This window comes from Stenella coeruleoalba (assembly GCF_951394435.1).
Source record: "Stenella coeruleoalba genome assembly, chromosome: 19".
NCBI classification, from domain to species: domain Eukaryota; kingdom Metazoa; phylum Chordata; class Mammalia; order Artiodactyla; family Delphinidae; genus Stenella; species Stenella coeruleoalba.
The window spans coordinates 9,556,385-9,691,639 of record NC_137165.1 but is presented as its reverse complement, the minus strand read 5'-3'; the positions used below and the strand labels follow the sequence as shown (position 1 = coordinate 9,691,639).

General features: G+C 52.5%; 11 protein-coding genes across 25 annotated transcripts; 3 read left to right on the top strand and 8 right to left on the bottom strand.

Annotated features, from left to right (window-relative positions):
- Window positions 1-30,302: 30,302 nt before the first annotated feature.
- On the bottom strand, window positions 30,303-34,429 carry LOC307177958 (asialoglycoprotein receptor 1). 2 transcript variants are annotated; one of them, XM_079905529.1, is made up of 10 exons: window positions 34,281-34,429; window positions 33,779-33,876; window positions 33,434-33,517; window positions 32,022-32,138; window positions 31,799-31,894; window positions 31,656-31,727; window positions 31,383-31,469; window positions 31,130-31,281; window positions 30,948-31,054; window positions 30,303-30,800 (listed from the first exon to the last, which is right to left on the bottom strand). In XM_079905529.1, the coding sequence occupies exons 3-10, from the start codon at window positions 33,498-33,500 to the stop codon at window positions 30,638-30,640; spliced, it is 861 nt and encodes a 286-aa protein (XP_079761655.1). In that variant the 5' UTR covers window positions 33,501-33,517; window positions 33,779-33,876; window positions 34,281-34,429; the 3' UTR covers window positions 30,303-30,637. The 2 variants fall into 2 exon arrangements, with proteins under 2 accessions (XP_079761655.1, XP_079761654.1); XM_079905528.1 differs by lacking the exons at window positions 33,434-33,517; window positions 33,779-33,876; window positions 34,281-34,429 and having other exon boundaries at window positions 32,022-32,401.
- Window positions 34,430-43,534: 9,105 nt separating this feature from the next.
- DLG4 (discs large MAGUK scaffold protein 4) lies at window positions 43,535-65,694 on the bottom strand. Of its 8 annotated transcripts, none has more exons than XM_079905351.1 (20): window positions 65,377-65,694; window positions 57,746-57,910; window positions 54,518-54,571; window positions 54,321-54,380; window positions 53,993-54,117; window positions 53,725-53,894; window positions 53,487-53,623; window positions 53,194-53,338; window positions 49,572-49,867; window positions 49,358-49,460; window positions 49,112-49,226; window positions 47,583-47,759; window positions 47,262-47,298; window positions 47,141-47,168; window positions 46,961-47,008; window positions 46,778-46,879; window positions 46,289-46,461; window positions 45,285-45,394; window positions 44,443-44,534; window positions 43,535-44,268 (listed from the first exon to the last, which is right to left on the bottom strand). In XM_079905351.1, exons 1-20 carry the CDS (start codon window positions 65,404-65,406, stop codon window positions 44,162-44,164), a joined length of 2,274 nt encoding a protein of 757 aa, XP_079761477.1. In that variant the 5' UTR covers window positions 65,407-65,694; the 3' UTR covers window positions 43,535-44,161. The 8 variants fall into 8 exon arrangements, 7 of the variants coding, with proteins under 7 accessions (XP_079761477.1, XP_079761478.1, XP_079761479.1 ...); XM_079905352.1 differs by having other exon boundaries at window positions 54,321-54,371; XM_079905353.1 differs by having other exon boundaries at window positions 57,845-57,910; window positions 65,377-65,693.
- A 3,227-nt stretch (window positions 65,695-68,921) lies between these two features.
- On the top strand, window positions 68,922-74,257 carry ACADVL (acyl-CoA dehydrogenase very long chain). The gene is made up of 20 exons (XM_079905358.1): window positions 68,922-69,054; window positions 69,129-69,204; window positions 69,477-69,542; window positions 69,627-69,699; window positions 69,804-69,868; window positions 69,974-70,108; window positions 70,501-70,645; window positions 70,909-71,038; window positions 71,128-71,253; window positions 71,587-71,785; window positions 72,057-72,161; window positions 72,601-72,687; window positions 72,773-72,835; window positions 72,933-73,034; window positions 73,113-73,210; window positions 73,293-73,365; window positions 73,461-73,533; window positions 73,620-73,692; window positions 73,791-73,866; window positions 73,949-74,257. Exons 1-20 carry the CDS (start codon window positions 68,993-68,995, stop codon window positions 74,087-74,089), a joined length of 1,968 nt encoding a protein of 655 aa, XP_079761484.1. The 5' UTR covers window positions 68,922-68,992; the 3' UTR covers window positions 74,090-74,257.
- Window positions 74,258-74,313: 56 nt separating this feature from the next.
- On the bottom strand, window positions 74,314-82,400 carry DVL2 (dishevelled segment polarity protein 2). Of its 6 annotated transcripts, none has more exons than XM_079905346.1 (15): window positions 81,977-82,400; window positions 79,741-79,810; window positions 79,145-79,290; window positions 78,917-79,014; window positions 78,645-78,780; window positions 78,448-78,538; window positions 78,228-78,297; window positions 77,983-78,122; window positions 77,820-77,896; window positions 77,011-77,123; window positions 76,695-76,823; window positions 76,474-76,605; window positions 76,169-76,348; window positions 75,512-75,730; window positions 74,314-75,365 (listed from the first exon to the last, which is right to left on the bottom strand). In XM_079905346.1, the coding sequence occupies exons 1-15, from the start codon at window positions 82,168-82,170 to the stop codon at window positions 74,917-74,919; spliced, it is 2,244 nt and encodes a 747-aa protein (XP_079761472.1). In that variant the 5' UTR covers window positions 82,171-82,400; the 3' UTR covers window positions 74,314-74,916. The 6 variants fall into 6 exon arrangements, with proteins under 6 accessions (XP_079761472.1, XP_079761473.1, XP_079761474.1 ...); XM_079905347.1 differs by having other exon boundaries at window positions 74,315-75,365; window positions 77,011-77,078; window positions 78,905-79,014; XM_079905348.1 differs by having other exon boundaries at window positions 74,315-75,365; window positions 77,011-77,078.
- A 535-nt stretch (window positions 82,401-82,935) lies between these two features.
- Window positions 82,936-87,302, bottom strand: PHF23 (PHD finger protein 23). Its single transcript, XM_079904990.1, has 5 exons — window positions 87,100-87,302; window positions 85,479-85,510; window positions 85,229-85,321; window positions 83,849-84,686; window positions 82,936-83,744 (listed from the first exon to the last, which is right to left on the bottom strand). The coding sequence occupies exons 1-5, from the start codon at window positions 87,131-87,133 to the stop codon at window positions 83,530-83,532; spliced, it is 1,212 nt and encodes a 403-aa protein (XP_079761116.1). The 5' UTR covers window positions 87,134-87,302; the 3' UTR covers window positions 82,936-83,529.
- Window positions 87,303-88,230: 928 nt separating this feature from the next.
- On the bottom strand, window positions 88,231-90,269 carry GABARAP (GABA type A receptor-associated protein). Its single transcript, XM_079905618.1, has 4 exons — window positions 90,049-90,269; window positions 89,424-89,502; window positions 89,168-89,286; window positions 88,231-88,722 (listed from the first exon to the last, which is right to left on the bottom strand). Exons 1-4 carry the CDS (start codon window positions 90,136-90,138, stop codon window positions 88,657-88,659), a joined length of 354 nt encoding a protein of 117 aa, XP_079761744.1. The 5' UTR covers window positions 90,139-90,269; the 3' UTR covers window positions 88,231-88,656.
- Window positions 90,270-90,787: 518 nt separating this feature from the next.
- On the bottom strand, window positions 90,788-98,129 carry CTDNEP1 (CTD nuclear envelope phosphatase 1). Its single transcript, XM_079905617.1, has 8 exons — window positions 97,046-98,129; window positions 94,356-94,422; window positions 94,143-94,261; window positions 93,871-93,942; window positions 93,124-93,240; window positions 92,784-92,895; window positions 92,280-92,364; window positions 90,788-91,985 (listed from the first exon to the last, which is right to left on the bottom strand). Exons 1-8 carry the CDS (start codon window positions 97,145-97,147, stop codon window positions 91,925-91,927), a joined length of 735 nt encoding a protein of 244 aa, XP_079761743.1. The 5' UTR covers window positions 97,148-98,129; the 3' UTR covers window positions 90,788-91,924.
- Window positions 98,130-98,307: 178 nt separating this feature from the next.
- ELP5 (elongator acetyltransferase complex subunit 5) lies at window positions 98,308-103,620 on the top strand. Of its 2 annotated transcripts, XR_013825122.1 has the most exons (9): window positions 98,323-98,443; window positions 98,596-98,656; window positions 98,743-98,823; window positions 100,395-100,615; window positions 101,730-101,911; window positions 102,266-102,361; window positions 102,507-102,607; window positions 102,712-102,784; window positions 103,254-103,620. XR_013825122.1 is itself a non-coding variant. In XM_079905616.1 (8 exons), the coding sequence occupies exons 1-8, from the start codon at window positions 98,398-98,400 to the stop codon at window positions 103,366-103,368; spliced, it is 903 nt and encodes a 300-aa protein (XP_079761742.1). In that variant the 5' UTR covers window positions 98,308-98,397; the 3' UTR covers window positions 103,369-103,616. The 2 variants fall into 2 exon arrangements, 1 of the variants encoding a protein (XP_079761742.1); XM_079905616.1 differs by lacking the exon at window positions 102,712-102,784 and having other exon boundaries at window positions 98,308-98,443; window positions 103,254-103,616.
- Window positions 103,621-103,874: 254 nt separating this feature from the next.
- On the bottom strand, window positions 103,875-106,044 carry CLDN7 (claudin 7). The gene is made up of 4 exons (XM_079903696.1): window positions 105,608-106,044; window positions 104,559-104,723; window positions 104,352-104,436; window positions 103,875-104,267 (listed from the first exon to the last, which is right to left on the bottom strand). Exons 1-4 carry the CDS (start codon window positions 105,828-105,830, stop codon window positions 104,105-104,107), a joined length of 636 nt encoding a protein of 211 aa, XP_079759822.1. The 5' UTR covers window positions 105,831-106,044; the 3' UTR covers window positions 103,875-104,104.
- A 13,045-nt stretch (window positions 106,045-119,089) lies between these two features.
- Window positions 119,090-123,748, top strand: SLC2A4 (solute carrier family 2 member 4; the record flags this gene model as incomplete). The annotated part of the gene is made up of 11 exons (XM_079904712.1): window positions 119,090-119,122; window positions 120,405-120,521; window positions 120,630-120,802; window positions 120,889-121,013; window positions 121,127-121,242; window positions 121,333-121,495; window positions 121,582-121,769; window positions 121,941-122,045; window positions 122,194-122,295; window positions 122,787-122,990; window positions 123,520-123,748. The coding sequence occupies 11 exons, from the start codon at window positions 119,090-119,092 to the stop codon at window positions 123,721-123,723; spliced, it is 1,530 nt and encodes a 509-aa protein (XP_079760838.1). The 3' UTR covers window positions 123,724-123,748.
- Window positions 123,749-125,090: 1,342 nt separating this feature from the next.
- Window positions 125,091-131,173, bottom strand: YBX2 (Y-box binding protein 2). Its single transcript, XM_079904619.1, has 9 exons — window positions 130,792-131,173; window positions 130,073-130,136; window positions 128,621-128,654; window positions 127,671-127,760; window positions 126,761-127,045; window positions 126,503-126,606; window positions 126,056-126,233; window positions 125,555-125,639; window positions 125,091-125,457 (listed from the first exon to the last, which is right to left on the bottom strand). Exons 1-8 carry the CDS (start codon window positions 131,066-131,068, stop codon window positions 125,589-125,591), a joined length of 1,083 nt encoding a protein of 360 aa, XP_079760745.1. The 5' UTR covers window positions 131,069-131,173; the 3' UTR covers window positions 125,091-125,457; window positions 125,555-125,588.
- Window positions 131,174-135,255: the final 4,082 nt, after the last annotated feature.

The following is a 135,255-nucleotide window of genomic DNA, read 5'->3' as shown; positions in this document are numbered from 1 at the left end:
TCCATTTCACAGGCTTCTCGCTTTCCTGGAATCCCAGCCCAGGCATCCATCTGGTGATCTCCCATTCATCCTCCAGGATATGACTTAAGAGTCCTCTCTTCCAGGACGCCCTCCCTGATTCACGGAACGGAGCTCACCACGCCCTCCTCAGCTCCACCTCCACACTGGGCAGCTTCCCCTGTTGTGGCTCTGGAGCACCGTCTGTCTCTCCTGCTGCACCCTGACACCCTCCAGGCAGGAAGCCTGGCTTTTCCACCTCCGTGTCCCTAACACCCTGCACAGAACCTGGCACACAGCTCGCCTGGATTCCCCTCCTCCATTTTGCTGTTTAAGATAGAGGAAGGCTAGCATTTTAGTACAAACATTGGGAGAGACTGAGGAAAGAGTTTATCAAAAATTGTGGGAACAGGGGACTTCCCTAGTGGTCCAGTGGGTAAGACTCCACGCTCCCAATGCGGGGGACGCGGGTTTGATCCCTGATTGGGGAACTAGATCCCGCATGCATGCCACAACTAAGAGTCCGCATACCACAACTAAGAAGTCTGCATGCCGCAGCTAAGATCCCTCATGCCACAACTAAGACCCAGTGCAGCCAAAATAAAAATAAATAAATAAAATTTTTTTAAGATGTAGGGGAACAATGGGATTTTGTCTACCAGCTTTACAATCATTTGCATCTTATAACTCACTGGGCCCTGCTGGCACTAAGTAGACGTTGCTGGTGGAGAAGACGAGGCAGAATTTCAGCCAGAGACCCCCAAGAGCCTCACCTCCCCTGCCTCTCTCTTGCCTTCAGCATCTGCCAAACACGTTCTGTTTATTGGATGAGCCCGTAGGGTCCTTGAGATCCCAGGCTTCAGACCAGTCAAACCTTTGACAACCTTGCTCAGTGCTCTGTCCCCACCACTTAGAAGAGCACTTGGCACATAGTTGGCACTCAAGAAATGTTGATTTAATGACTTTCTAATCGGGTTATCATTAATATAGAATATTATATTCGTTTCAGGTGTACAACTTAGTGATTCGAATTTTTTTTATTTTTTTTATTTTTTTTGCGGTACGCGGGCCTCTCACTGTTGTGGCCTCTCCCGTTGCGGAGCACAGGCTCTGGACGCGCAGGCTCAGCAGCCATGGCTCACGGGCCCAGCCGCTCCGCGGCACGTGGGATCTTCCCAGACCGGGGCACGAACCCACGTCCCCTGCATCGGCAGGCGGACTCTCAACCACTGCGCCACCAGGGAAGCCCTAAGGACTTTTTGTTTTTGATGAAATAACATTTTAAAATTATTGTGGTAGGAAAAGTGTTGATGAGGATGTGGAGCAACTGGAACTCACATACACCACTGGTGGGAGCTTAAAATGATGTGATCGCTTTGGAAATCTGTTTGGCAACATGTACTAAATCTGGACACATGACCCAGGAATGCCAGTCTCAGGGGTATACCCAACAGATGCACACCCATATTTCACTACACAGCCCCAAGACTGTGCCACAATCCGGATGAATCTCACAATTAATAAGTGAAAGAAGTCAGACCCAAAAGAGTGCGTAGGGCCTGGTTCCATTTACTTAAGTACAAAAACAAGCATAACTAACCTGTGCTATTAGAAGTCAGAGAGGCAGCCAGGACTGGAAGGGGACACAGGGGCTCTGGGGCACTGATAATGTTCTTTCGAAATCTAGTTTCTGGTAGCACATGTGTGTTCAATTTGTGAAATCTGACCTATGCGTGTTTCTGGAAAACTTATTTAAATTACTGTAACAGGCGTTCAAAGTCATTCCACGTTTTGGGGGGTTTACTCTTTCACCATTTAAGAAGCTGGGTTTTTCTTTCCTTTTTCGCTTACCTTCCCAACATCCAGGATGGCAGCGCCACCGCGTGGTCACACCTGCATGATGCGCCAGTCTGCGAGGACCTAGGCTCTCCCGCTCATCCGCCCCCTAACATTTTAACTTCTTGCCTCTCTCCAGATAGCTGAAGCGAAACATTAAATAGCAAAGGAATCATTCTGATACCTAAAAGTTTTCCATAAATCAACTCCTGGGGGCAATTTGGCAACTTTTTCCTCTGATCATTTCCCTTTTATTAACTTTTATTACCTTATTCCAGCTTAAATCCTATACACTTACTGGTTACTCGGACTTCTTAGAGTCGGTAAAGTCTTGCAAAGACCCTGAAGGTGTCACGGTGGCACCAGAAGGTGGTAGTTTCTCTGTGTAATGCCCAGGTTTCAAGTTCAGAAACCAGGATGACTGAGTTTATAAGTCCCAGGTTTATAAGAGCTGGGGCGGGGTGGGGAGGGGGGAGGGCCTCTTGAATTTTACTTTCCACGAAAGTGCTTAACTGATAGAAAGTGCACTCTTCTATCAGATCTTTGCTTCCCTTCTCTCTCTTAGTCAACTTGGGAAACGGGGGTGGGGGATCTACACAGAGCAATGCCGCTCTCACCCTATCTGGTTCTTCCCCCAAGAAGGAGAGAGCGTCCCCTTGGCTCCCCCGGAAGAAAGACAGCCCCTCCCGCCAGGCAGGATCACCACCAACCAACCCCCCACCCCCACCCCGCCTCCACTGCCAAAGCGCCTCTGCCAGCATCACCCTGCCGATGTCTCGGCAGCCCGCCTGCTTGACAACCGGCCTCAACGAACCCTCAAACTCTTGCCTTCAAGGTTAGATGCAAGCATTATCTTCACCGATCATGCTTCTAGCATCCCCGTTCAGCAAGTTTCTGACACGGAAGTTCCAGCTGGTTTTGCGGCGTGCAAATGGGCCTGAGAGCGCCGGGGAGCCGAGGGCGGGGAGGCCCCAGAGCTGGGAGGCCAGCGGGACCCAGCGGCCTCCGCACACGTCGGGCTCTCTGGCCCTTTCCCAGAGTCTGTGCTAGGCCGGGAGATGCCCTTCTCGCCAGCTCCGCCCAGAAAGTGTGATGAAGGGCATCTGCCAGGCCGCCGGGGGACCTGCGGCCCACTCCCTCCCCCACTGCCCTCGGCCTCCGCCGGGGACCCTCTGTCACCCCCACCCCCGAGTAAGCCCCGCCCTCTCCAGACTCAGGCTCAGTCCTGGACCTCCGGTCAGGCCTGAGTGAGTCTTCCTCCTGGGCCGGTTCTGAAGGTAATCCGCACTCTGGGTCTTAAACTGTTCGGTCTGCCGTTGACAGCAGGTGAGTTCTACCTCCTGGTTCCGTCTTGGATTCATCCCCCAGGTTGTTCCCACCCCCTCACACCACACATACCTCTGGTCTCCAACTCCTGACACCCCCAGGCCAGCCTCCTGCCTCCGGCCTGGCTCAGGGCCACCTAGCTGCCTGTGATCCATCCAGGCAATAGCTTTTCTTCTAATTAACTTTTAATGATGAAACACCGGTGCCTGGTTAAAGGAACATAAGCTTCTTTTGTTTTCCCAAGCTGACAGGTAAAACTTGCTAACAAATTCTCTGTCTGCAAGTGACTTTGCAAGAGAGGATTGCTCTGCTAGAAGCCCTGCAGCCTCTCCTCAGCTGTTTAAGTCGGGAGCCCAGCTGCCCACAGCGGGTGGGGACACAGGTCCTGTCCCCTGGCTTGGACAAGACTGCTCTTCTCCATAGGTCTTGGTGGGAACTTTTCACAGGGGCCAGAGAACTTCCCATTTCACTCATCCCCACTTATACCCCACCTCTGGCAACCACCATTCTGTTCTCTGTATTTATGATTTTGGTTTTTTGTTTGGGGAATTTTTCTTTTTTCTTCTTTTGGTAAGATTCCACATATACGTGAGATCATACAATATTTGTCTTTCTCTGTCTTATTTCACTCAGCAAAATGCCCTCCATGTTGTCAAAAATGGCAAGATCGGGCTTCCCTGGTGGTGCATTGGTTAAGAGTCTGCCTGACAACGCAGGAGACACGGGTTGAGCCCTGGTCTGGGAAGATCCCACATGCCGGGGAGCAAGTAAGCCCGTGCGCCACAACTACCGAGCCTGCGCTCTAGAGCCCACGTGCCCCAACTACTAAAGCCCGCGCGCGTAGAGCCCGCGCTCCGCAACAAGAGAAGTCACCGCAATGAGAAGCCCGTGCACTGCAGCGAAGAGTAGCCCCTGCTCGCGGCAACCAGAGAAAGCCTGCGCGCAGCAACAAAGACCCAAACGCAGCCAAAAATAAATTAATTTTTTTTAAAAAAGAGAGAGGTTTAGTAAAAAAAAAAAAAAGAGGCAAGATCAAAAGTCTTGCTTTATTTGAGGAAATGACTTTTTTTCTTAAACACACAGCTAAATTACTGAACAAAAACAAATTTCTGCATTGGAAACCACGGGTAGATTTGTTTTTAATGTCTGTTTGTGTAGGTTGTACCTCCAGTGTGGAATTCATGTTTTAAGTGTTTCTAACTGGTTAACTTATTTTTTAAACGGGTTCCCCACATCCCCAAACCCAGAAAAGGCTGATAACAAAAGAGTTCATTTGTTCCGAAAACAAACCCAAGTTTTTATTTCCCCAGTAGGCACATGACCCTCTGTTTTTGGAGGTCCTTAAATGTTTGCAATAAAAATGCAATTTGTCAGGGTACCTAAATGACATGTTCCTTTAAGGATTGAGCCCCTCCCTTGAACCACAAACCTTATTGTTTGAGAACCGTCCCTTGTTAAGGGAGGTTGGAATATCTATTATGTTTCTAAACAGTATCCAAGACAAAGAACAACAGTTGGACTGTTGTTGAACTGTAGTTGTTAGATCAAAAAATGTTATTATACGTTGGATTGAACTTGAAAGAACTAATTTTGTATTTTAGGTTTGTGGGTTGTTCTCTTTTCCTCCCTAAGAGCAGAAAACACAGCCCTGCTGTGGGAGCTGGTGGGAGGGCAGAATGGTCTCCCTAGGCGATAAAGCCGCCAACCTCCGGGGAGCGGGGGGGGGGGGGGGGGGGGGGGGGGGGGGGACAAGGAGCTGGGAGAGAAGAACTACAAAATCCAAACCAAATTTAAAAGCTTCCTGTTGAACTTTTGCTCCTTTCACCCCAGGAATGTCTCCACAGCAAAACAAACTACTAAAACTACAAGGCAGGCTTGTTTGATAGCAAAGCCCCTCCTCTGCCTTCTGCATGATGGAATGCAGGTCGCTAGGATGATGGGGGTTTAGATCGGAGGAAAGAAGGCATTTCCTCTGCTGTGTGGCCTAGAAACTGCAGGGGTGGCCAGAGGGGGCCCTAAAAGGACACAGGGGGCCAACCTCATTGTCAACGCTCCCAGCGGGTATCTCTGTTCAAAGCAGTGCTATCCTTTTACACCGGCCTTCCTTGCCCACGCTGACGTCATGCAAAGGAGGAATTTGGGGATTCCAAAACGGGAATTCAATACAAATCTTGCTGGATGCCTTCCTCGCTTGTAGGGTTTAATTTCTTAATAATCCTAACTGCTCTGGAGAGAGATTTTTATTGGTGGATTTGGCTCTTTTGTAGCATCACAGATTTTCAGAGGTGGCTCTGAATTTTACATGCATCCACGTAGGAAGGGAGCTGTCTTCATTTGCTAGGGCTGCTGGGACAAAGTACTGCAGACTGGAGGGCTTAAACAACAGAAATTCATTTTCTTGTAGTACTGGAGTTTGGAAGTCGAAGATCAAGGTGTGGGCAGGTTTGGTTCCTTCTGAGGGTCGTGAGGGAAGGATCTGTTCAGGGCCTCTCTCCCTGGTTTGTAGACGGCCGTCTGCTCCTTGTGTCTTCACTATATGTGTCTGTATCCAAATTTCCCCTTCCCAGTCATGGATTAGCGCCCACTCTAATTACCTCTCTTTAACTTAATTATCTATTTAAAGTCCCTGTCTCCCAATACAGTCACATTGTGAGGTACCGGAGGTTAGGACTTCAACGTATGAATATTGGGGGGACACAGTGCAGCCCTTAACAAGAGTATAATACAAAGTTTATGCACCTAGGCTCTGATGGCCAACTTGAAGATATGCTTTTTGGACAAAGCCTGCATTTGGGGACTGCTTCTGTATTTGTACACAGGTATAGGCTGCCCTCTCTGAATATATGTCCTTTCTGTGGCTTTACCACCCCCCCTCAAAGAAATTGCCCCCCCACAAAAAAAGCAGTTGCACTCTCACTGATTGTTGTAACATTGGCATTTGGTCTCGGGTTCAGGGAAGCCAGTCCTAATGTCTCTGGTTGTAATGTCCAGAGTGAGACAGGAGAACTCTGCAGTCCACATCTCTCCCTGAGAGATGCATGCCTGCCTTTCCCCTACCCGTCCAGGTCTCTCTTGGTATCCATGCTCTACTCCTCCCACTGTGGAAGTCTGCCTGTGACCACCTTGAGGCACCCTGGGGTGACCCACAGCCAATGCAGGTCTGACTAGGAAGCAGGACCTGGTCTGATCAAGCTGGAGCTACCATGGTCATGATCTGGCTAGGCTGACCTTGGCAACGCACTTGAGACGTTCACCATTGCCCATTTTGAGTCGTAGGATTAAAGAGACAGGTCTGTGTGACACCTAGTTATTTTATTGATAGGAATGCACTTCCGAGAGATTCTGGATTCACTGAGTTAGTCAAAGGAGCGGAGAGCAGCTCTAACAATTTGGCTGATCGATTGAAATCTGCTCTGTACTGGTAGAGATTGAGAGTGTCCCTGGTATCATGCAGACGAAAGAATACAAAAGCTGGACCTCATGATGGGGGCGGGGGAGGGGAGGTTGGAGACCAGCCAGTCACCCACCTAGTAGCACTTTACTGGTTAATGGTATTGGACGTCATGGAGGTGGCAGCATATATATCTAGTCATTATTCAGCCTATAGATTTGCCTTCACTGCCTGCAGTGCTTCTGCCAGCACCACCACTCATGCCTGGACTTTCAGAAAGCCTTACTCACAGTTGCGGTATACACAACATACTCCTGAGCCTGCAACTCATTTTACAACAAAGGAAGTACAGCACTGGGCTCAAGCCCATGGGATTCACTGGTCCTTCCTTGTACCTCGTCGCCCAGAAGCAGCTTCTCTGACTTCTGGTGGGATGATTTAGTCAACACTGCCTAACTGTGCCAGCTGGGCGACAACACCCTGTGAGACTGGGGTGCTGTCCTACAGGAGGCTCTATAGACTTTGAACGGTTCCTCCCATAGCCTGGATTCACAGGTCCAGAAATCAAAGGGTTCTTCTCCCTATTCCATTTAATAACTAACTCATATTTAGCTTCTGTTCTACCAACTTTAGTGTCATTAATTCCCAAGGGTGAAATGCTTCCATGAGGAAACATGATTGGTTGCACTGAACTGGAAATGGTATCGTCCCCATGACCATTTTGGGCCCCTCCTGCCACTGAACCACAGAGAGGTTACTATACTGTCTGGAATGATCGATCATGGTTATCAAGAAGGAATGGGGTTGCTCCTACACAACAGTGGCAGGGAGGAGTATATCTAGAATTCGGGGCTTCCCTGGTGGCGCAGTGGTTGAGAGCCCGCCTGCCGATGCAGGGGACATGGGCTCGTGCCCCGGTCCGGGAAGATCCCACATGCCGCGGAGCGGCTGGGCCCGTGAGCCATGGCCACTGAGCCTGCGCGTCCGGAGACTGTGCTCCGCAACGGGAGAGGCCGCGACAGTGAGAGGCCGCGACAGTGAGAGGCCCGCGTACCGGGAAAAAAAACAAAAACCTAGAATTCGGAGGATTCACGGGCAGCCCTTGGTCCACCCATGCCTTATAGTAAAACTTAATGGAAGACTGCAACAACCTAATAAAGGCAGAAAAACCAGCGACTCTCCGGGAATGAAGGTTTGTGTTTCCCACCAGGAAAAGGCACCCTGTCTGCCTACTTTAGTGCATGCTGAGGGCAGAGGGAACAGGGGATGGGTAGTGGAAGAATGACATCATAAAGATGAACTACAGCTCTGTTCCCATAACAGAAAGTAGGACTGTAGCAGATATGTATTTCTTCTTCCTTGCTTGTTACAGATTTGAATCCATTAACCAGTTATTTCCTTTTTCCCCTTTTCCTTTCTCCTCTCATATCATATAAAGAGTGGTGGTGGTGGTTAACTTTAAATTTTATTTTTCAGGTCACATAATATCCAGGAGTGGTTGTGACAGAGCTAGAGGAGAAATTAACATCACCCAGAGATGGATAAGGGGAATGACGGGACTTTCTGTCTCCCCTTTTTTGGGCATCTTTACTGGAATGAAAAACAATTCTACCCATGTTGGGTAGAAGTGTGATATTGTTATTATTATATGAAAATTAAGCATGGGTAGAAGGGTGATAATATTGACCCATCCTTGCATTTCCTAAATAAAGTCCATTTTGTCATAATGGTACCAATTCTTTTTTTAAAACAATTTTTTAAATTTAAGTATAGCTAATTTACAATGTCATGTTAGTTTCAGGTATACTGCAAAGTGATTCAGTTATATATATATTCTTTTTTAGGTTCTTTTCCATTATAAGTTACTACAAAATAATGAATATAGTTCCCTGTGCTATACAGTAGGTCCTTGTAGTTTATCTATTTTGTATATAGATATTGGGTCCCAATTCTTTTAATGTGTTGCTGGATTACATTTGCTAATATATTATTTAGTATTTTTGTATCAATATTTATAACTAAAATAGGTAAATAATATTTGTGTAATTTTTATTAAGCTTTGGAATTAATGATGTATTGCCTTAATTAAAATAATTTGGAGGTTTCTTTCCCTCTTTTTCTGTGCCCTGGAACAGTATCCACATAATCTCTAAAGGTTTGTTAGAATTTTTTGCAAAATCATCTGAGTCTGATCCTTTAGGGGAAGCTATTGGCTCTTTGAAAACTACTTCTTTTATTAGAAATGTCTGTTTATATTTTCTCTCTTCTGGGATTTTTTTTTTTTTTTTTTTTTTTTTGCGGTACGTGGGCCTCTCACCGCTGCGGCCTCTCCCGCCGCAGAGCACAGGCTCCGGACATGCAGGCCCAGTGGCCACGCGTGGCACGTGGGACCCTCCCGGACCGGGGCACGAACCCGTGTCCCCTGCATTGGCAGGCGGACTCTCAACCACTGTGCCACCAGAGAAGCCCCCGCTTCTGGGATATTTTAGATGAATAATATTTTTTTAGAAAATGATGAAGCTTTTCAAATTTGTTTTTTATGAACAACAAATGCATTAACATGTATTTTCATCTTCCCTCTTTCCTTCTCTCAACTCTACCACTGAATTTTTGTTTTAGTCTTATTTCTACGCTAAATATATTCAACATTCACTACCTTCCTCTCACTAAAATTTACTCAGTTATCCCTTGGTTGACTCAAGTTCTTCCTCTAGTAATTTCTTTAAGAAGAGCTCCTGATGGGAATTCCCTGGTGGTCCAGTGGTTAGGACTCTACACTCTCACTCCTGAGAGCCTGGGTTCAATCCCTGGTCGGGGAACTGGAATCCCACACACACACACAAAAGAGCTCGTGAGAACAATATTTCCCGAGATCATACATGTTCAAAACTGTCTATGGTTTAGGGAATAAAAAGACAAGCCACAGTCTGGGGAAAACAATATTTGCAAAACATATATCTGATAAAGGACTTGTGTCCAAAATTTACAAAGAACTCTTAAAACTCAACAATAAGGGACTTCCCTGGCAGTCCAGTGTTTAAGACTCTGTGATTCCACTGCAGGTTGGGGAACTGAGATTCCACATGCCACACGGTGTGGCAAAAAACAACAACAACAACACCTTAACAATAAGAAAACAAACAACCCAATTGAAAAATGGAGAAAAGATTTGAACAGCCACCTCACCAAAGAAGACACATGGATGGCAAAGAAGTATCTGAAAAGATGCTCAACATTATTTGTCATTAGGGAATTTTAAATTAAAACGACAGTGGGTACCACTACACACTTATGAGATGGCTAAAATCCAAAACACTGGCAACAAATGCTGGCAAAAATGTGGAGCAACAGGAATTCTCATCATTGCTGGCAAGAATGCAAAATAGCACAGCTACTTTGGAAGACAAGTTGGCAGTTTCTTACAAAGTTAAACGTAGGCTTACCTTACAATCCAGGTGAGGTAAGCATGACCTTACAACGCACCCAGGTGTTTACCTAAATCAAGAGAAAACCTAGGTCCACACAAAAACCTGCCCACAGTAGCTTTACTCATAATTGCCAAAACTTGGAAGCAACCATAATGTCCTTCAATAGGTGAATGGATCAGCAAACCGTGGCACTTCCATGCAATGGAATATTATTCAGTGCTAAACAGAAGTGAGCGATCAAGCCAAACAGGAAATTTAAATGCACGTTACTAGGTGAAAGAAGCCAGTCTAAAAAGGCTACATGGTATATGATTCCAACTCTGTCAGATTCCGGAGAAAGAGAAACTATTGAGACACTAAAAAGATGCCAGGGCTTCCCTGGTGGCGCAGTGGTTGGGAGTCCGCCTGCCGATGCAGGGGACACGGGTTCGTGCCCCGGTCCGGGAAGATCCCACGTGCCGCGGCGCGGCTGGGCCCGTGAGCCATGGCCGCTGAGCCTGCGCGTCCGGAGCCTGTGCTCCGCAACGGGAGAGGCCACAACAGTGAGAGGCCCACGTACCGGGAAAAAAAAAAAAAAAAAAGATGCCAGAAGGAGTTGGGGGTGGAGGAGAGAAAACCGTCAGTGACCTTTTTATAAAATCCTAACCCATGTTTTCTTTCCCTGACTATCTTGTGCCATCTCTTCTGGCATTCGATATGGGTCTGCAGACATCCAAGGCTAGCCTGATTTTTATCCCCTTTTAAGTGACTTGACTTTTTTCCTGGCTGTTCAAAAAATTCTGTATTTTTAAAAATTCAATAACTTGATCAGTTTTCCCTGCCATAGAGCTTTTTCTTTCCCTGTATAGAGTCAAGTCTCTTTTATCTCAGAAAAACTGTCTTGAAGTCATATATTTAAATGTGTGTTCCCCCAATTTCATTTTCATTTCTCTAATGTTTGTGATGTTTTCCTTCCATTGCTTCTTGAAATTCAGCCAGCTCTCATTCCATCTGCCCCTGTTGTCCCATAATCTCTTTTCTGAGCTCTTGCACCTCTGCCTTTGTATCTTCCTTCATCAGGATGATTGCTTAATTAATTTTTTTTAATCCCTAGGAAAATGTTCAATCGGTGTTTTCAGCTGCTCCCTGGCAAAATTTTTTTCTGGTGGGTACTCTTCCTCTACTTGTGAATTTTATGGCTGTCTCCCACATTTTTTTCCCTTTGGTATATCTTCTCAGTGCTGTGCTAGTTACTGTCTTGGACTCGTCATTGAATGAGCTGGATTTTCCTAGGTCGATATTTGTACAGTGTCCTTCCCAGCATCACAGCCCAAAGGCTCTCTCCTCAGCTGCTTCCTCTAAATAAGGCCCAACTGTGGGAGTCTTTGTGGAGCCCCAACTCCTCTGCTTCACTGAACAAACAGTGAACAGAATAACCTCACTCCCTCCAGTTCCTGCTTCTTGCTCTACCCCGAGGATACACCAGAATGGTCCTCTCACCTTCCGGAACCATATTTTTGCTCAGACTTTCAGACAGCTGCAGCCCCCCCATCCTCTTGCCGTGTTCCCACCTTCCCTTTCTCCTAATCACAACCTCTGCCTACTCACAGCTGGAATTTTGCTGTCTGTGGATAGGTCTATTTTCTCGTTTTACTGAAAATGGAATTTTCCATTCTCTTTATTGCTTTCATGTAATTTTCAAGCAAAGCATTTAAAGTTGACTTTTCTGCAGACGTGTTTGAATTGGAAGTCCCTTTTGGAGATTTGAGGATGTTAGAACGGCTAGCAGCAGTGGTTATGGCCTCATGGAGAAGCAGATCTGGGAGAAACATGCCAACGTGCAGAAAAAGACAGAGCATCCTAACAGCATTTGGGTTCCTTCCAGGAGCCTCAAAGATCAGCTCCACCCCTGTCCTTCACAAGGTTTGGTTTTATGAGTCAATAAATTCTTCTTTTGGTTTCTACCACTTCCAAAAAGGGAGTTCTGACTAATACAGGATGTAGCCACACTCCCCAGTAATCTTTTCCTTGTTTGCTTGGTTTCTCCAGGTCCCGCTGCCCCAGCCTGACACATAACACAAGGTGACTGTTGTCCCCCAGGAGGAGCATAAAATAGGTCACCACCATAAACCAGCATCACACGTGCCAGGATGCAAGAAACGGTCAACCGTTGGAAGCCTTACATCCTTTTACCCCGTCCAGCAGCATACCAAGTCCATCCTCCATGCCACGTTCCCTTTTTCCTCACCATGTTGTCTCTGCCCTGCATTCCCGTTCCACCTTGGACATCGTTTCCAGGCTTGACCGCTGATCCCAAGGCTGTATCCAAGCTCTCAGAGGGATGCATTGGCTAGTGGTCCTGGACCCACAGAAAAGGCATTTCAGAGATAGAGGGCTTCCTATAACATGATAAAAGATTCTTTAAAGATATAACAACTGTAGAATTCTAGGAACTTAAATGAAATAACCTCAACAAACATAAAGGGAAAACTTGATAGAACTACAGAGAGAAACTACAAATCCACCATCATGGTGGGAGATTTCAACATGCTTCTTGCAATTACTAATCGATCAATGCCCCCCTCCCAAAATAGCAAAGATATGGAAGATCTGAAAAACCCAATTTTAAAACTTGATTTAATGACACATATAAAACCCTGCTCCAAAGAATTAAAAATTATGCAGTCTACTCAAGCACACCTGGAATCTATACTAAATTGGCTGAGTAACAGGATGGAGGCAAGTCTCAACAAGTCTCAAGGAAGGAATATCATATAGATCTCTCAACAAACCTCAGTGAGTAAGAAGCCATTAACAAGTAGAGAAATTTAAACATTCTTGTACAGTTGGAAATTTAAAAACCCACTTCGAATGTCTTATAAATCAAAAAAAAACAGCAACAAATTTTAAATATTTAGAATTGAGCAATATTACAAATATTACACATCAAAACTTGTAGGATGCAGCAAAAGCAGAACATAGGAGAAAATTTATATTCTCACGTCTTTTTATTAGAAAGCACAGACTGGACTTCCCTGGTGGTCCAGTGGCTAAGACTCCGTGCTCCCAAAGCAGGGGGCCCGGGTTCGATCCCTGGTCAGGGAACAGCTCCAGCCTCACTCCCTCCAGTTCCTGCTTCTTGCTCTACCCTGAGGATACACCGGAATGGTCCTCTCACCTTCCGGAACCATATTTTTGGATGCCGCAACTAAAACCCGGTGCAGCCAAAATAAATAAATAAGAAAAGTATAGACTAAATAGCCTTCTTTATAAGTTAGGAGTGGGGGCTTCCCTTGTGGCGTAGCGGTTAAGAATCCACCCGCCAATGCAGGGGACACGGTTCGAGCCCTGGTCTGGGAAGATCCCACATGCCGCAGAGCAACTAAGCCCACGCGCCAAAACTACTGAGCCTGCGCTCTAGAGCCCGTGAGCCACAACTGCTGAGCCCGCGTATGGCAACTACTGAAGCCCGCGCACCTGGAGCCTGTGCTCCACAACAAGAGAAGCCACCGCAACAAAGAGTAGCCCCTGCTCGCCGCAACTAGAGAAAGCCTGCGTACGGCAATGCAAGATCCAACGCAGCCAAAAATAAATTAAAATAAAATAAAATAAATAAATTTAGAAAAGTTAGGAAAAGAACAGAATAACTCAAAGAAAGCTGAGAGCCAAGATTAATTAAATAGGAAACAGAGACTCACCAGAGATTATCAGCAAAGCCAAAGGTTGTTTCTTTGAAATTGACTGAGAACACCAATCACGACAAAAATGCAATTCAGAAGGAAATATAACTTCAGATATAGCAGAGATTAAAAAGAAATAGAATACTATAAACAATATTGGGACATTTGAAAATAAAAATAGAATGGACAAATTACTAGAATAAGTATAACTTTCCAAAAGTTACTCAAGAAGAAATAGAAATCTGAAAATTTTGTTATAGCAAAGCCTTGAAAACAACCCAACTGAGCATCAGAAGGAAAATTAAAATGGGAGAGAGGGAGATCGTAGTAGTCAAAAAATGGAACCCTTTTGCAGTTTTATATGGACATAAAAATATTTCTACATACATTGACATGGATACATCTCACAGACAAAATGTTGGGTGAATAAAAGCAACTTGTAGAATGATTTATAAGTAGGATATTATGTATGTAAAGTCTAGAAACACACAAAATAATGCTAGCCTTTGGTAACGGGCACATACTACGTAAACAAATTAAAACACAAAAACTCATTAACTCCCCCCCCCAAAAAAAAAAAAAAAACTCATTAACTTCAGGGCGGTTTGTTTACCTAGAAAGAGAAAGGGACAGGATGGGCTTGGAAACAGATATGCTGGTGGCTTTAAATGAGTAGGTATCTCTTTAAAAATATATCAGCAATACATGCGGCCAAATATTAAGACCTATGAAAGCTAGATGCTGGGTATATGGATTATTTTTCTTCTGTTTTTCTGTAGGTTTGAAATATCTCTTAATATTAATTTTTTTATTAAAAAGAGACTAGGAGGTGAGGAAGTGAAGACAACGAAAAAGCAACTCAAAGAGTTTCGCTCTAAAGAGAAGCAAAGAAGCTGAGAATTCGCTGAAGTGGTCCGTGTTCCAGAGAGCGGGAGTCTGAGGCGGGAGTGGGGAGAGCTTGTTTGTAACTTGTGGGAATGGTTCAGCAGGGAGAGAAAACTCATGGGTGCAGAGGGGAGGGAAGCCCTGGAATCAGTGAGGAGGTGTGGGCTCCAGGGTCTTTGATAGGAGCAGAGAGGCTCCACCACCATTAACAAAAGGGAAGGAGAGGTGTGTGGTTGGAGATGCAGGCATGGGAGTTGGTACCTGGAGGTGGGAAAGTGAGTGTCTCCTTAGCTGCTGTAACGCCCATCTCAGTGGTTTAGCATCACAAAGCGTGTTTCTCACTCACATCACAGTACACAGGAGGACAGGTTTCCTCAGTGGGGCGGCTTAGGGGTCCAGGCCCCTGCCATCCTCGGCTCTGCTGTCCGTTAGGGCCTCCTTAGGATCCCTTCCATCTGGCCAGCTGAGAAGTAAAGAGACAGAATGAGAGGGACCAAGTAGGACGCATTATGGCCAGGCCTGGACACACACTACAGAAGCCAGTCACACTGACGCAACCTACCTCCAAGGGAGGCTGGGGTGTGAATTCCCCCACGATCGGTGAGAGGAGATGAGATCAGTGCCGATCCAGGTGGTCTCCACCACGGAGTATGGGTTGGCGGGGCGGGGTGGGGGCGCTTCTCATCAGACCAGACATTTTCTCAGTGAAGTAAGAAGCAAGGTCATTGACTGAAAGTGAGGAAGGATCAAGAGAGGGAAAATTATAAAACAACGATCTTGGAGAAATGGAGAGCAGATCAATGTATAGAACCTGCAGGAATGTCGGGCAGTTATGAAGAGTCACTTGAAGTCGGTCACAATTTTAAAGTCAGACAGGTCATCATGTGCTGGTGGGGTTTTTTTGTTTTTTGTTTTTTCGGTACGCGGGCCTCTCACTGTTGTGGCCTCTCCCGTTGCGGAGCACAGGCTCCGGATGCGCAGGCTCAGCCGCCATGGCTCACTGGCCCAGCCGCTCCATGGCATGTGGGATCTTCCCGGACTGGGGCACGAATCCGTGTCCCCTGCATCGGCAGGCGGACTCTCAACCACTGCACCACCAGGGAAGCCCTGTGCTGGTGTTTTTGTTGTTATTGGAACTGCTTCATACAGCCACATCCACCTGCCTGGGTTCAGGACCAGAGCAAGAGGAAAAGAATTTAACTGGGGTTGGAGTTTTGCCTGGTGAGAAAGACAGAGGGAAAGAGGAGCAAGGGAATTCAGGGTACGAAAGGATTATAATTTTAATTATAGTTGCTTCAAGCTCACCGAGAAGGGCAGTAAGCATGACAAGGGAAAGATCATTTGAAGGGGCCACAAGGAGCCCCTGCAGTGTCCCCAGGAGACGAGCTTGCCTACATGGCTGTGTCCAGGCAAGGAAACTCTGAGGAAGGTTTTGAACCACTGGACCTTGCATGATTTGCTTAAGAGCAGTCATGTCTGGGGAGGAGTCTGGGCCCCGTGCAGAAAAGGCTAGTGTGACCGCCCCACTGTTGATGGGAGACATCCCTGGATGGCACATGGGGTTCATTTTCCAGGAGGTTGGAAAGTTGGCTGCAACGTCTGTGAGAGGTAGATTCTCTCTTCTCCTTCAGTTTGCAAACCATACCGGGTGCATCAAAGTGTACTGGCAGCTTACTTGAATAAGTAGTTTTCAATACGCATTTTTGAAAAATGAAGATTCTCCTACATTTTTTTTAGATGTACAACTAGGAAACCTTCCTCATATTAACAATCCATTTATATGTATTTTCCTTAAAGTATTCGAAGGCCTATTTTCCAAGCACCGTTCTGTCCTGATTGGCTTTTTATTCTGAGAGGTTATGCAACATTTGCTTCATGATAGAACTTTGAGGTCAGTTCCTATCGAATGAGTCCTTCTGCAGATAGCACATTCAGTAGCCTTATCCTTTCAATGGAATACTGTACCATATGCTCAACTCTGAAAACCTTGAATACGCCAAAATCCATAAAGATTATAAAAGCAAACTAAGCTGTGAACCTATAGTACATGTAGGCATTTAGTTAAGGATAGCAATTCAAACTGACCGGCATCCATTCAAAACAAGTTCCTCCTTCAACCTTATTTTCACTTGAAATCTGCTAGAAGAAACAGCAAACTGAAATTTGTTTTATGTACAAGTTAATACCACTGGCTCAGCAAATACAAATTAGTTTGCTTTGGGCAGGAGACTTTTCTTGTAATGGAAAAAATGCACTACCAAGTAAGAGGACAGATTTTTGCTTAGAGCAGGAGGCCCTTTATTATTGCCGCAGAAAACAAAAGCCTGGCTGCCTTGATGTTTGACACTCACCGTTACTGAAATCTACATGACGCTTCTTGCTGGGTTTTTGTACACGTGAATATTGTCAAGCTGTGAAAGAAAATGGCTGGAGGTGTGCTTTGTGTGAAAGGTGAGCAATAAAGTATTTGTACTTTCAAAAAAAAAAAGTTTACTGGCATCGAGTAGAGAAGGATATGAAGAAAGCCCAGAAATTGCTGAAGATCCCTAAGAGCAACCAGATACCTATTGACCTCAAAAGCAAAACCAAGAAGATGGCATCATTTGTGAGGAAGAATGTTCCAGTGACGGGGGTACTTTTCGGAGGCTTTTGGCTTGGTATGGCATCCTTAGGAGGACGATTCCACTTCCATTGTCTCTGGATGGGTTTTTTCCCCTTCCATCGTTCATCAAAATGTGTCAGTTGTGTTTCCCAACCAGCAGACTCTACACTCCATCAAGAGACACTGAGTAGGAAATGGGGAGAGGACTTATAAAAAAAAGAGACAGGGCTTCCCTGGTGGCGCAGTAGTTGAGAGTCCGCCTGCCGATGCAGGGGACACGGGTTTGTGCCCCGGTCCGGGAAGATCCCACATGCCGCGGAGCGGCTGGGCCCATGAGCCATGGCCGCTGAGCTTGCACGTCCAGAGCCTGTGCTCCGCAACGGGAGAGGCCACAACAGTGAGAGGCCCGTGTACCGCAAAAAAAAAAACAAACAACAACAACAAAAAAAACGAAAAAAAAGAGAGAGAGAGAGAGACACTGTCTCCTCCTCCTCTTCTCCCGGGTCCTCCTCCCTGCCGTGGCAAATCCGAATGGCTTTCTACAGACATCTGTTGGTACAGGCTAACTAATATGGCCCTAACATGAACTTGATGACCATGGAAGAGACCCTTCTCCAGCACATGCCTCACTTGGCTAATCTCTAGGTCAGCAAGAATGTTTCTTCTCCCCCACACCTTGGATACTTACCAGAATTGTTCCAAGATGTGTCACCTTGGAGGTTGAGTGGATCCTCAAATGCTGTTCCAAACTGTTGATCTGGAAAAGAAGTAGCAAGTGCATAGACCTGGTTATTATGTGCTGCGTGGAAATTAACTTAAAGCATTTGCCTTTAAGTATGAAATATTTTGGCATCTAGGTTTCTACTTTCCTTTTTAGTTGGTTTTAGATTACAGAAACAGAACTGTTGGTACCTGCTATTATTATCCTGACAAAAATGGCAACATAAGCACTATAATTGAAAAATCTGAATATGGGCGAATTTATGCTAAATGTATGTGCTGAAGGTATGGTGTTTGGTGGAAGGTCCTTAGGGAAATCAGTTGATTTCCAGACGGTGAATCATTTAGGGGCATTAAGATATTATCCACGGGAGGACTTCCCTGGTGGCACAGTGGTTAAGAATCCGCCTGCCAATGCAGGGGACACGGGTTCGAGCCCTGGTCCGGGAAGATCCCACTTGCCACGGAGCAACTAAGCCCGTACGCCACAGCTACTGAGCCTGCGTGCCACAGCTACTGAAGCCCGCGTGCCTAGAGCCCGTGCTCCTCAACAAAAGAAGCCACCGCAATAAGAAGCCCGTGTGCCACAACGAAGAGTATCCCCTGCTCACTGCAACTAGAGAAAGACTGCACGCAGCAACGAAGACCCAACGCAGCCGTAAATAAATAAATAAAAAGATATTATCCACAGGAAGCTTTCCACCATACAGGTGGAATGCATTCCATGGCTATTTCAAAAGAGTTTATTTTTGGCAAAACATGTGACTTCAGGGGGGAAGAAGTTCTTGGAGTTTTATTTCATAGAAAGGGTTTTAAGCTTTGAAATTTGAAGTTTTCTTCACCTGTTATTAAAACGATGGGGTAACCATAACTTTTCCGTACCAATTTTACTATTCCTGGTCCGTCAGCATAAAATGTAATATTTGAACTGGCATTTTTGAGAAGTAGCATTCCAGGCATTCAGAATTGAGAAAGATGGCACATAAGAAATGAATTATCCCATCACCCAATATTTTCTAAGTGATGAGGTCAATGAATTGGATAAGTGTCCCACCAGAATTTGCATCTTTTCATTTCCGATTTGAAATGTCTCCTTAATTATTAAAGGAAAACTCTGGTTTCCTCTATTCACAACAATTCTGACATCAAATGTGGGGGATTTTCACACACCAGTCAATTCTCAAACTCTGCATATGCCAGCGGGGTGTCCCACAATTCAATTATGACACCAGCTACCTGGAGTTAGCACAGACCCACAGGTTAAGCACTCGGTCCTACAAGACTGTCCCCACTTCAGATACCATCACAAGTCCTGGTTGTCACCTGTTCTTCTGACCAACCAGCTGTAAACCAGCCCTCATCAGGTTCAATAATCTGCTATGAGGGCTCACAAAACTCGGGGAAACACATTTGCTGATTTATTATACAGGATGTGATAAAGGATATAGATGAACAGGCAGATGAAGGGTTTCATAAGGCAAAGTCCAGAGGGTCCTGAGTGCAAGAGCTTCTGTCCCTGTGGAGTTGAGAGGGCCCCACTCTCCTGATACTTGAATGTGTTTCCCAACCTACAAGCTCTCCAAACCCTGAAGTTTAGGGGGTTTATGAAGGCTTCACCACATAGACTGATCAATTATTATTCATCAGTTATCAACTCAGTCTCCAGCCCCTCTCCTCTCCATGGAGGATGGAGGGTGGGACTGAAAGTTCCAAGTTTTTCATCATGGCTTTGTCTTTCTGGTGAGCAGCCCCCATCCTGAAGCCATCCAGGAAGGACTCCACCAAGAGGAGCCTCATTAGAACAAAAGATGCTCTTATCACCAAGGAAATTCCAAGGGATTTAGGAGCTCTGTGTCAGGAACTGGGGACAGATACCAAATATATATTTCTTATTACATCACAGCTGTCTACTAAATTCCTATATGCACTTGGATATAATAGATATCTATTGTTTGGCTTGCACATCCCTGCCTCCATCCCCCAATCACCACATTTCTGTAAACCCTCCCCCTCCTTTCCATGTGGTCACTACAGCAGATGCCATGACATGACCCTACCCTTGGCTCCAGTTTATTGGCACAAAGTTAGCTGACCCAAAGAGAGCCAATCAGTGTCTTCCCTGGGAGTTTGGGGAGAAAGAGACGGGGTGGCGGGGGGAGAGAGGGAGAGAGAGAATATGTAGGCTATAAAACCCAGGAGTACTGTAAGCATGTGAACTGAAGAGCAATAAGAGAGAAGAATGAGGAAGATGCTCTGAAAAAAGCACGGCTGATACACAGAAAGAACTTCCTGGGTCCTCTATAGAGCTCCAGTCCCCCTTTCGAATCATGAGCCCCAGCTGCACCCCCGCCCCGAGATCCCATGAGACACCCCACAATCCTTCTGATAAACTCCTTCTTTGCTTACGCTGGTTCCCACTGGATTTCTGTCCCTTACAAACAAAACAGCCCCTACTAAGTCCCCGGATCCGTTTCTGGAGTCTATTCCATGTCACTGATTCATCTGTCCATCCCCATGCCAGTGCCAAGTGTGGTTTAATTACTTACCTTCTATTTTAATATCTGATAGGACAAGTTCCCTGATTGTTGGGTTTTCTCCTGCAGGTTATTCTCACACATTTATTCATGTTGTCAAATTCCTAAAAAAAATTGCATAGGAATTTTGATTTGAATAACCTTGCCTTTATACATTAATCTAGGGGAAATTAAAACCATTGCCCTGTTGAGACTCCCTAGCCAAGGATAAGTTGGCTGCACTCAAGTATTTCTATGATCTCCATTAGGGTTTTACAGCTGTTTTCGTACACATCTTACACATTTCCTAAGTTCATTCTCGGGGTCTTATGTACTGGTTGCTATTGAGCATCCTCTTGTTTCTTTCTGCAGTCTGGGGATAGGGCCTGTGGTAGACACCTCTGATGCCCTACATCACATCCCCTCGACTGCTTCCTATTTCAGCCACAGCAGAGGGGGTGGTGCCACGTGAGCTCGGGCAGGTCCTCCTGCTGACAGCATCCCACCTCCAGCATGAGCCAGCACCGCTAGGAGCTGCCTGGTCAGCCAAGTACAGCCCAGACCTGCCGAGGAGTGAACCCACAGGGAACAGGAGCTGTGGGGCAATGCTCCAGCCACCCCTCCTTTAGGTTGGTAGCTCAGGAGATGCTGGGGAGTCCCATAGCCCAAAGCTCCTTGAGCATGCAACAACCCCGGTGATGCATCCCTACTGGTCTCTGGTTCCTGCCCCACTCCCCCTGTCTTCCCTCCTTCTTTCTAGAACCAGTTCCCAAGAAAACTCCCTCCCTCAAGCCTTTCTCTCAGGGAGAGACCCTTCTGCAAGAGACTCAAACCAAGACAGGCCTCCTGGGGGATTCTAACTCATGTGAGACAATGGAGTTTTCTAGGAGAATCACTCGAGCTGGTTGGTTTCCCTGCTGCCAAGAAACATCACAGCACATTCACGCAGCATTGAACAGAGCTGGGAGTAGGCTGCCCTGTGTCTGTTCAGGTGAGAGTGATCCCGAGGGATAGTCCTCTCAGGGGACACAACGAGGGGCAGGAAAGGCTAACTTGGACATGGTTTCCTCTCCTCTGACTCTCCTTCCCAGCATGCACATGTGCGCGCGCGCACACACACACACACACACACACAGACAAACATAAACAGACATGCACACATACATACATGCAGAGACACACATATACACACAAACATACACACACATGCACACAGACACAAACATATACACATACATAAACATATACACAAACATACATACACAGAGAGACACACAGACACAAACATAAATACCTACACACAGATACACACACACACAAACACACACGTCAATCTGTAACCCAAATATTCCTGAGTTTTCTAGCCTTTGGTGCCTTACCAGTCTCTTTAATACCTCTGACAAGCCTGTAACTCCACAACCCTGGAACCCTCCCTGGTCTGCCTCCCCCAAATCCAGGCCACAGCCCCTCTCTTTATTCCCCAAAGCAAAGTTAGCTTGAGGCAATAAAGAGGAAGGTAAGACAATGGCTGGAGAGGGACCAGGAGGTCAGGTGGGGAATTTTTGATGGGGAAGTCTTTGAACATGGAGAGAATCCATGGAGGGGGAGAGGATGAAAATACAGGAGAAAAGCGACAATCACTGGAGTGATTTAAGGAAATATAGAGCAATGGCAGGGCTTTTTATTGGGGAGGATACTACATAGATGGGATTATATTGTATATATTATTTTGCAGCCTGGATTCTTTTACTTAATTTCCTAAAGACCTGAAGCATGAACTCCCACTTCCAACTATCCCCACAAATTTGCATCATACATTCCAGGCTCAACATTCTGCGGGACTTCCCTGGTGGCACAGTGGTTAAGACGTCGTGCTCCCAGTGCAGGGGGCCCGGGTTCGATCCCTGGTCAGGGAACTAGATGCCACATGCATGCCGCAACTAAGACTTCATATGCCACAACTAAGGAGCTCACGAGCCACAACTAAGGAGCCCACGTGATGCAACTAAGAGCCGGCGCAACCAAATAAATAAATTAATTAAATTTAAAACAAAAAAACATCCTGGGAGAGAGGGTCCAGTGGGCAAAGTCTAAAGTACAAGCCCACCCCAGGTACACCAGGGAGCCGAGAGGGAGAATATTGTCCCCCTTGGGCTATTTATGGCCTCAAGTATGCACATAATGGGGGATTCCCTAAAACAGATGACAAATGTTTACTACAATATCCTGCTTCTCTGTTGGGTTGCTTCTTTTTCTTGTTATTGTAGGAGTTCTTTATACTCTGGATATTAATTGCTTGTTATAAATGTTGCAAATATTTCATCCAAGTCTATTGCTTGTTTCTAATTTTAGTGAAGTCAAATCTGCCCATCTTTTCTGGAGAAGCAAAACATCTTTTCCCCCATATTGCACTTGTAAAAAATCTATTATGGCCCATATTTTCATTAATTCATATCTGCAGACCTGCATTTTCTAATTCAGCTGAGGTGAATAAAATATGTACAAAAGCTGAGAGAATAGTATGATGAACACCCATGTACCATCACTCGCTTCAACAATTATCAACATATGACCGGTTTTGTTTCTTCTGCACCCATCCCAACCTGTCCCCCTGGCCCTGCTGAATTATTTCAGAGCACATCCCAGACATGTAATTTCACCTGTAAATATTTCAGCATGCATCTCTAAAATACAGAATCTTCTGTTTTTAACTTAACCATAATACATACTATATACCAAAAATAACTGACAATAATGCCTTATCCAGGTAATATTCAGAATTACCTGATATTCACATAATGTCTTTTTACAATTGGTCTGTTCAAATCAGGAGCCAACGTCCCCATGTTGCACATACAGGATATGCCTCTTAAGGCTCTTTTAATCTATAACAATCCCCCCTCCCTCTTTTTTTTCCCCTTGTCATTTATTTGTTGAAGAAACTGGAAATTGGCTCTGTAAAATCTTCCCCCTTTTGGATTTGACAGAATGCACACCTGTGTGCGTGCTCCCCTCCCCACTAAATTTCCTGTAAACTAGTAGTTAGTGCTAGAAGCTTAATTAGATTCAAGTTCAAGGTTCTCTGAGAAAAGTCATTCTCAGGTGATGCTGTGTAGTCCCTATGGCATCAAAATGGGAGCTACATAATGTCTGCAATGTTTTTAAATTGACCTTCTCCTTTCTAATCATTTTATTCTTATTTCTCGCTCTGGATCGACCTCCAGAAGTAGTCTAGGCGATGATTCACCTCCTTTCCTGGGTCCTATTTCTCATCTCTCCCCATTAAGAATCCCAGCAGAGTGGAGGTTGAGATGTGCATGAACGTTTTTCCTTCTGTACCAAAGATAAGGTGTGAGCTTCTCTCACTCACAGTTCTCAGCTTCAGTCTATTCAAGGTCCTCTCAGTGATGCCCCCTTTCACCCTGCTCACGTCCTAGTCTCCTCCCTTCCTTAAAGCAACCGCTTGAATGGGGTAGACGTGTCCTTGAAAATGTATGGATCCTTGAAATGTACGTAGTGCTACTGTGTGTGTAGGCTATTGATTTTTTTTTTTTTTCTTTTTTTTTTGCGGTACGTGGGCCTCTCACTGTTGTGGCCTCTCCCGTTGCGGAGCACAGGCTCCGGATGCACAGGCTCAGCGGCCACGGCTCACGGGCCCAGCCGCTCCGCGGCATGTGGGATCTTCCCAGACCGGGGCAGGAACCCGTGTCCCCTGCATCGGCAGGCGGACTCTCAACCACTGCGCCACCAGGGAAGCCCTAGGCTATTGATTTTTACCAGCGTTCTTGAGTTCCAGGCAGTATTCTATTTTTTAGTTTTTTCATTCAATGCTGATTTTAGGTGTCTCTTATTATTGTATGGACATGTAGTCACTGGGGTTTTTTTCTGTGCAATATGCTTTAAACTTTTTTTCCCAGCTTTGTTGAAGTACGATTGACAAATAAAAATTGTATGTTTTTAGATTGTACAATGTGATTTTTTTAAGGTATACAACATGGTGATTTAATCATATACATTGTAAAATGGTTCCCATGATCAAGTAAATTAACATATCCATCACCTCACATGGTTACCAATTTTTTGGTGTGAGAACAATTAAGATTTACTCTCTTAGCAAATTTCAAGTATACAATATGTTATTGCTAACTATAGTCACCACGCTGTACATTAGATCCCCAGAACTTATTCATCTTATGACTGAAACTTTGTATCCCTTGACCAACATCTCAGCATTTCTGCCACCTCCACCCCCAGCCCCTGGCAACCACTATTCTACTCTCTGGTTCTATGAGTTTGACTTTTTTAGATTCCACATATAAGTGAGATCATACAGGTTTTGTCTTTCTGGGACTGGCTTATGTCACTTAGCATAAACAATGTCCTCATGGTTCATCCATGTTGTCACAAATGGCAGGATGAGGATTTCCTTCTTTTAGGGCTAAATAATATTCCATTGTGTGTGTGTGTGTGTGCGTGTGTGTGTGTGTGTGTGTGTGTATATATATATATATATAATTTTCTTTATCCATTCATCCATCAACAGACACTTGGATTGTTTCCGTATCTTGGCTATTATAAATAATGTTGCAAGGAACATGAGGATGCAGGTATCTCTTCAAGATACTGATTTCATTTCCTTTGGTTATATACCCAAAAGTGGGATTGCTGGATCATATGGTAGTCCTAGTTCTAATGTTTTGAGGACCCTCCACGCTCTTTTCCATAGTGGCTGCACCATAATTGCTGTCCCTAAATGCTGGACCGCAGCCCTTCAGGCACAAGCACCACATTATACTAACAGCGGGCACCTAGGTCGCCTCTAGTTCCTGCTACCCAAACAGCACTGCCGTGAACATCTCCACAGTGTCCCAGGGAGAGAATTTCTCTGGTATGTATACCCAGAAGTAGGACTGCAGGAATCGTGGTATACATGCACTTTTAATTCCACGAAATACCTTGCGGAATGGCTATTCCAATTTATGCTCCCATCAGCGTGCATAGAAGTTTCCCATTTCCCCCACATCCTTGCCAGCACTTGACTTTTCCTCTCTCATTTTTGTCAACTGAATGGGTGTAAAGGGATGGTTCACTGATGTTTGTTTTAAGTTGCATTTCTCTCCCTACTAGTGATTATAAGCATGTCTTCATATGCACATTGGACCCCTGGGGTTCCTCTTCTGTGAACTGCTGTTTATATCCTTGGCTACTTCCCTAGTAGATTTCCTATCTATTTCTTCATCTCTGGGCTCCTTTGGTGCTGAATGTCTTCTGTTTGTCCCTCCACATCCACTGTCTACCCTTCTCCATGTCATTCTGTGGCCTCAGAGGCAGAGCTGTATGGCTGCATCAAAGTGTTCCCTTGCCATCTGGCTTCAAGCCCTGGAAGGAGATCAGAGGGAGGAAGAGGAGGGAAATGAAGATACTGACTCCCCAGCTCCCTCCCTGCTGGGTAGCTGTGGGCTAACTGCCTTCTGCAACCACAAGTCACAGACTGAAAAAGTCACGGCTCCCAGAGGCCCTCTCCATGCAGCTTTCTCTTTCTCTGGGCTCCTGAAGGTGCCACCAGCTCCCCACTGTTGGGATACCTGGGTCCCTGCCCTATTTCTCGCGGCTTCCTTAATCCTGCTTACAGGATTTTGTAAATCATCTCTTTATTAAAACACCTTCCCATTACCCATTTCATATATGCCATCTGTTTCTTGCTGGGAGCCTAACTGATACATTGTCACTGAGCTGAAATTTTTAATTTGCACACTGTCAATTTCACTGATTGTGTGTGTGTGTGTGTGTGTGTGTGTGTGTGTGTGTTATGGTATGTGCTTTGGGGTTCTTATTTTTGAAGCCCTTCTGTACTCATAGGTAAAAGATTTTCCTTCCTTTTCTCCCATTATTTTTGTAATTTTACCTTTTATATTAAGTCTTGAATCTATCCAGCATCCACCTTTGCATGTGTTGTTGGCTATCAATTTTTTTTTCTTAATATGGAGAGCCACTTTTCCCAATAATGTCTTTCCTCCACCAACTTGAGATGCCTCCCTTATTATATATTAAGTTCCCATTTATGCATAGTTCTGTCTCCAAGCCCCCTGTTCCATACCATTGGTCTATTTGTCTGTTCTGTAAAATTACCATACTGTCTTTATGAATATGGCTTTGCAATATATTCTAATGCCTGGTAAATCTGGTTTCCCTTTCTTTCAATTTTTACTCTTTTTTTTCCCAAATTGACTTTTATCATTTTTTAAAGATTGTTGAGTTGCTTTTAAAAATCCAGCTGAAACTTGTATTTTTATCACATTGAATTCCTATATGAATTTGGCAAGGATTGTAATTTTGTTCTTGTATATTCTTTATATGTCACTGTGATGATAGGTAACAGATACACCTCCTAAATCCTCTTATTAGGTCTAATTGTTTATTGATATTGATTTTCCATGTGAACAATCATATTGTTTTACCTCTTCCCTTCATAGATATACTTTTCTCTCTTTCTCTTCTCACCTTCCTCTTGCCTAGAATGTGTCACAGCTGGAGTGGGGCAGTCATCTTGGAACAGGTGATAGAATTCATATGCTGAGAACAGTAGAGCAACAATACAGAAGGAGCCAAGGTCCTAAAAGATTTTATCATAAATAGGTGTGGAGCTTTTGCCAAGTGCTTTTTCTGCATCATGTAATCTTTTCTTTTGTGCTCCATTAATGTAGTCTTCTGTACTCCCTGTGTCTATCTTATGAATAGATTTTTCTGTTGTTAAAGCATCTTTGAGTTCTTACTCAAGGCATAGATGTTAGTTGAACATGTTATCTCTCTTAATACACCATTTAATTGGGCTAGTTAATTTTTTATATAGGAATCTTACATTTTTTGGTCATTATAGCGAAAATACTCTATTTGAAATTTGTTAAAACTTGCCTTATGGGGGCTTCCCTGGTGGCGCAGTGGTTAAGAATCCGCCTGCCAATGCAGGGGACACGGGTTCGAGCCCTGGTCCAGGAAGATCCCACATGCCGCGAAGCAACTAAGCCCATGCGCCACAACTACTGAGCCCGTGCTCTAGAGCCTGCGAGCCACAACTACTGAGCCTGCGTGCCGCAACTACTGAAGCCCACAAGCCTAGAGCCCGCACTCCGCAACAAGAGAAGCCACCGCATCAGAAGCCCACGCACCGCAATGAAGAGTAGCCCCCGTTGACCGCAACTAGAGAAAGCCCGCGTGCAGCAACGAAGACACAACACAGCCAAAAATAAAAATAAAATAAATAAATTTATTTTTTTAAAAAACCTGCCTTATGGCCCAGTATTTGCTCAATTTTTAAAAAAATGTACCAGTATACTTGAAAAGAATGAGTATTCTGTAGCTGGTGAGTGCACTATACTAAATGTGTCCATTGGATCATTATACTTCAACCTGGCATTCAAAACATCTGTATACTTAGTGATTTTTCAGTCTGCTTGATACATCAATTACCGACAGAGGTGCATTACAATCTCCTACTATGAATATAGATTTGTCTTTTTGTACTTCCAGATTTTTTATTTCATGTATTTTGTGGCCATGTTATTCTGTGCACATATATTTAACACTGGTGTATCTTCCTGTTGAACTAAACCTTTTATCATTAGGAAGCGACCCACTTTATCTCGAATAATAATTTTTGTTATAAAGTGTACTTTATAAGAAAATTATCTGGGGACTTCTTTGGTGGTCCGGTGGTTAAGACTCCACGCTCCCAATGTAGGGGTCCTGGGTTCGATCCCTGGTCAAGGAACTAGATCCCACATGCATGCCACAACTAAGACCTGGCACAACCAAATAAATTAATTTTTAAAAATAAGATAATTATTTGGTTAGAATTTTCCTAACATATCTTTCTCATACTTTCGCTTTCAACCTCTCTCTTTAGATGTGTCTCTTGGGCATGTGGTTGGACTTTACCTTTCATTCTGTCTGTAAGTTCATGTCTTTTAAAAACATAATTTAGGGAATTCCCTGGCAGCCCAGTGGTTAGGACTTGGTGCTTTCACTGTAGTGACCCGAGGTTCAATCCCTGGTCAGGGAACTAAGATTCCCGCAAGCCGCACGGTGCAGCCAAAATAAATAAATAAAGAGGTAGATAGATGGATAGATGACAGATTATTTAGTCTTTTGTATTTAATATAATCATCAACATATTGGGATTCATAACTCTTTATTTTGATTTTTCTTATCTACCTGTGCTGTTTTTCTCTCCTTTCCTGCCACCCTTTAGATTGTTTTTCTTCATTTTTTCCCCTTTATAAATTTGGAAGTTAAAAGCTCTGTTTCTAAGGGATTAACCTAAAAATTACAACAATGGTAGGAGAAACTGTCTGTACTCTGCTGTTTCAAATCAGAGAGTGTTACATAATTATATCCTCTATATCTGTTCTTCTGTAACCTTTTTCCTTTCTAAAATCATGTACCTGTATTTCCTTTATTCTCCTTCATATTTGTTATTTACCTTTTCCAAGAATCAGATTTTGTTTTTACTGATGATATCTACATTTTTATTTTCTAGTGCATTAAGTTTTGCTTTTTTCAAGTGTCTTAAGTTAAAAATAAGCTTATTTCCATTCAGCCTTTCCTATTTTTTTAATAAATGTGCTTAAGGCTATATACTTTTTCTCTGGGGAATTGCTTTATACGGTCGCACAATGTCAGTCTGTAGTGTTCTCCTTGCTCACTTCTAAACCACTTGACTGTTTCATTTTTATTTTTTTTAAACTCAAGTTATCTAGAAAGATGGTGAGTCATGTATACGTTGATAGATCTTTTTTAGCTATACTTTTGTGTTTATTTCTAACTTGATTTTATTGTGGTCAGAGCACTGATCCTTTTTAGAATTAGTGGAGGTCTCATCTGTGGGTTAATTTGCCCATTTTGGTTGATAAACCCATAAGCGTCCATAAAGTCTTCATCTGTTTGTCCTGTTAACTCCCATCTGGGTTGTGGATTCTATTTGCTGTGGTTTTCTCTTCCATGGTATTGGTTTTCCTCCCATGTTGGTGATTCTGGGTTGTGGGTTCACCTTTGCATTTGTTGTATTTGTTCCCTAACTGTGGGTGCTGCTTCTGTTCACACTGGGGTGGTTCTGTTCCTGGGGGCATGGCTGGAGGTAGGATGATCCCAGTGAAACCAAGCAGGACCCTGCGGGGACCTCCCAGGTACAAAAGCCCCTCCATGTCCCCCGTCTCTTGTTTATAAAAAAAATAATAATAAAATGCTGTACTCTCCCAAGCCTCCCCTGAGTCCCAAAAAAACAAGCTTAAGAAGTTAATGATTAGGACAATAGAATCACAGAATCTTTAGTTCCTCCCTGAAGGACATAGACAATAGTGTCTGAGGCACACTCCTGAGTTGTTTTGCAGATACTAAAACCACCACCAAATGGAAAAAGTTAACTGCACAATGACCAGACTGTAGTCATGACACAAGCTGCTCCACCTTGTACGATTCAAGGACTGGCCTCAAGGAAATGGGAACAAACCGACCCTGGAACTGAAGACTAACTATACTTGAAACAATCAAGATGATGCTGATCAGACCTCCGCATGACCAATTTCAAGGCGATTATCAGAGCTAACTGTGCTGTTCTGCATGTAGCCCCCTGCCCTGCCTATGTACCCATGACACTCCCCTTTAAAAGCCCGTGCGCCCTGATCAGCAAGGGGAAGTTGGTTCTTTGACACATGAGTCCACCTCCTCCCCAGGACTGCCAGCTTCCTCAGTAAAGCTATATTTCCTTTTACCCAGCACTTGTCTCTCAGGATTGGATCCTTGAGAGACGAGCAGTCCAAACTGAGTTCAGTAACATCAGTAACAAATGCCGCTTTACAGCTGAGACTCAGGGAGCAGAATAACTTGCCCTAACTCACATACCTGTAAATAACAAATCCAGGCCACCTGGCCCAAAGCCCAGACAGTTCTCAGGATGACCCGCTGCCTGCCCAAGGCTATCTAGTGCCAACCAGCCCAATCCCAATTCCTAATCCCCAACAACAAGACAACTCAGAATATTTCATATATTTCTCTTCTTTTTACTCTAAAAAACAAGTTGACAATAATAACCTGCAAACCACAGAAAGTGGCATGGGTTTCAATCTCTTCGCCCCTCCAAACATCAGTCTACATTCCTCAGACACTACCCTTCCCTCTAAATCTTAGATGAAAATCCAGAAGCCCCCAGATAGGAGGGTCCCCAAACAAGGAGCCCTATGGCAGGTAAAGGCATTGAGGAAATAAATTAGGGGGAGAGGAGGCTGCTAGTTTTCGCTGTCCCTGTCCCGCTGTGTCTCGCAGACCCACCGGTAGGGCCTCTGACAGACGTCATCGTTCCAGCGGCCGTCGTCCGTGAAGTGGGCACAGTCCTCACCTCCTCCGAGCCCGTGCCCATACCAGTCGTCCGGCTGCTCTGGTCTCCAGTTCCTAAAGAGACCAGATGGATGCAGGCCCGAGGGGCCCAGACCCTCAGACAAGCCGAGCAGCCCCTGGCGCCCTGGGACCCGCCAGGCTGGGACGCAGGCCAGGCTGGGGCACAGGCGGAGGGCAGAGCTGTGGGGCGCACACACTCACTTGAAGCCCGACTCATAGTCTGTCCCGTCCACCCATTTCCAGGGCCCGTTTTGGTCAGTGAGGCCCATCCAGGTGTTCACAGGGCCCATGTGGTGCTGGATAAATTTCTGGGGAGGGAGGAGGGGCTGGTGATCTCTCCTTAGACCTGCCAGCCTCCCAGCCGAGCCCCACCTGGCCCTCACCTGCTCCTCCCAGGAGCCCACCACCACCAGGTGGGCGTCCTCCAGCTGGCAGTACTTCTCAGCCTCGGGCCAGGGCTTCCCCGAGCGAGAGAACCAGTAGCATTTGCCTTCAAAGTCCACCCAGTTCACCGGGCAGCAGGTCCTTTCAGAGCCTGGGGGGGTGGGGGGTGGGGGCGGGGGCAGGCAGAGGGAGGGTGAGGGGCTGAGGGGAAGTGGGCAGGAAAGCGGGGCTGGGCAGCACCCACCCCCTCACCGTTGCCCTGGAGGACGGCCATCTGACAGCTCAGGCTTCGCAGGTCAGACACAAACTGCTTCACGTGGAGCAGCAAGCTGGAGTGATCTGGGGAGACGGAGGGCAGAGGGGGAGGGGAATGAGTGGGGGAGGGGACTGGGAAGGCTCTGTCGTCTGCGTGCTGGGGCGTGAAGATGGATCACAGATGCTCCTGCCGTAAGGCCCCTTGGTTTGGCCTGAGAGACCCCTGTATCCTGCATGCGGAAGCGCGCGAACGCACGCTCCCTCGCTGACCTTCACTCAGGTCCTGCTGCTGTTTCTCCAGTTGGGACTCCAGGGACTTCATCTTTCTGCCCACATTTCCTCCTAGAGGAGAGACTTGCTCAGTGTCCCAATGTCCCTACGTTCCCAGCCCCCCCAGCCCCAGCCCTCCTCACCCTGGACGCTCAGGGCCTTGACCTTGGCCTCCGTGCTCACTGTGAGGTTGCTGAACGTTTCTCTCAGGGCCCGCAGCTCCTCCTGCAGCTTGGAGTCTGGGCAGAAGAGGGTGTGGATAGGACAAAATTAGGAGGTTGTGTCAACCATCACAGCAGCCAGCACGTCCCCTACCCACCCACCCTCAACATTGCTCCCTTCCCAGCCCACCCCCAGGGAACCCACTCTGGGATCCGATCACACAGACGACCACCAGCAGCAGGAGGCTAAGGCCGATGGAGATCAGGATGAGGCTGGGTCCGGAGCAGAGACGCCGAAAGAGTGAGTGGGGAGGAGGCGGCCCTGCAAGAGGAGAGGGCATCAGGAGCCTGGGGCAGCTCTGGGGTCCTAGAAGGAGGGCAGTCTGAGCCTCCTCTAGCCGACTAGGAGGAACGTTATACATGAAGAAGTTTGGGCGGTGGGCGGCCCGGAGAAGCCTGAGGCAACCGGAGGTGGGGAGGGGCGCGAAGCTTTGACCCGCCGGAGCCCTACCCAGGCCCTGGGCCTTTGCTGACACCTGCTGGCCTGGCTGAGTCACTGCAGCCTCAGAACTCAGAGCCTGGAGGATGGACGGAGTTTGCGAGCTGGAGGAGACTGGGGGCGGGGGGGGGGGGGGGGGCGCCTTGCAGGTGGGGCAAGAGCAGTGGATTTCTTGGTCACCCCTCGAATCCAACTCCTCTTTGGCTGCGCACAGGGAAAGAGGCGGAGTAGCCAGACTTAAGGTCCCTCAAGTTGCTCCCACCCGGGAGCCCTGTCCCAGTGAGCTGGAATATGGGGGCTTCCCCTCCATTTTTGCCGGCAGTCCCTTCCCCCATCGAAGGTCGCTGCCCACTCCCATCCACCAAGAACTTCATCCTGGTTCAGCCGAAGCAACATCCCTGCTCGCAGGAGAAAGAAAGGGGGCTTGCTTTTTTTTTTTTTTTTTTTTTTTTTTTGCGGTACGCGGGCCTCTTACTGTTGTGGCCTCTCCGGTTGCGGAGCACAGGCTCCGGACGCGCAGGCTCAGCGGCTATGGCTCACGGGCCTAGCCGCTCCGCGGCACGTGGGATCTTCCCGGACCGGGGCACGAACCCGCGTCCTCCTGCATCGGCAGGCGGACTCTCAACCACTGCGCCACCAGGGAAGCCCGGGGCTTGCTTTTTGATGTAAGAGAGCCTCATCCTCCCCCAATCAGAGATCCCTCAGAGCCATCCCAGAAATCTTCCCCTTGACCAAACTGATCCCTGACACCCATGCACTCACACACACTCACACAGTTGGCCAAGGCTCACAGGGTGTTGAAAGAGGAAAGAAGGAGGCCTAACTTCTTCCAGTTAGTCCCACGGCCCTGGGCGCCCCCGTCCCCAGGGTCCTGAGAAGTCGGTGACAAGGTGAGGGACAGGAGGGTCATGCAGAAGCCTGGGGGCAGCCGTCACCAAGAAAGGAAATCCAGCCCTACACCCTGCACCTCCCCTAAGAGGGGCGGCTCAGATGCTGTGTCCCTGTGAGTGGGGCAGACCAGGGAGAGTCGGGGTTACAGAAAGAAGCAGGAGCTGAGTGGAGAGAGCGAGAGCCACCTAATGCTCGCCTTTCAGAAATGGGGGGAGGCCTCCCCTCACTTTTTCTGTGCTGATGGTCATTCTCCTCGTTGTCCAGATGCTGAAGATCTTGGTACTCCTTTGTCATGGTAGGGCTGGCTGGACCTGGGACCAGGTCAGGGCTGGGGTTAGGGCTGAGGCTACGGCTGAACAGAGTTGGGGTGTGTGGTCCAGTCCCTTTCTAGGTGATCAGCAGGAGACCTTTTTTCTTGCTCCCATTCCCTCCCAGGCCTGACATCCAAACTCTGTCTTCTACAGTTTTCCCACTCCATCCCCAGCCCTCCCGACATGGGGCCCCTCCATCCCCTCCCCCACCCCACCCCCCAGTTAGTCACCCCCCACAGCCGTTCTTCCCCTTTTACTTGCCGAAGGTCTCAAGGTTGACTCCTGGGTCCCTCGATGCTGCACAGATCCCAGGCTAAGAAACGGGCTGAAGCCTGGAGGATTAGGGTGCGCAGACAGCCCTGGGTGGTGGGAGAGGAGGGGGCACGGTCCATATGAGGGCCCTGAGCCCTGTGCGTCTGCCTGTCTGTGCGTCTGCGTGTCTATGTGTCCAAACACACCAAACCTGGCATCTCCAGTGCCTGGGACTTTGGACGTAAACAGAGGTAGAACTGGATTTGGAACTCTGGGGTGTGGGGCTGGGAGCGGGGGATGGGTTGCCTCTTCTTTTCTTCCCAGGGGTGGGGAGTCTCCCCGGTCTGTCCCCATTCCTTGTATGCAGTCACCTCACTCATGGCACCGTTTGGGAGGGGGCCAGGCCAGGAGGGGCCAGGGTGCAGTTTGCCGTTTCCCCTCTGCCCCTCCCCCCTTTCACTTCCTGCCTCTGAATTTCCCAGAATTGGTGGTGTCTCCAAATATCCCTGACCGGGATCAGAGGGGCCGATCTCTGCTCTTGCCCAATCCAGGCCTGTGACCCTGGCATCTGAGCCTGGGCCCGGCTTCACTGGGGCTCAGCCGCCAGACTCCCCAGCCTGCGGCTGAATGGCTTTGCTCTCCGGGGGGAGTAAAGTCCTCCCAGCTGCATAGGGGGCGGTGCGGGGAGAGGCAGGAGGCCAGGCTTTTCCCACTCAGCCAGGATTGGTGCCAAAAAACCTCCAGTAATTCCTGTGTGCTTTTCCTTCATTACCTCCTCTCAAGAGCCCCCCGAGCACATCCCTATTCGATTCGCAGATGAGAAAACCGAGACCCTGAATGGTAAGACCTTACCCAGAGTCACACTGCAAGGAACAGCAGAGGGAGGGCTGGGATGTGGGCAGCCGGACTCCAGGACCTGTGTGCTGCCCCCAGAACCAGGTCCCGTCCCGTCACCATAGCTGGGCCCCGGGGTCCCAGAAATGCTAAAAGTGGTCCCTCACAGCCCCAGGGAGAGTTCAGGGAGTGTTGTGTTCAGAGGAGTGTCTGGATTGGAATTATGCTAAATTAGAAATTGGGCAATGTTAAAGACGTTAATAAGTCTCACTTTAGGACCAAATGTGAAGTCACAGGAATCCTAGGTTACAGTTATTTCAGTGAGAAAACTAGACCTGAGTTAGGAGAGTTTACATTACATGAGATATTCAGGAACACGTCCCTTGCATAAAATAAGAAGCCCTGGCTCCATCTCCTTTATCCGTGTCTTGAAAAGCCCCACGTTGTTTGCATGCACTGGGACTGTGGCCAGTAATTTTGGTGACTGTTGGGCTGTTAATTTGGCCTTCTCTGATATTATCGCTTACGATCCGGTTTATTCAGGCAAACAAACCTACGATGTTTCGGTCAGAATAATGGTCACCCTTACAAGAGTGGTGATTGGAAGGGAGCTTCTGGGCGATGGAAATGTTCTACTTCTTGAACTGGATGCCAGTTGCTAGGCTGTGTTCAGTTTGTAAAACTGCTGAAAGCTGTACACTTAAGATCTGTGCATTCTTCTGTTTGCATCTTATACAGGAATAAGATGTTCCTGCAAGCTGGTTCTACCCTATAACCATATTCCCAAACCCATTGCTTAGGGAGCAGTACTTGGACCAGTGCCGAAAAATACGCCAAAGCCAACAAGTTTAGGGTGAGAGTCAGAGGTGATAAAACACTGTGAAGAAAGCCAGACAAACAACACGATACACCCGGCGGCTGACTTACAAGCCACCTGTACGATACCAGAGATAATCCTGAGAAACTAAAAAGTAGCTAAAAACAAAACAACAACACATGGCGGTAGATATATGCACCCTGAGAACTCTTTCCATTTATCCCTTTAAGAATATATACCTTGGGATTTCCCTGGCGGTCCAGTGGTTAGGACTCCGCACTTCCACAGCAGGGGTCCTGGGTTCGATCCCTGGTCAGGGAACCCACAAGCTGCGCAGCGAGGCCAAAAAACAAAAAAGAATGTATACCTTGAATTATGCAAGGTCTTCAGGGACGCAGCCTCGCGTATTCATTTTCTATTGCAGAGTAACAATGCAACCCAAACCTAGTGGCTTGAAATGACACCGATTTATTAGCTCATAGCTCCGTAGGGCAGAAGTCCAAGCTGGCTTCTCTGCTCAGGGTCTGACAAAGCTGAGATTAAGGTGCTGGCAGGACTGTATTCATTTTTGGAGGCAAAGGAGAAGAATCTGCTCCCAAGCTCCTTCAGGTTGCTGACAGAATCCAGTTCCTTGCAGCCGTAGGATTGAGGTCCCCATCTCCTTGCTGGCTGTCGTCTGGGGGCCACCCTCTGTTCCTCGAGGCCACCTGCCTTCCTCATCGCATGGCCCCTCCATCTGCAAAGTCAGCAACAGTGCCTGGAATCTTCCTCAAGGTGCAGATCTCTCTGACTCCCCCTGTGCTTTCAAAGGGGCTCCTGGGATTCGATTAGGCCCACCTGGAGAATCTTCCTGTCCTAAGGTCAGCTGTGTACATGACATACACAACAACTTAAGAACAGGAGTCAGAAGTGATGAGACACTGTGAAGAAAGCCAGACAAACAACACGATACACCGGGTGCCGATTGACAAGCCAGACCCCTGTACAGTGTGTGCGGCCATAGGTAAGGATCACTCCCCATAACATAACAATTGTGAGAGAGAGATCTCAGCATGTCCTCAGGTGCTGGGGAGGACAGTATGGAATCTTGGGGGCCACTTTTAGAACTCTGCCTCTTCATGCAAAGCGACGCTGTCCCCTCTGAGTACACTTCACCTTGGGATATGGAGCACGTGCAGAGAGCAATTCAGAGAGGCCAGGCTCCAAACCTGGGAATCCCACCACCAGGCTCCCTAGGGGAGGTCTGTGACGCTGGCCTGAAAGAACAGGAAGGATTTTTATCAGCTGTAATAAGCAAGTGACCCTGGAAAGAGTGGGAGAAATGTCCAGAGTTGTAGCTTGGGCCACCCTGAGGAGGGCCTTCAGTCTCAGGGTGAGGCATCTTGAATGTCATTCAGAAGCACAGAGGTCTCCAAACTGGGGGAGCATGTGCCCCAGGGGTATCGCAAGATCATCCATTAAGAAGGTGGCAAGAGGCGGCAAGGAATGCTTCCCAGAACTTCTGCTGCCAGTGTCCTTGTCCCCACGGTGAGCCACGGCCATCCCCCCTCTGCAGGAAACCCTCCAACACTAGCAGGTCTCAAGATTCTTGTTTTCAAGAATTTCTGTTTTCAAGATTGAGTTTTGTTCAAACAAAGAATTTTGTTTTCAAGAAAAATCTTGTTTTCAAGATTTCCAAGAAAATCTTGCCATGATTGGATAGGACCCCCAGATAAATATTCCAACCTTCAACCTGTTCACTTTTACATCCCTGAAAATGAATCACCATTGGAACAAAAGTTAAGAGAATTAAGACAAGAAACACAAGAACAGAACCAACAGTTCTGGGCAAACCAGAATTTGACTTTTCTAAAGGCTTTGAGATGGGCCACTTCTCAGGAAATCCACATCCAGACTTCTCCAGAGCACTGAGAGCTGTGTCCTAGCCAAGGAAAAACAAAAAGACGAAGAAAGGGAGTTCTGATAGCTGTCTTCTTTTAGGAAAAAGAAGAATTTATTGACTCAAGACTAAAAGCCAAAGGCCTGGAACTGAGAGCTGAATCAGGTCAAAAAGCAACATTGAATGCAGAAGAAATGGCTGACTTTTTTTTTTTTTTTGCGGTACGCGGGCCTCTCACTGCTGTGGCCTCTCCCATTGCGGAGCACAGGCTCCGGACGCGCGGGCTCAGCGGCCATGGCTCACGGGCCCAGCCGCTCCGCGGTATGTGGGATCCTCCTGGACCGGGACACGAACCCGTGTCCCCCGCACCGGCAGGTGGACTCCCAACCACTGCGCCACCAGGGAAGCCCGAAATGGCTGACTTTTACAAGGAATTTTTAAGTAAACATTTTCGGAAGCACATGTATTGTAACAGGGACTGGTACAAGCGTAATTTTGCCATCACCTTCTTCATGGGAAAAGTGGCCCTGGAGAGGATTTGGAACAAGCTTAGACTGAAATAAAAGAAGACCAGCAATGAGGAGCCCACCCTGACCCACCCACCCTGAACCACCCACCGGTGTCTGAGTTTCCACGAGAAGCAGCTGCTTATAGGAGCTCATTTTACGAGGGCTCTAAAACCTGTGAGTGCAGGGCAGGCTGGGAGGACGCGGGTCCTGGTGCGCTGTGGCCCATGCGGCTCCATCCTGACTGTGGATTCCAGGCTGGCTCTTGGTCACGGAAGTGATGTTAAATAAAACCCAAGCACTGTGGGGAAAAAAAAAAAAAAGAGGGTGTGGCAAGAAAACATTAGAACTTTATTTAGGGAATCCCCTGGAGGTCCAGTGGTTAGGACTCTGGGCTTTCACTGCTGAGGGCCCGGGTTCAATCCCTGGTGGGGAGCTAAAGTCCCTCGAGCTGTGTGGCGTGGCAAAAAAAAAACAAAACCAAAAAACAAAACCAAACACTTTATATATATTTTTATCCCTTTTCTTTAGATTTCTACTTGGGGATGTGTTTTATCATGTGCATAATAGACTTGTACAGTGGTCAATGTGTGTTAGTGATCTACTGCTGTAAAATGATCGCTCCAAAACTGAGCAATTTAAAGTGAAGAACAGTTATCATCTTACTCAGTTTCTGAGGGTCAGGAATCTGGGTGCAGCTTAGCGGGTTAGTTCTGGCTCAGAGTCTCTCATGAGAGTGCAGTCAGGATGCATATCCATGCTACAGTCATTTGAAGACTTGACTGAGACTGGAGGATCAGCTTCCAAGATGACTCACTCACAAGACTGGCAAGTTAGTGCTGGCTGTTGGCAGGAGGTCTTAGCTCCTCACCACACGGGCCCCTCCACAGGGCTGCTTGAGTGTCCTTGCAACATGGCAGCTGGCTTCCCCCAGAGCTAATGATCGGAGAGCACCAGGTGGACGCTGCAATTTCTTTTATGACCTAGCCTCAGAAGTAACACTCCATCGTCTCCACAGCATCCTAGTGGCTCCCCAGTGTGGAAAGGAACCACACGAGAGTGTGCATTCCAGGGGGTGAGAATAATCAGGGTCCATCTTGAAGGCTGGCTGCCACAAGATGTATAGAATTATTAGATGAGTGCATGTGCACTGGGGACACACAACCAAAAACACCGTACTGATGTTGGCACCTGAACAGCCAAGTTAAAGACTGACTACAGGGGCCCGTGAAGAGTTGCAGGCAGGGCAGTGGTGAGGTCAGAGCTGTAAGCTGAACAATGGCCTGGCCTCGGGGTGGGTGCTGGGTCAAAGGTGGGTCCCTGAGAGGCAGGGGGCTCTGTCAGGAGGCTGCTGAGTTGGTCTCAGTAAGAAACTGTGAGGCTTGAGGCCAGAGAGGGAAGGTCACAGGGGCAGAACGTTGCAGAAGAATGGAGCTGACCTGGTGGCTGCTGAACACAGAGCAAAGGGGGGGATGGGGGCAAGGGCAGCAGTGCACCTGACCAGGGTCCACAAGGCTCCTGGAGACCACAGAGACTTCTGCTTACACTGAAGGCAGGGTCTTGGGTGCTGCCCCGTGATGAGGCCACAGTGGAAAGAAAGCAGACCAGGACGGAGTCCCCCACTGTGGGGGAAGCAGAAGAAAGAGCCCCAGGAAGTGGGGGTGACCTTCAGGGCCAGCTCTGGGGACTCCAAGTGCCAGATTAAAGACGGTCAAGGAGAAAGGGGTCTGGGCCTCCTATCGGAGTGAGTCAGTAAGAGGGAAGTGCTTTTCTGGCAGGTGGAGGCGGGGCCTGGGCAGTTGGGGGACGGAGAAGGGGCTGGTGGGGAGAGGGACGCTGAGAAGGAAGGATGCCGACGGCCAGAGGTCCCCAAGAAGGATGTTAAGGGGGTAGAAAACTAGAGAAGCAGAAAGAACCTAAAGGCTGCTATCAGCCAGATCTGAGTTCACCTTATCTAGGAAGTGGGTTTAATGCCCATCTCAGAGTTACGTCAAGGTTAAATAAGATAATGAGTGGAAAGCCCTTAGAACAGTACCCGGCAGGTACCAAGTGCTCTGTGCATGCTACCTATCTTTATTCTTATCACTAGCAGCACAGCCAAGAGTTGAGTTACCTCCAGGGCCTCTGCATAAGGGGAAAGGGGGAAGGCTGGGTCAGGATAGCAGAGGAGGTCTCTCCCCAAATCCCAGAGGGTGGTGAGCAACTTCCCCGGGGCAGAACTGGGGCCCTGGGGTGTTGTCTGAGTTAAGACAGCCCCCTCCCCTTCTATGGAGGAGACCTGTGTCCTGAGCCCACACCTGCTCACACTTCTCTCTCAGAGCGCTTTTGACCTCGTGTTTGGAGTCGGCCCCAGACCCAGAGGGTTGGGATTCCACCTCGTGCCTCTCAGCACCCTGTGGGCTGCAGAGTTGTGTGCCCAGCAGACCCAGCAGAAGAGGTGACAACAAATGGGCAGAGGGGCACAGAGAAGGCTCTGTGCTGACTTTCCAAAGAGGGTGACCAGTGGTTCCCCAAATCTAGCCGAGGCTGACTTGGGCTTGGGTGGAGATGAGACAGGGGAGGTTAGGGGGCTGCACTAGGGCTGGAGGGCTCAGCGCCAGAAGCAGCGGCAGAGAAAGAGGGGGCTCTGAGCAGGAAGCGGGGGAGCCACTGCACACAAGTTTCAGATGTGAACTGATAAACCCACCCAGGGGCTTCAACATCCCCTCCCTGGTGCTGGGCGAGAACTCGCCTGTGTGGAGGGGCCGCAGCGCCCCGTCTCCCATAGGCACGCCCCGTCTCCCATAGGCACGCCCCGTCTCCCATAGGCACGCCCCATCCTGGCTCTGTCCTCCCCAACCCCACTGTCTTTTGTGCTGGGACAGCCAGGATCCTGTGACCCAGGACCCTCTCTCCTCTTTCCTACTTTTAGAGGGTGAAAATTTTAGAAAACTGTAAAACTCCAAAGGTTTCCAAGTTTTATTTAACTTTCAAGTTTACCCAGTAACAGAGAACAGATCAAGAGGCCAAGAGCAATAACCATTACCAGATTCTAACGTGTGCCAGGCAGCGTAACAATGGCTTTACGTGTTTTTTCCCTTTATTCCTCACAAGAATCCAACAAAGTAGTTACTATTCCCATTTAACAGCCAGGGAAACAGGGTCAGAGGCGTTAAGCCCTTTGGCCAGTTGCAGTGACACCACGCCTCTCATCTTGACCTACGACCACCTCCTCCCTGGCTCTCTACTGCCCCCGACCATACCTCCTTCACCAGGACCCACGGCAGCCAGCCGCTTCCCTCTTACAGCCCTCCCGCAGGACTTCTCCTGGTATTTATAAAATCCGCCTGAAGGCCTCAGGCCTTGCTGACTCCTCTGACCCATATCCTGCTTCTCTCCCTCCCCTGACCCTGCTCCACTCTGTGACCTCTTTCTGTCCACCAACATTACAAACTTCTTCCTACCTTGCATCCTGTCTCTACCTGACACACTCCCCCACCCCATGCTTCATCACAGTTCAGGTCTCAACTCAAACGTCGCTCCAAGAAGAAGCCGCCCTGACCGCCCTGTCTAGACTAGCAAGGACACACACCCAGCGGTCACTTTCTTTCCTCAATAGCACCGTCATTATCGTAAACTCCCTGCATTCCTTTACTTGCTACTCTCTGTCCCCACTGGGTAGGCCCCCCAAGTTCCCCGAGGGCAGGGACACTGTGTTCCCAGCATTTCAAACACTGGCACCAAGGAAGATCCAAATTAGTATTTGTTGAAAAAAACAGAAGGGGGTGAAGAGGAGCCAGGCTTTTTAAAAATAATAAATTTAAAAATAAATAAAAGCGGGAAATAAAAAAAAAAAAAAGAGGATCAGGCTTTGAACTCCAGTCTGTGTGGGAACCCAGCGCGCCTACCACTCAGGCACATGTGGTCTCCCTAAAGGGACAGGAAAGAGCTCTTTATAGATTTGGAAGAATACATCCCAAACTGCTAACATGCTTCCCTCTGAGGAGTATGTGGAATGAGACGGGGAAGGAACTTTTTTTTAACCACGCGTATTTCTATATTTATTTGCAGTTTTGTAAGGTATGTGTATTAGTGTTGTAACCTAAAACACAACGCATGCACAACTAGGGGATTTTACCCCTTCTCAGTGAACTCTCCTTAACCCCCTAGATGCAGACGGGTTACCTGCACACGCCTTCCTCAGCTCACAGCTTTCTCCCTTCAGCCAATGGCAGAGAATGTGAGCACAGCCTCAAACCATTTGCTCCTACGCAGAATCAAGCTAAAAGAAGGGTTATTGGAAAAGGCGGTGCTTCTCCATCCAGCAAGACATCAGAATCACCTGCGACGTTTCCTGCAAGGCAGACACCGCCCCCCCCCATTCCCACCCCCAGGACTGGCCTCTGCTGGATTGAGTGCTGCTCAAAAACCAGCAGGGCGATCCAGAGAGGACCCCTGCTTTAAGGGCCACACCTCTGGGGATCTCCACCTCTAGCCTTGGATCTGGTCAGGCCAGGGCAGCACCCCCCAACACTGCCCCCCAACACTGCCCCTGGGGGTTGGTCTTTTCCATCCAACTCTCACATCTGGCAGCGGTGGCTACAAAATTGCCCTTTTGCACAGTTCAGGACTTAACCACCCCACCTCAGCCTTCCTCCCTGGGGTCCCTGAATGAGAGATAGAAAGAGGTAGGTGGGATCCCCCAGCTGGTGTCAGCAATGGCTCATCTATGCTGCAGTTGAGGCTGGTGTGAGGGGAGCCTGTCAAGCATATGAACAGTGGCAGACAGGAAGCTGAGAACGAGTATCTACGGAGCAGCATCTGAGAAACTTCAGTTAGGATTTAGGGCCCAGGAAAACCTGACTCCCTAAAAGAGCCAGAAGTTTTTCTCCTGCATAACATACACAACATACATATATATGTATGTATGTATGTATGTAATGGACCATTTCCCTTTTTGCCCTACCAGGAAGCTCAGAAATCATATTTACCCTCATAGCTAATACATCTGTTTCTCCTGTTTTTACCTTTGGTATCACATTCTATTTTCCTACCCTTATTATTTGCAAAACTGCTTCAAATATTTCCTATAGAGATGGGGCAGACATAAAGAAATCCAATGAATATTCACACAGCATTTCTTATCAGCAAACCTCTCTGAAGGTCACTGCCAGAGCCCAGCTCTGTCCACGGCTCCAAACATGAATGAAGTGTCCTCATTATTTTCTTTAGAGACCACTGTGCTGCCCGACAGGACTGAGACAGCCCAGGGGAGTGGTCAGGGCTGGGCTACATTTGCAAGTCCTCTTTCTGGGTCTGTCAGTGACCTTGGACCGAGCTCCAGCCCCACCCCACCCCACCCCCAGGCCCATTCTTCATTAACGACCCTGAAGCCTTGATTTGCAGGTTCCAACAAGGCCCGTTTCAGGCCACTCTATCCTGTGGGGTGGGGAGTGCAGAGGGGGGGGGAAGAAGGATCTGACCTTACCAGACCCATCCCTATGCTCCCACCCGGTCTCCCCCCCTCACCCGGGGCCCAAATAACCAGGCCACACACCAGGTTTCAAGTATCTGTCTCTTCCTTTCACTCTCTCAAAAGAAAAAATAAATAAATTGCAGAAGGCGGCAGCATTTCCAGTCTTCCCCTGGTTCCCAGACACCCTACCCCCAACCCTGCCCCCCCCCCACATTCCCGCTCCCTAGACCCATCCCTCCCCATTCCCCCAAAAAAAAATCCCAGAAAAAAAAAAAAAAAAGCCACAGTTAGACCTTCCACTCATGCAAACCGGCAAAGAAAAAAGGTGGGGGGCATGTAGAAAGCAGGGGGCTCACAGTGGAGTCCCCCTACTTATCCCCCCAAAAACCACCTTTGAGAAGAAAAAAAATGGAAAAAAATAAATGAGAAATCAAGGGACAGGGGGAGTTATGATGGGGGCAGGGATGACCCCAGACCCTGCCTCGGGAGAGCGCGGAGGCCTGTAGCCCTGCATCCCTGCAGCGGGGTGCTCCTTGAGGGGGGCCCTGACTTCCGCAATGTGTGTGGGAGAAGATGGGGGAAGGCAGGTGGCCCCTGGTGGGTCTGTGTGTGCGTTGGGGGCGGGCAGGGGCGAGGGGTCCTAAGGAGCTAGGGCTCGGGATCAGGAGCCCAGGGCTCCCCCCCAGACCCCAGGTTCCTGGGGTTCAGGAGTCCAGTTCTGGGGTGCGGGGATACATGCAGAGGAGTGTCCCCCCTCCAATGGGCTGGATCCAGTTAGAAAGGAAATAAATAAGAAGGGGTGGGAGGGAGGCTGGAGGTGCGAAGGGCGTGGGCAATTCAGTCCAGACCAAGGGCCTGGGCGATGGAGGCGGGGCGAGTCCAGGCCAAGCCAGGGCAGGAATCAGAGTCTCTCTCGGGCTGGGACCCAGATGTAGGGGCCTGAGAGGTCCTCGATGACGCGCTTCACCTTGTGGTAGATCTCCTCAAAGCTGTCTCCCTCCACGATGGCTGGGGGTAGGGGGGGAGCAGGGAGTCAGGCCCAGAGGGGCACCTTTTTCTAATTCTCCTATCCACGTGCCGCGGGGCTGCACCCACCCAAAGGGGACACCTCTCTCTAAACCACCCACCCAGTGGGGGCCCCCTCTTTGAATCTGAACCAAAGGTCCCTTGTGTGCACCTCACCTGAGAAGCACTCTGTGAATTCCTGCTCCAGCTTGGTGGCTCTGTCGAAGGCTTTGCGGGCTTGCTCCTCTGTGATCCGCTTATTAATCTCTCTGTGGACAGTGAGAGACACACAGACCTGAGGGTGGGTCCTGCCCCACCTTTTATCTCCTCCATCCAGAGCTGTGAGGTCGCAACCAGTATTTTCTCATCTGGAGCACGAAGCAAAAAATACAATTCCTGGGCTTCCCTGATGGCGCAGTGGTTGAGAGTCTGCCTGCCGATGCAGGCGACACGGGTTCCTGCCCCGGTCCGGGAAGATCCCAAATGACGCGGAGCAGCTAGGCCCGTGAGCCACGGCCGCTGAGCCTGCGCGTCCGCAACGGGAGAGGCCACAACAGTGAGAGGCCCGCATACCGCAAAAAACAAACAAACAAACAAACAAAAAAACAATTCCCAATAACCTCTGGGGCCACAGACGGGCCCCCTCCCCATGACCCACCCCAGCCGGGTGTGGCTACTCCAGGGACCTCTCCAGAGCCTCAGCCTTCCAGCCGGCAGCCCCAGTGAAGGGATTAAGACCCTAACTCCCGACAGCCCCAAGCCCTGGCTCGGCCTAGAAGGTGTGTACCCCCAGGGGTTGCTGGGAGTTGTAGTCCTGCCTAGCCCGGGGCAGGAGAAAAGGAAAGAGGCCTGGGAGTCCCGGTATCCTCTGGGTTCCAGCTCTAGGTGCAGATTTCCCTCAAGGGCTGCCGGAGCTGCTGTCTAGGGTTCTGAGGGAACAGTTCAACACAGAGGCCTTCTGAGGCCCAGAGCCACAGGTGTGGGCGAGCAGAGGGGAAGCCCCCCGGGACCATACTCACAGCACATTCTCCAGGGAGCGGGGGCGGATGAAGATGGCGATAGGGTGCAGGTGGGCCGCCTGCAGCCGCCGCACGGCATTGGCCGAGACATCGAGGATGCAGTGCTTCCCCTGGGGGCGGGCAGGGGGGGCGGAGGCGGACCAGCAGGTGGCGGGAAAGGACACAGGTGCCAGGACAGGACACAGTTCATGGAAAGGTAGGGAACGGGGGATTGGCCGAAAGGGAAATGACATGGATGTCGAAAGACACGCGGACAGAGAGAGTTGAGGCAGGAAAGGTATGGATAGACAGAATGAAAGACAGAGAGAAAAAGGCGAGGGGCAGACGGAGGGCAAGGGAGGGGTCAGCACAGGAGGGAGGGAGTGGGGGGAAGGAGGGAGGTGTGAGGAACCAAAAGATGGGGCAGAGCAAGGCGGGGATGGGGGGGGTCGCGAGAAGCAAAGAAAAAGGAGAAAGGAAGTAGGATAGAGGGAGGAGGGAGGGGAGGAAGTAGGATAGAGAGAGGAGGGAGGGGAGGACGGACAGAGGACAGACAGATGGAAGGAACAAGGAGAGACAGATGGGAGGGAGGAGAGGCAGATGGAGAAAGGAGCCATGGAGGGAGAGGGCAGGGTGGGGGCAGCAGGGAGAAGGTGGGGGCAGAGGAGTGGGAGGGGAGAGGGGAGAGGGCCAAAGGGGAGCCGGCAGAAGGGAGGGACCGAGTGGGGGGAGGCCGAGCCACCAAGGGCAAGGCCGCAGGAAGAGAGGTGAAATGGGGCAAGGAGGAGGGCAGGGGAGGAGAGGGGACAGATGGCAGAGCAGAGTTTGGGGTCAGGGACCAAGGGAGGGAGGGAGGCAGGGAGAGCGGGGCACCAGAGAGCAGGCGGGCAGAGTTGCCCAAGAGGAGCAGGAGGTGGAGAAGCGGAGTGGAGACCCAGCAGGGAAGAGACAGAGAGAGAGCGCGTTAGAGAGCTAAAGGAAGGCCACGGGGGGGGCGGGCAGGAGGACGGCGCCGCGGCTCCTACCTGCTCGGCCACCTCGCGCACGGACTGGACGCTGGTTCCATACAGGTGGCTGTTGTACTGGCCGGCCTCAATGAACTTGTGCGCCTGGATGTCCTTCTCCATTTTCTCCCGGGATGACACGAAGTGGTAATCCCGGCCATCTATCTCATACTCCCGCTTGGGCCGTGTCGTATCTGCCAGGAAGTCACCCCACCACCCAAAGATCTAACCACCATCCCTCTAGCTTAAACCCTGCCTACAGCGACCCCCCCCCCCCCCCGCAGAGTGCCCAGCCAGTCCTTCAGGGAAGGGGGCAGCTGGGGAGACTTCCTCAGCAACCCCGGGTCCTCCAAGTCCCCGGCCTGGAAGGGTCACCATGGAACATGAGGGTGGCTGAGAAGCACCCTTCTCTGAGAACCCGTATGTCCGGCTGCATCCCAATGCCCGGAAGCGGCTCTGCCTGTGTGACCGCTTGGGCCCCCCTACCCATTCCAAGGCCCCGGCACTCACGGGGAACACAGGATCCAAACTTGTCGGGGAACTCGGAGAGGAGATCATCATTGGCACGGTCCTTGGTGGGCCCGAGGATGATGATGGGGCGAGCGTAGTGCACTGAGGAGAGAGTGCGGGGTCAGGTGGGGAGCAGAGCAGGGAGCAGGGGTGGCTGGGCCAGGTCGCACAGCCAGACCTCACCTTCCATCTGTGTCACCGTCTCGTAGCTCAGGACCGAGTCTTCTCGACCTAGTGGGAGGCAGGGCGTCGGCAAGGGGGCTCTGATGCAGGGGCCCTGGGGCCCTGTGCTGCCGTCCTGAGGACTCAAGCGAGGCTCAGGGCCCCTCTCACCTCAGGTCTTCCCAAACTGACCCTACGTACCCTGTGATCCAGAGCTGGAGCCCCAATCCTAGGAAGAAAGAGCAGGCCATGCGATTGGTCAAGAGTCCAGGCCCACGAGCCCCCCACTCTTCCACCCAAGCTCACGGCCTCCTCTACCTACCTTGGCCTTTAACCTTGACCACTCCCGTCGCTCAACCCTGTGGGATACATGGAGGGATGGTGGGGGGGCATGTAGGGAAATGCCCATGAGGAGCCCGATGGCCTCACCCCGGGCCAGCTGAGAACCCCATCTCTCAGCAGCCCCTGGGCCCCGTGCTCCTAAATGAGGCGTTTGCCAGAAGTGCTCATGTGAGTCATGGTGCTGCTGGGAAGGCCCAGCAGACGGATTCCCAAGGAGTCAGTAGGCAGACCCATGTCCTCCCTACTGGCTGCCCAGCCTGGGGACCTTGGGAGCGTCAGTGCCTGGGGCAGAAAGGCTCACCGCCGTTTGCTGGGGATAAAGCCGATGTCATCGGTCTCGCTGTCAGAGTGGACCCGCCGTGCCTGCCACCACTCCTCGTCACTGGCGTCGATGACATGCAGCACATCCCCAAAGCGGAAGCTCAGAGCCTGGCTCAGGAAGCCACAGTCCTTGGTCTTGTCGTAGTCAAACAGGGCCCTGGAGGGCAGGCGGCCTTTGGTCAGAGCCTGGTGAGGACTCCGTCCCCCAGGACCCAACCTGGAGGTTCTGCCCCGGGGTCTAGAGACAAGCACAGGTGCCGTGGATTCTGAGAAACCCTAGAACTGTGTGGGGACCAAAAGCTCTACCGAAACTCATGATCACCATAACTATGAACTGTCATTCAGTCCACACTGTGTCAGGGATCAGACAGGCTACGGATCCAGTGCAATTTCGAGAGTAAGATCTAGAACGGCACCCTCCCAAGAAAGCAGTTGCAGTATGCACACACGTCACAGTCACAGGGGCAACGTGGACCCGAACTCGTAAGGGAAAGAAAAAAAGATCACTCTCTGCAAACTCTGGTTACCCTCAGCAGTATGAAACTCCTGTAAGTCATAACCCCTGAGGTCAGGACAAGGGAAGGAATGACCGCAGAGATAGCAGAGATGTTGAGCAGATCACTGGGGCTAGAAAGATGGGAAGGGACCCCAGGATTGCCCGGCATCACCTGGGAGTCAGAACTGACCAGCCCTGGGAGCCAGCTGAAGCTTGCAGGGAGGAAAGGGCCAGACGAGGCTCCGGTCTGAGCCGGGCATCTGGGCGGATGGAGGTGCCATTCAGGGAGAGAGAACACTGACTGGGTGGGACAGACAGCACGAGCGCACGGGAGAAAGAGGTGAGCTCACAGTTTGGGACATGTTGCGTGTGAATGCCTGTGGGACATCCCCATGGACGTGTCCAGAAAGCAGATGGCCAGAACTGCAGGTCTAGACCTCGAGGAAGAGGTCAGGCCAGAGCTGACAGCTCTGAGCGACATCTGCAGAGCGAGTGGCAGGTGAGGCCATGGGAGTGGACGGGCCCCCAAAGGGAGAGAAGGGAAAAAGCATCAGACACAGCGCCTAGGCCTGCGGAGAACGAGAAAGAGGAGCCAATGGGAGAAGGAGCCCCAAGAAGGTAGCAAAACGCCACCGGAGAGATGGGGACAGACTGGAGAGAGCGGTGGTCCACCTCCCCTAGACTGCGTTGTCCCACGGGGCTGGGCAGGCTGCAGCAATATATTCCAAAAGCCGAGAGGCCCCCTGCTCTGCCAGGTGTTACCCTTTGAGTTACCAGATTGTGGGACAGCTGGGGGTACCAGGGCAGGTGCCAGGGTGACCGGGGCTAGTGGCAGTAGGGATCACAGGGACTACTTCACAATGCTAACCTGTGCGGGAATGCCAGCTGAGCGTCGCCAGCTGAGTGTTGGCCGGCAGGGGTGGGGGTGGGGGGCCAGCAGGGTTGAGGGGGAAAGCTGGCTGGGGGACGAGGGGCACAGGAGGACTTGGAGCCCAGCCCGGGAAGCGTCCGACCTGATGTAGAAACCCCTTTTGGGATTGCTTCGCAGGGAGGCAGTCCCTGAGCCCAGGCTGCTGTTCATGAGCTGTTCCCGAAGGTCGTGGATCTTGGCCTCGAACCGGCTGTACTCTGAGGAAGGACAAGAAGGTTTCTGAGCTCGGGTCCCATCCTACCGCCACCCCCCCTCGGCCCCTGCTGAAGCCAGGAGCCAAGGAGACAGAGAGCTGAGCCCACGAGAAGGCGCGCTGCAGGCCCGATACCTTCCGGTTTATACTGAGCGATGATCGTGACTGTCTGACCCGCGTTCTTCAGGGCAATGGCAGCCTGCTCGTGGCTGGCGTTGCGGAGGTCAACACCATTGACCTAGAGAGAGCAGGAGAGGCTGAGTCACTGGAGATGCAGGCCAGGCTCCAGCCCACAGGGCTCTGCCCTCAGGGGAGGGGGTGGTCCGGGCAAGGGCTGGCCTTCCCTCACCGAGAGGATCTGGTCCCCCTTCCGCAGCTCCCCACTGAGGTCCGCAGGGCCCCCGGCCAGGATGAAGGAGATGAAGATGCCTTCACCGTCCTCGCCACCCACGATGTTGAAGCCCAGGCCCGTGGATCCCCGGTGGATCACGATCCGCCTCGGTTCTCGGGGGATGTCTTCCTCCCCGAGCAGGTCCTTGGCCACTGGGGAGTAGCGCCGAGGGGAGGTGGGGGTCATGGCTGTGGGGTAGTCAGTGCCCAGGTAGCTGCTATGACTGATCTCGTTGTCCAGGTGCTGGGAATAGGCTGGGGGAAGACGTGGGCGAAAGGATGAGATGGAAGTACATGGAAGAAGACAGCGCCCACCACCCCACCTCCTCCCTAGGGAATCAGCAGAGCCAGACTCGGGGAAAGGGGAAGTTACTGTGCCAGAGAAACAAGGCTGGGGTGGTGAAGGGGGCGTCAGGTCACAGCAATGTCAGGGGCAGGAATTCACAGGTGACGTCGAGGTTGGTGCTCCTAGGGGACAGTGGATCTTAAGGGTACGTGACCTCGGTATGGCAGGGATCACGGAGCCAAGGAGAATATTAATACCAGGCTTTGGGGTTTTTCGTTTGGTTGTAGCATCTCTCAAATCCCTTCATCTATGAAATTCCTCTCCCTTCCCCCCCCCCCTTGGCCATTCATTTGTTGAAAAAACTAGGGCATTGTCTAGCAGAATTTCCCACATTCTACTAGGGAAATTCTAACAGGTAAATCACTGCTTGCATCCCTGTCCCTGGGGTGTTAACCTGCGCCTCTGCCCTGTATTTCCTGTACACTGGTCATCCGCAAAGAGACTCAAGTTCACTTTTTGGCAAGAATATTTCATAGGTGGTGCTGCGTGCTTTCTGCATTATGACAGGATGCAATACTGTCCGGTTGCCTTTTCTTAGGTAAGACAAATCTGTAGGTTCAGGGATTGTCAACCTGATCCATACATTGTAAAGCCCCCCATCAGGCTTTCACCTAAGAGTTTTAGCAGCCACTGATGATCGTTGCCTGGTCCTCACAGTTCACTGGGGACAGCAAAATAGCGCTGATATTCTATGTTTGTTTGTGTTTTTTTTTTTGAGGGAGGAACATTTATGAGTGAGAATTCGTCTGTAAAAGAGAACGTTCCTGGGCTTCCCTGGTGGCGCAGTGGTTAAGAATCCGCCTGCCAATGCAGGGGACACAGGTTCGAGCCCTGGTCCGGGAACATCCCACATGCCACGGAGCAACTAAGCCTGTGCGCCACAACTACTGAACCTGCGCTCTAAAGCCCGCGAGCCACAACTACGGAGCCTGCATGCCACAACTACTGAAGCCCGTGTGCCTAGAGCCTGTGCTCTGCAACAAAGAGAAGCCACCACAACGAGAAGCCCGCGCACCGCAAATAGTAGCCCCCGCTCGTTGCAACTAGAGAAAGCCCGCGCGCAGCAACGAAGACCCAATGCAGCCCAAAAATAAATAAATAAATAGATGCAAAAAAAAAAAAAAAAAGAGAGAGAACGTTCCCATATCAACCATTTGGTTACTCTAAGGTGCAGTTTGTACAGGAAGGGAGAATAAATGCTTGACTCTTTCCCTTTATTTGCCAGTTTTCAGAATGGATGAGTTCCCTGGCATCCTCTAAAGGTACGCAATTGTTTTGAAGTATCATTATAATCCTGTAGATTTTAACATATCTAATGAGTTTTGGTTGAATGGCCAGTTTCAACTTCTGTGTCTTTGACACGACCCTTTCATATCTTCCTCGCTTTCTAGTATGAAAGATGTTACAAGCTCATCTTGCACATTTCTTGCTCAAGATTTGGAATTGAAAAAAAAAAAAAAAAAAAAAGATTTGGAATTGGCCCTTTCTCCAAGGAGCCAAGGTTCCTTTTGGTAGGTTATGGTGTTTAGAAACAAGACCATGTGATTTTAATATGGTCTCACAGTATGATTTCAGATTTGGACGGAGCAGTCACATCTCGTTATTCTTTTCCAAAAATTTCTTAGCTATTCTCCCAAATGTATTTTTCCAGTTGGGGGTAGGGGGGACATTAAAATTCTGATGAGGACGCATAAAATGTAGAGATTAACTTGGAGAAGATTGAGATATTTAGCATATTATGTTTTTTGCGTCAGGAAGCACGATGTGACTCTCCAATTCTTCAGTCTTCTTTTATGTCCTTCAGTAAAGTTTCATCATTTTTTTCATGTAAATCTTACACACTTCTTGTCAAGCTTATTTTTCTACGAATTTTATAGAGCTTTTCTCCTATGGCAAAAGGGATCTTTTTACCCATTACATTTTATGGCCACTTTCTTAACCCTACATATTATTTCTAAGTTCTTCGGTTAATTCACTTAGATTTTAATCTAGATGGACAAAAGTATAATTTACAAATAAGGATAAGTTTGTTTCTCCCCTTTCAAATGTAAGTAACATCTATTCGTTCTTTTTCTCTTGCTACACTGCCTGAAGGCTCTAAAGCAGTGATTCTCACGCAGGGGAATTTCGCCTCCCAGGGGACATTTGGCAGTGTCTCAAGACATTCTTGGTTGTTCTCACTGGTGGGGAGGGGTACCATTTCATCTGATAGACAGAGGCCAGGGCTGCTGTTAAACATCCTACAGGGCACAGAACAACCCCCTACAACAAAGAATGTCAACAGTCCCAACACTGAGAAACTCCGCTCTAAAGCAATGTGGAATAACAGTAGCAGGAAGAGGCATCCTTGCCTAGTTCCGAACTTAATGTACACACTGCTAGGATTTTATCATTAGAATGTGTTCATTGTTAGTTTTTGATAGCTATTCTTCAATCACGTTAAGGAAAATTCTTCTGTTCCTAGTATACTAAGTTTCCCTCCAAAAATAGGATGATGGATTTCATCAAATGCCTTTTCCACATCTATTTGAAATGAACTTACCCTTTTTCTCCCTTAACTTTTTAATACAATAAATCATACTGAGAGGTTTCATAATATGAACCACCTTTAATTCCCTGAAACAAACCCTACTTTGTGACAATGTTATTCCCTTAATACACTGCTGCGTTTGTTGTGCAACTATGTTATTAGATACTTTTACATCTCTGTTCAGAAGCAAAATTGGCCTATACTTTCCTTCTTCTTCCTCCTTTTTTTTTTTTTTTTTTTTGCCACACCTCACGGCTTGCAGGATCTTAGTTCCGCCACCAGTGATTGAAGCCAGGCCACGGCAGTGAAAGCCCAGAATCCTAACCATTAGGTCACCAGGGAACTCCCTACTTTCCTTCTTTTATATAATCTTTGTGACCATTTTCAAATGCCCTCATAAAATGAAATGTGAGACATTTTATCTTTTCTTATATTCAAAAAGAGCATAAGAATTATCTACTCCATGAGGATTTGATAAAATTAGCCATAAAACCATCTGGGCCTTGTGCCCTCTGCGGGAGGAACTATTGACTATCTTTTCTAGTTCTTTGATGGTGACCGATTTTCCATCTATTCTCCAACCACAGGAAGTGACAGAGGTTGTGGCCAGTTCAGGGGAAATATCTGAAGAGGAATGGTCACCAGGGATGTCATGGGGTGACTGAGATGGGGCATGGGCAGCTCTGGGTTTTGGAGGGCTCTCACAGGTTGTGATGTCTGGGGGAGCATAGCTGTCACTCAGGTAGGCATTGCTGGGCTTGGCCACCTTTAGGTAGACAACATCATATGTGTTCTTCAGGGCTGCCACGGCATCCTCATGCATGACGTCCTCCAGCCCCACACTGTTGACCTAGGGTCAAGGGAAGCAGAGCTCAGACAGAACCAGAAACATCCTCAAGACGGATGCACTGAGGGTGAGCCGATAAGGAAGCCTGGGCCTGCTCAGGACCAGGAGGCAAGACCTAAGTGTGGGCTAGAAAAGTGATGGGGGTCCTCACCGCCAGGATCTTGTCTCCAATCTGCAACCTCCCATCCTTGTGGGCAGCACCCCCTTCGATAATCTTGGTTACATAGATGCTATTATCTCCGGGGATGTGCTGGTTCCCTACACCTCCAGCAATGCTGAAGCCAAGACCTAGATGGAGGGGAAGGCAGAGGTGGGTGCCCAGGTACCTGGGGAGCAGGCCTTGGGGCAGCGGACAGTGGGATGGGGGTGGAGACATAACAGGTTACTACCTTTAGGCCCCTTGATGAGCTTGATCTCCATGAGCTTCTCAGCCGGGGGCTTCCGGCGCATGACGTAGAGGCGGACGATGGAGCCTGCCTCTTTGAGGGCCTCCACCGCAGCTGAGTGGGTCACCTCCCGCACGTCCACTTCATTTACAAACAAGATGCTATCGTTGACCCTGAGGGCAGCAAAGTGGGCCTGAGCCAGGAGCTTCCTGCCGCCCTGGCCCTCCCTTTCCAGGGAATCAGCATCCTAACCCCTGTCTCTTCTCCCCACCTGAGACGGCCATCCTGGGCAGCAGCCCCACCAGGAATGATCTTGGTGATGAAAATGGATGGGTCGTCACCGATGTGTGGGTTATCAGTGCCACCTGCGATGCTGAAGCCCAGACCTGAGTTACCCTGGGCAGAAGGAGGGGAAGAGGGTCAGCTCCCCTCACCACCCGCTCTAGACAGGGCAAGGGGGTAGGGGAGTGGGTCGGGGAGTTGTGACCAGAGCAGGAAGGGATAGGGTTAAGAGGCTGGCCACAGAGAAAAAACGGGCACAGAGAGAAGCACAGACAGGGAGCGAGGGGGAAGGACCTTGGAGGGAGGAGCCTGCTCACCCTTTCCAGTGTGATCTCCTCGTATTCCATTTCCCCCTCTGTCCCGTTCACCTGCAACTCCAGCACGGGCCAGAAACACAAGAGCAGTGAGACAGACTTCCTACCTGAGAACCTGGCCCTACCCTGGCTGCTGGGACCCAGGCCCTCCCTGTCTCCCTCCTCTCTTCTGTAATGGCCACAAAATCTAAACAACTCACATATCCCGGGGCTTCTAGGGTATCTGTGTTGACAATCACAGGGGGAGAATTGGCCTGTGAGGGGAAAAAGGAGACGAAAAGCTGCCTGAACCTTGGCTCAAGAGGGAGCCGGTAACCAAGAGTCCCACCGGCCTGGCTACCTTCTCAGTCTCTTAACCCAGCCCTCTCTGCTACCCTTGACTCCCTGAAGGACCCAGCCTCAGTCCGTGTTACACACACACACACACACATACACATGCTGGACCCAATTCTGCCCAGCCCAGGCCCCCTGCATGTGGAAGGAGGTGTCTGAGAAGGAGGAAGGGAGAGACAGCCAGATAGGGGAGCAGCAGATGGTAAAGGGTTGGCTGGAGGGGCGCCTTGGGGGGCGGAAAGCGTCTCACCGGATGTAACACCACAGAGTGTTACAGGCCTTATGCGCTACACACAGACACCACAGGACTTATGTCCACTGGGTCCTGCTCCCCCTTCCTGCCCCCATCCCTGTCCCTATCCGCCCACATACACCCAGATACCTTCATAACCCTCCCTCAGATTTGCCCCTCATTTCACACACATTTGCCCTAAACCCTGGGCCCCGGGAATCCGGGGTTCCCCCAGATGCAGGCCCCACCCTCCCTCTCGCCCACCCACCATTAAATCTACTCCTTCCTCTAGGGACCCTGTTGCCTAGCAACGGTATCTAAGCCCAGCCAAGGCCTGGGGAGACCCACCTCCTGGAGGCCCCGTCGCCAGGACAACAGGAGGGGGAGATGGGGCGTGGCCTAAGGACAACCAGATTCCCAAAGGCAGAAGGGATCCTCTAGCCCCGCCTTTCCTGACCTGGGCCCCGCCCCCTCCCCCCCACCGCCGCGTTAGCCCGGCAGAAATAAGTCCAGGCTGAGGAGGGTTGAGGGCGCAGCGCACCCTGAATAACTTCCTTTCCTCCCTCCCGTACGCCCCTCACCCTATGCAGTGCAAAGAACATCAGGAAAGGGGAGTGGTGAAAGACATCCGGGTCCTATCCTCTCATCTATTCTCCGCCCGCCCACCACTTCATCCGGGAAAGGGTTAAAGTGGGGTGTGCCCAGGTCCCTGACGTCAGTCGCCTCGACGCAGCAGGGTCTCTAGATTCCAGGGCGGAGCCCGCTTTAGGCCGGTCCTAGGGGCTTCCCCAATTGCCTGGGTAACCGAAGCCACGTTTCCATGGCAATGGGGGAAGGCGGCCAAAAGCCTCCTTCCGGGGTCCCCAACCTATCTCCTCCTTAAACAAGTATTTATTTGGAGCCTACCAAGCGCGAGGGACTCATCACGGATTCTCCAGACTCCTCGCTCTCTCCTTCCAAAGGGGTCCCTCCTCTCTCCTACTGCTATTTGTCCATACTACACAGTTTCAAGCTCTATAGTTGATTTCATATCCATAAATCTATTAACACCATCCTCCGACCCTTCAAATCTCAGCAGATGCTAACTGTCCAACCAATAGCCACTGACTGCCCAACTCTCATCCGCACGTCCATCCTCTATCCCACAGCCTATCCTCAATCGCCATCCCCATCCTTATCCTAGAATTTCCTTTCCCAGGCCCCATCTTGTATCCGCAACTACCTTCATCTGTGTCCCTCTCTCTACCCCACCCGATAACCTCCATCTACATCTCTGCCCCACCCTTCAATTCGCATCTTCCATTCTCCATCCGCTTCCCTGTCCACTTCCCTGTCCGCATCCTCCCATCCGGGCCCATCCCTTATCAGTCTCCTGCTCTTATCCTCCACCTTAATTTCTGATTCCCCAGAGAGATCAGCACCACCCTCCCTTAGTTCGTCCTCAAACCCTCAAGATTCTATGACCAAATCACAATCCTTCATTCTCAACCCATTCCCCCTCTCCTCTGAAAATTGAGGCTTCTCCTGTCCCCCAGCTCAGGCCTTGTCATGGGACCTCCCTCCCACACTCATGGCCTCCAGCACTCTCTCCTTCCACTTCCCTCTGCTTCCTGGGCTCAGATTCCAAATCTCCCTAGTTCTGTACTAACTACCACCTTCTCTCCTCTTCTCCTTCCCCAGGGACTTAATGGCCCCATCTTGGGGGAAAAAAAGCATCTCTAGGAATCCTCTGCACCATCTCCTCATCTCCAGAGCCTTCCTTTCCTTCCTCTCAATCAGCTCGACCTGCTGCCCTGATTTCACAGTCTCATCCTTGTCTGTCTCCTGGCCCAGGACCTCTTACCCTTCTGTTGCCTCTCCACTTTGCTACCTGCCTGAGAACAGTCTTTTTCTCCCTCTCCAATTCCTCTCCTACCACATCCTTCTCACCCCAGAACCTACTGCTGCCCCCTCTCTGCCTCCTCATCTGAGGCTCAGAAACCTCTTCACCACCTTCTTGGTGAAATGTCAACAACCCCCCCCTTCCAGGGCATCCCACAAGATCCTAGAATCTCACCCCTGACCCCACAGTGTTCCCGTGAATCTCCCTGCTAGCCTGGTACACTCCATCCTCCCCAGCCTGTGCCCCCGGAAGAGGAGATTGAGGGGGAAGAAGTTGGGAGCCGGCTGCCGAGGCAGAAGGCTGATCAGGCCGCAGAGGGCCTGAGCTGGGGATCAGGGAGAGGGAGAAAGAGAGTGCGTGGGAGGAAGAGAGAGACAGCATCTAGAACCAGCCCGCCAGCCAACAGGGAGGGAAAGGCAGCGAGGGGGGTGGCGCACAGGAGGGGTGCAAAGGCCGGGGCAGGGGATGGAGGCAGAAAGGCCCGGGCGACTAGTCTCAGGCCAGACAGATGGAAAGGGCTGGAGAGCCAGGCCCAGAGGCCGGAAGTCGGGGGGAGGAGGCAGCGAAGGGACAAGAGCAAATGAGGGCAGCGCTCTGGCCGCAGAAAATGGAAATGGAGATGGAGGGTGTGAAGGAATGAAGAGGGCTGGGGCGCGAGAGCATCCTGGGGGATGCACACATCTCAACACACGTGCGCACAGACACGCAGACACACACACGCACACACACACACACACACACTCCTGGCTGTAAGCCCTACACCCACTCCCAATTGCCTGGCCTCTCTTTCTCCTCTTTGGTAATCAGGTGTTTCCAACGCCCCAAATGCCCCCTCCCTCCCCCGGCCCCAGGAGCCCAAGCCCAGCTCCCCAGCCCCGGCCTCCCCCCACCTACGGCTCACGCCCTACCGGGCCTTGGGGGATGTTGTAGCTCCGAGGCTCCGAGGGCCGCACTGGGGAGGGGGCCGCCTGAGTCTCCTACCTTGAGGGGGGAGAAGTGGGCGTGGCCCACGACCCCTTGGACGGCCTCGAGGTGGGACAAGTTCCTCTCCGCCACGTGCACCAGCTCGGGGGCGTTTACCTGGTTGGGGAGGTGGGCCGGGCTGTGCTCCAGAGGGGGCGTGTCTTCATCTTGGTAGCGGTATTTCTGGGGACGGGGACGGAGGCGTCACAGGGGCCGGCCCAGCGCCTCGGGCTCCAGGCTGCCCGCCCCGGCGCGCCTCCTCTTCTCCCCCCCGCCCCCCCGCCCCCCCGCCAGTGCAGTGCGGAAGGCCCTGGGGCCTGGCCAGCTCCTCCCCCTCCCTGTCCTCCAGCCCATTGGCTCCCCTCTCTCCACCTCCCCACATCCCCCTCTCCCGCCAGGGCCTCGGCACCTCTCCTCTCTTCCCAAAGCCCTGCCCCATCCCCCAACTCCTTCAACTCCCAGCCTAGGACCCCCGCCTTCTACCCAGCACACTCCTTCCTCTGGCTTCCGTTTCCTCACCCCTCTCCCAGAGCTCCAGCCCCTCTGACACGTGCACCCCCGTTCTCTACATCCATCCCCAGCGTCCTTGCTTTCCTCATCAGCTTCCCCCCATTTCCTCTTTACCTCAATCCCACTGCCTCCTTCCAGTTGCTTCTCCCACTCTGTACCCCACCCCACCCTCCTTGCCTCAGTCGCCCCACTGCAGCCTCTACCCCTGGAGTGAGTGGCTCTCCAGCACCTTGCAGGCCCCAGGCAGGGACCACAGTCAAGCCCTTCAACTAGCCGGTACTTGGCGTCAGCCCCCCTGGCAGGACACAGCTAAACCCGGCCAGCTGGCCTCGCCGGTTCCCAGGTCATCGGCAAAGGGGCCCCAGGAGTCTACCCCGCCTCTACAAACGCCTACAGCCCAGGCAGCTAATCGGATATACTAGAAGGAGAAGGGGGAGAAAGGGGGAGGAACAGAGACAGTAGGGCTCAGAAGGGGGGCAGGAATGGGTGTCAGCTTCCAGGTTTGCTGACTGCGGGAGGGGGTAGAGCCTCAGAATGAATTCCTGGTCTCCCTCCGGCCTCTTGGAGTGAGAGACCCAACCTGACCCCTGACTCCCTTCCTAACTAACCACGTGCCATCTCAAGGGCCTCCCATACTACCTTAATAGGGACATCAGTAAATGAGATTAACTGGGGACCAGAGAGAGGAAAAGGGCAGCTGGAGATAGTGAAGGGCAGTGCCCCTGCCTGGGTCCTCCCACATCTGCCTCTGCTCTCATAGAAGCAAATCCTCCCCAAAACCAGGCTCCATGGCGGAGGGGGAGGCTGCCATATACAGGGCTCCCTCAGAGACTGGAGAAGACAGAATACACGCCCCAGTACACGTGGGTGAAAAGAGAAGGCAAGATTTCCCTCTCAAAAAAAGTATCTGAGAAACTGAGAGGACCCCAACATTTGGAGACCAACAGTTACAAGGTCAAACTGGAGGAAACTTATCAAGGTCAATGCCTGATGCTACAGTATGACTGAAAATTCTGAGGATGAGGAACCAAGGCTGAGGATGTAATCCAACTTTGGCCGTGGTTAAGGAGGAAGTAAGAGAATAGGAAGAAGAAGATGGTACATGGAGATTCTCAAACCCAGGACACACCTTGATACATTTGAAGAGCCTTAAAGAAGGAAAACATGGGGCTCATCAAGGTACACTCTGTTTTCTGGCCTTGGAGAGAGACTTGACTTGGAGACAGTCTCGGAGAGAGAATCCCAAGCTCCCTCCAGGTTTCCATATCATGAACACCAAAAGTGGAGAAGGGAAGCTAGGGGAAGTATAAGCTAAATAATCCTCCTCAAAGCTGGGCCCTCCTGGATAACAGAATTCGATGAAATGAAAGAGGTTGTCATTCCACACCCTGAAAAGGTGGTCTTCAGCCTGGACAGTGCGAGGTCTGAGGGACAGAGCCCCGGAACTGGAGGGGCCAGGGAGAAAGGGAGGAGGCAGCTGTGCCTCCGCTTCACAAGGCCCCCAATTCCCTGCATGATACATGAGGCAGGGCCAAGGGTTGCAGCTTCAAGTTTTGGAGTCAGGGGAAGGGTTTGAGCCCGATGCCCCTCCATCTTTATTTACCCCACCTCACACAGAAAATTCCCGAATCTCGATGAAGAACTATCAGGGTGCTGGAAGTTTGCAAAGGGACATTTCATTGTTTATTCTAGATAGGAGATGAAAGTAAATTTGTAGCACAGTGAGACTGCAGACACCTCTCCCTGCCTCATCCCCATGGGGAGCAGGGGTGTCTAGGACTGAGGAAAAGGCTCCTCCTGATTGGGAGACAAGGTGAGGGAGATGGGGAACAAGGAAAGGGTACCAAAGTTCCCAGAATGTGGCTGGAGGAGGTTAGGGCCTGTGCTCAGTCCCTGGACATTTTCTAAGTAAATGTAGTAAGGAAAAACCTCTGGAGAGGTGGGGCTGGGAGAGAGTCATTCAGAAACTGCAAACTGGTAGGTGGGGATCGGGGTCAGCACCTCTCATCCCAGATGACAGGACAACTAAAGCAGGACAGGCAAGAAAGGAGGATCCCCTCTTTTACCCTACAGGGACTCAGGGCTGCCGCGGGGCGACAGCTCCAGTGCTATTGGGATCAAGTCTGAACCCCCAATATATTAAGGCATAGGATAAATCAAAAGGCTGGGGGGTGCTGTTGTTCTTTCCCCCTTGGCTCCCTCCTCACCGGAGCCCCAGTTACAAGAATGACCTGGAACGCAGCCTTGTACCCCCAGAATAGAGGGGTGTGAGTGAAAGTGGATGATCATAGGAGGGGCGACCCACTGTGCCTGTCCGCGAGACACTGCAACCCAGAGACCCCACCAAGCAGAAGGAAGAGCGACAGCACTTGAAGCTTGCACCCTGAGATTTGGGGGGTCCGGGAAGAGGGGAGCGGGGCCGGAGCCCGTACCGCGGCACGTACCACGCAGAGACACATGGAGGCGAATCTGTTCCGAGCCGACATGGAGAAGGGGAGGGGGACTGAGGGGAAGGGGTGGGTGGGAGAGCAAGGGTCCCAGGGTTGGGGGAGGGGGAGGGGCAGAGGGGCGGGGGCTGCGGCTGCCGCGGCAACTGGAGGCTGCAGCCTGGGGGGGTGGGGGGTGAAACGGCGCCTGCGCAGTGCGGGAGAGCGTCACGATGGGAGAGAAGGGGTGAGGGGAGACCCTCTTAGCCATCAACTTCCCTGGTTCCAGCTGTTTCTCTGTGCACTTCACCTTCCACAGTATATTCCTATTCCTTTACAAATAGACTCACTCCTAAAATTTACCAATTTATCGCTCTGGTTCTCTGGGACCCCTTATTCTATCTAATCTCCCACCCCTAAAATCACCAGGTCCTAACTATTACAAAACCTCACTGGACTCTCAGGGTGCAGGGAAGGAAGCAGCTCTTCTCCCTCATTTCAGAAGGACCCCCAAGGGATCTAAACTGCCTCCCACAATCCCCTCCCCCCAACCTCCCCAAAGATCGTTAATGTAGACAACATCCCCACAGATGCCAAGACACCTCCTATTCTAACCAGCGGGAAAGCCCCACATGATAGCCAGACAACGCTTTCCAAGAGTTGAAGGACCACAGATCCTGTTGTGCCCTCAAATTAATCTACCCTTGAAATCATCCCTATTAAAATTATATCTATTCCCCCAATCCACTGACAGAGACCTTGAAATTAGTGCAACTATTACCCTTGCTCTAATGTAAACACCCAAATAAGCAGTCCTCAAATTTGTTTGGGGTCCCCTGTCCAAATCCTTGAACCTAATGAGATACTCATGAGTTTCTAATATACCGTTCCCCAATACCACCAAATCCCATTTCAGGGAATACGTAATGTAATTTAAAGCTGACCTTCTAAATTCAATCGAAACCTCTTCAATTTATTACCAAACCTTTAAATTAAGAGATGTTTCCCTATTCCTTTTCTTTCCCCCTTAAGTGCATACATTACTCCCTTTTCTGGCTGCCCTCCCCTACATCTCAACATTCCCCCCACCATGATTCTGAATTTTAACTTTGTTGGAAGATTACTCCCAAATATATCTATCTCCCCCACACCCAAGTCTCAAAAAATTTTTACCAAAATAAGATCTGGCCTGCAACTTGCAGTGACCCACAAATCTCCCATAACACCCCAAAATGACTGCCTCAGATGTCTTGCATTTTGTCCCAAACTGAACCTGAAAGCATCTCTTCCAAATATTCTCCCATTGAACGCCCACCTTTCCAACTCTTAAAGCCCAGTGAGCAGTCCCCTAAAATCTGCTTCTCTTGGCTTTTCTAAAATGCCTACATATGGTAGAGAGGACGGACTTCCCTAGAACCTGACCCATGCCCCCTCTCTCCCCGTTGGTTGGAATCTGTTAGATGCGCCCCCGAGATGACCCCCAAGGTCCTAGTTTCATATCTGGATAGAATGCTTGGATCCGGGAGCCAGTGCGGAAAGGGCTGAACTCGAAATTCCTTCTAGAAAAGAAAATGCACAGGCCCTAGTTCTCCACCAGTGGGCGCTGTGGCCCATTAAGACCCTCCCCCATCCCCCATTTCCTTTTTCCCTCCATTTTCCGTTTCCCCGTTGCCTGGCAACGCAGCAATCCAGGACTTTGCTGTCGCCTAGCAACCGTCTCCCTGGAACATAGAGCTGAGGTAGGAGGTTTTGCTCTGATGGAATCCGAACAGGCCTCCATCTTAGGAAAACTGAGACGTCAGATCGCCCAACCCCCGGATTCTCCTTTCCAAAGACCCCCGCGCCCCGCAGTTTCTTAGACAACAAGCCCCTCAAACCCTGTCTCCTTTCGGCACATGGGACCACGTCACGCCCCTGCCGGGTCAGCCCCGCCCTCATTTCGGGCCGGTTACCCAGTCTAAGGCCCCGCCCCTTTCGTTGCCCGCCACCCTTGGTAGAGTAAGCCAGACCCCGCCCACCTGCCTCCAGGAGACCGCGCCTCCGTCCACTTCCCGCCCATTCGCTCCCCCGGCCTCGCCCACACTGCCCCTCCGCCACGCCCCAGTCGGCCAATGAATGAGGCCGTTGGCCACACTGCCCCGCCCCCGGCATCTTAGCTTTGCCCAATAAGGACCACCCGGAGGGTTTAACCGCTTCGCCTCCGGGACTCTGGCCAAATACCCCTGGTCTTTCCCCACTTTCCCCCCTCCCCCACTTGTTCTGCTCCGCCCCCCGCCCCCCTCGCCCGGCCCTCAAGTCCGCCACGCAACTTCAGTCGTCGCCGGTTACCATGGCAACGGCGGCAGCAGCGCGGGGAGAAGGGGGAGGGACGGGGGCGGAGTGGGAGAAAGAGATGCTCAGAGACAAGAGATACACGCAGAGAGCTAGGCACAGAGTAAGACTAAGTGACAGCTATAAAGGCACAGTTAGCACAAAGCACAGGACCTGGCACATTGTAGGTATTCAATAAATGATCCTTAAATTACTGCGGCAGAAGTCTAAATATAGGCAATGAAAGATGGAGGACTCAGACGGAGCCGGGAAGCTCAACGACCGCAAAGCATGAGCACCGTCTACCCTACCCAGCATTTTGGGGGGGGACAAGTGCCATGTGCCCCCTGCTGGCTCCTCCTAAGCTAACCCTCCGCTGCCCTGGATAGAGATGAACCACAACTCCCAACAGCCCCACGGGCAGCAACTCGCCAACACCGACAGATCTTGCGCCTCAAGGCCTTATGGGACTTCGAGTCCCCGCCATCCCGAGACTGACAAGTTTTCCGGCCAAGGAACGTGGCAAGCCTGGGTCTCCACACCTCTGTAAAACCACAAAATGCATGATCCTCTCTGCGCAAGACTCCTTCCTTCGGGGATGCTCAACCCTGGGCTCCATCGAAGAAGCAAGATTCTTGAAGGGAAATGAATAAACCCATCCTCCCAGAATAGCTGCCACTGCAGACAAACCCTTCACCCTTGCTCGTGTATGTGTGTTCACATGTTGGAAGCAGAGCCCACACATTCCAACTGACTTTCTGTGTACACCTGCACATAAGGGACCATAGCCAGGGAGCCTAAGGCTAAGAGGCAGGCTAAGGGCAGGAGACAGGAGGAACTGAGAATCAGACAGACATTAAAGGAGAGCAGGCCAGAGAAACTGAGGCACAAAAATCCACTGAAACTACAGGGATGGGAGGAAGAGGCAGTATGGGAGAAAGCCCAAAGCCCACAAAATGGGGGATAAGCAAGTAGCCCTGGAGAGGCGGTGGGGGCTTGGACTTAAAGGTCCCCAGCCCCCAGTCTCCTCCATCCATGCTCACACATGCATGACGCATGTGTAGATGCATGTGTATATACATATATGAGTTTGTGGCAAAGAACATGTGTGTCCTCAGCTCCCTCCCCTGAGAATCTGCAGTTCCCACTAAATATAACCCCCTCCCCAGCCTGTGACTCACCCAGACCCCGCCTCCCGGCCCCCACTTCCTGTCCCACCCCCCAACCCCCAGCTGCCTGCCACCCGCCCAAGCCTCCCTCCACACACCAGGCATCCAGCTTTCCAGTCCCAGAGTCTTACAGCCAAGACCTAGGTATTCTGCATCCCACCAGAAGCTTGCTAGTGCTCCCCATCCAAGATCTCCTGCACTTGCCAGGCTCCAACCACAGGGACACCCTTGTACAGATCTTCACTGCTGCCAGCCCGGCCTTTCTCCTACACCTTCTCACCCCAGTAACCTTAGATCCAGGTGTCTTCCCCCACCTTGATCCCAAGTGTCAGGGGTAACAGGAACATTCCCCTCCATCTGCTCTTCTCCCTCCTTCTCAACCAGGGGTAGATTCAGTGTGGGAGGAAACGGGGATGTTGGGCACCTTCCTGGGCCACCCCCAAATTTTGCACCATGCACCTGGTGCCCCTCCGCAAATCCCCTCTCCCCAAACCTCTCATCCTCCTCCTCAGGAGCTGGCAACCTCAGCTGCTGCAACCTTCTACCTCCCAAGGGAATACCCCAAATCCTAACCTCACCTGGTCCATTCCCTCAGGTGATCCTATGTCAGGCCCCAGCTCTCTGACAACTCCCAAGTATCCCCATTCCACATGATCGAACCCTAAATTGACAGTTCCCTCAAATTGAGAGCGCCCCCAAATGTATCAGCCATGAGACGCTTCTTTTATAGCCTGAAGGCCCACCCCTTCCCTGCCAGCTGACACCCCCAGACCAGTCAGGTACTCACAACCAGTAACCTTCTACCCTCAAGCCAGGAGCCCTGTGAAATTGGGCAAGGCACCTGGAAGCCAGCTTGTCCTCCAAGAGGGAAGAGGTCCCCCCCGCCATGCAGTCCACCTTCTAACATACAGCAAGCAGGACTCCCATGTGAGCCAGGCTTCTCCTTAAATAAGTCTCCCTCAAACATCATTGGTGAACCTCAAAATCCACCAGATCCCCCAAGTCACAGAATACCCCCAATTTTCCATTTCCCTCAAAGGGCTCACTCCAGGGGGCACCTGTGGCCAAACCCAGCATTTTCTCAGATGTGAACCCCCAAACTAAATTATGACCCCCGCAGATACATCTTCTGATGCTCTCACCCCAGGGCCCCCAGCCGCGGATTAGGCCTGACTAACCCCTCCCCACGAACTCATACCCTCCCCCCAGTTTATAGGTCCCCCCTCATGCTTACCTTGGTTGTCACTATACAGAGACAGTCCATGTTGGGGGGCCTGGCCGCGGCGGCGGGTAAGGGGCTCTGACTTCATCGGAGTTTCGTTCCTCCCCTCCGTGGGTTCTCACCCCTCCCCCCTCCGCACCCCACTTTTGCAGGGGGGGCCAGGATGGGGGGAGGGGTGAGAGGGGAAAGAGGGGGTTGGAGAAGGGAAGGGTAGGGGAGCGTGGGAGGGAGGGGAAGGGGGCCCTAAAAAGGGGTCCCCAATGGAGGGGAGGGGGCTTAGGGAGCACACCCCGATTCTCAGGAGGGGCGGGGGCACCGGGGGCTGGCAGCCCCGGAGTTCGGGGGCTGGGGCATGAGCTGAGGTGGGGGAGGGGAACTGGATTTCGGGGAGCCCCGGGGTAGGGGGGGGTCTTGCCTAACGGCCAGGGGCTAGGGGCCGTGGCGGGGGAGTGGGGTGGGGGGGGTCGGAGGCGGCAGCGGCCGAGGGAGCCGTGGAGCCGAGGAGGGAAGGGGAGAGAGGAGGAGAGAGGAAGCAGGGGGAGGGAGGGAGGGAGGGAGCGAGGAGCGAGAAGGGGGGGGGGTGCCTTGGCAGAGTTAACTGCTTCCGCGCTGGCAGGAACCCGGATAATGGGAAAGGAGAAGGAAGCAGGAGCCCAGAGGCCCTGAGGCAAACATGGAGTCTCGGCCAGCCACCAGCGATGACAGCAGAGGCAGTGAGGAGGGAGTTCATTTCTCAGACGAGGAGGCACACACAGATGGGCTGGGAGCACCCGGGGTTGTTGAGATACTGGAGAAAGGCCATGGTAGGGGGTAGGGAGTGAGGGAGGGGCTGGCAGGAGGGAATCCCTGGGGGTCTAGTGCTCCCTCAGGATTCACAGGAGGAAGCCTGGAAAGTGACTGCGTCCTAGACTCTTTAGTGCGTGAAACTGGGGCAGGTAAAGAAGAGTGGGAAGCAAGAGGGCGAAGGGGCTACAGGACGGGAAAGAGTGCATTCTCCTTGCCCCTGACTCAGGATGTTGTCCCCAGGGCCCCCAAGTCTCAGGTTCATATTCGCAGTACTTTGGTCCCCCTCCAGCCCTGCCTGCTCCCTCGGGAAGTCAGGCCCCCACCCTCACCCCTTTACCTGACTCTCTGAGATGGAAGCCTCGTAATAGTCCAGGATGTCTGTCACAGGAACAGAGCTGAGTTAGCTCTCCCCCCACCCCCCACCCCATCCCCCCGCCTCCCTGGCTGCCCCTGCCATCACCTCTCCTCCACCTGCCTGGTAAGGACAGAGGAACTCCTCTAGCCAAGGCTGGTGGACTGGATGCTGACGGATGACCCCTGCCCGGGGCTCCTGCTTGTACCAAATGATCTCCAGGCTCCGAACCAGCCCCCAAGTTCAGTAATTGCCCTCACAGGCACAGGCCAGCCCTTTCCACCACCGCCCCCCAGAAAACTGGGGCGACTCACCCAGCAAGGCCTGGAAGAGGTCACTGTGCAGCACCGTGAGGAGAGGGGGTGCCCATCGCAATAGTGGGGGGGCCAGGAGCCAGAGGGCTGACCTGGGAGCTGGTGAAATGCAAGTGAGCGGGGATTGGGACAAGGACAAGATTGAGGGACCAACACACTCACCTCCTCTTCCCCAGCCTTTGCCCTCTCACCCCAGACTCTCTGGAAAGGTCCAGGGAGAAGGACCCCTGGGTCCCAGCCCCCCACCAGCCCCCAGGCCTCTCCTTCACAAGGACTCCTGTTTTTCACCTCTTGGTCCTGGTCCCTCAGACATCTCTCTCTTCTCTCACTTTAATCTCTCTAATCCACCGGATCAGAGCTGAGCTGTCTTCTCCCCACCCAGCCTGAGCTGTCAGGTAAAGTTGGCAGGCTTGAGCCGCCCACCATTCCATTCTTCCCAGGTCCCCAGGCACCACCGCCATCACCACCTTCCCCCTCACACGCTGGCCCCTCTCCCCAAAGCCAGGCATGACCGCAACATTTTCCTGAGGACCGGGGAAGAGGGCCACCCCCAAGGGGCTCTGCTCTCACAGCTCAAAAGGAGGGGAAGCTGTCACTCTCTCCTCCTGGGGCCTGTCCCCAGTGAGAATGGCAAAAAGAGGGGCATAAATTGTGTGTGTGTGTGTGTGTGTGTGTGTGTGTGTGTGTGTGTAGGGGACGGGACATGAGAATTCCTACAGTTCCTCTCAGGACTGGGAAGAATCCATCTGCCCTGAGGTCCAGAGGTCTGCCCTGAGCACATGGTCTCAGGAAGGAACAAGAGAGGGTGCAGAGAGATGTTCAGGAAGGTTTCAGAGGCCCTAAGGGGGAGGCAGCAAACCTCGGGGTCCTTCCTACTGTGAAAATTTTGGTGTTTCCAGAGTTAGTGACAACTCTGTCGTCTCAGGATAATATGCCTGAGCCATTCACACCCACCTTGAGTCACCCACCCCACTATTTTTTTTAATTGAATTAAATTTATTTATTTTTTTATACAACAGGTTCTTACTAGTTATCTATTTTATACACATCAGTGTATACATGTCAATCCCAATCTCCCAATTCATCCCGCCACCAACATCCCCGCCCCTCACCCCTTTCCCCCCTTGGTGTCCATACGTTTGTTCTCTACATTTGTGTCTCTATTTCTGCGTTGCAAACGGTTCATCTGTACCATTTTTCTAGATTCCACATATATGTGTTAATTTACGATATTTGTTTTTCTCTTTCTGACTTACTTCACTCTGTAAAACAGTCTCTAGATCCATCCATGTCTCTACAAGTGACCCAATTTTGTTCCTTTTTATGGCTGAGTAATATTCCATTGTATATATGTACCATATCTTCTTTATCCATTTGTCTGTTGATGGGCATTTAGGTTGTTTCCATGACCTGGCTATTGTAAATAGTGCTGCAATGAACATGAGGGTGCATGTGTCTTTTTCAATTATGGTTTTCTCAGGGTATATGCCCAGTAGTGGGATTGCTGGGTTATAGGGTAGTTCTATTTTTAGATTTTTAAGGAAACTTCATACTGTTCTCCATAGTGGCTGTATCAATTTACATTCTCACCAATAGTGCAAGAGGGTTCCCTTTTCTCCACACCCTCTCCAGCATTTGTTGTTTGTAGATTTTCTGATGATGCCCATTCTAACCGCACCCCACTATTTCCCTCTGTTTTGTGTTGGTGGAGACGGATTTCACGAGGAACCCCAAAGAGTCCTCTTTCCATGCCTCTGCCTCTGGCATCTATCTTACGTTTATGTCTTCCCACCTCTCCCCTCTAATTCCACCTGGGAAGTCCTCCCTTCAGTCTACCCTCCATCCCTCTGGCTGCAGCCGCCTAAGTTCCTCAGTCTTCCGTCTCAGCCTATCTTATCACCCCTTCTGAGGGCTACACTCCAGTTCGGACAGGCGAGATGAAGGAGTTTGGGGGAGACAAGGGACGTTTGGAAATGACCCTAGGTCAACCAGAATGCAGGGGTTCGGTGGCGCTCCGGGACTACAGCCCCCAGCATGCGCCAGCGGCCGGAAACCCCGCCCACCGCCTCCCGGTGCATTGTGGAGGATGAGGCAAGGCTGGAGGACCAGACTTTGGCTAACCCGGCGAGAGCGCTAAGTCAACGCTCAGGGTAGCAGCGGTCGGAGCGGTTCGGTGATGCAGGCGGCGAGGATGGCGCCGAGCATGGGGCGGCAGCTGCTGAGGTTGGGGAGCGGGAGGTGTGTGTATGACAGGGGGTAAGGGGGCAGTGGGCTCGGACACCGGGCCAGGACTGAACCCCTACTCCCCACAGCTCGCGGTCCAGTGCGCTCCTTGGGCAGCCCCGGCCCGGCCTCGCCTGGCGACCCTATGCCAGTGGGGCCGCCCAGGTAAGTGACGGCCACCTTCGAGGGTATGAGAGCGGGAAGCCGCCTCGGCTCCCACCTCCCCGCCGCCGGCAGGGGTCTCCCTCTTGGTCCCAGTCACCTGCCGATCGCCCTGGCGCCGAAAGTAGGGGAAAGGGCAGACCAGGGTGCCCTGAAGATGAAACTAGGGGAAAGGTGGCGGATGCGCCCTCGCCTGGCACCCAGCTCTTCCCCTTTGCTTTCCTTGGTACTTTGGAATCCCCTTCCCCGGCCTCACTAACCATCCCTTTCCCCAGGCGGCTGTGGAGAAGTCCGAGTCTCTCTCTTCTGAGGCTTCGACCAGGGAAAACCGGGCCAAGCCGGTATGTGGCTCGAGCCCGGGAGGAGCTAAGCCAGGGACAGACCCACCCCACACTGCTCCCTGAAACTCCCTTCTCCCTGTGCAGGAATCTAAGTCCTTTGCTGTGGGGATGTTCAAAGGCCAGCTCACCACTGATCAGGTGTTCCCGTACCCCTCTGGTAAGGAAACGGATAGGCGGAGCTGGATAGGGATGGGGCGTCTTCCCCTGACCGCCTCGCCTGGACTGACTTGCCCGTCCCTCTTGCCACTCCAACCCCTGCAGTGCTCAACGAGGACCAGACACAGTTTCTTAAAGAGCTGGTGGGGCCTGTGTCCCGATTCTTTGAGGTGAGCAATGCCAGCCTGAGGAATAGAGCTTGGTCCCTGATGGGGTGGGAAAGAGGATAAGGAGCTTAACAGGAGCCTGGATATGAGATCCTGTGCCTTCCCCAGGAGGTGAACGATCCTGCCAAGAATGACATGCTGGAGCAAGTGGAGGAGACCACTATGCAGGGTCTCAAGGAGCTGGGGGCCTTTGGTCTGCAAGTGCCCAGTGAACTGGGTGGTGTGGGTCTCTGCAACACCCAGGTGAGGGAGCTCCCTCGGTCACCTCCAGTGTCCCAGTCTACACCTCACCCCTGGAGCTAAGGTCTCTACCAAGAGCTGCCCTGGGGGCCTGTGGGATGTTGACTGTTACCACCAAACTACTTGCAGTTCCCAAGGGCCATGGACCTCACCCAGGGTCCCAAGTCCTAATGAATCGCTAAGGTGGGGACTGCCTGAGGGTAGTGTAGGGAACCAACCTCCCACAGAGACCTGGAACAGACCTGCCAGTGTCCTTCTGCCGTGGCCCCACTTGCTCTGCCCACTCTCTCTGCAGGGATGCCCAGGTCGGGCTCTGCCCTGCTGCCCACGCTTTCCTGCTAAGGGCAGGTCCCCACGTAGCCAGTTACAGCCCCAGATGCCTGTTTCCCCTCCAGTATGCCCGCTTGGTGGAGATCGTGGGCATGCATGACCTCGGCCTGGCCATCGTCCTGGGGGCCCATCAGAGCATCGGTTTCAAAGGCATCCTGCTCTTCGGCACAAAGGCCCAGAAAGAAAAATACCTCCCCAAACTGGCATCTGGTGAGGCAACCCTAGGAGACCCAGAGATCGGGAGTGTGCTGGGCCTGGCACAAATTAGGCTGCGTGGTACTTAGATCACCACACAGCTGGGTGTGTTGGCTGGGGGAGATTCTGGGTAGACATCACAGTGTGCTGGTGGGGAAATACGAAGACACTGAATATCGCCAGAAGCGTTAAGGGGGAATACCTGTGTGGGTGGGTGGGCACTAAAGGGCCTTTCCTGCCCATCAGAACCCAGTGTAAAGGAGCTCTCTCTCCAACAGGGGAGACTATTGCCGCTTTCTGTCTAACTGAGCCCTCAAGTGGATCAGATGCAGCCTCTATCCGAACCTCAGCTGTGCCTAGCCCCTGTGGAAGATACTATACCCTCAGTGGAAGCAAGATTTGGATCAGGCACTCTTCTCCCACTTTTCCCTCCTCTCCACCTCTGCCCACGTCCAGGCCCCACTGCTCCATCCTGACTGCCTCTCACTTTTCCACAGTAATGGAGGCCTAGCGGATATCTTCACGGTCTTTGCCAAGACACCAGTTAAAGACACAGCCACGGGGGCCATGAAGGAGAAGATCACAGCTTTTGTGGTGGAGAGGAGCTTTGGAGGTGTCACCAAGTGAGTGGGCTGGGGAGAAAGAGGTAGAGCCAGGGAGAGGGCAGTACTGAGTTCCAGGGCAGATGGCTGTCACAGGTCACTCTGGGGATGGGTGCAAAAGCCAGAGCATTTGGACGGCATGTTCCTTTTAGGCCTAGTATGCATGCAACTGACCTAAAGTTTGGCTTCAGCGACCACTGAGCCCATCACACGACAGTGGGATAGAGCCAGGCCTCCTCAGCCCTCTGGGCATGCCAGGGACTGCTGCCTGCGCCTCCTACAGGCTGGCTCATAATGAATGAATGGCTCACCCACACACACCCAGTGGCAACTTCTCCACCCTGTCTGTCACAGCGGGCCCCCTGAGAAGAAGATGGGCATCAAGGCCTCAAACACGGCAGAGGTGCACTTTGACGGAGTACAGGTGCCGTCAGAGAACGTACTGGGTGAGGTGGGGGGCGGCTTCAAGGTCGCCATGCACATTCTCAACAACGGAAGGTTTGGCATGGCTGCGGCCATGGCAGGCACCATGAAGGGCATCATTGCTAAGGCGGTGAGTACCCTGCCTGAGTCCCTAGCTAGCCTGAATCTAAGCCTAAGTCACACTGTCTCCCTTTCCATGTGTCCCTGGTCTCTTGCAAGCCCTCCCTCCACCAGAGGCCCCTCCCCTGCCAACAGCTCCAGACTTGATAGCTTAGGTCTCCACCCAGCCTGGACTGAACTCTTGGCCGTGGCCAAAGCCCACCCATCCCAGCGCAGCCCAGCCCCTCTCCCGGAAAGAGGAGACTAAAGAACCACAGCGGGACACACGTGCCCTCTTCCAGGTGGATCATGCTGCTAATCGTACCCAGTTTGGGGAAAAAATTCACAACTTTGGGATGATCCAGGAGAAGCTGGCCCGGATGGCTATGCTGCAATATGTGACTGAGGTGAGGGCCACCCCCCTCCCCGGAGCCCTGAGGCCTTCTTCCCGGTTGGGTCAGACTACAACCCCCAGCAGCACCTGGGGCAGTGGGTCTCCAGCTTTACACCAATGCCCTAGGGGATGCGGGGAGGCATAGTCAGCTCAGCTTCCGCAGGATGGAGAGAGGCATGCTGTTCTGCCGAGGTGCTTCCAGAGGTCCCTGAAATTTGGTCTACCCCACCCCACCCTTACTCCTTCTTCACCCCTTTCAAGAAGTCAAATGCCTGCAAGCCCCTGACGAACTGACCAGGGAACCAAATATTTGGACATGCCTGACACACGGCATTGGAAGGTGAAGGCGAGGGCCACAGGGCGCCAGGGCAGACCCAGTCTTGTAGATGTGGGTGATCAGGTCGAGTCTGATGCAGCCCTTTTCCACTTCCCTTCCCGTGTCCCAACCTCAGTCCATGGCGTACATGGTGAGCGCCAACATGGACCAGGGATCCACAGACTTCCAGATAGAGGCTGCCATCAGCAAGATCTTTGGCTCGGTGAGGTCCCAGGCCTGGGGGGAGGGAGAGCCCGGTTTGGGAGCTTGGCTCCAAACCCAATTTTGGGTGTTTTCTTTGTCCCTAGGAGGCAGCCTGGAAGGTGACAGATGAGTGCATCCAAATCATGGGGGGCATGGGCTTCATGAAGGTACAGAACACTTCTCTGCCGAGGCCGGCTGCAGCGGGCCAGGAGGAGGCGGCGGCACGTCCAGCATGGGTGTATGATCTGTCTTCCCCTGTGGCAGGAGCCTGGGGTAGAGCGTGTGCTCCGAGATCTTCGCATCTTCCGGATCTTTGAAGGGACGAATGACATTCTCCGGCTGTTCGTGGCTCTGCAGGGCTGTATGGTAAGAGGGAGGAGAAATGGGGGGAGGAGCTGGGCAGGACAGCCGAGTCCTGACTATTGGACCCTCCTCCCCCCACAGGACAAAGGAAAGGAACTCTCGGGGCTTGGCAATGCTCTAAAGAATCCTTTTGGGAATGCTGGCCTCCTGCTGGGAGAGGCAAGCAAACAGCTGAGGCGGTAAGCTTAGGGGCCAGGGCAGGGCGGGGCGGGGTAGGGCAGGGTATGGCAACTAACCAGTCACCCTTCCCCTTTCTCTAAGGCGGGCAGGGCTGGGCAGTGGCCTGAGTCTCAGCGGCACCATCCACCAGGAACTGAGTCGGAGCGGTGAGCTGGTGAGTAAGTGGTCAAGGTGGGGGGACAGTCTGCGTCGAAGACTGACAGGGCTGGGCCCCACTCTGAGCCCCGGGCACCTTCCCCATCTCTTTAGGCAGTGCAGGCTCTGGAGCAGTTTGCTGCAGTGGTGGAGACCAAGCTGATAAAACACAAGAAGGAGATTGTCAGTGAGTGAGCTCTACCCCATTCCCGCCCCCCACTTTCCTTTCCCTCCGACTAACCACCCCCCAACCGCATCCCATCTACCTGACAGACGAACAGTTTCTGCTGCAGCGTCTGGCAGACAGTGCCATTGACCTCTATGCCATGGTGGTGGTTCTGTCCAGGTGAGGAGGCAGTGGGGGAGGCCTGAGCTGCAATGGGGGCACTGGGGGTCCTGGGCCAGGCTCACAGCCCAGATTGGTTTCCTCCTACTTCCCCCCAGGGCCTCAAGGGCCCTGAGTGAGGGCCACCCCACAGCCCAGCATGAGAAAATGCTCTGTGACAGTTGGTGTACTGAGGTGAGATCCAGGGCTACCAAGTACGGGGGGCGGCAGGGGGGCCCTCGAGGCACAGGCCTGACCCCTCCTTCCCCCTCCCCAGGCTGCAGCCCGGATCCGGGAGAACATGGCTGCTCTGCAGTCTGACCCCCAGCAGCAGGAACTCTTCCGTAACTTCAAAAGCATCTCCAAGGCCTTGGTGGAGCGGGGGGGCGTGGTCACCAGCAACCCCCTTGGCTTCTGAATACTCCCAGCTAGGGCCTGGCCCAGAATATGCCTTCTCCCAAGCCCAAGCCCAGGCCCCTTCTGTGCTGATCCTGGTTCTGCCTTGAAGGGGGCCTCGGCCCAGGACGGTGCCTACTCTCAGAGGGAGTGCTTACCACCTCACAAATAAAGTCTCTAACAAGTCATGCTCTGCTGCCGTACCTCTGTCCTTTCCCTTGCTGCCTGCCTCCCTCCCAAAGAAAGGAGCCAGAGGCACGGGGAGTTTGCCCCTATTGCTTTATTTGGTGTTTTATACAAGTGACTAAAATAAATAGAGTAACAAAAGCAGCTACACAGCCCCCAAATACCCCAGCTTTCTTTGACTGCTGTCTAGGGGAACCAACCCCCTTCCACTTGCCAGGGTACCACCGACTGACCACCCTCCCACCCTGTGCAGGACAGAGCTGACTGGGCAAATGGAGTAGGAGATCACATTTTGGGGTTAGAAGAAGGGGCCCAGGAGACAGGGATTCTTCATACAAAAGAGAAAACGTCTAGTAAAAAAATAGTCCCAAAAATGTAAAAAAAGTCTATTTTAACCCCCCAAAAAGGCTTATAAAAAACAATAAAGCTAAAAATAACCAAAGGTCCCTTGTTGACCCCTGAGGGAAGGGGGAGGAACCAGGCACTGCTGGAAAGAGTCACAGTGGCAACAACCTCACAGCAGGCAGCAGCCCACAGGACAGGCTGAGTCCAGGCACCAGAGGAGTAATGAGCACGTGACTGACAAGACACCCAATCACAGGACAGGAGCACCAAGCACTGACAGGCCAAGGTTGGAGATCCAACATGGCCCCACCACGCGCTCTACATAACATCCACAAAGAACTCACTGGGGTTGCCCATGGCCATGTGGAAGCTTTGGCGGCTGGCCGTCAGCTCTGGGGGCACGGAGCCCAGGTCTCTGACTGGAGGGGCCCCTGGAGGCTGCACTGCTGGAGGGACAGGGGGCGGGGGAGGGGGCATCATGACCACCATCATGGGGTTATACGGGAGGGCCATGCCAGGAGGCGGGCCATAGGGATGGAGCCCTGGGTGGGCTCGGAGATTGGGAGCACCTCCTGATGAGCCCCTGGATGGGGGAGGGCCCCCATCACCAGTCCCACCAGGTTCCCCGCCCCGCCGAAGGCTGCCGCCCCGGCTGGAAGGCTCAGACTCACTGCCGCTGCCAGACTTGGACTCAGGGGCCCGCTCCTCAGGCCTCCCTGTGCGCCCCACCCCCCCATCGCTTCGTGTCGACCCACTGCTCCGGCTCCCTGTGGGGGGAGAGGGGATGGGAGCAACTGAGCCCCAGCCCAGGGTCCCTTGGCCTCCCCAGTCCCCGCTCCAGCCTCTGCTCCCTGGCTTCACCTTGGTGCCCACGTCCAGGCCCCAGCTGTACGGGGATCTGGCGGTGACTTACCCTCACTGTGCTGGCTGCTGGCACTGCCTCCGCCGTAGGTGTAGGACGAGAGCTCGTGGTAGGGTGGGGGCTGGGGACTGTATGGGTGCGGGGCTGGGTACTGGTAGGAGAAGGTGGGCAGCAGGGGCCAGGGCGTGGCCCCGGGCAAGGGAGCCAAGGTGTCCTGGTCCGAAGCGCCACTGGAGCCATCGTTGTCATTCAGAGACAGGTTGACTAGGTCTGGAAACCAAGAGAAAGACCCAGGATCACTGCTTTAAGAAGCCAGCACCCCAAGACATCGAATGAAGAGGAACTGGGAACCGTTTCCCCACAACCATCCATGATGGGGGTTAAAACGAAGGCCTCGGACAGGAAATGTCCCACCGGCCACAGCCATCAGGGCAGGAACTCGGCCAGGGCCACCACTAGTCCCACGTGCTTCTATGTGACTCAGGAAAAGCCGCCCTCCCCACCAGCAGACACAACCCTGCACGTGACGCACAGCTCGTCCGGGAGAACACCGGGGGACGTCAGCCCCCACGCGTGTCACCAGCCAGTGCAAGGCCCAGCGCAGGACGCACGCTGCTCAGCGTCCACGGTGGCCCTTAGGCCTGGGGTTGGAGAGGCAGGACGAGGCGGCCAGATCCGCTCTCCCTGGGCTGGGACAGGGGCACTCACAACTCTCACAGCCGCCACTGAGGTCTCCAAAGACATAATAGCACTGCTCAGAGAAGGTGATCTTGTTCACAGTGTGCCGGATGAGGCCCGCCTTGAGCAGCCCGCTGGCATACTTTCGGGCCTCCCGCCGCTCAGGAAAGCCCTCCACGTGATGGTAGAGCCAGTCAACCACGTCCGAGCCTGGATCGCCCAGGGCAAAGAAAGGCCTCAGGTTCTCCTCCCCAGCTCCTGCCTCACCCCTGCCTGGACCACTCCCAGCTGTGGCCTCCTCCTCCCCACACCACCTGCCCAGAGCCCAGCCGTACCCAGAAAGGCGTTAGGGATGGTGATCTTGAGCCACATGCGGTCCCGAACTTCCAGTCCAGACTCTGGAGCTGCCATGGCCTTGGTCACAGATGCCATGTCTGTATGGATGGAGAGGCCCCGGCCCTCACAGCCTGACAAAGGAGAAACAGAGGAGCGGTGGATTCACACCACACTGGGTAGTCTTCCAGGGATGCTGGATGAGGTGGGCCTGGGGGCTCACCATCCGGAAGAGAGGACCCAGATGTGATGGTGCTCATGGACGAAGAACCTGGATAGGCTGGGAAGGTGCCAGTCAGCGCAGCAGAGTGTGAGACCCAGGCAGCAGGGTCAATCGGCTGGATGGGCTCATCTGGGAGAGCGAAGGCCACCAAGATGGTCACTTCCCAGTCCCAGAGAGCCAGCCCTGTCCCTCCCCGAATCAGACTCCTGTCCCAGCCCCACCTTGACCCTCACCCACCCACTCCCTGTAGCCTGGAGGCCAAGGGTATCCACACCCGCCCTGTCCTCCCAGCTACAGGTCCCTGAGCATCACTCACTTCGGGGGAGAGTGAAATAGGCCTGGGGAGAGGGATCCCAGCACTTGGCTACAGTCAGCACGATGGGGCTGTGAGGAAGAGGAGGCCAGTCAGGCTGGGGTGAGGGGAGAGGCCTGAGGAGTGGGGAAGCCTGGAATGAGAATAGGTGAGGGACAAAAAAAGGAAAAGAAAAAAGGAGCACAGACATGGCTGGGCCAGAGAAGGTAATGGTGGAAGGCTCCACAATGCGGGTGACTCACCAACACGGGTAACTCTTAAAAACACACTGCTGAGTAATTCAAGTGAGTACACGCTGCATGGTCCCATTCAGAGCAAGTCCGAAAACAGGTAAAACTAAACTGTGTTGTTCAAAAACACGTGTATGGCCGGTGAAACAACGACCAAGCAAACCATCGTGGCGATGACCAAAGCATCAGGAGAGTGGTTACCTCTGGGGGAGTGAGGAGGGAGGGAGTGGGAAGGGACACCGTGAGGGGCTCTCCGCGGGTCAGAAAGCTTCTAGGTCATGATCTAGGCGGTGGCGACGCAAACACCCACTCACTCCAGACTCACTTGTTACGCGTTCTTGCTCTATGTATTTTTTTTGGGCAGCGCCGTGCGGTATGTGGGATCTTAGTTCCCTGACCAAGGACCGAACCCTCGCTCCCTGCAGTGGAAGCGCGGAGTCCCAACCACTGGACCGCCAGGGAAGTCCCATATTACGTACTTTCTGATGAGCGTTATGTTTTACCACTTTTTAAAATAATAAAACGAAAGGTGAAAAGGCAACGAAAGAGAACCAAGGACCTGGGACCAGCTCGAAGGCTCACCCCGGCTTGTGCACGATGTCCCTCAGCACCCGCACCGCATCATCGTTGCTCATGTTCTCAAAGTTCATGTCGTTCACCTGGCAGGAGGGGCGGTGGGTCAAAGGTGGGGGAGAGGGGCTGAGGGCCCCGGCCTGGGTCAGCGGGTGGCCCCGCCCCAGCTCACCTGCAAAAGCATGTCCCCGGGCTCAATGCGCCCATCAGCCGCCACAGCCCCACCCTTCATGATGGAGCCGATGTAGATGCCTCCATCTCCCCGCTCGTTGCTCTGACCCACGATGGAGATGCCCAGGAAGTTGTACTTCTCTGTGGAGGGAGGCCATGTGACGAGAGGAAGGCCCAGCCTCATGCCTCCCAGGGACCCTGGAGACCAGGTCCTCCCAGCCCCCAGGGCCCGGGCGCCCTCCATACCCATGTTGAGCGTGACTGTGATGATGTTGAGAGACATGGTGGAATCGGTGACGCTGCTGAAGGATGAGGCCTGTGGTGGGTAAAGGGGAAGGAGCCGGACTGCCTCCAACAAGCCGGGACAAGCCCCAGCATTCTCCCTGTCTGGGCCTTGTACCCCCGAAACCAAGGCCCGTGCCCCCAGCTCCCCCGAGGTCCAGCTGCCCCACAAGAAGCCCCTCACCCTCTCCAGGCGGGGTGGCCGCTGTTTCCTCCGCCGCCGGTGGCGCTTGAGGAGGCGGGAGGCGCTGCTCTGCTCCGTGGAGCTGCTGAACCTGCCGGGAGGTCGGGCGGGGAGCTGGCCGGGCGGTGGTCGCGGGGCCAAAGGAGAGGACGGGGTGGCGGTGGGGGGGCACCCCGGGGAGGCCTACGGAGCCCCACCTGCTCATGGTGTCCTCCTCGTCCGAGTCCCCCAGGCTGGTGCTCTCCAGCTCACTGGTCATGAGGGTGGAGGAGCTCTCGTACCCTGCCAGGTGGCGCTCCAGCCTCGAGGGGCCGCTGGGCCGGTGGCCCCCCGCTGAGGGAGAACAGGAACCTCAGGAACCAGGACTCGGGCTCCTCACCCTTGTCAGGGCTTTGGGTCGGAGCCGACCCCTCCCCAACTCCCAGTCTAGCCGGCCTCCAGGCCTGGCCCCCCTCACCGCCGCGCTCACTGCTGTCTCGCCTGCGAGGTCGCTCCCGCCTCAGAGACACCACTGACTCTGTTTCTGTCTCGGGCTCCAGATTTTCCCGGCTGCTAGACACGTTAGGGCTAGATGGGCAGAGAGGGTTTCCCACCTGCGTCAGTGGGACAAGGCTCCTAATCGTCGGCTTCCCCTCCCAAGGGGCTTGGATTCCCTCCTCACCTCCCTCCCCTGGACTCAAGAATCCCAAGGACTCACTGGAAGGATGGAGGCCTGGAGTCTCCAATGCCACTGGTCCTCTCTGGTGGCAGAGGGGGTACAGGTGGCGGTGGAGGCACCGGGTCTGTCCGAGGCTCGTGGGCTGGGGGGGCCATCTCAGGTTGGGGGTTATCTGATGACACTAACTAGAAGAATGCAAGTGATTTGAAAAGAACAACAACAAAAAACGGCTCAATGAGGAATATGAGAGGCACATGAGATGAGAGTAAGAGGAAAGACTAGAAAAGGGGACGGCGCCTGAGAGAGCCCGCAGAAAAGCACAAAAAAAGCGGCAGCAAGCATTAGAGGCTCCAGAAGGAGAAGGCTGAGGAGCTCCAGCTGGCTGGCTCTCCAAAAGGTAAGGAGGATGGGAGTTCCCTGGCAGTACAGCGGTTAGGACTCGGCGCTCTCACCGGCAGGCCCAGGTTCAATCCCTGTCGGGAAGGCCACACAGGGCATGGCCAAAAACAAACAAAGAAACAAACAGGTAAGGAGGCAAAGAGCCAGAGCTTCCGGCAACTGCGAGGGGGCGGGCACAGGCTGAGGCTTGGAGGAGTTTGGCAATGCCAGAGGGACTCTCCGGCAGGGCCCCTTACCCAGGATACCACCCTTCCGTTGAAGCAGGGAAGGCGAGCATTGTCATCTGAAATCTCTTCCTTCACCACCCTGCCGAGAGACAAGGTAAAGGTCAGTGAGACTGGACTGGCTTCCCCCATTCCCACCCGCATTCGAAGTTTCTCCCAATCTTCATCCAGCTCAAGGATGTGGCTTTTCTCCAACGTTGTCCGAGTCCCCTTCTCTGACGCTGTAACACTTACACCTAAGAAATCACCAAACTCAATTCCCTTTTCTTATTTCTCCTTCTCTCCCCAGCTCATCCTCAGGGGCTCAGCGCTGTTCCAGAGATTTCCTAGAGTCTGATTCAAACCTCTCAGTCCAATTTCAAAGGCTTCCCGTAAGGTTGCCCCAGCTGCCCCAAATATCTAACCTTAGGAGCTTGCAGGCAGCCTCCCTCCAACTTTCACCGTATTCCTCACACAACTTCCCCCAAAGGCTTTGGTCCTCATCTACATCTCTACTTTTATGCTTTCCTTAGTTTTCTCTAACTCACTTTCAGAGAGATGTCCAAATGTCTGTCTTCCCCTAGATAAAAATACCCATTAGACCAAAGAATAGTACTTCCTCACTAGACTGAGCTCCCAAGCAGAGGTGAAGCCCAGATCCCCATTCTCCTGTGCCTCACCTGGCACAAACTCTGCACTAAGCAATCTGCTCCTCCTGACAGACCCTAAAGCCCAGTCCTGGGGGTCACCTCTCCCATGGGTTCCTTCAACAGACCTTCTTTTCAATCACCAAGTGAAATCATCAATGCCTGTTTTGTTCAACACCATGTCCCTGGCCACAGACCAAAGTACCTGACACTTCGTAAGCATTAACAAATACCTGCTGGCTAAACTAATAAACGTATAAACTATGACACACTCTGCCCTGAACAGACTCTCACACACACTCACCCCCAAATTGGGATATCTGGTCGGATTAACCCTTTAGCCTAATATGGTTCTAAGAATGTGGATATATGTCAACTCAATCCCACCTATTATCAATGTGACAACACAACCCAGTCACTATCAATCTGTCTCAGCATAACGTTGTATTCTTCACAACATAATCCAGTCTCAGCATAGTCCAGCCTTCCAAGTGATTCTATCCTGTATTATCATAACCTAGTTTAAGAATTAGACTCAATGCTAATAAGGGCAATGACCACACACCAAGAACGTACCATGCACCTGTACTAAGCATTTTACTCTGGTTAACTCCATTTCACAGATGAAATCAAGGCACAAAAGTTGAATAAACTACCCCAGATTATAGTGCTGACAAATAGAACATTGAAATCCAAGGTAACCCCCAAGACAGTACCACCTTCCCAACGTCCAACAGTGTTTCTAGGTAAAGCCCAGTCTGTTCAGCTTTCCTATAACCCAGGCTATCCCAGCCTGATCCAGCCTCCCTTCAAGAGCTGAGACTGAGGACCAAGAGAGCACAGTCCCAAAGGCTATAAACACAAAAGGGCCTACTCTGCATTATTTAAAGTCCCGGTCTTGCCCAGACTGTCCCAAATTACCCCAGGGTAGCCCAATCTATTCTACCACGTGCAGCTGTCTACACCAATATAGACTAGAATATCCCAATACAGCTGACTGTACCAGCTGTATTGGTACAGACCCCGTCAGCCCCGTCTGCCCTTGTATTGAGTGTCCCAATAAAAACTAGGCCCCCAGAGAAACTAAGATCAATCAATAGAACCCGCTGGAGACCAGAATGGCATCCCAACAGAACACTCTGCGTTAGTACGGACTAGACTGTCCCCAAACTATCCTGTCTGCCTTAGTATAGGACAGAACATCCCAAGCCTGCCCAGTATAGCCCAATCTACATCAGCAGAGTCCACAATATCCCTACATAGCCTGTGTGCTACAGGACTACTCACAATGTAGTTACCAGCGGAGAGATCAATCTACCTCAGCACAGACCAGAACACCCAAAAATAAACCAGTGTGCCCCACTCTATTCCAGTATAGCCTAATCTTCTATAATCTGGTTTAGTATATCCCAGTCTGTCCTCCTACAGTTCCGCACGCCTCAATCTGTCTAAGCATAACCTTGTCCGTCCTGGGATAGCCAATCTACACGAGCATAGTAAAGATGTGCTCCACTATAGCCCAGAAAATCCCAGCATGTCCCAAAGCAGACCAGTGACCCTCAAAATTACCCAACCCACAAAAGCACAGCCCCCGTCGTTCCTAGTCTAGGCCTCGCGCTCACCCGAAATCCTGATCCATAGACTTGAAAAAGTACTTAGCGCCCGCGGGCCGCTGCAAGACGCTCTTGAAATCGCCGAGGGTGATGCGCTCGGCGGGGACGGGGATCTTCACCAGGTAGGGAGTCTCTTCTTCATCCAGGTGGTAAATCACCTTCGTCTCCCCGACACCACCGCCCCCAGCGCCGCTGCCCGCCATGGTCTCGCCCGCGCGCTCCCGGGCTCCGCCGCCCACCCAGCGGGGCTGATCGCCCCCGCCGCGCCTGCGCACTCCCACGAACCGACGCGCGAGCAACGCGACCGACCCAGCGTAAGAAAGGTGCAAAAGGGAAAAAGACAAGGCTCAGCGGGGTGACGGCGTGGGGGGGGGGGCGGTGGGGACGGGCCGTGGGGCGCGACCCAAAGCCGCGGGCTCCGGCGCCGCAGCCGCCGCAGACGTCGCGAGGGCTCTCCAGCGCCCCGCCCACCTCTCCCCATGTCACGTGACTAGAACTAGCCCACCCCCGCTCTGCCCGTAACGCCCCACCACGTGACCCTCACTGGTCACGTGACTCTCAGCTCCGCCTAGCGCCCTCGTCACATTATTGCCACTTTCAGCAACGGTCTCCCAACCCTCTACGGCTCCGCCCCCAAGTGTGTCCCCACCCGCCTCCTCCAACTACCCCGGCTCGGCTGGCCTCTGCCCTCAGGGGGCACCCCGCTTTACCCCCTGAGGGAGAGAGCTTCAAGCAACTATATGATCCGCTGGAGCGTGCAAGTGGGAGGTGAGGGTGGGAATTGGGGGGCAGGTCCTTGACTGGGGGGGTGAGGTGGGGCAGAGCCAATCGAGGTCCTAGGGTTGGTGGAAAAGGCGCAGCGCCAGGCCATTTTCAGCTTGGACTTTTAAGAGAGGTGAGTTTCAGCCCCACCTCCAGCCAGCTTTTCCAAAGCCTCCCTCCCAAGCAGGACAGTCAGTGAGGGCTATAAACACAAAAGAGCCCACTCTGCTTTATTTACAACACGAAGGCTGTCTGTACAAACAGCTGGCCAATATTATTAAAAACAAAAGAGGTGAGTGAGAACATCGTCACCTTTCTGTTTTCCTTCCTCCCTCGGCCAAGCTCTGGTTGGTACTCCACCTCTGAGCTGCCATACTCAAAAGGTGAAGTCCAAAATGAAAAATACAACCGGTGTAGAATAAATGGGGAGTGAGATAAAAGAAAAAATGAGGGAGGGGAGTGCTATATTTACACTAGAGTTTTATAGACAACCGTCCCACTCCATCCCAATTCCAACCCTGGCCCAGGAAGTGAGCGGTGGCAGGTCCAAGGGACAGAGCTTAAGTGTCTAGGGACCCAGACAGCTTCCCACCCCCAACTGCAATAGGTCCGAGTTCAAGTCCACAAGATGGGAAGGAAGGGTAGGATAGGAACATCACTCATTTCCAAACCAGCCTCCCTTGGGAATTTCTGCCTTGAAGTGGGACAACATCCCAGCTCCGGGGGACAGGCTGATGACCCTGAGGCTCAGTTCCCAAGTCATGTTGCCATTCGAAGTTCCAGCCTAGAGATGGCATATGTCAGGGCTCTCCAGATTTCGGAGGCCCCGCTAACCGCCGGGCCTCTGGCCGCAGTTCCTTGCATTTCTGGCAGTAAAAGAAATCAGGGACATTGGTCTTCTTAATCTTAGCACAGGAGAGGTGGATCCACGTTCCACACAGGCTGCACTCAATCATGGGCCGGCCTGCAAAGGGCTTTCGGCAGTAACACGTGATCAGATCCCATGAGTCATCACCTGGGGAAAAGAAGGTTTGTTTGGTGTTCTGCTGGAGCTCTTAGATCCACAATACCCCCAAACCCACCAACCCAGCTACCCCTGGGCAGCCCCAAACTTCTCACCTGATTCTACCATGATGTCCTCATCCATGACCCGCATCTCGCCTTCGCTGGAGCTGGCATCTCCATCTTGGCTTGTTTCAGTGCTGCCCACGTCCTTGCTTTCACTGTCAGTGGGAGGGACTCCTTCAGGGTGCACTGTGGCAGGGGGCCTAGGAGCCTCAGGAGGTGTTGGCAGCACAGGGGCTGGGGCTTCCCCTCCTACCACTGCTGCCATCTCTTCCTCCTCCTCTTCTTCCTCTTCTTCCTCCTCCTCTTCAGAGTCTGTATCGCTGGGGGGTGCCCGGGGAGGCCCAGGAGGTGGGAGTCTATCCCCCCGCTCTGCCTTTTTCAACTTCCGCTTCTTGCTCTTCTTGATTCGAGACCTCTTTTCCCCATCCCCAGGGGCTGGCCGAGGCCTCCGAAGCACCCCAAAGCCTGTCCCCCCTCCTGGCCCCAACTTTCGGTTCTTTCGGTCCTTCTTTCGAGGAGGCTGGGAGAGATCCCCCTGGGAAAGGGGCACTGGGGTGAGAGCAGCAGGGGGCCGGGAGGCATGTGTCAGGGATGTGGGGGACAGTGGAGATGCCATTTTGGGCCCATCTAGATCAAAGAGAGAGTCCTTGAGTTTCATCTTCTCAAGCAGGGTGGCACTATCAGGGGCCTGCAGACGAGGGAAAGTGGACCTTGGGGGTCCTGGCTGGGTGGGACCTGCTTGAGCTGCCCTTCTCTTGGATGACTTTGCTTTCTTAACAAAGGTCTGGATGGTTCTGAGATCTGAGGGGGCTGAGTCCCAGCCATCGCTGTCTGCCGCACTCTCACCTCGCAATGGAGAGCTGGAGCCGGAGGCTGGCCAGTCATTTTCCTTAAAGGGGAGAAGAGACCAGGATCAGCAAGGGGCCCAGGGTCATCTCAGCCCCTATACACACCCAATTTAAAAGACCAAAATATCTGGCCAAAACCACTAAATCTTACTGTATTCAGAAAACTTATCCCCATCCCAATTCCCATCAGCATCTTCTCTTGAACACTTCCATGTTACCCCTGACCTCAAATTCTAACCATCTCCCCAATGCCCACTGCCTTCACAACACAGCATCCCCCAGACCAGAGCCATTTTTCTCTAGCTCTTTCTGAACAGCCTCATTTGTTACCATTTTCAGTTCCTAAAGTTTTTATTCAAAAGCACCTTCCATTTAGAGCACCCCAAAACCATTCACTGCACTCAAACCACCTATTAGTCCCACCCCCACTCCAGATACTAGTTTTCCCACCAAAATTTCCATTTCCCTAGTCTTACATATAATTTCTAGGCTTTGCCTACAACGTAACACAGTCTCATAATCTCAAGAGCCCCTCTACAGCCCTAGGACACCACCCTCCAGTCAGTTGTCCTCCTGTCCCTACCTCCTTGCTAGGGGGGATGTAACCAGCATAGGCCAAAACAAAACTGCAGAATTTGTTGAAATCCTCAATTGTTCTCCGTCGTTTCTCTGGTGGCTGAAAGGAAAAAAATATGTAGCACACAGAGTTTACGAGGGACATTCCCAAAAGCATAGTCCCTGGAGTGAGAAATCTGGAAAAAGTGGGAGAGGGAGAGAGAAGGAGCAGGAGATCCTGCAGTAATACTGGGCTGCAAAAGAATGGGAAACCTCACCTGAGTCTCTGGCTTAAGGGTCGGAGGTGGATCTGTGAAAGCAATAAAAGCTGAGTCAAGGCACTAGGAAAGAGTCGGTGTAAGACCCCACCTCTCAACCTCCGAGGTCCCAAGTGAACCCCCTCCTCTCCCAGGTCCCTCAGCCAGGCGAGCAGGCCCCCAGCGGTGCTGGACCCGCCGCTGCTCCCCCTTCCGCCCCGCGAGGGGCGGAGCCTGGGCGCGGCGCCCTCTCAAGCCTCGCTATAGCGCTCCCCTTCCCCCCACCGGAGGCTTGGCGCTCCGCCCCCCCCACCCCCAACTCACGGTTTCTCTAGACTCCGGGTTCCTCGGCTCTCTCGGCGCCCCACCCGCCATACCGCTCCCCGGACCGAGCCCGGGCTGCCGCCTGCCCCTGTCCTTCACACGCGCCCAGTGCCCGGAGTTCCCACCCCGCCGCGCTCTACCGCCCCGGGCCCTCCGCGACCGCACACGCCGCCCGCCGGCCCCCAGGGTCTAGGATGACCACGCCGAACCGCTCCCCGCCCTCCGGCCCCTTCTACTCGAGCACGAGGCCCGGCGCGCCCCTCACCCCCACCAAACACACACGGGCTCACACATCCAACGCCACTTCGCGGCCGGGACAGACCTGAGAGCTCTCACCCGGACGCGGCCCCACCTGCCCCCCCTTACCGCGCTCCCCACAATTTCGCCGTCCCCCCGCCCCCATCCGGGGCTTTGGCCCCTCCCCGTCTCGAGCTCCTCGGGCTCCCCGCCGGGCCCCGGGCCCAGTTCCGAGCTCTCTCCGGCCGCCGCCCCCCCCCCTGCCCCCGGACTCGCCAGCAAGTCACTAGGCTACGGACCCCTAAACTCGAGCCCCCCCCAACCAGCTACTCTCTTCCTCCCCAGCAACCCCCGCTGCTGCCGCCGCTGCCCCCCTCACCCTCCGCAACTCCCAGGCTCTAACCCTCGCCGACCGACCAACCCCCCCCTCCCCCCGGAGCAACTCGCCGGCCTTAAACCCCCACCCCGCCCCACCGCCCCCAAAACTAGCCAGCTCTCGTCGCTTCCCGGCTCCCTCTCCCCACAACCACCCCCCGCATAGGTCTCTCTATCGCAGACAATACCCAGACCCTCTCTTCTCCCCACAACTATCTGCCCACCCCTCCAACAATCACCGGGCTAGCTCCGGCGGCAACTACCGGGAGCTCCGGCACCACCGCCACAAACTCCCCCACCTCGGCGAACTACCGAGCTCCTCACTCAATCCTTTTCTCCATCCTTCCTCCCCAACAACTCTCCGGCCCCCAAATTCCCCCGACCTCCCAGTTCTAGGGCCCCAACCTGCCGGAGGCCCTTTCGGCCCCTAACCCCCGAAGCTGTGGGTTTCCAGCTCCCGCTCCCCCATCCCACCCCACCCGCCCTACACACACACAGCGCCTGATCTCCAACTACCCCCAGCCCAGTCTCCCACTCCTCTTTCTCCAACGTCTCTCAACTCGTCACTCTCCCACCTCCAGGGGCAGGCCCCCGACCCCTTCCCCGCCCTCCCCCGCTGGGCTCCGGGGCTCGACCTCCAAGTTTGCCAATAGATTCCTCGCCCGCCCCCCGCCGGCTAAGCGCTCTGTACCGGTCGAGAGCTCACCTTCGGGACTGGGCTCCGCCATGGCTTCCAGCATCGCCCCCTCCCCTCCTCCCGGTCCGGCGCCCCCCTCCCCTGAGCCGGGGATCCCGGTGCCGCCTCCGGTGCTCGGTGCTCCTACTGCCTCGCTCCACGGAGGTGTCTGCTTCGACTCGGTTGTGACTCGAGTCCGCTAGCCGCTGCCGCCACCTCCCTCTACCACTGCCTCCCGCACTCCCGGACCGGGCCCCCTCCCCCCGCGCCGCCGGCCGCCTGCTCCCTCCTCCTTCTCTCCTCCCTCCCTCCTCCTCTCTCCCCCCTCCCTTCGCGGGCGCTAACGCGCAATGCATCAAGGGGATTATAGTCCGTCCGGGGACAGCAAAAAGGACACTGCATAACCCTCCGGAACTTCAGTTCCCAGCAAGCCACGGATTGGCGCAGGCGCACTAAACCGATCTCCTCCCCCGGGGAGTGGCGGGGAGATTGGGAGCAGAGGGGAGAGGGGAAGAGTGCGCTCAGGCTCCTGGGAAATGTAGGCTGGGCGGGGCCAAGAAAGAAGGGGACGAAGGGAAAGAAGGGATTAGAACTTTCGGCCACCATACTGCCTCATTCTGCGGCTTCTTTCTACCCACGGGGGACCGCCCCACTTCCGGCCAGACAGAGAAAAGGCTGCTGGGAGATGAAGTTCTCCCGGTGATAATGGCTCCCTCCTCCCCGTGTTCTCCCTCTCCTGGATTACACTCCACTGGATCCCTCGCGCCGGCACAAAGTCTGTCTAAGCGACATGCATCTGAGGACAGAGTCCTTTTACTAGCTCCCACACTCGAAAATCTCCTTCACCCAAAAGATTATGACAAACTTGGATGGTTTATCTAAAGCAGGTGCTTTCAAACTTCCACAGAAACCCACAGTAAAAAAAAATTTTTTTTTATAACCTCAGGACCCAATCCATACACACGTATATAAAACTGAACTTTCATGAAATGATACTCAGTATTCCATCCATCACAACAAAAGCACACTTTTTATGCACAAGGAAAAGCCCAACATAAAAACAAACCAAAATATACTACTATCCCTCCAACCTCCTCTTTCCCCACCGAGGAGGGAGAACAAAAGGGGGAGGGGAGCAACACAAAGAAAAATCCAGTTCAGTTTGGTGGTTTTCTCTTTATTGATGTGCCTCCTACCTTCCCCCCACAATTTCAGTCCCTTCCATCTACCCCCAAAAAAGAAGGTGGTGAAAAGAAGGGATTGTTGGGGTTCTGAGCCCCTTGGGCAGTTAGAAAGGGAAAAGAAACCAAAACAATCACCAGATGTGACACAGATTGACAGTCAAGAAGTCTAAAGCAGAATGGGAACGGTGGTAAAGGGGAAGAATGGAGAAAGAGTGGGTACTAAAGGCCATCTCCCACATTAACTCTTGTGTTTAAAGGGGCTGGAAGAGAGTCTCAAACATTAGGAAGTGCAGGTCCTGAAAAAGGGAGGTGGTGTTTGACCCTCAAGGAGGAGCAGGTCAAGGAAGGGGGGGCCACCTCTCTCTTTGTAGAATGGGACCCCCCCACCTTAGGGACAGCAGCTTCACAGACCATAGACACTTTCGTCACTGTAGGCAATGTATAGAAAGAAGTCTTCTTCATGGTGTTCCTGGGGTGAAAGCAGAAAGTAACAGTGTTCAGGCAACTGGGCCTTAGTTACTTGAACCACCCACCACCGGGGCAGATTCTTCCAAAACCATTCTTTTTGACTCTCCCTCTCACTTGCTCCAGGCCCTAGATGTTGAACAGTATTATTCTAGCCAACAGTCTTGGGCAAAAAGACCTCAAACTGTTCTCTGCTGCCTTGGAACAGGGAGGGGCCTGGGGAGAGTCTGCATCACAACAGTTGCTCCAGCTCACTATTCTCTCTTCTTTCTACTCCCACGGCCCTGTCCAAATCCCCAACCCAGGACTATGTGGAAATTTTAAGAACAAATATAAAATTGAGAGCTAAGTAAGCCAGTTTGGTCCAAGAATTGCTGACTTAAAACTTTTTCCCTCTCAAGTGCTTCCAACTCCTCTCCAAAGCCTCCACTACTTCCCAGGCACCATACCTGGTATAGCTGACCCATCGTGGCACTGGTGGGTGGAATGACATTGTTGACAAAGAAAAACAAGGCATCCTCAGCTCGGAGATGAATTCGCTTCCGGATCAAGAAGTAGAACTGACCAACTGCCAAAGATACAAGGCCTGATAAAGTCAGAGATCACAAATGCCCTCAAAAGAACACCTTCTATGTGGAGCCTCCTCCCACAGAGACTGCGCTCCCACCCCCAGGAAGCAAACCCGGTATTGGGTCAGATTCCCACCTGTAAGATCAGAAGGCACCAGATATTTCTTTTTGTCCAGGTCTCCTATCCGAGCTTTGGGAGCCTTTTCTACTATCACCTGTTAAAGAGAAGGTTAAAATTAAGAGACATTAGGTATATAGCCCGACAGCTCCACCTGTCAAGAACTCAAACAACAACATTCCTAGCACCCACACCTACCCCAGACTCATTTCTCTTTGTCTCTGAACACGCGGCGCAGCCCTGAGTAGGGATTCTGACCCCACTGACTCAAATTCACCTAAACATCCAGGATCCCTAAACAGGGCGTCATAACAAACCGTTATTTTAATCAAAAGGGGATGACCTGTCTGGGCCGACTACAGCTTCAATTTCAAAAACCCCATGTGAAGCTCAGACTGTCAAACGCCCCACAGCTTCCCACATGAATCTCAAGGTCTGTCTCTCGCGTCTACATTCTCTCACCCCCAGCTCTACCGCTACCCCACTCCTTTCACCTCCGGTCCCAGGGACAGCAGTTTCGGTCTCGTTCCCAACCCCGCCACAGCCGGCAGCCTGAGGCCCGCGCTGCGGGTCCCGGACTCAAGCCCGGGCTGTGGCGTCAGCGCCAGCGCCCCGCGCCCTCGGCCCTGGCTACTGTCCTCACCGGGACCCGGTCCGGGTATTTCTTTCGGATCTTCTCGCCCTCAGAGCGGCGCTTCTCGAACGGATGCTCCTCTTTATACACGAACTTCATCCTCCCGGGAACCGGGCTGGACCGGGCTGGGCTGAGGGAACCCGGGGGGGGCCGGGATGGGGGGCGGTGGCGACGGCGGCGACGCGCGGGCGGATTCGGCGGAGCGATCCCGGGACTTGGGCCACTTCCCTATTCACCAACCCCGCCCCCGACCAGCAGGAGCCTCCCCGCCTGCTATGTTACGCCGCTAGCGCAACGGCCCTAACGCCACTAGCGTAGCACCACCTACTGACCGCCACCCCCACGCCGTCAGTGCAATAGCTTTGGAATCAACTTGGAGGCTACGCAGGCGGCGTAGGAAAGACTGTTGGCTTTTGCTATCGTCGAAAATAACTGGAAACCCATTTTCCGAGTTCCCCCCAGGAAGATAATGATGAAAATGGCTGGAAGATGGTAACCGTAATTTGAGACTTGGCTCTCCAAAAGTTCTTTTCGGAAATAACGTACAGGAAAAAGAGCAGATAATTACAAGGAGAGCTATTCACGAAACGTGTTGGTACGTTGAAGGCGGCCGTTGACACCAAAACAAAGTAGTACCCAAGCGGAGGAAGTGGTCTCCGGAAATAGAGGGCAAAAACGAAACGTATGTTTGGAGAGACGCACGGAACGCTTAGGTTCCAGGGGTGAGTGGACCAATAGGGACTAGAGAGGAGGTCCGAAAAGTAAGGACTACGTCAGCGCGGAAGAATACTGCACTGTCTGTACCCGAGAATCATGTGATCTCGGAGAAGGGCGGGGCGTCACGTGGCGGCTGCGAGGAAGTAGAGCCGGCTTAGGCTTCGGGGAGGAAAGCGCTGGGGAGGTGGAGCCCCGGTGCTCGGCCTGCCCGGCGGTGGCGTGGAGCACCCTCCCTCCTCCCGCCCCACGCCGCTCAGGGGCAGCGTCTGCTTAGCTTGTTCACGTCAACCCCCTAGACGAAATGCTGGCTTTGCCGGCGCCCAGGTCTCTCCTTTCGTATTTCTCCGTCCTACCGCACTGAAGCTCACGTTCCCTCAGGACACACAGTTGTCCTTTCACTCCCCGACAAGGGCGCCCATCCTGTCACTAAGTCCCTTCCCACCAGGGAAAGCTACCACCACCATTCCCCCTACCCCTCGGGTCTACAGCACCCTCTTTTCCTTCTGCCTAGGGGACAGGGTGGGTGTGAACACAGACCCCTCCCTTCATTTCCCAAAACCCCAGAGAAGGACCTAGGGCAGCCTTGGTTTTAAAGTTATAATGCATGGTTTAAAAGAGAGAAAAGAAAAAAAAAGAGAGAAAGCTGGTTACAGGTCTGAGGGAATCTAGGAAGAAGGGAAAATAGAAAGGGAGGGGACAAGTTTGGGGAAAATCCAGTGGCCCAAAATCCCAGTTTCCCACCCACAACCCAGCCCTTGGAGTGAAGAATTAGATCAGTTTTGTACAAGAGTTTTTAAAAAAACAAATCACAACAAAGCTGGCTTGGCTTCTCTTTGAGCCTCCCGGATTACCGAATGTCTGTCTCCCACTCTGGCCAGTCCTGTCTCTCCACCAGACACTGTTGCGGCTCTCCTAGGCCTCCGCTTATATCCCAGTCTGGGGTTTCCAGGGAGTGCGAACACGAAGTTAAGAGTGAGGCTGCTTGAGAATCTGGCCCTTGTGTCCATCCAGACTCCATATGGAGTGCAGGGCTCCCAGGGCAGAGAGGGGTGGGAGGGGCAGACCCTGCCCAGGCAGTCCTCACCAGTGGACAGGGCACCAGACGGCATCCCGAGGGCTCACCCTCCCTTTCCCCCCCACCCCAACTCAGGTGGAGGGGGAGCAGCTGTCACCAGAGCCTATGTTGGTGAAGGTTTCGGCTCAGCACAGAACGAACATCAGCGGTGAACCTGGGACAACAATAACTTGCATTGGTAGAGTCCTTATGTTGATATCCTCACACTAGTGTAAGGCAGCCTCACGGAAGACGTGGGGTGGAAAGGATCACCGTTTTCACATGAGACAGGTTCAGTTTGCCCAAAACCCAAAGGCTAAAAGTGATGAGTTTTAAAAAGACCTTGTTCAAAAGTAATATTCTTAAGGGAAAAGAGATAAGTAAAGTAAAACAGGACAAACTTTTATTCCTTCTTGGGATCCCCCACCCGCTTCTCTCCTCAGAAATCTAAGTGTCTAGCTTCCCTTACCTGAGGGCATCCAGCATCGGAAGCAGGTTGAGAAGGGCGGTATCGCTGGGGTCACTGAACCAGGATTTGATGGGGATGGCATTGTCTAGAGTGGGTGAAAAGGCACATGAGAAGAAACAAAGGATTCAAGAGAGATAGGGTGTTTTTCCTTTTATTTGGGGGTGGGTTTCATTACTTTAAAATATATATCCCCTCCGCAAACTGAATGACCTAAGTAAAACCTCCTTGATTTATTCTTCAAAATAAAATAAAATTTTAATCACCGTATTTCATACTAGGGCGAGGCTTCTAGTCAAACTTACTGCCTTGTGTGTACCTGAAGCAATTTGATATGAGAAATCTGATTTATGAAATGGATATGGCGGGGCGGGGAACATCTCATTTAAAAGAGAAACAACTTGCATCCTGACCTACTGTAAACCAGGGAATCCCAGCTCCATGCATTCAAAATACCTACTCAGAACCACTTCCTAGTCCTGCCAGACTCACCACCGTCCCCTGTACCTGGATGGCTCCTGTAAGCCCCTGGGGAGTTATCCAGGATCACAATGCTGGAGAGGTCACTGTGGACCACAGAGAGGTCCTTGATGTAGCTGCCCAATTCCAAAGTGCAGTGCTGGAAGGCAGGGTGAGCTGGTCATCAAAAGGAGACTCGCCCTCTGTGATTGCTCCCCCAATCCCAACAATGCCCACAGGCAGCCAGTTCTCACAAAAGGGATTATACAGTATGCCTCCCCCACACCCTCAGAAGGTTCCATTCCAGGGCAGTTGCCTTAAACTCAGGTCCCTCCCTGATGGCCTGCCTCCCAAGCCTCACTCTTAGACCTGGACGCTAGCCCCTTACCTGTCTGTAGTATCTCCTCTTGAGAATGCTTCTGCTATTATCCAGTTTATCTGCCACAGCAGAGCCGTAAATTTCCATGCTTGCTGTGAACACCACCAGCTCGTACCACTGGCTCACCTGAAAGAGATTGGAGGAGAGGAAGGTGTCAGAAGAGATGATCATTCAGACATATAGATCCCTTTTACTAAGACTCTAGCAGAGTCCTTCAGGACTTCCAACAACACTGAATGTCTCTGAGGACACAAAATTCTGAAACTGTCCTCAAACTCAAGAGTCTTAGGCACCATACACCCTTAAGATTCACAGATGCAAGAACAAAAGAGTGGGAAGGGGCTTCCCTGGTGGCGCAGTGGTTGAGAGTCCGCCTGCTGATGCAGGGGACGCGGGTTCGTGCCCCGGTCCGGGAGGATCCCACATGCCGCGGAGCGGCTGGGCCCGTGAGCCATGGCCGCTGGGCCTGCGCGTCCGGAGCCTGTGCTCCGCAACAAGAGAGGCCGCAGCAGTGAGAGGCCTGCGTACCGCAAAAAAAAAAAGAGCGGGAAGGCTGTGGAAGAATAGAATTGCATCAGCAAAACAAATGAACCCAAACTATCGAAAGCCATTCTCTGAGCATCCTACAACCTCCCCTCTCCAAAACTGCCCTTACCCATTTCTCCTGATCCCTTACTTCCTCCAAATCCTCTAAATTCCCTGAGCCCTAAAACCACTGCTTCATCACAGAGCTGCCTTCAGCTTCTGCAAACTCACCACTTCCAAGAAGAAATCCACATGGGGCCTCTTATGTACAAAAAACCGGACGGGATGTTTGTCTATTACCACCTGTAGAGGAACACAGCAGGGCTGGGAGAAGTCCTGAGCACCACAACACAGGCCTAAAGGATACCCCCCACCCTCCCACTGCCTGCTTCCCTCCTTCAGGCTGCCAGAGAACACAGCCAGGGATGAGATGCTCTGGGACTGGCAAAGAATTGAGCAGAATAACAGACGTAACCATTCCATCACTTCCCAGCCCCACACACCTTGAGAATGAAGTCAGGAGGCGTTCCAGGCCGGACTGTAGGCCTCAGGACCCCATCGTGATGGGAGTGAATAAGTGTCTCATCCAGATCCAGCACCAGGATCTTCCTCTTCACCTGGCCTGAACCACAACGGGAAGGGGTAACACCAACCAACCTCCAGCCAAGACCTTGAACCCTACCTCAGCTAGGGTTCCTCCCAGTCAGCATACTCACTTAGCCGATTCCGGGACACAGGAGATAAGGGAAGGATGTCATATCGAACAGTTTGGTACTGAATTACCTAGGAATAGCAAGAGAGAGGTTTAGAACCCTTGACAAGGAAATCTTCCCCACTAGTAATCGGAAGCACTTGTTGAACATTTACCATACACTGGGCATAGTGTAATTTAGGGTTGTTTCTTTAATCCTCAGAACAACCCTAATAATAACAATATCATCTACATCTTAAGGACAAAGAAACCAAGGCTTGGAGAAGTTAAATACTTTGCCTAACACCCCACAGCTAGGAATTGTCTTATGTAGCAGTTTGCCCCTCCAGTTAGAATGAAAGCAAGGATTTTGTCACAATCGTGGCTGTATTCCTAGAACACTATAGCAAGGGTGGTCACTTACATTAGAATCAATGAAATGGTGGAGGCAGGATTGTACCTGTGCAGTCTGATCCAAGAACGTGCCCTCTTAACCATGATGTTATCCTGCTACATGGAACAAAGAAATGCGTGGCCCTCCCCACCTCCACCTCAAGAATTCTCTGTGACACCTCTCATCACCTCCTGTTGGGAGCTGAGGGCCTCAGATTCCTTAGTGGACAGGGCGTAGGAGTCAGGAGGGGAGGTCCTTGGGTCACTAAGGGGAATAGAGAATGAGGGAATCCAGGGGTTGTCAGGTCAGCTAAGTTCCTCTGGCTGGGGGCCACCAGGCCTATTTTAACCAGCCACCTGTCCATTTCTGTCTCTACTAGCCAAGTCACAAGTTGTAGAGAACCTCAGCCCTCTGAACAGCCTCCTTATCCTGGTACCCAGGGCAAGGCAGAGAACACTGGAAAGCCCCACTCACCAGGCAGACCGATAAGAGTATCAAGAAAGCCAGAGTGAAGTAAGGGCTGTGAGTGGGAGGTGAGGAAGGGACAAGGACATCACCATCTCGGCCTTCCAGCTTCTCCAAGCCTTCTCTAGAGGCTCCTGTTTCCAGCACTCAAATCTCTCCCATGCAAAGCTTGGCAATTCCCTCCTCTGCTTTTTTCTTCTAAGCACAGTCCGTCCCTAGGCCCCAAGCCTCACGAACCAGGCTCTCCACGTGCAAACCAAAGGGCTCTCTCCCCCTAATCCCAAGGCATGTGCCCTTCTTTTCTCTCGGGGCTGCGATGAGGGCTGCAACAGCTCGGGTGTCCTGCCCTGCTATCTCGGGTTGCACATGCGGGGCATGTAGGGAATGCTCTAAGCATCTGCCAGAAAGGGGGTGGGGGGAGAAACCAGATTGGAAAGGAAGGAAGGGAAGACAAAAGGCTGTGGGGTCAGTGCTGCCCAGAGGAGAGCAATTTTGCAAGGAACCAGTCTCTGCATGGGCTGGAGCCCATCCCTGCACCCAGAACAGAAAACTGCTATGTTAGGGGAAGAAGGGGAGATGCTCGGAGCAAGGCCAGGAAGAGAGGACAGCAGCTAACACGTAAGGAAAATCCCAGGAGCTAGTCCCCCAAACATCTCCGTATCTCTGACCCGATTCTTCTTGGCTCCTAACCCTTATCTCAGGGAAACAGCCCTGCCCACAACCATGACCACCCTGAAACAATCCTCACCCTAAACCCTAAATCAGGAAGTGGAAGGAGTGGAGTAGTAAAGGAGACACTGAATCCAAGGCCATTCCCCAAATCAGTAAGTCAACCACCACTACCACTCGGGGCTTTCTGGAAGTTCCTTGACCTAGGCAGCCCCTACCTGGTTTTATTCCTTCATGTTTTATTGAGGTATGCCAGAGTACAGACTGGAGACCCTCTGCACCCCAGCTCACTGAATCCTCCCCAGACTCCTTCAGAGGATTCTCCCCCGTGATGGTGAGAACACAGAGCACATTAAATGATGTTAGCCTAAGGAGGTTTGACCTTGGAGAAAAGCTATGGGGGAGGAAACCCAGAGATACACTCCCCACAGTATCCCTCACAATGCTGGGGTCTCCTGGAGAAACAATCTGAGAAGCGTGCCCTCAGATTCAAACCTTAAACTGACAAGCACCGTCTTCTGATAGGGACACCCAAACTTTAATGTGCTCCCTTCCAAAGATGCCAATGATAAATGCATCTTTTTTAATCTCAAAGTCTTAATAAACCCAAATATTCACACTCACACTATGAAATGAGTTTTCAGGACCTTTTTGGAAGAGTTCCCTTAATTTGAACTGCAGGGGTTTCTCCTTCACACCCAGGGCTTTTCCCACATTCCCATCCTTGTTGGTGACATACGCCCCCCACCCACCCCCACCCCTGGCACATGAGCCTGTCTCTCCCTTGTTATGAGACCAAACACACACGGAGGTTCCAAATAATAGGAGGGTCTTTCACAAGCCCACATCAACAGACCTGCTGCCATCAAACAGGTGTTCCCCGCCCCTCGGCTTCTTTAGCAACAACTCTAGCTTTCTTAAAGAGCACCCCACCCATCACCCTAGCCCCCAAGAGTTGCCAAATCCTTTTCCCATCTAGCCCCTCTCCACCATCTCGGTTCTACTACAAGGGTCTTCCTCTTCCCCGTCCCACCCCATGCCCAGCGACGGGTGCTCTAATTCTCTAGCGATAAAAGCTGCCGCCGGGGCTCAGTCTCTAGGCCCAAACAGAGGCCCGAGACTTTCCAAAAACCCTCGAGCACCGCTGACAGAGGTCCCCACCACCACCAGCGCCCACCCAGGCTCACCGTGCGGATCTGCCTCCGCAAAAGGTAAATGAAGAAGCTCCAGAGCTTGGCGGCGAAGGCCACGAACGTGCGCAGCCCCAGCAGACACTGCGTCCGCATCATCCCGATGACCCCGGCACCGCCGGCCCCGGGGCCCCCGCGGCCCAGCTCCGCCAGCCCCCCGGGGGCAGCCCCCCGCCACCGGGAGGGGGAACGGGGGCCCCGAGTGGCAGGAGAGGCTGCAGAGAGGGGCACGGAGCGGGCGGCTCAGAAAGCCACCCACGACGAGGGGAAAGCCCAGCGGAACGGGGAGCTGGGGGACAGGCGTGGGCAGCCCGCGGGGGCCCACATGGGCGGGGAGTGGCACCGACGAATTCGCGGAGGTTGCGGGCCGAGACAGGTCGGGCTACGATGGGGTCCTCCGAGACCAGGAGGGAAGGGGATGGAGAATTGGGGGAGGGGGCTGTGGGGGAGGGGGCTAGGGAGAAGGGAGGGAGGGAGAAGGAAGGGGGAGGGGAAGGGGAAAGCGGAGGGTGGCCCGCTGCGCAGGCGCGCTAGGGGGCTGCCCGCGGGAAAGGGGCGGGCGGGGGCAGCGGCGGGCGCAGGGCCGCGGTGGCGGCGAACGGACCGGCTGAGCCAAGGAGTCGGGAAGGAGGGGAGGGGGAGCCGAAGGGCGCGGATGGCTGGACTGGAGCGGCCTCCCCCTCCCCGAGGTCGGGGGTGCCTCAGCCGCTAGGAAGCGGGGTTGCAGCCTCTGCAGCTGGATTTCCCACTCTGACAGGCGCCATTTTACCGCCCAAAGGCCTCCCTCCTTCTTTCTTCCCCCCTCCTCTTCCCCTCTGACACTACTTCCGGTGGTGACGTGTATTCGCTTCACCGGGGCTGAAGTTCCCCCTACTCTGTCTTCGGGGGTGGGGATAAGGAAAGTGGAGCGTGCTCCGAACAAGGCCCCAGTATCGCGCATGCGCGGAGGGTGGTTTTGGGGCGGGGCCTAGGGCAAAGCAGGCCCGCCTCGAATTGCATGGGCGGGGCGGAGTGACGTCACTTGCGCCAGAGGCTCCGACAGTCGGGCGGGCTTGCGCGGCCACTTGCCCCTCCCACAGACAACTGCCCCAACGGCTCTTCCCGCCCTAGTCACGGTAAAAATGTAGAGAGGGGCGTCGTCCCTGCGTCTGTGCACCAGGGCTCAGGAGGGGTCGATCCGCGTGAGCCTTCCTGGGATAGTGAACTTAAGCACCACTCACGCCAGGTTACGCCAGGTCTTAGTGGTGGGAGAGATCGTGGATGCCCCGCCCCTTCCATGTGGAGGGGCGGGGCAATGGGTAGTGACGCCATCAGAGGGCGTCCGAAGAGGGACGCGACGCATTTTGGAGATGCTGGAGTCGCTTTTGGCTCTTGGTGGCCTGGTGCTGCTGCGGGGTGAGGGTCACAGACACAGGAGCAGGGCCCAAGGGGCGGAAGTGGAGAGGAAGGGCCGTGGGTAAGAGGCCAGGGGTGGAGGCCGTTACCGGTTCGCGAATGCGAAAACCTCAGTGTTCTCAGGCTGTTTTTCCGTTCCTCGCTCTCCCCAGACTCCGTGGAGTGGGAGGGGCGCAGCCTCTTGAAGGCGCTTATCAAGAAATCTGCACTGTGGTGAGTATCCCGCAGTGTCTCGCTGTCCTACCCGAGAAGGGAGCCTGGGCCCCACTCTTTGACACTCCCCCTCATCTCTGCCTCAGTGGGGAGCAAGTCCACATCCTGGGCTGTGAAGTGAGCGAAGAAGAGTTTCGTGAAGGTTTTGACTCCAATATCAACAGCCGGTAAGTACAAATTGGAAGAGATTTAATTGAATTTGGGACCTCTGTTGCTGAGGAACTCCCCTTCCAGCAACAGAGGCAAACCTGATATGTAGTAGCAGCTACTTATTCATCGAATGGATATGGGTTTTTTAAGAGGTAGGAATTAGTAAGAGGAATGATGAAGAGTAGTATCTGGAGAATCCAAAGCAGGGACCATAGAAGATGAGAGGAACAGAGTAATAAAAGGCCGACAGTACAGGTTAGCACTAGAGGCTGGACTGGAGAACAAGAATAAACGTGTGCTGCCTTTTGAGTTATTCAGAATCTGGTGATCAACATGCATCAGCACTAACTGCAGGGTACACAGGGACTTGTCCTACAGGCAGAAGGAACAGTCTATGCAAAATTAGAGAGGTATGGAAGGCATACCTGTTCATGGGAGATGGAAGAGCTTCCTGAGGTCAGACAGAGAGAGGTACCTGGTAGTAAAAGGTCTTAACAGAGCACGAAAAGGAAAATTTGGGAGGAGAGTGATAACATCATACTTGTTAGAAAGACTCGTCCAGTGACCACAGTGTGGTGAATGGGTTAGGAGGGGGCAGCCAGGAGATAGGGATACCAGGTGGGAAGGCTGTTGCAGTAATGCAGGTTCACTCAGATGTATAAGTACCGGTTAAGAACTAGTTGTGAACCAGGAGCTGAGCTAGGCTAGAGCAGTGAATGAAGCCGACATGATTCCTGTTCCAGTGAATCTTAGAGAATAGCGGTAGGAGGCGACAGAGGCCTGGCTAAAGACAGTGGCAGTAGGGATGGAGAGTTTAGGACAAACGTAAAAGGACTTTAGCAGGTAGAATTTCCAGGGCTTAACAGACTGATGTGGGGTAGAGGAAAGCAGCCAGATCAGGAGGTACCTGAATCCACCCATGTTGGGTGGTTAAGAAAGATTACTTCCTGGTCTGGTTAGCTAAGTGGATAATAACAGTTTACACCTGTCTGTTGAGCCCTAATTTTGTATCAGCTGTTATAGTAGAGGTGATGCTGTAAAGATGGCATTCACAAGAGAAGCAGAAGATAGAAAGGAGATGTCTGGGAACAAGTTCTACCACTGTGAAGCTTTCCCAGGATTTCTAGTCCATGCCAGTCTCTTTTCCTGAATCGCTATGTAATCTGTAGTTAGTACCTCAGGACTTGATTCTTGACCTTCTCTAAGCTGTCCTACAGGCAGGAACCATGTCTCAGGTCCTCTCTTTTCTCTTTATCCATTCGAGAATGATACACTTTAGGCATCACTTAGTACTGTGCTGTCAGGAGGTTGGTATTCCTATTTTATAAATGAAGAAACCGAGTCTTACAGAGGTGAAGTAACGTATCAGTTAGGTGACCTTGGACAGGTAGAACCAAGCTTGCAGCTCAGGGCTGCCTGATGCCAAAGTCTGTGCTCTCAATTACTGTATTCTACTTCTCAGTAAAAACTTTTCACTAATGTTTAGGATATTAGTGAAAATTGAGAAACAAGCCACAAAGATCAGAAGCTGAATTTGGAGATTAGGGGGAAGGGCAGTAGGATCATGCCTTTCCCTTTCCCTTTGCAGGCTGGTTTACCATGACCTCTTTAGAGACCCTCTCAACTGGTCAGAGACTGGGGAAACCCTTCCTGGGGGTCCCCTGGAAGCCTTGAGGGCCCTGTGCAGGAGGACAGATCCTGGCCCTGTCACTGTTGCTCTCGATTCCCTCAGCTGGCTGCTGCTTCACCTTCCCTGCACCACACTCTGCCAGACCCTGCACACTCTGAGCCATCAGGACTCCTGCCATGGTGAGACTCTTCCTTCATTTCTTCCCACCATAAATTCCCCCTGCCAAGGGATGTGCCCCTTTCCACCCTAACAGGAAACATATCAGGGATCTCCAACTGGACTTTCTTCCATCGCTTTAGCCTTTTTCTAGTTCTTGGTTTCTTCATAATGCTATCTAATTACTCTTTTTTTTCTTTTCCAAGTTTTTTTTTCCCTCATTCATTCATTCAACAAACATACGCATACATACACTGTATCAGGTAGAGTTCTAGATAATGGAAAAATAAAGGCTAACTGTAGTCAGGTCCTTGCCTTCCAGGAGCTCAAAATTCCGTAAAGGTATAGACAAGTAAACCAGCAATTACTAGACAGTCTGATAAGGACCATGATGATAAAGGAACATGCACAGAGTACCTTAAGGAAGGAATGTCTTGAAGAGCAAGGGCCATTTTGTCCAGCTGGCGGCACTGGGACTAGCCCTAAAGTACAGTGGGTACTAGAATGGGCTTTAGAGTCAGATACCCAGCTCGGTATGCAGGTGCTTGGTCTCACAGTGCTTCTGTTTCCTCAGTAAAAGCCAAGGAAGGAGGGAGTTTATAGTATGAAGATGAACCACTTGGAATTGCTTTTTTTGTAGATCAGATATGATCAAATGTCAGCAATTTCATACAGTCCAACCTAAAAATGCAAGTATTTAGTGCGGTGCCTGACGCTTTGTAAATGCTGCTAAAAAGGGAGGGAAGGAAAGAGGGGATCTAAGGCACTGACTGGGATCTTGGCAAGTTCCTGACACTGCAGATGGTTCAGTGTGTAAGAGATGAGGCTGGAAAACAAGCGGAGAACAGATGCTGAAAGTGTGGATTCCATCCTGAAGGCCTTGAGGCGCTCCTGTGGAATGATGTCAGAGCAGTGCCTTGATTCGATGTGCATTGGAATAAGAAAGTGTTTCAAAGGTGAGGGCTGAAAGAGGTCAGAGCAGGGCAGTGACACTGGCCGAGGTCAGTCAGGATCCTGGCAGAGCTCTGAGGGAACGTGGCCCTCTCCTTCCTTTTTTCCTCTTCACTATTTGATCCCAGGCCTCCCCTGAATGCTCCCTACTGCCCTTCGTGCACCACCTTTCTTGTCCCTCTCCAGGTGACAGCTCCCCAGGAGAGCAGGTGCATGTGCTGGGCCTGCTGCATGAAGAGCTTCACGGCCCAGGCCCCTTGGGAGTGCTGAGCAGCCTTGCTCAGACCGAGGTGACCCTGAGCGGTGCGATGGGCCAGGCCTCAGCCCACATCCTCTATCGGAGACCCCAACAGCGCCTGACCCACCAGGTCAGAAGCACAGGAGAACTGGAGGTTGGGGTCAGAGAGGAAGAGCAATAAAACGGCTGATGCGATGGAGCACTTCCCTAGGCTCTCGTGGTTTGAGCATTGCCCTCGTTGTATCTTCACAGCTGCCCTGTGAGGTAGATTGTTTTATTATCCCCATTCTGTAGCCTGGAAAGCTTAGATCCTGTGAGCTTAACCAATGAAAGACACTGCCTTCCAGGAGATGAAAAAGGAGAACAAGAGCTGGAAGTAGCCAGTTACATAAGTGGCTGGGAGCTGGGGCGGCAGGTCCTGGTTCTCTGGTTTGCTCAGTAAGACAAAAAAAACCTTCTTAATACTCTTCTTTCTTCTCCCCAGACTCAGTGGTTCTCCATCCTTCCTGACTTCAGCCTGGAGCTCCAAGGGGGGCCGCCCCTAGAGCCCCAGCCTTACCCAGATCCTCGTGTTCCCTCGGTATCTAAGAGAGCCAGGGCCGGAACAAGGGGATGCAGTTTGGAGTCTGGAAAAAGGAGAGAGGGGGATAAAGACTGCAGAGGTTGGGGGTGGGGTCGGGGATTTCAGTGATGGGGCAGAGTGGCAGCATCCTTTGTCTCTACAGATGGACCCCACGACTCATTTGACTTTTAACCTTCGCCTGTCCAAGAAAGAGAGAGAAGCCAAAGATAGCCTGACCCTGCCCTTCCAGTTCAGCTCAGAAAAGTAAGGTTGGGGCCTCAGTGCCCGGGTCCCTGAGCTGAGCCCAGCATCTGGGCCTAAGAGGTGGGGCAACAGCAGGTTGTTGATTAACCTCTTAGACTTTATAGGGGCTGAAGTCCACTTCCAGAGGCACGTCTGGGGAGGAGTTCTCTACCCACCCAAACCCCAGCAATGGCAAAGGTCCTTTATGTCTTTTTTCTCTCCGTTAGAGCCTTGGGTCCCAGCTCCACAGATATCCCTAGAGTAATCTGGGCCTGGGTTGAGCCAGACCAGACCCTGGGGAAGTGGCCCGGTCTCCAGGCAGTGGTGCTAAGACGATAGGAAGCTAGATGGGTATGGTAGAGGCAGGTTAATAAAGGCTTAGTAGATGCCTGTTGTCCTGTGCCCAGTGTGTGGGCAGGTGAAGCAAGACTTCGGCAGGATCCTTGCCCTCAAGCTGCTAAGAACTTAGGCTATTATGAGAGCAGTATAGGAGTATCTACCCTGTACCAGGTGGTGCTTCCGTGCTAACTAAACGAGGTCACACAAAGGGACTTAGACCAAGAAAACATGGAGGCCAAAGAGGGAGTCACTGTCAAGGAAAGAGGGTATCCAGATATGACCCATTACCCACCCTCACCAGCACCCATCTCCCTTTATGTCTTCTCAGACAGCAGGCGCTACTGTGCCCTGGGCTGGGCCAGGCTACCAGTCACATTTTCTATGAGCCAGATGCTTACGATGACCTGGACCAAGAAGACCCAGATGATGACCTAGATGTTTAACTGGCAAGGAGATGTGACTAGACTAATTGGAGGAAGAGGGAGACCTTGGGCCCATAACCATCCTTCCATTGTTTGCATTGGCCTTAGCCTGTCTCTGCCCCATCTTTGTTCCCTGTGTCTGTGGAGGCCGTGCCCTGTGACCCATGAGACAGGGAGCAGCTTCCAGTGAGGAGAGAAAGTGGAATGGGGGCATAAGGGAAGGTGACACCCCCCCCAAGCCTAATAAAATCTTAATTTTTAAATTAAAAACAAAAGCTCTTTGGTTGCTATTTAAGCAAGAGTTGCGAGTGGATAGGATTGGAGGCTGGGCGGGGATGAGGGAAGCCAAGAACATGAGTTGTTTAGAGTCAGTAGTCAAAAGTGTCGGGGACTGCATGACTGAAATGGTGGAACTGGGACACCGTTGCACACCATTGGTGCTCAATAAATGTTTTTTTAACTGAAGTAGGTACACTTTAGGTTCTGCAAGGATCTGGGTTGGAAGAAAGCAGATGCCCCAAGGGAAAAAAGTCTACTTTCCAAAACATATTTTTATTACTGTACAAAAAGCACACCCTCCCCCTTTTTGTCTCCCTGCCACCCAACACCCCAGGGAACTGTACATGGTGTGCTGGGCTAGAGTGACCGCAGGCTTCTGCTCGGCACCCTGCCCACGGGTTGAGCTCTCTGCCCCAGGTCCTTTCAGATGTCTGGGGGCACCTCTAGGCTGCCAGGCTGGGGTAAGGGCATTCCCAGCTTACACGTACTCCTTGGCAGAGTTGGGCTTAGGGTAGGAGCGGGGTGCACGGTACCCAACTTTGCTCTCACTCCCAGGACAGGAGCAAGAGAGCAGTGCACCTCCCAGGAGGACCAGAGCGGACCCTGCCCAACCAATGAAGATGGCAGGACCAAACTCATACCTGTGGAGAGAGAATTGGGGTCAGAAACCCTGGCCTGCCTCTTCCGACCCCAGACCCCTTAGGAGGCAGGGCTCCCTTACTTACTTAACATTCATGGGGACCAACGGGTTGTAAAAGTCTGTGACAATCTGGTGGCCATACCAGGAGCAAGCTATCAAGGCAGCAAGACCTGGAGAAAGAATGAGGATTGAGATATTGTGAGCTCCCTGCAAACCAACACCGTGCCCACCCTTACCCCTCCAGGATGGGCAAGAAGAGAGTCCTTGGGCCCACCTTGGACTTGTTGCTCACCTGCCAAGATGAAAATGATGCCTCCGGCCATGGCTGTACGGGCCTTCTTCACTTTGTCGTCCCCCCCACAGTTTGTACACTTCATGCCCATCGTGGCCACAAACGTGGCCAGGAAGCCCAGCACCAGGGAGACCACCATTAGGGCTCGGGTGGCCTGCAAGGCCGCTGCAGGAAAGGGGGAAGGATGCCGTCCTTGATGGAAATGCCAGCGGCCCTCGGATGGCTCCAGCCTCTGAGTCGCCGGCTGCACCCACTCGCCGCAGGCCTGGGGCCCCCTCGACGCCCAAGTCCCGGGCCAGAGCGGGTGGATCCCGCCCCCTCCCGACTCCGCGGGCCTTCCCGCTCCGCCCCGCCCTCTCGACTCTAGGATCCGCCCGGGGCGCCAGGGTTTCGACGAAACTGCCCCGGGGAGGGGAAAGGGTGAAAGGGTACATCGAAGAGGAACCGAGGTGGTGGCCTGAGCCCCGGAAGCGGTGGTCGGAGCCCCGACGCCGCCCGCAGATCCCGGCCCTCGTCCCAGCTCTGACCCCACTATCGAGGCCACGGTTTGTGGCTTCGGCTAATCTGCCGATAAGATTAGAAGCCGCAGGCGGCGCCCCAGGACTGACAGGGTGCACGACTCCTCGGCCCTCGGTCCGACCCCGCGGGCCCCAACCCAACTCCGAGGCCTCCAGCCCGCGCCGCCTTTTGTCAGAGAAAAGGGCGGGAGATGGCGGAGGCCGTGGCCTCCTCGGGGTGGGGGGAGGGGAAGGCCCCGCCCCGGCCCCAGGACTCGGCTTCCCGGGAGGTGCTTGGGCCGCCGGCCGCCAAGCCCGAAGACTAGGCCGGTCCGCAGGCGAAGAGGGGCGCAGCCGGCCCCGGAGGCGCGCACGTGCAGCCCCAGAATCTCGGCCCGCGGCGTCCCCAGCCCGACCGCTTCCGCTTCCTCCTCTCCGCCCGCCCTCGCCGGCAACCCTGGGCGTCGGGCCGTGTGGCCTGGGGCGGGGGCCCGCGCCCACCCCGCGACCTCGGCCCTGGACGCGTCCGCCCCGTCGGTCCCGCGGCCTTACCAGGCAGGGCGAGCACCGAGTCGTACATTTTGCAGCTCATCATGCCCGTGCTCTGCGTGACGCAGTCCATCCACAGCCCCTTGTACATGGCCTGGGCGGTGATGATGTTGTCGCCGGCGTACGAGCTCACCTGCCACTGCGGGATGGCGGTGCACGCCACCAGGCCCACCCAGCCCAGTAGAGCCATGGAAAAGCCCAGCAGCTGCAGGCCCGAATTGGCCATTTCCTCCCTCAGAAAAGACGGGAGGCGCCGGGCTGGCGAGTTTTGTCCCCCAAAGAGGCAAAAAAGTTTTTGGCCGAGTGCTTGCAAATCTTGTCACCGAAGTAAACACAAATCTACCCCTCCGGCGGGGCGAGGATCTCACAGCAGAGGGAACAGGACTGGTGGCCGACAAAAGCAATCCGCGAAGACCCGGCAGTTCCCTTCGGCGCTCGGCGACCCTTCCCAAACAAAAGGTGGAGGGGCCGTGTGGGCGCGGTCCCGGGTGCTGGAAGTCCCCAGAGTATCCTGGGCTGTCGGCCCAAGGCTGCTGTGCGATGAGAGGCCGCTCAGCGGTGAGCGGGCAGGTGCGGGCGGACAGGTGCGGCGCACCTGAGTATATGTAGGTCGTCGGGGGCGCGCCCCCGCGGGCACCGGGAGCGCGAGGCGGGGAGGGACCGGAGGGGCGGCCGAGGATGACCTGACGTCACCGAAGGGACACTCACCTGAGCCGGAAGTTCTGGCCCCCACCCCTCCTGGCCCAGGTGAGGAGGAAGAAACCTGAGCACCAGGGTCACGCCCCTTCACTTGCCGGGCTTGGACCGCCGGAGGGGAGGAGGCGGAGTCTTCTCGGGAGTCCCAAGCTCCGAAAGCCCCTCTGGACCGGAGGTCCCTCGGGCACCAGGATGTCCCTTCCCCTCTCCCCGACAGGTGCTCTAAGAGCGCGCCGGAGCCGGAGCGGGGGGGGGATGCCCCAGACCTGCCTTGGCTCCACCTTTCCCCCACGCAGGGACTCTCGGGTTCTACTCTGGGCGCTCTTTGTCCCGCCCTACTTTCGCCCCAACCCTCTGCTCTTTTTCTCTTTTCCTAGCCGATCCCACCTTCAAGGGCTCTGGCTCCAATCCTGCAGAACTCCCCACTTCAGCAGCCTTATTGGAGTCTCCACCGCCAAAGCCACCTACCTCCTAGCACCCACCCACCCCTCGCCGCTGTCGCCCTCCAACAGACACCCGGCTTCCAGGCATGGCGCCCCAACACCCCCCATCTCCTTGGCCCCTATTCCGATCCCTGCTTGACATGACTTAATGGCGGGGCCGTTGGCACCCCACCTCCCAGCGTTCACTATCCCATCCCGCCTCAAGGGTCCCTGTAGCAGAAGGAAGAAACCGCTGAGGCCAGAAGGCAGCAGAGGGTGGGAGCGAGGTAAAGCCAGGGTCAGAGTCTTGGCCACACCCATCATTCCGCTCCCTTGGAGTCTTTCCAACTTGTCCTCCACCTTTCCTTCTTCCTCCTCCCCCAGCCCTGCACACATTTCTCTCCCTCATTCTGAGCCTGGACCTGACCCTTTATGTGCCCTCTCCCACCCTCTCACCATTCTGTCCTCCAGAACACCTGGCTCTAATGTAGCCTTTGATTCAGCCCTCAGATTGCCACCTCGCCCTCAAGTTTCTTCTCTCACTCTCCCCGAGCTATGTATGGCCCCATCCTTTCTCCACACATCTCCTCCAAGCACCCCCCGTTTATTCATTCCTCCCTCATCTGTTATCATCTCCCCTTCCTGTCTCTTCCGCTTCCTATTTTACTTCCTACTCTTTTGGTCTACCTTTGTGCCCTATCTCCAGCCCCCTTGGAGCCCAGCATCACCAAGTAGCCTTTCTTTGCATCTTCCTGAGTGCACATCGCTGCCACCGCCTTGTCCAGTTTCCTCCCAATCTTCCTCTCCAACCTCCTGACACCGCTCAGGCTCACACACCTTTCTTACTCTGTCTCTCATTTAATTTTTCTCTCTCCTTTTTTCACCTCAACTCTCTCACATTTCCCGTCTTTGCTCCTCCCTCTCAAACATTTCTCTGTAAGTCTTTCCTTCTTTTATTCAATAAAAATATTAAAGCGTCCTTCATGCTCAGCTAATTAACCTGCTTTTCTATAAAATGCAGACTTTAATGAACTCTTTTTTTTTTTTTTTTTTGCGGTACGCGGGCCTCTCACTGCCGTGGCCTCTCCCGTTGCGGAGCACAGGCTCCGGACACGCAGGCTCAGCGGCCAGGGTTAAGGGGCCCAGCCACTCCGCGGCATGTGGGATCTTCCCGGACCGAGGCACGAACCCGTGTCCCCTGCCTCGGCAGGCGGACTCTCAACCACTGCTCCACCAGGGAAGCCCTAATGAACTCTTTATTATTCATTTTAATTTTTCTACCTTTTGATTAATGGTGAGGTTCTTTTTTTTTTTTTTTCAGGTGCTTTCCAGCTCAGAAATTCCATGTTTCTCATTACGTAAGTATATCCAGCTCCCCTCCAAGTTAAGAGCATCTCAGGCCAAGCCACCATCACCTCTTGCCTGGACACTGCAACTGCCTCCAAACCAATCTCCCTGCTTCCCTCCTGGTCCTTCTAAAATCTATTCTCCGGAAGTGACTTTTTTTTCCCCAAATAAACTTAAATCTTGTCACTTCCTGTTTAAAATCCTTAAAACTTCCAATGGCACACTTTTGCTCCTATTGCTGCGCTGGATTTGGCTAATAAATGCCACACTGTGGCTTACCAGACTGTGCGTCAGCCACACTTCCTGAACTGTGCTATGTGCCTTCCCACAACAGTGCCTTTGCACTCTGTTCTCTATGCCTGGGTGCTCATCTCCATCTACCCCACCCAACCTCCCGCTACCTTGCTAACCGACTCATCCTTCAGCTCTCAGCTCAAATATTACTTCTCCTGGGAAGCCTGGCCTAACTACCCCATCCCAGGCTGAGTCAGATCACCTGCTGAATGCTCTCACCGCTACACGTACTTTACTTTCAAAGCTCTTATCATGGTTAGAAACTATTTACCTTGTGTGATTATTTACTCTATGTCAGTCTCCCCACTGTTAGGTTCCAAGAGGGCAGAGATGTGTCTGAATTTTATCACCAATAAATAGTTGATGAATGAATGATTAAATTGCAAATTAACAAGATTTTCATCCACTTGTTTGACAAGTAGAAATTTTCTGAGTCCTTATGTAATGTACCAGGCACCATGCTTGACACGGGGGCTACAGCTATAAACAAGAGGACACTGCAGACTTCCCTGGTGGTCCAGTGGTTAAGACTCCGCGCTTCCACTACAGGGGGCACGAGTTCAATCCCTCGTCAGGGAAGTTCTGAATGCCAGGCAGTGCAGCCAAAGAGAAGAAAAACAAAAAACAAGAGGACACTGCACTCAGGTAACTTAGATTCTAGAGGGAGGAGGCTGGCAATAAAGACATAAAAATGGTGCATGTTTTGAAGGCAATAAAATAGGGTAATGTGTTGGATGAGGTTGGGTCCACTCCAGAGTGAGGTCAGGGAGACCTTTCTAGGAAGGGACTGTTAAATAATGAGCCAACCAGGGGAGAACCATATTATAGGTAGAGGGAACAGCAAGTGCTAAGACCCTGTGTCGATTGTCCCTTTGAGACTTGTTGTATTAACTTAAAGCAGGATCTCTCAACCTCGGCACTGTTAATACTTGGGGCCAGATAATTCTTTATTATGGGTGACTGTCCTGTGCATCATAGGATATTTAACAGCACCCTTTACTTCCACTGATTTGATGCCAGTAGAACCCTCCCCAACACCCCAGTGTGACAATCAAAAATGTCTCCAGAATAAACAACAAGGTCCTGCTGTATAGCACAGGGAACCATATTCAATATCCTGTAATAAACCATAATGGAAAACAACGTGTATGTGTATTTGAATCACTTTGCTGTACAGCAGAAATGAACACAACATTGTAAATCAACTACACTTCACTAAAGTAAAAATTTTTAAAAATGTCTCCAGACATTGCCAGATGTCCCAGTGAGGGGATGAGCAAAATTGGTCCCAGTTAAGAACCACTGATTTAAAGTGTGACCCGTCAGCATCACTGTGGAGTTTTTGCTCTAGTAGCCTTCAAGTAAAGAGTTGGGTCCAAGGAGCAAGTGGATGGATGGTTGGAATTAATCAGGATTTGGATTTTGCTAAAAAGAGAGAGAAGGGGGAGTTCCCTGGTGGACTAGTGGTTAGGATTCTGGGCTTTCACTGGTGTAGCCTGGGTTCAATCCCTCGTCAGGGAACTGAGAATCCAAAATAAAAGAAAAAAAAAAACACAGAGAGAGAGAAGGGATTTTAAAGTATTTGCATGAGAGTGATTATGTGCTAGATCATGGATATAAATTGGGTATAAAAGAGAGTAAACATAAAAAGAAGTCAGTGTCGGTGGATAGTGAAAAACTGATTGGGTCAATGATTTCAAGGTCTCCATGAAGTGAAAGGAGTAGGGATACGTGAGTAGATGACCCGGAAGGCTAGGAGGTGATCATAAGAGGTGCAAGGCTTGAATTCCAGAAACTGGAAGAGGGTGTTTTAGGAGATGACAGAGCCATGAGTAGGGGCCTGAGGGTGGGCTGAAGAGAAAGGTCACTGGAGAGGAGACTGAAGGCTGAGAGACTGTAAGTCGGTGGAGTACCCTGGTGGGCTTTGAAGTCAACAGCAATGATGATGAGAACATAGGTGTAAAGAGGAAGACGATGAGCCAGGTGCTAAAGTTGTCAGTGAACGTGGGTGAAGGATCAGGCTGGAAGACCCCAGCAACAATTAGAGGTAGTGGGCAATTTACTTCCAGAGATGAACGTCATAGGAGCAGAGGATTTCGAAGGATGAAGGAAGAATAATGGTCTAAAGTAGCATTGAGGATCAGTACTCCCAGCTCCAGACCCTGAGGTATATGAAGTAGGACCAAAAATAGGCCTTTATTAAAAGGGCTGCTGGGACTTCTCTGGCGGTCCAGTGGTTAAGATTCCGTGCTTCCACTGCAAGGGATGCAGGTTTGATCCCTGGTTGGGGAGCTAAGATCCCATGTGCCATGCAGCGTGGCAAAAAATAATTTAATTTAATTTAAGAAAAGGGCTGCCAGGGAAGTGTGTCTTCCAAGACAGCCAGGTTTCAGAAAGGAGCATTCAGAGAAGAGGCTGGCATATAAGGGTGATGACAGATGTTGAGTCCAGAAGTTACAGTGGAAGAATTTGAAAGATCAAATTTGGTTGGAATATTGGATCAGGTTAGGGGACCTACACCATATGAGGTAGGCAACCTGATGTGGAAACCCTACCAACTTGTTTATTTCTATGGGAAAATATGTTTTGAGTTCTGAAAAAAACGGATAAATAAGTGAACTCTGGAAACTTGCAATGTTATTTTAATATTATGTATTATAACTCAAAAACTCATTATTATACAGGTCACTGGTGATGATTTTACTGGTCAGACCAAGAAGTTATACACCCAAGGCAGTTAAAATATTCCAGGTTCCAATTCCACCCCATTCAGGAATTTATTCTCGGGCCTCAATTGCTTCATCTATAAAATAGGAATGATAATATTTTGCCTGCTTGGGAAACAGGATGCTGGTCCAGATAATCTCCTATGATTCAGCCTGGAGTGCATTTTGAGATACAGATCTGGAGAAGGAGTGAAAAAGTGACCAACTCATTTTCTGAGGCTACGTTACTCTTGCCTCTGAAATCAGTTAAGGGTAATATAAGTATTATAGGCCCATTTCATTTATAAATACAGATGCAAACATCATTAATAAAATATTACTTAACCAAATGTAAAAAATGTTTTTAAAGAGTAATACATTACGGGCTTCCCTGGTAGCGCAGTGGTTGAGAGTCCGCCTGCCGATGCAGGGGACACGGGTTCGTGCCACAGTCCGGGAAGATCCCACATGCCGCGTAGCGGCAGGGTCCTTGGGCCATGGCCGCTGAGCCTGCGCGTCTGGAGCCTGTGCTCTGCAACGGGAGAGGCCACGACAGTGAGAGGCCCGTGTATCACAAAAAAACAAACAAACAAAAAAAACACTCAGTTTGCATCACTGACAAAAATTATGAAGCATCTAGGAAACCAAGTATTCATAAGACCTCAGTGGAAGAAAAAATTTAATTCTACTAAAAAACATAGAAGATGACTTGAATAAACAGAGAGATAGTCCATGCTCTTAAATGGGATGACTTAACATTATAAAGATATCACTTGTCCCCAGAATAACTTACAATTTGATATATTACCCATAAAAATTCATCTGGTGGTTGTTTTTTGTTTTGGGGGAGGGTTTTTGAAAGATCTTGATAAGTTTACCCTCAAATTTGTTTGGAGCAATAAGAAAAAAAACAAAAAAACACAAATGGTTAAGTTGACACTGAGAGGGAGGATTTCTCCAGTGGTCCAGTGGGTAGGACTCCACGCTCCCAAGTTCGATCCCTGCTCGGGGAACTAGATCCCACATGCACGCTGCAACTAAGAGTTCACGTGCCACAACTAAGAAGTGCACATGCCACAACTAAGGATCCCTCACTAAACATGCCACAATGAAGATCCCACGTGCTGCAACTAAGACCCAGCACAGCCTAAATTAATTAATTAATTAATTAAAAAAAAAAGTTGACACTAAGTGGTAAGAGTAACAAGAGGGATCTTGCCCTTCCAGAAATTTAAACTTGCTACAAAGCATCCAGCAACAATAACAGTATAGTATTAGTGCAAGGACAGATACACCAATGGAACAGAATACCAGAGACAGACACTTGTATATATCAGAATCGGACATGTGGTAAATGTGGCTCAATATGAGGAAAATAAATTGGATCCCTAACACCCAAAACAAGGATGAACTCTAGATGGATTCAAAAGAGCTAAATATCAAGAGTAAAACTATAAAGTTATTGGAAGAAAAGGTGAATTTGTGATGCAGAGATGGAAAAGAACATATGCAAAATTTCAAAATCACAAACCCTAAAGGGAAAATTGGTCATTCTGATTACACCAAATTTAAGGATTTCTATCAAATGAAGTTCACCGAAGAAAAATTAATAGGCAGCCGATACAACAAGAGAAAATATTTGCAATGTCCAAATCTGACAAAGAACTGATATTATTTGTTTAAATGTCTTGCCCATCAACAAGAAAAATATTCCAAGAGGAAATGGGCAGAGAATACAAGGAGGGAATCTGCAGAAAAAAGACGGTCAAAGTGCTAACAAGTGTTTAAAGGGATGCTCCGAGCCGTTAAGTAATCACAGAAAACTGCAGTAAGATATCACCTTTCACCTACTGAACTGAGAAATATTAGAAATCGAAGCAAATTGTCATTTGATTAAAATCTCATATAGCCCATTCTGAATTTTAAAAGATTGACCATCTTAAGTGTTGGTGAGGGTGTGGAAGAACTGGAACTTTCAGACATTGCTGGTGGGAATGTGAAATGGGACAACCACTTTGGAAAACAGTTTGGCCGATTCATAAAAAATTACACACTACTGTCTGCTGCTAAGGTTTCCACTACAGATGCAAGAAAAAAGTGTCCTGGCACTTTCTGTCTGTCTGATTGTGGCAGCCCAGACTGAGTGGGGGAAATATAGGGAAAAATTGTTTGCAACTCAGAAATGACCTTGTGAGCAGAAAAAGCCTGGTTTACTCACAAAAAAAAACAAAAGTTACACACATACCTATCATATAATCCAGCCGTTCTACTCCTAGGTATTTTCCAAGAGAAATAAAAGCATACATGTCCTTACAAAGACTTGTATCTGAATGTTCCTGGCAGCTTTATTTGTAATGGCCCCAAACTGGAAATAACCCAGATATCCATCAACAGGTGAATGGATAATCAAACTAATTACTATGGATAATCAAATCAATGATATTTCCCAACAAAAATGAATGAACTCGTAATACACGCAACAACATACATGAATCTCAAAATAATTACAGTAAGTAAAAGAAACCCAGACAAAAAGAGTACGCTCTGTATGATTTCATTTGCATAAAATTCTAAAAACTGCAAACTGGCCCATAATGACCGAAATCAGATCAGTGGTTGCCTAGAGGCTGAAGAGACGAATTACAAAGAGGTACAAGGAAACACTGCGGGTGATGGATGTGTTCATTATTTTGATTCTGGGGAGAGTTTCATGGGTGTATACATATGTCAAAACTTATCAAATTACGGATGTTAACCTGACTTACTGTGGTAATCATTTCGCAATATATACAAATATAGAATCATTATGTTATACACCAGAAATTAATGTTACATGTCAGTTATACATCAATTAAAAAAATCTTTTGACTTACCAAATTGTACATTTTATTTCATAAAAAAAAATTTTTTTCTTTTTCTTTTTTTTGCTGTGTTGCGTCTTCATTGCTGCATGTGGGCTTTCTCTAGTTGTGGTGAGCAGGGGCTACTCTTTGTGGAGGTTCGTGGGCTTCTCATTGCAGTGCGCGGGCTTCTCATTGCAGTTCGCAGGCTTCTCATTGCGGTGGCTTCTCTTGTTGTGGAACATGGGCTCCAGGTGTGCAGGCTTCAGTAGTTGTGGCTCGCAGCCTCAGTAGTCATGGCGCACGGGCTTAGTTGCTCCGCGGCATGTGGGATCTTCCCAGACCAGGGCTCGAACCCGTGTCCCCTGCATTGGCAGGCGGATTCTTAACCACTGTGCCACCAAGGAAGTCCCCAAATTGTACATTTTAAATATGTGCAGTTTATTGTTTGTCGATTATATCTCAATAGAGCTGTTTTAAAAAAACAAAAACAATTAACTGTATTCAATTCTATTTTAAGCACGATGTGACTATTACATTATTCATCTTCATTAAAACCCTAAGATGTAGATACTATTATTATCTCACTTCTCATTTTACAGATGAGAAGGCACAAACAAGGCACAAACAAGGCACAAAGAGCTTAGGTAACTTTCCCAACGGCACGAAGTTAGTAAATATCAAAGCTGGGACTCAAACTCAGGCAATTTGGGCTCTTAACTATGCATACCCTTAACTATCCTGCTCTGGGTGGATGCTGCCTGAGAGGGTATGGTGGTAGTGGAACCCTCCCAAACTGCTGATGGAACTGGACACTGTGATTGTCATTCTTATGAGCAAGCTGGTAACTCTTAGTCAAATTAGGTGTAAGTATACCCTATGACTCAGCAATTCTGCTCATGGAGATAGATAGAAATAAAGACAAAGACCTAGGCAGAGGCAGAGACATATCCCCCATAAAGAGCCTTGTGTGAAAATGTTCACTGCCACGTTATTTGTTGTGGTTGGGAAGTGGAGGTGACGTGGGTGCTTATCAATGGGATGACTGACATTGTGGAGTATAATGCAACAATAAATTATGCAATAAATAAATAATGCAATAGATTAATTATACAACAATAACTTTGATAATCATAGAACATGAATGGGGTTTTTATTTTTCTGGCTGCGCCCTGAGGCTTGTGGGATCTTAGTTCCCTGACCAGGGATCGAACGCATGCCCCCTGCAATGGAAGCTCAGAGTCCTGACCACCAGACCACCAGGGAATTCCCTGAATGGGTTTTTAAAACATAGTGCTTACTGAAAATAAGTAAGATCAGATTGAAATATGTAACCAGTTGCTATTTACATAAATTAAAAATGTGTGCACACAAAAAAAGTCATGTTTTGCAGGTGAGCATTAAATACATTGGAATGGTTGTCTTTTGAGGGAGGACAAATGAGAAATGGGTGTGGAAATAAAAGAGAATAACTTTTTAAATAAAAACAAGATAAGATAGAGATCAGTGAGGATAATGTACCAAGAACTGTGTCATTAATTCAATCCTCTGTACCTGAGACTCTCATATATTGACAAAAACAGTGACGGGACAAAGGGAGGAGATGGCATTGCTGGAGCTCAGGGGTCCAAGCTTTCCCTCCAGAAGCTGGAAGCAAAGTGGGCCTGTAGAGTAGGAGCTGGACGCAGAGAGAGGGAAGAAATATTCTGGCTTTCTCCTGCCCTCCAATCTCTTACCTACTGTGGGCTGCACCAGGCCAGAAGGCAGTGAACACAGGAGCTTGAAAACAAAAGTCCACAGGGATCAACTCCCCATGACATAGGGCAGAGCTTAGGAAGGGCTACAACTGGTTCTGAGATCAAATGGGCCAAAGATTAATTTCTAGGCAAATCAACACACACAGGCTCCAGTGTGAAGTACCCACTCGTGTCCTGTGTCTCTCTCCTTCCTTTTCCATCCTCTCTCAATCGACCTCTTTCTCCCACCGTCCCAGCCATTTTTCTTCCTCCCTCCCAACTGTCTCTCCTTATTCCTGTTGTCTCTTCTACTCCTCCATCACTCTCTCCATACACTTTACTCTATCTCCTGTATCTAGCTCCGATTTGCTTTCCTTGATTCCACTTTCTCTGGGGTTTAAACTCCTGGAAGTGTCAGAACACAGCATCTGAATGAGATCAGGAATGTGCCGTGCCCTGAGTGCCAGGGCAGACCCCAGCCCTGCACTCCACCTGTTACACTGACTTATCATCTGCCCCCAATCTGTGCCTCCCCCCAACTCCCTTTTTTCCTCTTCCCACTCTTCTTGGCTTTTCCTCTCTCCCTGCCCTCCTCCCTTTGTGGTATTCCAGCATCCCTGGCTTTCCTTTTACCTTCCTGATTGGTCCCTCTCTGCTTCCATCAATCGCTTCTGCTCCTTTCTGCTCATAAATGATTGGTTCTCCTCAACCAGCAGACCTTAGTTCTTCATCTACATCCCCTTGGTCAGATATGTGGAGCCATTCACCAAAGGTTTCCCCGCTTTGTGATTGCTCCCTAATCCGCATTCTTGGCCATCAGGAGCAGACCCTCATTCCATTCGTTCAACAAATATTTACTGAGTGCCCACCCCTAGGCTGGGTGCTGGGGATACAGAGGTAAACAAGATGCTCATCTGTCCTCAAGGTTAAGGTGCAGAGAAGAAACTATGACAATACACTATATTGGGGACACATGGACTTTTTAAAAAAAATAAATTTACTTATTTATTTTTGGCTGTGTTGGGTCTTCATTGCTGCACGCAGGCTTTCTCTAGTTGTGGCGAGCGGGAGCTTCTCTTGTTGCAGAGCATGGGCTCTAGGCGCGTGGGCTTCAGTAGTTGTGGCACGCGGGTCAGCAGTTGTGGCGCACAGGCTTAGTTGCTCCGCGGCATGTGGGATCTTCCGGACCAGGGCTCGAACACTTGTCCCCTGCAGCGGCAGGCAGATTCTTAACCACTGTGCCACCAGGGAAGTCCTGGGGACACATGGATTTCTGGAGGAAAGCCAAGGAAGGTGTCACAGAGAGGGTGAGCTTTTTTTGGAGGATGAATAGGAGTCCTCTGGTACTGCAGACTGAAGGATTAGCATGGCAAAGGCACCAAGGAGTGAAACAGCACAGTGTGTTCTAGGTACAAGAAGTGGTTAAGGGGGCTTCCCTGGTGGCGCAGTGGTTGAGAGTTCGCCTGCCAATGCGGCGGACACGGGTTCGTGCCTCGGTCCGGGAAGATCCCACATGCCGCGGAGTGGCTGGGCCCGTGAGCCATGGCCGCTGAGCCTGCGCGTCTGGAGCCTGTGCTCCGCAACGGGAGGGGCCACAAAAGTAAGAGTCCCGCGTACCGCAAAAAAAAAAAAAAAAAAAAAAGTAGTTAGGAATTGACTAAAACTCAAGGGAGAGGACAGAAAGTGAGGCAAAGATAGAAGAGGAAAGGCAGGAGGTTTTGTTCACTCTGAAAAGGGGTTTGAACTTGACAGTAGGCAACAAAGACTTCTGGGGGGAGCGTGAGTGAGAGGTTGGACTGTTTTGTGTGGTACTCTGCCCTCCCTGTTGGGGAAGAGGAGCAGGGAGACCAGTCAGGGTGATGGTGGTCTGGACCAGAGTGGCAACAGTACAGGTGGAGAAAATCAGATGAATGTGAGAGTTTAGGAGGTCAAAACTCCAATGTTGATAACTAACTGGAGAAAGGGGTGGGGGCGGGTGCAGGAGAGGAGAAATCAAGCATGACTTCCTCCTTCTGATAGGAGTGACAGGATGGCTAATAGGACCATTCACTGGGATGAGGAAGTTAGCAGGAGGAGCAGGTCTGGACACGCTTATCATGTGAGCTGCCCACCCACGCGGCAGCTGAACAGTCGGATCTGGAGCTCCAGAAAGAGGCCTGGGCTGGAAGTAATGGAAGCCTTAGAGAGGTAGAATGACGGGGACAGTGGGCCGGAGACCACCCTGGCCCGATCCGCTGCGGATCCGCGTTCTCCCTCCAGGTGGCACTAAAGCCCCGCGCTTCTGAGTCCCCTTTTCCCAGACGCGCGCTCTCTGTACTCCGAGTGTTCCGCTGCTCTGGGGACTCGCCACCCCTAGGTCGCGCCCTCCTCGCTGGGCAGGATTTAGCTGGGGATTCAAACCCAGAGCGACCTCTAGAAAGCGTGTCCTAGTCGTCCACGCGGCTGGCACATTTTTGGCGGCTCAGGGGCCTCAGGACTGGTGACGTGGTTGGTGTGACCACCTGTCCCTCGGGCCGCCTCCAGGAACCAACGTGGGGAACCGGTGTAGGGGCAGGGCCAGATAGACAGTGCCCAGAGCAGGGATGCATGGAAAGAGGACCACCAAGGCCAGACACCCGACCCGCTAGGAACGGAATTTCCTGTGCCCAAGGCCATCTCCGCGTGGGAAGCGTGTCGCGGATCCTTTAAGGCTCCGTCTCCCTGCCCTCCCCCGCCCGGGACCGGCCGGGACACCCGGGACCTGACATTTGGCGTCTCCCAATGTGGGAGCTAAAAATAACCACTGTCGGTTACTCCAGGCCATTGCTCCGCACCCACCCCGCGCGCCGGCTCGCGCAGTTTTGGGCCGCCCGAGTTCTCTCCCGGGCAAGTGTACCTGGCCCGTCCCTTCCTCTCGGACCCCGCCGTCCCGAGCCGCCGCTAAGGGCTTTGAAGTCGCTTCTTCAGCCCCGAACCTTGGCCGGGGGGCGGAGTCCTCACACTGAGGGGAACTTGGTCTCCAGGGGTCCCAGGACCCCCTTTTCAAAACTTCCGGGACGTAGGCCGGCGGGAACCCGCGGGGCGTGTCTCGCCCGGCTCGCTGACGGGCGTGGCCTCGCTGGCCTACCCTACAGCAGGTGCCAAACTCTCAGCCTCAGGGAGGGGCGTGGCCTTCTGGGGTGTGCGGGCTCCCGGCCAATGGGTGCTGTGAAAGGCGTGGCCCTGGGGAACCGCCGGGGCTGCTCTTCGGGTCTTTCCCCCGCCGGCCAGGCTCAGCCAGATCCCCGGGAGCTGCTCTCTGGCTCCTCGGCTTGTGGCTGTGGGTCCCGCCAGGCTCGCCCTCCGCACAAAGCTCCGCGACCCCCATCGCCCCCGCTCCCTCTGCCCGCCAAGGCTAGGGCCGCAGACCCCCAGTCGCCTCCCTCTCATCTACGGCAGCTCGTGCATCTCCAGTTCCTAAGACAAGATGCCGTCGGGCTTCCAACAGATCGGCTCCGAAGTAGGGTTTGGCATGCGGGGGCGGGACGCGGACACGGGTCCCGCTTTTCTCGGGCTGGGGTCGCGGTTGGGGTCAGCTAGGGGGCGGTCCTTGCGCAGACGCAGGGGGTGGGGGTGGGGGACTTGCTATTTATACCCGGGCTGGACAACCCGTGACGGTCGGATTCCAGTCCCTCCAAGAGGCAGAGTGCGTCTGGGGGATTATTCGGGGGCTAGGACAGCGGCTGGATTCTGCGAGTCCAGGGTTCGCCCCCTTCTCTAGTTGGCGGCGAGTTGCGCCGGGATCGTGGACACTCTGCCCTCAAGAAAGCAGGTCCAGGCGGGTCTTGCCCTTCAGCAGCTGTCCGTCTGTCTCGGCTCGCCCGCAACTTTTCGAGGACCGGAGGTTCTCCGTAGGCCCACCCCCACCCCCACTCTTGTCAGTCCTCCAGGACGCTGAACTTTCCCTCGCCCCAAGGTTGGTGGAGGGGTAGAGGGGAGTGTCAGCCCTTCCTCCCCCAGCTCAGGTTTCCGTTTGGAGACAGTCTGTGCCGCCAGCGATCAGCCACCACCGCTACCGCACCTCATACCACCTTCCCGCCCCCATCCCCTGGGCAAGGCTCTCCCAGGCAAAAGCCAGCATGGCCCCCTGCCCTTCGTCGCAGCTTAGAGGGGGAAGGGAGGCCGGGGCGGAGACAGAGAAGGCCATAGGCCAGGAGGAATGACCGCGATGTCCTTTTGGGAAATGGCTTTCTTGAGCCTGTTGGGGGCTTCCAGGAGCCCGCGGAGAGAACCCCCAGATGGGAGGGGAGAGGACAGAGGCTGATGACGATAATGCACTTGTCACTTTATAAAACCAGCACTGTTGGGGACACTGTTAACGTTTGATTTTGATTTTCACACTTTCACTGACAGGTAGGCAAATTAGGCAACATCACCCCTATCTCCCCAGTTCAGAGTGGGGCAGTGACTTACCCAAGGTTACACAAATCCGAACTCAGGTCTTTTAAGCCCAAGCCTGTCCCAAGGTCACAGAGGAATTGTGAGACCCAGGTCCTCAAACATTTCTCTGCCTACTGGACTCAAACATCAGTTTCTCCTCCATGCCCTGGTACTCTCGGGTTCTTCCTGCTCTTGTTTACGTTGAGATCTTCAAGCGACTCCTAATATGGCCCACTTTCCCTCGCCCAACATGTTGGATGGAACCCAGCATCTCAAGGCTCCTGCTGGGCCTGGGCCCCTTGAGGAAGGAAAGATGCCATGATTCCATGTGATATGCCTCCTCTCTGCTTCCGCCTGCCCAGGATGGGGAGCACCCCCAGCAACGAGTCACTGGGACCCTGGTCCTCGCCGTATTCTCCGCTGTGCTCGGCTCCCTGCAGTTTGGCTACAACATCGGGGTCATCAATGCCCCCCAGAAGGTGAGGGGCTACAGCCGGCAGAGTGGGGGGCCCAGACAAGGCAGGGGGTGTCAGGAGTGAGCAGAGAGGGAGGAGTCTGCAGGGAATAACTCCTGTGCTGTCCCCTAGGTGATTGAACAGAGCTACAATGAGACGTGGCTGGGGAGGCAGGGGCCTGAGGGACCCGGCTCCATCCCACCAGGCACCCTCACCATGCTCTGGGCTCTCTCCGTGGCCATCTTCTCTGTGGGTGGCATGATCTCCTCCTTCCTGATTGGAGTCATCTCTCAGTGGTTGGGAAGGTATGAGGCTGGAGGGCAAGGGAAAACAGGAAGGGAGCCAGAGTACCAATGCCCTAACTCTCACAGCCCCACTCTTTGCCTGCCAGGAAGAGGGCAATGCTGTTCAACAATGCCCTGGCAGTGCTAGGGGGCGCCCTCATGGGCCTGGCCAAGGCGGCTGCCTCCTACGAGTTGCTCATTCTTGGACGGTTCCTCATTGGCGCCTACTCAGGTACCCGCGGGCACTGTGGTCCCGCCCAGTGCCTTGCTCTCCTTCACTCTCCCTGGGCTTGGGGGTCAGAGTGGGCAGCTGCCCTCAGAAGCTCTCTCCTTCCCTCTGCCCAGGGCTGACGTCGGGGCTGGTGCCCATGTACGTGGGGGAGATCGCCCCCACTCACCTGCGGGGCGCCTTGGGGACACTCAACCAACTGGCCATCGTCACTGGCATCCTGATTGCCCAGGTGACTGGACCTGGCCTCATGGGAGGCTGGGAAGGGGGTTGGGGTGGGGCTCTGGGGACAGGCTGAACGGCTCCCACCCTTCTGCCACAGGTGCTGGGCTTGGAGTCCATACTGGGCACTGCTACCCTATGGCCACTTCTCCTGGGCATCACTATGCTGCCTGCCCTCCTGCAGCTGGTCCTGCTGCCCTTCTGCCCAGAAAGCCCCCGCTACCTGTACATCATCCGGAACCTGGAGGGGCCCGCCAGAAAGAGTGAGCTCCCGTGCCGTCTTGCTGGTGCCTGTCCTCCTCCCAGGCCCCCTCCCTGCCCTCTCAGACCTAACCCTACTCACCTCCAGGTTTGAAGCGCCTGACAGGCTGGGCCGACGTGTCCGAAGAGCTGGCTGAGCTGAAGGAGGAGAAGCGGAAGCTGGAGCATGAGCGGCCACTGTCCCTGCTCCAGCTCCTGGGCAGCCACATCCACCGGCAACCCCTCGTCATTGCAATTGTGCTGCAGCTGAGCCAGCAGCTGTCGGGCATCAACGCAGTACGTATGCAGCAGCCTCCAGGAAGGGCAAGGGTCAGGGAAGAGCCTGAGAGGAGGGAAGAAGGGAGCAAGCCTCCTCCGTTAAAATTCAGGGTCAGTCCAGCTTGGAGTGGCTGCAAGGGAGGGAGGGACACATCCCTGCCATCCCCTTTTCTTCTCGCCCACCTCTAGGTTTTCTATTATTCAACCAGCATCTTCGAGACGGCGGGGGTAGGGCAACCAGCCTACGCCACCATCGGAGCCGGTGTGGTCAACACGGTCTTCACCTTGGTCTCGGTAACTACTTACCTCTGGAAGGGCCCCCACCATTGGTTTCACAACCCTGGGCTTCCTGGAGATCCAGCTCTTGGTTGGCCCCACCCACCTAACCCCTCCCACTTCCCAAGCCTTAAAGGCCCCTTGCAAGCCCTGACTCTCCCCTCAGGTGTTCTTGGTGGAACGGGCTGGGCGCCGGACCCTCCAACTCCTAGGCCTGGCAGGCATGTGTGGCTGTGCCATCTTGATGACCGTGGCTCTGCTTCTGCTGGTGAGGCCTAGGGAGAGGGAAGGGGACCCGTGGCCCAACCCAGGGGAACTGCCCCAAGGGGCTCTGTGGGCAGCCAGGGCCATGCCTCAACATACATGCCTTTGATCCTGAGGCCAGGCCGTATGCCAGGACCGTGCTGCCGAGGGACCCAGGCTGCACTTCCTCCTCTGGGTGGAAGCTGTAGTACAATCCTGGCAGCCAGGGAGGAGAGCCCCTGTCAAGCCTCAGGACCAATAATTCCTAAGGACCCAGCTCTAGAACCAAGTGGGAATCCACAGTCATAAGAGCTGGGAGACCACATGTTCCCTCTGCCCTGAATTGGCAAAGGGTGGCCAGCTGAATGTCAAATGCTCAAGGACCTATTCTAACCAAGGGTGGCCAGCCCCCCGTGAGCAGCTGGTAGGGGTAGATGCCAGTTTGCTGGGTTGAGGGCAAAGGAAGATCCAGAAAGACCTGACCTGAATTCTCCACCCTCCCTGCCTGGCCCCCAGGAGCGGGTTCCAGCCATGAGCTATGTCTCCATCGTGGCCATCTTTGGCTTTGTGGCCTTCTTTGAGATTGGCCCTGGCCCCATCCCCTGGTTCATCGTGGCCGAGCTCTTCAGCCAGGGACCCCGCCCAGCAGCCATGGCTGTGGCTGGTTTCTCCAACTGGACGTGCAACTTCATCATTGGCATGGGTTTCCAGTATGTTGCGGTAGGTCCCCTGCCCGGTCCCCATCTCCCACATGGTCAGCCAGAGGATGGCAACTCACACTCACAACTAGCCCAGTTGCTTTCCAGTCAGCATTTCCCCCTTTCCCCCGCCCATAGAGTGCTGGTCTGGGGGTCACTTTGGTGGACCACGTGGGTCCGGAAGACCACCTGTTCCACCAGAATCAAAGAAGGGAACTGACCTAGATTGGATAACAACAGAGGTTTCTTCAGAACAAACTAGTGGCATAACTTACTTAGACTAGGAGTAATATTACAAACTTCATATTAATACTGCAAATGGCCAGGAATCCACTCTGACTTCAGTGACTCAGGATGGTAAGAGAGGGAGAAACCAGGAGAGTTGGGGTTCAGAGAATTCTTTTCTCACTAAATTCTCCCGGTAATTTCCATTGCCCCGCAAAGGAGCCACCTGCTCTGTGCAGTATCCCTGTGAAGGCTTTCGTCCCTGGCTTGCCGGAGGCCACCCGTTCCCTCCCCTCTGTCAACACCTCTTTCTCCACTTGTCCCAGGATGCTATGGGTCCCTACGTCTTCCTTCTATTCGCGGTCCTCCTGCTTGGCTTCTTCATCTTCACCTTCTTAAAAGTGCCTGAAACCCGCGGCCGGACGTTTGACCAGATCTCAGCCGCCTTCCGCCGGACACCTTCTCTTTTAGAGCAGGAGGTGAAACCCAGCACAGAGCTTGAGTACTTAGGGCCAGATGAGAATGACTGAGGGGCCAAGCAGGGGCAGGAGAGCCAGTTCTTCAACCCGCCCAGAGACCCCCTCCTTTCCTCTGCAGCACTTTAACCCTCTCTTCCCCATTACTTCCAGGGTGGAGAAACCCCCTGCAGCCTGGTGGAATTGGGAAGCTGGAGGGAAGGGTGGTCTGAGCACCCCCCTCATTCCCCTCGTGTGACTCTTGGATTATTTGTGTTGTGGTTAGGCTGTGGCCGTGGGGTGGGCCATTCTCCCTTCTCATCCCCTCCTTCCTCTGTAGCCCACCCGCACCCCGCCCCAGCTCCAGGATACTTCCGCCCCGGCCAGAGTAGGGGGATTATAGGGAGGAGAGGCTCTAAGACTGACTTTCCGGTGGGCGTGAACTGAAGCCAAGAGCAGGACTGGAGAAGAGATATCCAGTTCCTGCCACCTTGGACTCCTCCCACTCTGGCACTTTCTCTGAATTCTTGCCACAGACTCTGGGTGAAAGGGGGGGGGGGTCTGTCTTGTCCCCTCCAGGGCAAAGGACACACCCCTCCCAAGGTCTAACCTCACCTCTCTCACTGCAGGCTCAGTCCTCTTGCTCGGGCTTCTGGGGTGAGAGGGAACACACGTCCACACGTGGGGAGAGGAAGGGACAGCAGGCGCCTCTCTAGACTCAGGGTTCCGGGCCCCACCCCAGCTGCTCCCCAAAGCTGCCAGATGGGGGCCCCAGCTCTTTCCTCCTCTCCCATACCGGGAGGGTGTTGTACCCAAAGGCTTTTGACCAACTAAGGGAAAGAGGGATTTGAAAGGCTGCCTGTGAACACTGGGCTGGGAGGAGCCTTCAGATATTTTTGTATATGTTTGGAAAAGAAGGGGCAGGGAGAAGAAACTGAAGGTCTGTTGTACTAAATGTATATATATAGAGATCCGTATATAAAGTTACTGTATGAGATGAGCGTCCTGTCATGCGAAGACACTCCGGGATGGGCTGAGGCAGGGACCATAGCCACCCCAACCCCCATCTCCTCTCCATCCTGCCTCAGCTCGAGGCCGCAGAACCCTCTGGATGCTGTCACTCACTCACCCCCCGCCACCTCAAGAGTTGTAGTCACTGCTTTCCTTAACGGTAGTAAATGCTCGGTAAGGTGACGCTGCAGGTGCCAGACGCTGCTCTCGGCACTTCAGGAAACACTCATTCTGCCAGCGAGGCATTAGCCCCGTTTCACAGATGGGAAAAGTCAACTTCACAGGGATGAAGGCACTTCTGCAGAGCTGTACAGCTAGAAACGTGGGCACGGGATCTGAGCGCAGGCCCTGCCGCCGCCCCCTCTACAGTAAGTTACCAGCGAGGCTCTGAACAGAAAAGAGGCAGAGACCAAGACAACAGGAAAGCCTGTTTTTGTTTTTACTGGAGGCTCAGGTGGCACATGACGGTTCATAAAATGGCTTCAGAGATAGGGGGTAGTGGGGAAACAAAAAATAAACTGGGAGGGGAAAGAAAAACAACCAGGAGGAGGTAAGAGCTGGCTGGTTCCTTCTCAGCCTGATTTAGGGGAGGGAGTTGGTGACTCTGAACTATAAGGATGGATCCCTTCCTTTAACCCTTGGTCAGGGAGAGAAAAAAAAGCCAAAGGCTGTTGCTTTGGCCCTCCTGAGTCTCCAGGAAAAAGGGGAAAAGCTGGTGTTTCGATGTCATGAATTGTGGGAAAGCGGGGACGGAGGTGCTGGGTAGGATCCAGGTCAGTTGGAAAAACTGGCAGATACCTGAGAGGAAGAGAGACCGAAAAATCACGACCAGCAGCTTATCACCACCCAGCCCCATCCCCACCCTCTTGGTACCTGTCCTGGGCCTGCCACTCACCAGATGGTGGCTCTGGGTGTCCTTCGAGTTGGAATCACTCCGGTATGCCAGTTGGGGGGTCCCCACTGTTGATGGGGGCCGAGGTCTAGAGAGAACAAGGGTGGCCGACTGAGACCCTCTTGTCCTTTGGGGCCCCCAACTTCAACCTCCTCCCACCTTTTCTCTTCCCGTTCCTCCCCCAGTTCACATCCACAGGCTGGTGCTGGGGCTCCCAGCAGAGCTGAGAGGGAGTCTGCAGGGGGTGACGTGGGCTCGACCGCCTCTGCTGGGGTTTCCTGGTGGGTTGGGGTGCCCGCCAGGCGTGGACCCAGCAGTACTGTCTCTCGGGTGTCAGGCTGCGTGAAACAGGGTGGGTGGGAGCAAGGCCAGGAGGAGGGGGACAAAGAGAGGGAAGGGAAAGGAAAAGAAGACAGAAGTGGGGGAAGAAGGGAGACAGGCAAGTTGGCCACAGCCTTTTCCTTCATTCTCCCCTGCCACACACGGACAGTCCAAGGTCCTCACCTCTGGGGCTGTGGGCCGCCCGGGTCCAGGGGGCTGCTGACGTCTCCGCTGGAAGTAGGGGCGGTTTCGTGAGCGCTGGGGCTCAGGCCGGGAACCGTCAGTGGGGCCTTGGCTGGGCTTGGTCTCGCCATCCCCACTTTCTGTGGTGGGCTGCTGGGGTGGCCTGGGGTGGAAAGGCCTGGGGAGAAAAGTAGGGACCCTGAAGGGACAGGAGCCCTGTGTGGACCACGTCCCTCCCTCCCAGGGCCACCCAGCAGAGGTGGACCAGGCTGCCTCTCCGTCCCCACCCCACCCCAGCAGTGCCTGCTAACCCCTGGGCACCTCAGCAGTAATTGCTCAGCTACCCAGCCCTCATGACCACTGGCTTCAGGGCCATCCCCTTCCCATCCTCCTGTCCCCATACTGGCTGGCAAAGGGGAAGACAGAGCCCAGGACAGGGAGTCTTACCTTCGGTACCTGGGCCGGAATCTGGGTGGGGGTACCCGCTCATCTCCCTGCTGTTGGTCCCCCTCCAACGGGGCTCTCTCTTTGGGTTCTGCCCCATCAGTGCCCTGGGAACACACAAAGGCCCGGGTGAGCCGGGTGGCACCAGCTGTCCAGGCGTCTGCAGCTCTTCCCAGGCCACCATTCTGCTTCGTCTGGGGACTCTGGTCTCCAGCCTCACCAACTCTCGCAGCTGGTTCCCACGTTCCCAGTTCCCCTCACCTCTATGGGCGGCTGCTGGTTGGGGGGCCGAGGGCCTCGCACAAAGCGCCGTCGGTAGAAGAAGGGCGGTGGGCGCCGTCGTCTGGGCCGCTGCCCGGAGTCTTCAGCACGCTCCCCTTCGCTGCCTAGTTCTGTCCGGCCCGATGGAGCCTCTGCCACCATGGGTGGCGGGGCAGCTGGGCGGGGCCGGGGGATGAATCGGCGGAACCTACGTCGGTTGGGGGCATAGCGGCTGCCCTTCACTGGCACCCCGCCGGGCCCAGTTACATTAGCAGCTTCTGCGCCCTGCAGGGGGAGGTGGGGAGGAACGGGTGAGAACCTGCTCCAAAAACCAGTGCGCAACCTTCCCAGTCTTGCCTGAATCGTTGTCTTCCCATCCTTCCAGCTAAATGCCCCTTTCCAGCTTTCCTCCAGGTCCTGTAACTTCTACTTCTTTCCACCCTCCCCAGAGAAAGAGTGGCAGGTGTTTGGACCCTTCTAGGAGGGACCACATCTGCAACTGGTCCTTTTGAAATAGCTGCCACTGGACCCTCTTGAGGTTTAGCCTGGAGGTGGGGTGGGGAGGGAGAAAGAGGGCTGGCAGTAGGTGTCTGTCTCCGGGAGGGCTGATTCTGAGAGAAGAATGTGGGCACGGGCCCCGCGTGGAGAACAGGCATGGGAGTATTTGGTGAACTATACAAAGAAACCCAGATACTGCTGACTGGTGACAGCGACACGTTCTTTAGGACATCCCTTGGAGTGGCCAGAACGTTAAGGATGACAAGGTCTGCGTGAGGACACAGTCCTGGTCCTACAGCCTGGGCCGCTCGGCCAGAGGAGGAGCTGGCCTGAGGAGGCCAGAGCCTCAGGGGACTTCCAGGCCACCCTCCCACGGCTTGGCGGGCTCTCCATCCCACCGCAGCCCTCGAACCTTCTCTCCTTCCACGACATCGAACTCCACAGTCTCCCCATCTCCAACGCTGCGCAGAAACTTCCTCGGGTTGTTTCTTTTAATAGCTGTCTGGTTAGGGAAAGGCCAGGAGAAAGGTGAGGACAGCCAGCCGGGAGTTTCTTGCGCCCCTGCTGGGTCCACCACCCAATTTCATTCTTTTCAAAATTTTATTGAATACTTGTGGGCTGGGGCTGGAGGGTGGAGCAAGGAGAAGGCAGTCAAAGTTTAGCGGGGGAAAAGCCACAAACTAGCGGCTTTCAAACAACTGTGCAGTTCACCATGGTCCCCAGAACACACTCCCTCCTCCCCCACCCCTCAAGGATTTCAAGAAGGGAGGCAAGAAACATGAACTCAAAAGCAAAACAAAAAGCTGAGAGAGTCTTAAGTTGCAAAGTGGGTAAAATGTACTGTGCTTCTTACCTCAATCCCACTGAGAGCGCTCTCCACCAAAGCAGTGGTTCTCAAACTGTGCGTGCATCACAAACACCTGGAGAGCTTGTAAAAACAGGCTGCTGGTCCCTCCCCCAAGCCTGATTGATTCGCTAGGACTGAGGTGGGCCTGAGAATTTGGATGTCAGGTGATGCTGCTGTTGCAGGGACCACACTTTGAGAACCACTGCACCCAAGTAGCGCAAGCCTGTGTCCTGTCCCTTGGACACCGCCTGTAATTCATTCTAAGGGTGTTCACAGGTCCCAGTAGGTAGTGAGCGTGCCATGCCCAGAGGGCAACAGGTACGTTTCTTACAGAGACAACCCAACACAAGTGGGGCCAATGCAGTTAATACAGGCACCTGAGGCGGGTGGATGGGGGAACTATTTCCGGGTAGGAGATGAAAGCTGGAGAAACATGATCTGTGCTGCTAAGGATAAGGGCAAAAGCCATCAAAGAGGGCGGGTTCCTCCCCTCAGAAAGTCAACCTAGCTCTTACCTGGTGAACAAAGACATCCTCCTTGGTGTCATTCCTGCAGGACAGGATGGGTTGTTAGGGGGTGACTTTGGTAAGGCGCTCACCTCCACTGAAGCCTCCCTAGCTGCCATTCCTAAGACTTGTGGCCCCATCCTCTCCACCTTCCACGGCAGCTTGGGATGAAACAGGGCCCAGGGAGTGAGACAAGAGCCAGCGGGGGCCCCCTGAAGCTGGTATGAAGCAAATATCCCTAAAACCTCCATGAAAAACCTGGCTTCACGAGGAAAGGGCTGTGGGGGGAGGCAAAGGCACCTTGAAGGAGCTGGGCCAGATTTCACCTGCTGAGCACTCCACCCTCTACCCCAGGGCACCTTAGAACCTGGTGGTGCTGGGTATAACTGTCCCCAGCCAACAACCCCTCTTCCCCAACCCACATCACGGGTGGAAAATTCCACTCGGTTTCCTTCCTTCTATAGTCAAGGAGGGAGAAAGTGGGGACAGGAGTTGAGGTGCAGAACACGTTTGAGGAGGGGAAAATGGGTCAAGAACTTGCTCCAAACAGCCACAAAACTGTGTTCTCAGCCTGGAGGTGAACCCCAGGCCCCCTCTCAACACACCAAGAAATCAAGGATGAGAGAGAACATTCGATCTGTCACGACCTTGCCTATCACCCCAGTTTATCCTAGCACCCCAATGGGGGAGGGGGGAGGTCTTCCCTCAGAACCTCCCAGGAGTCCTCATTTCCAGAATTAGAGAGGGACCCTTCCCTAGAACAAGTGTTCTAGCTTTAAAGCACTTAGATCTGCACAAAGGTCAGCCTGCTAAGAGGGAACTGGGATCTCCCAGGAGGTCTGGGCTCGGCAGGGTGCCTGGGCTGGGGAAGGCCCTCTGGCAGAGACCTGGCTCCGCTCAGAATCCGCCACTACGCCCCGCCCAGTGCGGGGGCGGGGGTGGGTGGGTGGGTGGGAGGGGCTGCGGAACTGAAGGAAAGCAGCAGCCTCGGGCTGTGCTGGCGCCTCCCTTCCCCAACCCCCACCGGACGCAGTCCCATCAGGTGGGGGATTGATTCAACGAGCTAACAGCTCCGTTAGGGAGATGAGTTATGAGAGTGCTAAGTGCGCTGCCCTAAACAGGAAATGAGTGAGGATTCCAGCCCGGAGGCACAGAGAGCAGGTACATTCTGCCACAAAGGCGGCGGCGAACTAAACCAGAAGGTGACCCAGACAGGCTTGGGAGGGTCAGAACCAGGTTTGCCAACTTCTTAGATCATTAATCCTCTGCTGCCCTTGAAGATGTGGAGGCGGCTTCGTCTTGCCCACATCTGTGCTGTGGTTAAAGACTTTCAATCAGCGTCAGCTGGACATTGCAACCATGTGCCTTGGTAGGGGTAGGGATGAGGCTGGAAAGGTGTCCAGTCCCACAGGCCAGTTTGGAAGGCACCCATTCCACCCCCTCCCTGGGTTCCTCAGATACCTGTTGATGAATCCGTAACCATTCCGCACGTTGAACCATTTGACAGTGCCCAGGACTTGGATTGCTGCCAGGCAGGGATGCAGTGGGGACAGTAAGATGGGGAGAGAGATGGAGTTCGACTCAGTTTTGAGACACTCCAAAATCTAGTCTACCTCCCTATTACCTATTAAGCTTAACTTCACGCCAACCAGGTTTCACCCAGTAGCTTCAAGGCATTCTTACCCCAGTTCCACTACGTAAATGGAAGCGCCCATACAGGGGGGCTCAGGCTTTCAAAACTTCCGATTCTAAGGCACGTTCCTCACATCCTACAAATCAAGGCCCTTCACCTAGAACCGGGTACTCACCTGGTCCACGAACTTCCGCCCTCAGGTTATAACTGAGGGTCTCTCTAGCCCTCCCAGTGTAAGGGTCACTAGTGCACTTGCTTCCTGGTCCCAGAGATTTACCTAACACTAACTCGAGTCATCAAGGCCAAAAGTCTCCCGCCCCGGGGGCGTGGCCAGACCCTACCAGACTAACCACGCCCTCCCGCCCAAGAACTGCAGGATTTCCCACCAGGGGAACCCACTTCGGTCCGCTGGCCTCAGCCTAGCTAGTCCTTTGAGTCTCGAGCCAAACCGGCCTTCGGCTTTCCGGACCCCACCGGGGTCCACGATGCCCCTCCCCCAGCCCGCCGACCCCCTTAGAGCAGCCCTGGCGCGCGCCCCGCCCCTCACCCAGCACCGGCTTGTCCGCCTGACTCCGGGCCGGGGGCGCGGGGGTCCCCGAGGCCGCCGTCGCTGGGTTGCCAGGGGTGCGGAGGCCCGGCGCCGAGGGGGTCCCAGCAGCGGGGCCCGAGGAGGCTGCGGCTCCGACTCCGCCCGCCCCGCTGCCTGCTTTCTGCGACTCCCCTGCGGGCACCGGAACCACCACCGCTACCACCCCTGCCGCCGTCGCGGGCACCGTGGCCGCGGGGGCCGCTGTCGCCACCACTGCCGCCTCCGCCTCGCTCATCCCGCCGGGCCCAGTACCGGCCCCCGCCGCCACCTCCTCCTCCTCCGCCGCCACCGGCCCGGCCCCTCCCCCTGGCTCGCGAACCCACTGCCAGGCTTGGTCCTCGCGCCCCGAGCCTCGCCTGCACGCCGGCAGCGGGCCCTGAGCCGAGGCCAATCGGAGCCCGCAGCCGCGGCGCGCGCAGGCCCCGCCTCCCGGCCACAGGCCAATCCTAGCGAAGCTACCCCCCCAGGCCAGCACGCCGGCCCCGCCTCCTGAACTTGGCGAGGAGGCCGAGGCCCCCGCCCGCAGCCTTGTAAGTACACCTGGGCCCCGCCCCGTTTCCGTCACGTGACGCACCACAGCCCAACCCATTGGCCGACGGCCTCTTTCCCTTCCCCCCGCCCCTTTCCACCGGCCGCGGGAAATCAAACGGGCTGGTCGCGCCCCAACCGCCACCTGGCCTCTGCACGAAGGGCGGGGCGGGGCGGGGCGGGGCGGGGGGCGCAGCTCCAAGGTTGCCTCTGACGACCCGGGCGGGGGGCCTGAGCCCGCAGCCTCGGTCCCGGCTGTGAGCGGCACCGCTCGCTTCCACTCTCGAGGCCACGCTTGCCCGCACAGCGCCAGGTGTGGTTGCTTTCTCCCAGCCCGCCCGACCCTCTCCCTAGAGGATGACCCACACACCCTGGCCTGCGGGATCAGCCCGCGCGGCCAGCCAGACTTTCCCAGCTCACGGTTGCTCTCACAAGCCGAGGACTCACACTTTAGTTTGTTTTTGAGGTATAATTTACATACAGCAAAATGCACAACTCTTCGCTGAGTTTTGATAAACGTGTTCATCCTTGTAATCAACACCTTAATCAAGGTGTTTTTCCCTCGCTCTGGGAGGTTCCCTCGAGCCCCTTCCGGGCAGGTCCAACCTCCGCACAAACCACCGCCGTTCTGATGTTTTCCACCCGAGATCAGTTTCAGGGTCCACAGTGCTGGGCGCTTTGGTCTCCGGCTAGGTGGGGCCTCCGTCTCCAGCTCCTCGCCCTCTCCCTGGCTGCTCCCTCCGCCTTCTTCCTTTTATCCAACTGGCCAGGCTCTTCGGACTCAAGGCAGTTTCGTCTGCCTCCATGTCTCTCAGGGTGACTTGGCTTCAAGTATCAGCTTACATTTCCCTCCTCACTATCACTTCTTTACTTTTCTCATGGCATTTTTTGAAATATGAAATTGCTTATTTATACTATTCCTGCCCACTCCGAAACTCTTAAGCCGTGAACTCCACAGCAAAAACCGTGTAGTTATGCCTGACTCCTGGCACAGTGCCTGGCATAACACTGGCACGTAATATTGCTTGAGCAAATGAATGGTCCCCATTCCACAGATGAAAAATCTGAGGCCCTGTGCGAGGCCTGCCCCGGGTTTCTCGGGAGTCCAGGTGTCCGGCCCGGGAGACGCTATCTCTCTCCCAGAAAGATGCGGCTCCAGAAGCCGCTCCCGCCGAGGGCCGTCTCCCCGACCCGGGCAGGACGCGTATTTTTAGCAGGGACAGCACGCCCCCGGGCAGCACACGTGCCCCCAGGCTCTGCCCGGCCCCACGTGCGCTTCCGCAGCCCCGAAGTCCCCCGCCAGGCCAGCGTCCGCTTTCCAGACGGCGGCCGCTGCCAATCCCGGTGCCGGCGCGCCCTCTGCCGGCCTCTTCGGGAGGCCGCCCGCCCCGGCTTCCTCTCTCTCCTTCCACCGCTACCCCGCTAGCCCCGCCGCTCCCACCCTTTCGCAGTTGAAGATTCTGTTTCCCGGGGCATCGGGCACCAGAAAAAGAGAAAAGATGCGAAAACAACTAAATCAAGGCGAGGCCGTGAAGGATAAAGAAATGACCACCCTCTTTTAGACTATTAAGGACCAACTTACCTGTATCCAGCCCTGAGCTCAAGGAATTCGAGAAGCATGAGACCAAGGCTGGGGGGAGGCAAGCAAGGTAACTCACAGTGTGACCCCGGCAACCAAAGAATCGCGTGGAAGGTACAGAGGGAGCTCAGGTGTGGACTGGTTAACTGTAAGGTTAGAAGGTGAGAGAGAGGAAGCTAACAGAAAGGGTGAGCCCTATTTGTAGTAAAATTAAAAATATGTCAGGAGATCAAGGGTGCTGCAGGAAAAGTACATTTGGCCGACAGCACCGAGACATGAAACAATACTTAGACATACAACAGTTACATACTCTCTATCCCCATGGATAAGAAGTAGCAGATGCCACAGAGATTTGCAATTAATATCCCTGTTCAGTTGAAGGGTTTGTGCATGTAATTTTCTGGTTATTTAATTTCACACACACACACACACACACACACACACACACACACACACACTCACACACACCCCACAAGGCATACGGGATCTTAGTTCTCCCACCAGGGATCGAACCCGTGCCCCCTGCAGTGGAAGCCCAAATTCTTAACCACTGGACTGCCAGGGAAGTCCCTATTTAAATATTTTTAAGTACTATAGATAACAAGGGCTCCAGGCATTCTTGTGAAAAGCCTTCCTCCTCTTACTGTCCCTCTCTTTCTGTCATTTCCTGCCCACCTGCAATCTGGCCTATCTTGTTCACTGTTAAAAATAAATAAATAAATAAAACAAAACCCCTACCTCCTAACTCTTGCGCTACACCTCTCCATCAAATTAACACAAAACTTCCTGAAGAAAGGCTCTACTGTCTCTACTTCCTCATCTTTCTTTCACACCCCACCAACCCAAACCTGGTTTCTGTCCCCATCACTCCACTGAGATGGCTTCACCAATGGTCCACACCCTCTTCTTAACTGAGACATTTGGGGCCTGGTTTTGGGTTCTCTTTCAACTCCATCTGCAGAAGTGGTCCTGCCAAAGCTTCCACAGCTTCACCTTCCCCCATGCCCTGATACCTCTCCTTCTGTGGCTTGTTCTCCACCAGCCTCAATCTTTCCTGGACTGTCTTCTCCTGTCACCCCCCCTTCTATAGGTAATTTTATCCATTCCCCTGGTTTTGGTGACCATCTGCTACTGATGGCTCTTAAACCCGTGTGTCTCCAGCCCTGAGTCTTTCCCACCTTCTAGCAGACTCTGAGCCAGACATCCTCTAGCCAATTGCTTCTCAGGCTTCTGAAACGTAAGTCCTCATCCAGGCTCCTCTTTTTCCCCCTCCCATGCTGAGGTATGTCGCCACTTACCCACAATCATTCCTTAGTGCCCATTCCTCCTTTGTAGAACAGTTTCCCCTGGATGCCCAGGCTCAGCACAGCAAAGGTGAAGATTTATGGTATCAAACTGAGATATGTGAAAGATTTACAAGATGCTGTTGCCTCGCTTTACCCTTAGTACCAAACACTACCAGCGACTTCCGCCTCTAACTTTCTCCTTGCTGCCCAAATCAAGGTCTATTGCTTCTTCTGTCTGCTAATACCTGCTCTCTTATTTCTCAGCTGCTACCAAGAGAGTGTTCCATACCTACAGCCCCTCCCTCTCTTGCCCCATTTGCTCTTTAGCTACTGTTAGCTCTGCCCTCTCCTTTTCCAGGTTCTGCTAGCACTCCGCCAAATCCTTGACCTTTTCTCTGCCCTCTACGTCCTGTCCTACCTACTATATCTGATATTACTTACTGCCTCCTTCTTGAAACCTCCTCCTTGTATTTTTTTTAACCTAATTGCAGTAAGAGTCAATATTTATTGAGCACTAAGTATGTGCCACATGCTGTGTTAAACACTTTAAATGTCTTCAGTCATTTACTCCTTCCAGCAGCCCTGAGAAGTGGATACTAGTATAATTATCCCCATTTTCCAGATAACAAAACAGAGGAATAGTGAAGTTGAGCAACCATCCTAAAATCACACAGCTCTTGAACAAGCCAAGCTGAGAATCCAGTGCAGACCAGCCCAACTCCAGAGGCCATCTTCTTTCTTTTTTAATATTTACTTATTTATTTATTTTGGCTGCACCAGGTCTTCATTGTGGCACGCGGGATCTTCGTTGTGGCATGTGAACTCTTAGCTACGGCATGTGGGATCTAGTTCCCTGACCAGGGATCGAACCCGGGCCGCCTGCGTTGGGAGCTCAGAGACTTAGCCACTGGACCACCAGGGATGTCCCCCAGAGCCCATCTTCTAAGTCGCCAACCTCCTTCCACTGTGCTGGGACTATACTTTCCCATCTTCCCCAACAATCCTTTGACCCCCACATTCCCTCTAGTA

Excerpts from the sequence above, each read along its gene's own strand:
- CLDN7 (XM_079903696.1), bottom strand. The coding sequence starts at position 105,830 with ATGGCCAATTCGGGCCTGCAGCTGCTGGGCTTTTCCATGGCTCTACTG. Across the intron at positions 104,724-105,607 it reads CTCGGTGCTCGCCCTGCCTG|CGGCCTTGCAGGCCACCCGA; the intron begins GTAAGGCCGCGG and ends CCTTTCCTGCAG. Across the intron at positions 104,437-104,558 it reads CATCATTTTCATCTTGGCAG|GTCTTGCTGCCTTGATAGCT; the intron begins GTGAGCAACAAG and ends TTCTTTCTCCAG.
- YBX2 (XM_079904619.1), bottom strand. The coding sequence starts at position 131,068 with ATGAGCGAGGCGGAGGCGGCAGTGGTGGCGACAGCGGCCCCCGCGGCC. Across the intron at positions 127,761-128,620 it reads AGGATGTCTTTGTTCACCAG|ACAGCTATTAAAAGAAACAA; the intron begins GTAAGAGCTAGG and ends TTCCCTAACCAG. Across the intron at positions 125,640-126,055 it reads GGCGGCCCACAGCCCCAGAG|ACCTCGGCCCCCATCAACAG; the intron begins GTGAGGACCTTG and ends TGTTCTCTCTAG.
- ACADVL (XM_079905358.1), top strand. The coding sequence starts at position 68,993 with ATGCAGGCGGCGAGGATGGCGCCGAGCATGGGGCGGCAGCTGCTGAGG. Across the intron at positions 71,254-71,586 it reads AGCTTTGGAGGTGTCACCAA|CGGGCCCCCTGAGAAGAAGA; the intron begins GTGAGTGGGCTG and ends TGTCTGTCACAG. Across the intron at positions 73,867-73,948 it reads GTGACAGTTGGTGTACTGAG|GCTGCAGCCCGGATCCGGGA; the intron begins GTGAGATCCAGG and ends CCCCCTCCCCAG.
- PHF23 (XM_079904990.1), bottom strand. The coding sequence starts at position 87,133 with ATGCTGGAAGCCATGGCGGAGCCCAGTCCCGAAG. Across the intron at positions 85,322-85,478 it reads CCCTTAAGCCAGAGACTCAG|CCACCAGAGAAACGACGGAG; the intron begins GTGAGGTTTCCC and ends TTTTCCTTTCAG. Across the intron at positions 84,687-85,228 it reads ACATCCCCCCTAGCAAGGAG|GAAAATGACTGGCCAGCCTC; the intron begins GTAGGGACAGGA and ends CTCCCCTTTAAG.
- GABARAP (XM_079905618.1), bottom strand. The coding sequence starts at position 90,138 with ATGAAGTTCGTGTATAAAGAGGAGCATCCGTTCGAGAAGCGCCGCTCT. Across the intron at positions 89,287-89,423 it reads GGTGCCTTCTGATCTTACAG|TTGGTCAGTTCTACTTCTTG; the intron begins GTGGGAATCTGA and ends TATCTTTGGCAG. Across the intron at positions 88,723-89,167 it reads CGATGGGTCAGCTATACCAG|GAACACCATGAAGAAGACTT; the intron begins GTATGGTGCCTG and ends CTTTCACCCCAG.
- CTDNEP1 (XM_079905617.1), bottom strand. The coding sequence starts at position 97,147 with ATGATGCGGACGCAGTGTCTGCTGGGGCTGCGCACGTTCGTGGCCTTC. Across the intron at positions 93,241-93,870 it reads TGGATTTCTTCTTGGAAGTG|GTGAGCCAGTGGTACGAGCT; the intron begins GTGAGTTTGCAG and ends AATCTCTTTCAG. Across the intron at positions 92,365-92,783 it reads GGCTTACAGGAGCCATCCAG|ACAATGCCATCCCCATCAAA; the intron begins GTACAGGGGACG and ends CACCCACTCTAG.
- DLG4 (XM_079905351.1), bottom strand. The coding sequence starts at position 65,406 with ATGGACTGTCTCTGTATAGTGACAACCAAG. Across the intron at positions 53,895-53,992 it reads GCCCAGGATGGCCGTCTCAG|GGTCAACGATAGCATCTTGT; the intron begins GTGGGGAGAAGA and ends TGCTGCCCTCAG. Across the intron at positions 46,462-46,777 it reads GTTTGGATCCTGTGTTCCCC|ATACGACACGGCCCAAGCGG; the intron begins GTGAGTGCCGGG and ends ACTTCCTGGCAG.
- ELP5 (XM_079905616.1), top strand. The coding sequence starts at position 98,398 with ATGCTGGAGTCGCTTTTGGCTCTTGGTGGCCTGGTGCTGCTGCGGG. Across the intron at positions 98,657-98,742 it reads ATCAAGAAATCTGCACTGTG|TGGGGAGCAAGTCCACATCC; the intron begins GTGAGTATCCCG and ends TCTCTGCCTCAG. Across the intron at positions 102,608-103,253 it reads TTCCAGTTCAGCTCAGAAAA|ACAGCAGGCGCTACTGTGCC; the intron begins GTAAGGTTGGGG and ends ATGTCTTCTCAG.
- LOC307177958 (XM_079905528.1), bottom strand. The coding sequence starts at position 32,238 with ATGTATAACGTTCCTCCTAGTCGGCTAGAGGAGGCTCAGACTGCCCTC. Across the intron at positions 31,470-31,655 it reads GCAGCAGGACCTGAGTGAAG|ATCACTCCAGCTTGCTGCTC; the intron begins GTCAGCGAGGGA and ends CCGTCTCCCCAG. Across the intron at positions 31,282-31,382 it reads GGCCGTCCTCCAGGGCAACG|GCTCTGAAAGGACCTGCTGC; the intron begins GTGAGGGGGTGG and ends CCACCCCCCCAG.
- DVL2 (XM_079905345.1), bottom strand. The coding sequence starts at position 82,170 with ATGGCGGGCAGCGGCGCTGGGGGCGGTGGTGTCGGGGAGACGAAGGTG. Across the intron at positions 79,291-79,740 it reads ACGGAAGGGTGGTATCCTGG|TTAGTGTCATCAGATAACCC; the intron begins GTAAGGGGCCCT and ends GCATTCTTCTAG. Across the intron at positions 76,349-76,473 it reads CATCCCTAACGCCTTTCTGG|GCTCGGACGTGGTTGACTGG; the intron begins GTACGGCTGGGC and ends TGGGCGATCCAG.